The 144,179-nt window shown below is 35.7% G+C and overlaps 1 protein-coding gene across 1 annotated transcript; it reads left to right on the forward strand.

Moving 5' to 3' along the window:
* Positions 1-7,100: 7,100 nt before the first annotated feature.
* LOC131070552 (uncharacterized) lies at positions 7,101-94,892 on the forward strand. The gene is made up of 3 exons (XM_059213417.1): positions 7,101-7,320; positions 89,274-89,655; positions 94,769-94,892. Exons 1-3 carry the CDS (start codon positions 7,101-7,103, stop codon positions 94,854-94,856), a joined length of 690 nt encoding a protein of 229 aa, XP_059069400.1. The 3' UTR covers positions 94,857-94,892.
* The last annotated feature ends 49,287 nt before the right edge of the window (positions 94,893-144,179 follow it).

Here is a 144,179-nt window from a genome sequence, read left to right on the forward strand (position 1 = left end):
GCATACCGACTAAATATTTCAGTAGAGATAACCGACTAGAGTATATAGAATAACTTTGAACATAAAACTAATGGCAACTTGATAAGTATTAACAATCTCCTCTTTTGACATTAGTTGAGATGTTTGACAAAAACTACTTTCAAAGTTATAACTCAAAAATCTATATACTTGCAAAATTTGACTATACTGACAGTATATATAGTAGTCAATAAAATAATATATCCAGATATACTCCCCTTATCAATATACTGTACAAAACTCTAATTTTGTATGCTCGGTGATCTGCTCTTATTCTTTGCTTACTATTCTATTCACTGCTCAGTTCACTGCGAGCTTGGATACTCTTCTTACTCTGCTCGGTTTACTCCCCCTGTATACTACACTCCTTTTGTTTGATACTATACTTTGATGCTTTGAATACTATATCACTCCCCCTTTTTGGCAAACATCAAAATTTAGTTACCATTCGGTGGTGGCAACTGGTCAAAAATGGATTTGTACTTTGTACGTGCTTCGGTGAGAGCGACAGAGAGGGCATCCTTTACACTGTCCATTAAAGAATTCTGCGCTTGAATATCAACCAATAATGATATTAAGCCATCTAAAGTGCTTCCCTCTTGTGTAGTAGATAAGTATGTGGCTCGTTTGATCTGTTCTTGGATGGATGAAAGATGAGGAAGGAGTAATGTCTGAAGTGTCATTATATCCATCCTGATCTTGTGTTCTTCATTTCTTAGGTCCTATTGTTGAGCCATGAGCTGTTGTAACTTTGTATAGAAATTCTGAATTGAATTGGGCTCGGTGGTCAACTTATGTGAGAGATCGGTGATCTCTTTCTTAATTGTTTCTATTTTATTTTTGATGTCTTTAATGAATAAAGAAAATGTACAGAGTTTCTGAAATAAATAAAGAATGTGCTTGAGTTGAGGGGACAACTCAGCAATAAATTTGACAAGTTTGACTTTGCCAATAGCTATAACTTTCTGTACCTCTTCTATCATTTTTGTAGTGAGCTCTTTGTCTTTTAGCTTGCTCAAATATTCGGATGCATCTACTCCAGATGTCTCTATCTTGGTTAGGAGTTCATCCAGTTGAATGTAGATGGCTGCATCTTTGGTTATTGTAGCTTCAGGTAGCATATCTATTAAGAGTTCTTTCACCTTCTGAAGTACTTTATTTTTCTTTTGAATAGCCATTTGTTTTTCCTGTTCAGCCTTTGCTTTGCATAGTTCACTGAAATCAATGAGTGCTTGCCCCTTTAATTTAGATATATCAACATTGGGCAACACTATTGGTTTTGACAAATCTACTTTGAAACTATGCTTTTTCACCTTCTTTTCTTTTCCTTTCACCGATTGAACTAAGACAATGGCTTGTGAGGCTTGATGACCCTCGGTAGGTTGCTCGGTAGAGGCAACACTTTGGTTGGTTTCTTTAGCCTCTATAGTGTCCTTTGGTGTCTTAGTACTTGGTGTCTTAGTTGCAACATTTTCAGTGCTAGAAGGATCTTGAGACGTATGTTCTTGAGTAGTACCTTCTCCTATTGTAGACTTGTGACCTTTGGTGCCTTTATCTGTATCCTGAGAGGTTTCGGTTGAGATAGGTTGATTGACCAGTGGATAAGGTTGAACTTATTCCAAGACTGATTCACTAGATAGAAGTTTTGCATATGCATTGTCTTCTATCATTTCCTATTCAGGTGCCTCTGTATCCATGATATCTTCATCGATTTGAATGGTGTCAGTAGGGTCTTGCTTGGTAACATCAGGATCTTGCTCAGTGACATCAACTATTTCAACTTCAGCTTGCTCACCGACATCCTTGTTTCTAAAGATTTCCTGCCACTTTTCTTTTGTCTCATTTTCCACTTCAATATATAGCCCATTCATTAGTTTCAAGGTTTTTTGTTTGACAAGGAACTTTGTGTGATAGGTTGTCAGATGTTCTTTTATTTCAGCTACCGACATGTCAGGAAAGAGATGTACCAGACTTCTTTCCCTGATCTGTTTCTCTGAGTCCAAGGCATATTGCCACCTATTATCAATATGTGCATATAATTCTTTTGGAAGAGAATTAGAGACTTCCAATGGGACCAATCGGAATTTCAGAAGTGTGCAGATGACAGCTTCTTCTATTTGTCTCTTTTCATCATCATTTCTGGATTCATGCTTAACATATCTGAATCCTCCAAATCCACCATATTCCTTCAGATTAGTATAAAAATTTTCAACACTATGTACATTTACCTTCTTGCTCTTGACAATTTGAAATTTGCTTGCATCCTCAGATTCGGTGTCACTAGACTCTTTTGCCAAAATGAGTCTCCGAGTAGATTTCTTGTAAGTTTTTGTTACCTTGGGAACAGTAACACTCTTTGTTTTCTTACTCAGTGACACTGCAAATTCTCTTGTGATAGGTCGCTTTGCTGGAGGAGTCGGTGAGGCCTTTGATGTGTCATGTTTCTTTATTTTCAACACTTTTCCCTTAGGCAATTCGATGCTCAATGTTATAGCTACCTCTTGGGCTTCAGATTCCTCTTTGGTAATGGCTATAGTGCCTTTGATAGGTGTGGAGGAAGAATCTTCTCTGAATTTTTCTGATAATGCCTTTATCATCTTTGTTGCCTTTCTTGTAGCTTTGGGTACTACAATGCTCATTTTTACTTTTTCCTTCACTTCTTCATAGGTTCCATACCTTAGCTTGGTAGCATGCCTTTTTAATGTAAGAAATGCATCAATTTGCTATTGTGTGATGTCAAAATCAATCTCGTAACCCATAGGTGACAAAGATTGAGTTCTTGGTTCCACAACATTCACATAATAGTAATCAATGTCTACTTCAAAACATATGTCATCTTTGTATTTCTCCACTAGCTTGGGTGGAATCCGATACCTGTTATGCATTTTTTCTTAAAATTTACTGAAGTAATCATCCATAATATCATTAAAATTATCACCTAGCTTCTTGATGAAGTCATTGATCTAATGGGTGATTGGTCGATGTAGTTCCCAAACAACTTTACCAACTGATGGAAAGAATTTTTCAAAATACAAAAACATGCATACAAGTAGTGATCCAAACTTTAGTGTATTAGCCGAGTTGTTCTTCTTCGACTTCTTGATGGTGTTCAGATTCTCAAACAATTTTTTTAGCAACACCTCACATAGATCAATTTTCATTCCCTTTTTCACAATTTTGTATGCTAGGTCTACTGCTCCATAGGGTACACTATTTTCCCTTGCCGATTGGAAGAAATAGTAACCTATTACTCTATTGGAAAATTTTAGTTCTGCATCAGTGACATTGTTCAATTTCAGTCCTCTGCAATCTAATTCCACTCTGGTTAAACTAATCAATTCCTTCTGTGATATCATCTTTTGAGCTCGGGCATGATCATAAATAGGGTAATCAGTAATCAGATGAATGATTTTCTTGGTAATCTTAAACGGTTGCTCTTCTAGCCACAAGAAATCATCGTGAACTCTACTCAGAACAAACTTGACCCACTGGGGTTTGAACACACAGGGATAGGTTAGGGCTTCAGTTAATCCCTTGATCTTAATGTGCTCAAACTTGCTATCCAATTTACCATTGGTGCACAATTCATCATATGTGTCTTTGATTTCAACATGACTGAGTTCTTCCACACAACATTTGGTGAAGAATCTTACATCCTCGACTAATAACACTCTATTCGGGATGAGTGAAAATGCGGTTTTGTCATTTGGTTCAGATGCAACTTTGGGAGTTAACAAGTATTTTAGTGAGGGCTTTTCAACATTCTTAACAATGATGGGATCTTGGATCTTAGGTGCCATTTGTAGATTTCAGATAAAAACTAACAAAAGATCCTTAGGGTTTGAGGATTTTCAAATGACAGATGCTTCACACTTAGCAGATAATAACAACTTGATAAGATTGGTAAACCACCTTAACAATGCATTGAGATTAATGTAAATACCTTGAATTTTCTTTGTAGAAGGCTTGATCGCCTTAGATTCTCTTTTCTCTGCTCTCTCAAAAACTTGGTATGTGAAAATGACCACGTGAATTCTTTAAGTACACAATATACCTTATCGGGCTCCGTGTGGGTTAGGTCAAAAACATTAAATGCACTCGGTTCACTAAACTTTCTTTACATTTTTTGTGCTTTAACCGAGTAACCAAACTTCCTTCATTTACTGACTTGACAAGTTTCCTGTATTCACCGACTTGACAGGTTTCCTGCATAGTGCTCCAAAAGACTTTGATAAAATTTCAAACTTACTACTACATCTTAATTATGCATATTTTGAATTAAGTACATAATAAAATAGGAATTGTTAATATTTGACCTTGAGAGAATGCAGTCCCTTCATACCTTTACCGATTAATTTGAAATAGGAGCACCTCACTCGGTAGGTAAGGTGCTTTCTTCATTTGACACAATTTCCTTCTTTTTCCAAATCATCTTTAATTTTTCTTTTATTTCTTCAGTGTCTGTTCTAGGTTGATCTCTGCAATCTCCAGCCAAGTGTCCTACTTTGTGACAATGAAAACATGCCATACCAGGATTTCTCCATGATCTTCGGTTGTTCATCCCAAACCTTATAAAGCAGTTGGCACTTATATGTCCATATCTTCCACAACATTCACACCATATCCTTGTATTGTAATCCCATGGTACTGCAACATATTGTCAGTTAAGATCTCTATGGGTTCGGTAGCTTCCAGTGTTTGCTCGGTGTGCACACCACATATAGTTCTTTTGCTTAAACCAACACTTCTCGGTATTATGTCCATATCTATTGCAGTTTTTATAAAACCCTTTGAATTTTGCCTTCTGATAATTGTTAATAGACGTTTTCCTACATTGATTAGATGTGTGACCATATTTATTGCAATTGTAATAATAACCATTGGACTTAGTGACATTTGGTTGCTTAGCTTTTCTGATTTCGCACATGTTGGTAGTGTGACCTTGATTTCCACAGTAGTTGCAAATTGGCTTCTTTCTTTTGATGTTCTTCTTGATTCCAGCTTGCTTTGATGATTCTCCTCTCTCGGTAGTATGGATTCCCTTCTTGGTAGAGTCTTTTCCTTTGTAACTGAGTCCTGCATCTTTGTTGGGTCTTCTTGTATTCAGTTGTTCATCCAACATCTTTGATGCTTCATAACTCTTCTTCAGTGTTTCTTTGGATTTCATCTCTGTTTCAAGTTCATTGGTCAACCTTGATACTTCAAGTCTCAATGCTTGATTTTCATCATCTTTTAGATTTGCCTCATGATGTGCATAACCTAGTTGATCTGATAGGTTTTGTTGAATTCTAGTCATCCTTATGATTTCATCATTCTTATCAGATACTAAGGCTTCAAGTTGTTGTTTCTCTCTTTCTAGATCTCTTACTTTATCCTCGGCTATCCTCAATGCATCAAGATTTTCAGTCATCTGTGTGCTGAAATGTTCATGTTCTCTTTTCATTGCTTTTAGTTGATCAGCTAGTGCTTTGTTCTTTTCTTTCAATACTCCAATCACTTCCTCTATCTCTTCAGATATACTATTCTCAGATGATGTCTCAATTTGTTCCACTAACTCTTGAGAGTCCTGCAAATCATCAAATAATATTCTTCTCGCTTTTAGAGATTTTTGCGTTTGCCTTTGCATGTCTGCAATCACTTGATTAGCATGATCCAGTTCTTCTTGCAGATACACAATCCTCCAAGATTGTTTATAGCCTTCCATTGATAAGATCTTTCTCTTTAGGTAGTTAAACCCTTTTCCAAGATTGAGGCTCTGATACGAATTGTTAGGCCCAATATGGAAAGCTAATGTACTGAGAGGGGAGGGGTGAATCAGTACTTCAAATCATTTTCTTAACAATAACTTTACTGTTAAGCATAAACTAAATAGTGCAGTAACATAATATAATGCTAAAACAAATAAATAACAATCATACATGATTCACTCCATAATGCATATATTTTGGTTACGCAGAAACTCTTGGTTAGAGAGAAAAACTGTGGTGGGGATGGCACCCAGAACTTCACTACTACAATAATAAAGGTTGCTCAGTTAGAGCTACATGTTTAGCTATTTCTAATAGCTTACCCTGTTAGGAGTATCAAGATCTATTAGATCTACCTTGCTAAAGGATTTTACAACACTTAATCTAAATGTTGCACCTGGTTAGAGGCTTTACAATTTATAGACTTGATTAGAGTCTTTTACCCTGTTAAAGGTTTCTCTTACAACTTCAAAATATTATAATAAAATCATTACAAATATCTACAACTTTACATTTGGAATGTTATAGCAGATTCTATGTGCTCAGAATAAGATTACCTTGCTTATAGCATACCTCGGTAACCCATATAGTAACTCGGTAAACCCTTCTATTTACTCTATTCTTTGACTATTCTCTGAAATCCTTCTCAGTGACCTCTACATTTCTATAATAGTCAGAACACTTAGTACTTTCACATGTCTTGCTTCATATATTTCTATATCTTCCTTTCTGTCATGCTACATGTATATATATATATGTTCTTAATCCATATTGTATAAATAGATCTCTTATGTCAATGATCCATTCATTGCTTCGATCTTACAAACATGTTTTATCAAATGAATAACCATGCAAAATATTTCATTGGTTAGATGACCTCAAAATCATACACAATCTTTAAGTGCAATTTCCAATGTGATAATGGTTCTATGTTCCTTGATCTTGTAACATGTTTCCATATGTATGTCTAGGTTCAATAAATCTGGTAACACATTTCACTCGATGTATATCAACTTGGTGTGTCATCTTTGCTACTCGGTAGACATGGAATGATACTTGGTAGACAACTCGGTGCATACTGGGCTCTTGACTACTTTCTTCTATAACCGACTAGACTGTGCATACCGACTAAATATTTCGGTAGAGATAACCGACTAGAGTATATAGAATAACTTTGAACATAAAACTAATGGCAACTTGATAAGTAGTAATAAGAGAGGACGTTGATTGAGAGTCCGTGGAGGACCATTTGGACTGGCTGGTAGGATTGAGAGACCTCATCCTATGGGTGGGAGAGATGGTGGATGGATTTCGAGGGATACTGGAAGGGTAGGGATGAGATCACCTAGAGGATTGCCATTGAGTGGAGGTAGAGTGACTGGATTGGATGAGGGTTATGGGAGAGGTATTGATTTTGGACAGATTCAGCCAAATCCTAAAGTTATTGGAGCTCATGGTGGTGATGATGAGGATCCTGAGGATCATATTCCCCTGATTAGACGACGGGTTCGAAGAGTTACTCGAACTGAGGTTCCAGCAGTTGGACAGGTTGGTGGTGAGGGGATTGGGATTCATGCACCATAGCAGGATCTACTAGAGCAGGTTGCACCAGTGTAGGATATGCCAGATGTAGTTATACAAGAGCATGATGTGCTAAGGCATGATACTATTGATAGTTTGAGAGCACAAATTGATCAACTTTAAGCACATATATAGACTCTTATGACTGAGAGAGACACAACTGTTAGGAGACACTATAATACTCAGGGTCTTATTGATCATATTCACCAGGTTGGATCACGTAATCTCTTAGCAGACACTGTTAGAGCATTATTTCAGGCCGAGAAGGAGACTTATTATTGGTGACGATGATATGAGGAGGCAGTTGCAGAGAGCCAGAGAGCAGGTAGTTATCAGACCACCGTGTTGATGGATACTAGCAGTGGTGGGGTCATGGGACCTCCTCAGAGGAGTGGTGAGCATGGTAGATAGGCATCTAGAGGATCTTTCTTGCCCACAGCCATAGAGACGGATAGATTCAGGTGGTAGTGGTACAGGACAGCCGTGATTTGATTTGGAGCATTTGTATTGTTTATTTGATATCATTGTATACTTGGACTTTTATTGTTTTATGATGATCTATATGCAGACATGGATTCTATATGATGATGCTTTTTATTATGCATGTTACTTTATATGATGATCTATATGCTTGTATGCTTTGATTTTATGGATGCAAATGAGTAGATGAATAATGATATGATGATAATAACTTACATGATGTAATGATAAATGTTTTTGCTTTGATTTTGATAATTTCGGATGCAAATGAAAAATGATTACTTAACTTAAATGATGCAAATGCAAATGATCTATATGAAAATGCAAATGAATGATTGCTTAATGCTTACGATGATGTACATACAAATGATCTATATGAAATGTTTCTTTTGAAATTTTATGCATGCAACTAAATGATAAAATGGAATAATGATGAGATACTCTATTTGATGATGTATACGGATTTGTACATGAATGATTGATTTGTTTTGTATTTATATGTTATGCTTATAATGATTATGAATCTAAGTGAAAAAGATACAACTAAATGATCTTTATAAAATGATAATGATGATACTTTAAATGGTTAATGAAATGCACTTAATTGAATACAATTAATGCAATGATAAAATGCAACTAAAATGAAATGGATAATGATTAAAATGAATGCACCTACAATGATTAAATGCAAATTGTTTTTGTTTGTCCAAGTATACTTAATCTTTATTTATGACCGTTGATCTGTTAATGAAATGATATGCTTATAATGCAACGAATAAATGAATGCTTATAATGCAATGAATAGTGATCCAATGAAATGATCTAACTAAAATTTATACTGCCATTCTTCATATGCTATCTTGTAACAGTGTTTGATTTCATCATTGAGCTTTAAAATATTGTAAGAAAAATACAAGCAACTTGACATAATGATTCAAGATGACCTGAGTATTCCTTACATGGATTTTGATATAGCAAGTTAATACAAGCAACTTGATATAATGGATCAAGTTGACCTAAGTATCGCTTGTAGAACAGACAAGGATTATCTCCTTTCATGCATGACTTGGAACGTCCTCCTTGATCTTTTACTAATCATATCCTAAGACAAGTTTATACCATAGTAAGAGATAAACCGTAGACAGCAATCAAAGAAAATAATCATGCCCCATCATAGCTTCTCTAGTCATGGACATCCTTGAGTCACATAGAGTACATGATTAGCAATAAAATCAAGATATAAACACTGAATCTTGTATGTCATTCACATTTTCTAATGGTCATTAACTGATATAATCATTTTAATGAATGATCTTGGATAATCTCATTTAGTTGTTGATTGATTCTTTGGTTTCTAAGTTTCATGATTCAGTTGTTGATGAAATGCCTTGATTTTTGTTTCTTTGTTGCTCATTATCTGTTTCAAAATCCTAGGTGTTTTTGGATTTTCGAAGATTCAAAAGATCGCCTTAGCAAAAGGAATTTGGATTTTGCCCCTAGCAGAAATAAAAATTTATTATGGATGTATGAATTTGATCAAGATCCAAACCATAGAGGGATACAAATGCAGATTGATAGATGCTGATAAAATCTAAGACAATGACTACGACAAGTATGTCAAAGATTGATAACTGTTGGTAGGCTACATATTTCTTGCTAAATGGTTCTGAGAAATGGATAAGCTAGGATATATGGAAGCGATAGATGCGATAGGATGAAGCAGATAGGTGCGTAAAGTGATCTCATAGATGGAGGAACTCACTTTTTAGATAGTGCCTGTTTACCAGGTTTTCACCATCTAAATTTATTGCATTTTTGTTGTATTTTATATATGCTTTTTATTGATTTTTTTCAGGACTTTATGTGCTTTTTATTGATTTTTTTTTTTTAGGACTTTATATCTCAAGCATAGAATTTCTTGAGATGGATAGAATTGATAGGTTCATCAAACCAATCACCTTCTGGGGTAGATAATTTGTATGCTCTTGATCCATATGTTGCTACTATGACAAAAGGTCCTAGCCAATTTGGTTCAAATTTGCCCTTCTTTTCTTGATCTTGTTGATTTGTTGGATTTTGCCTTAGAACTATGTCTCCAATCTAGAAAATGCACAGCTTGACTTTGTGGTTATAGCTTCTTGCCATTCTTTGTTGATATACTTTGAAATGATCTGTTGCATTTTGGCGATGTTCCTGAATCAGTTCTAGTTCCTAGAGTCGAGAGACTCTTTGTTCTTCTTCTGGTATAAGACCGTGCAAGGATACTTGTAGAGAAGGTATCTCTACTTCTATAGGTAATATAGCTTCTGATCCATAGACCAAACAATATGGAGTTGCCTCTGTTGGAGTGCGGACACTTGTTCGATATGCCCAAAGAGCAGGATTTAGCTGAATGTGCCAGTCTTTTCCAGCTTCATTGACTATTTTATTCAAGATTTTTAAAATAGTTTTGTTTGATGCCTCAGCTTGACCATTACCTTGTGGATAATATGGAGTAGAGAACCTATGTTGGATATGAAATTTTTCACATAGCTCTTTTACATCTTGATTTTTGAATGGTCTTCCATTATCAATGATAATGGTCATAGGAACTCCGTAGAGACAGATTATATAATTTAGAATAATTGATGATATTTGTTTTCCTATCATTGTTGTTAAAGGTACTGCTTCAATCCACTTAGTAAAATATTAAGTAACAACCAAAATAAACTTATGTCCATTAGAAGATGAGGGATTGATCTTTCCTACCAAAGCCAGGCCCCACTATGAAAATGGCCATGATCCTGTCATAGGATATAACTCTTGTGCTGGTGCATGAATTAGATTTCCATGAATTTGACATTGTTTACACTTTCCAGTATAGGTGAATGAATCTCTTTCCATAGTTGGCCAAAAGTAACCCATACGAATAAGTTTCTTAGCCAATGTTAAACCACTTGAGTGTGTACCGCAAATACCCGCATGAATGTCATTAAGAACTCTCTCGGATTCATCTTTTTCAAGACATCTCAATAATGTACCATCTACACCACACCTATATAGGATATCAGCAATAATGGTATAGCGAGAGGACTAACGGATAAAGTTTCTTTGTTGATTATGAGATAATTCCAAAGGAAGGATATGATCTTTCAAATATTGGTAGGTTTGATCATATAGGGATTGACTGGTTCCTGATATATGGCAAATTTGATAGGTATGTTGGGATTGAATGGTAGGGGTTAAGATATCTTCCACAAGAAATCGATAACATTGTTGATTCTCTTTATTTTGCAAGAGAGATGCTATTGTAGCCATTGCATTTGCTACTTTATTCTCATTTCTGGGAATCTGGGTGAATGTGATTTCTTTAAAATATCCTTTAAATTCCTCCACTAGCTGTTTGTATGGCATAAGCTTGTCATCCTTTGTTTGATATTCATCATTTATTTGATAAATGACAAGTTGTGAATCACCATAGACATGTAGTTCCTTAACGTTCCATTCAATGGCCATTTTGAGCCCTGTAACCAATGCTTCATACTCTGCAATATTATTGGTGCATGGAAATCGCAGTCTATATGATTTCAGAATTGTATGTCCTTGAGGTGTGATAAAAAAGATTCCTGCACCTAATCCATATTGAGTTTAAGAACCATCAAAGTATAATTCCCAAAAGTTTGTACTTACTGTCAAGATATCTGCATCAGGAAATTCGATGTGCAAAGGCATATTATTTTGTAAAGGTGCATCAGCCAATTGATCAGCAATGACTTGTCCCTTGATGGCTTTTCAGTCAACATATTCTATGTCAAATTCACTTAGTATCATAACCCATTTGGCTAGTCTCCCCATTAATGTTGACTTGCTCAACAAATATTTGAGAGTATCTATCTTTGATATTAGTTTTACAGAATGAATCAACATATAATGTCGTAGCTTCTGAGTTGCAAATACAACTGCTAGACATATCTTGTCAATTGATGAATAATTTAACTCATATCCAACAAGTGTTCTACTGATATAATAAACTGCTCTTTCTTTTCCTTCATCATCATGTTGAGCTAGGAGAGCGCCTAATGATACACTTGTTGCTGAGACATAGAGATATCAGTACTAGAGGACTCATAAGATATTCTTTTATTTGTAAAAAAGCTTCTTCACATTTTAGATCCCATTTGAATAGAACATTTTTATGTAGAAGATGGGTAAATGGAAGACATCTATCGGCCAATTGGGACACAAATCTCCAGATTGATTGCAACCTTCCTTGTAAAGATCGTAATTGACTTATGTTCTTAGGTGACTCCATCTCCATGATAGCTTTAACTTTCCCAGGAACAACTTTAATGCCACCAGCTGATATAATGTACCCAAGGAGCTTTCTAGAGGTTACCCTAAATGCACATTTCTTTGGATTTAATCTCAATTGATATCTTTCTAGCCTATCAAAAATCTTGCTTAGAATGTTCAAATGTTCTTTTCTTGTGTGATATTTTGCAAGTATGTCATCGACATAATCTTCCATGAATGTATGCATCATGTCATGAAAAATTATCATCATAGCTCTTTGATATGTCACTCCTACATTCTTAAGCCCAAATGGCATAACATTCCAGTAGTATGTTCCCCATTCACAGGTGAAAGTTGTCTTCTCTTGATCTTCAGGTGTGATTCTTATTTGATTATATCCTGAGAAGCCATCCATTAATGAAAACATCTCATGCCCTACTAACAAGTCTACTATGATATCAATGTTTGGTAGTGGGAAATCATCTTTTGGACATGTTTTATTTACATCTCTGAAATCTGTGCAAATTCTTATGCTCTTATCTAGTTTTGATATTGGTACAATACTTGAAACCCATTCTGGATAAGCAACTAGTCTTATGAATCCCACTTCCAATAGTTTCTTGAGCTCAATTTTTACAAGGAGAGCAATATGTGGGTGCATCTTTCTTAGCCTTTTCTTAACAAGTTTTTCTTTTAAATCCACATTAAGATGATGCATGATAAGATCTAGGTTAAGCCCTGGTATATCTGCATAAGACCAAGCAAAATTTATTTGTCATTGCTTAAAGAATTCCATGTATTCTTTCCTCTCTTTTTCTGATAATGAGGGAAAAAAATGAAGTATTTTAGGATCCTTTGATGTATCAATGTTTACTGCTTCTGTTGGTTCTATCAGGATAGCAGATCTTTCTTGAAAATATGCAGGAAAAATGTCAAATTTTCCATCTTCTGATGCCTCAAGGAGGTTTTCATCATTAGATATGCCCTTTATTTTCTCTTTTGATTGAACTAATGTTGCCATGAAATGGTTTTCAACAATAGGTGTCTTTCCTTGTTTTATTTCACTTTTGCGACTGAAAAGTTTGGCATTCTCCTAACTATGAAAAACATTACTTGATTATGTAGTAGAAGATATCTTAGGTGGGATGGGTTCAATAGCGTTAAGGTACACAGCTAAGTCATGATCATTGGAAAAGACATTTAGTTCGGGGTTGTCTAAATTATCCCAATCAATTAGTTCAGGATGAAGAACGGGTAAATCATAATCACTATCATCATTAGGTGTTTCAACATTCATGACATGATCATAATTTAACATAGAATAGGTATTGTCATAGATTAGATGTTTTTGAGGATTATCTTTCTCAAGCATTTTTGAATTAGTCTCAACAAGATTAATATTAGCATTTTGCAGTTCACACTCAAGTGGTTCTTCAATTGACATTTGTCCCTTAAATGAATGGATTATATCAACACACACGTCTTTGGTACTACAATTTTCTTCTTGATTGACTTCATTTGCATTTTGGAGTTGATAGACTTGTGTACATGATAAAGAGGATTCTTTTAATAGATTTTGTCTCCTTTCAAACTCAGCTTCTTCTGGACTAATAGTTAATCCAATTTGACTATCTCTTATTTCTTCTATGGTTCTTGCATATCTGATCCTTGTTTGCGCTTCTTGTGGCATTGTGTCGCTGTTTTTGTCATTTTCTTTTCTTTTTGCATATGCCTCTTTTCTCTGAATTCTGAGTTTCTCTTGTCTTCTTTCTAATTTTATCTTTTGTTCTGCAATAAACAAGTCTTCTTTTATGATAGCTGCTTGATCTTCATTGTGTTCTTTGCTTGATGTAGTGGATAAGGTGTCTGGACTCTATTCATATTCATTGGAATCTATTTCTGAATCCTCATCTAAGATTACTCCACTATACCATACTGGAATGTCGTGGTGCAAAAAGTTCCTTGATTTCTGTCATTTCTATTTTTACTGCCTCTGGAATATCTCATTCAGATTTTGCCTTTGTTTATATTTTTAGAATTTGTTGACAAGATTTTTGTTCACCTTTGATAGTAGTCTCTTCTTCTTTCTTTTCATGATCTTCTTGCTTCTTTTGCTTATTGGCTACTATTTTGGCCACTTGATGTAGCTTTTCTTGCCAATTGTCTCCTTTAGAAACTAATTTCTTTCTCCATTTTTGTTGTTGAGTATTGTGTTGCTTTTGATTAGACTTCAGGTATCCCAAACTAGATTTATCTTCTGTGGATTGTGAGTGTGGACAAATAGGTTCTGAAATACCTTGATGTTGCTTACCAATTGGTCCTTTTCCTTCATATCCCATCTTTTGCATGATTTCATATCCTTTGCCATATTGTTTTATGGGAATATTGACTTCTACTGCTGTTGCTATAGTTTTATCTTGATCTTTGTATAACCAACCAAGAATGTCTTTGTCTTCATTTTCCTCTTCAAGGGTTCCAACACTAACAAAGGTTCCTTTAAACATATGTTTTTATTTGCTTGATGTCTGTGACTGAATATCTACTGGTTTTCCATATGACTTAGGGGAAAGTGGAAATTTATTCAAAGAATATTTTCCCATTCCTTCATCATTTAACTTGAGCTTTTCTTCAAAAGTTTCCCATAACTTTGCTTGAATTTATTTAGTATGATATACTAATTCTCTGTTATGTGGAACTCTTGTATCTTGTGTTGGCTTCAAATTATTGCAATATTGACTAGAATCTACAATTATAGTGATCTCTTGCCCTTTGTGAGGAAATTTCACACATTGATGATATGTAGAAGGAACTGCTTGTATCTTGTGAATCCAGGGTCTTCCCAGAAGAATGTTGTAGGAAAGATTTAAGTCTAAAACTTGACACAATGTATCCTTTACCATGGGTCCTATCTTTATTGGTAGCACAATAGTTCCTTTAGAAGAACATTCTGCTTCATCGTAACCCTTGATGGTTATTTTCTTTTTTGGGTCCACTGCATTCTCTGAATATCCCAAAGCTTTTATCAAACTTAATGCACAAATATTTAAGCCAACTCCTCCATCTATGAGTACACATTTGACACAAGTTTTATTAATGGGGACTTCAACATACAAAGGAGCATTGTGAGGATGTTGTAAAGATGCGTCATCATTTTCAGAAAATGACAAGCAATGAGGGGCTATAAGATGTCCTACCATGTTTTGGAACTGATCTATATCGAAATCTTTGGAAACCGTTGTTTCCACTAAAGCTTTCTCCAAAATTTCCTTATGCATAGGTCAAATCTTGAGAAGTTCTAGAATTGATATTTGAGCAGGTATTCGTTGTAATTGCTCTACTAAATTGTATTGTTGTGATGTGAATGTTGAGTCTTTTGCTGTACCTGGAAAGGTAACCTTTTCTTTGCTTCTTGTGATAATGTTGATTGGTTCTGAAGATTGATTTTTGTTAACAATTATCACATTTAGTACATCATCGTATGTATAAGTGTAATTTACTTTGGTTTTTCCTTTGTCATTTTCCAATTGGGATGATTCACCTTTATCATAGTTTGTAAGCGGAGTTTTAAAAGCCAAGTGTGATTCATTCCTCTTATGGCTATCCACCATGATGGTTCCATTATCAATTAGATCTTGGATAATGTGTTTCAATCTTTGGCAATCATTTGTTAGGTGTCCTTTATTCCGATGATAATAGCAAAAATGATTGTCATTCCACCAATTTGGCTTGACTGGTGGTTCATAAATTCTTGCTTCGGGTAAAACAATCAATTTATTAGCAAGTAAAGTTTTTAGAGCTGATTCTAAAGATTCTCCAATATTTGTGAATTTTCTCTGAGGATTAGAGAAAAAGGATTTGGCTTTATTGTTTTCTAGATTGTTGTTGCTTGGGATTTGACTTGATAGATTGAAAATTAGTTGTTGTTGTTTCGCAGTATTGTTATCATCATTTCCTTCATTGCTGACATTCCTATTCTTTGACTAGAACTTGGGTTTGTCATTGTCATTGTTGTTGTTGTTGTTATTGTTGTATGAATTATTGTAAAGTTTTAGTTCTCCTTTCTTTACCATTGCGTTCTCTATTTTTAGACCATTTTCGATCATTTTGGCAAAAGAGGGAGGGCATTGCATCCTTAGTCGATAACTCATTTCACTGATAAGATTATCAATGAATATGTCCATTTTTTCTTGATTAGGTACATCTCGGTGATACCTATTAAACATGCATTTCCATATTTGTAAAAAGATCATAAAGGATTCTCCATTCTTTTGTTTAACATTGCTAAGATCTAGCATTGTTATTTCATTCCTTATATTGTAGGAATATTGTGAAATAAACCTATTCACAAGTTCTTCAAAGGATTTGATTCTAGATGGCAATCTTGAAAACCACTCCATTGATTGTCCATTTAAACTCCTAGGAAAAAGATGGATAAGGTAAGTTTCCTCGTGGGCAAATTCCATGCTCATAGTACAAAACTCCCTAATGTGATCTTGAGGATCGGATTTTCCATTGTATTTGTCATATTTAGGGATCTTGCAATGTTGCGGAAATGGTATCATATTTATCTTTTTATCAAAGGGATATGGGCATATGTCTTCTAATGAATACTTCTTGGAACTTGTCCCATTTTGCATGTCTTGTATCTGCTATTGTAGGGTTTGTATTTGTTGAGCAAGGTTTGATAATGGATTATCCACATTGTTTCTTTTATCATTACATTCTTTTCTTTTGTCATCCCTTTCTTTCCTTGTTTCTTCATTGCTTTCTTTATTCGCATCTTCACTATTTGGCTATCTGTGTTTTGGGTGTTACTTGCTTCTGCGTCTTGTTTTAAGCTTTCTATGTTAAAGTCTTATGGTAGTTTAGCTCTAGATTTTACCAACATCAAGAGATATTTCTCTTTTTGTTTTGCCAACAACTTCTCCATTAGCCTATCAAATTTGAAATGTTGTTCAAGGTCTCTAATGGTGCTATTGACTGCTTCTTCATCAACAATGGTAAATCAAAAATTGGTATCTTTTTCCTCCATTTGTTGTTGTTTTCTAAGCTGTTTGTATTGGGCTCTAGTCCAAACTAGCATGTGTTTATTTCAAAGTTGTCAAAAGTTCCCAAGGACAAGGTCAATAGGTGATTATTGGTTTAGGAAGGTATGCTTTATTGATCTTACCACTATTGTTTGTTCATTGGGATAAAGTGTCTCTTTGTTGAAAAACACATCTTTGTAGAGTTTCACCATCAAATTCTGTACCACAGCCACGCAAGTAGTGACGAAAACGGTGTAGGAATATCCTATGTTTTAGTAAGATCTTGCGATTGATATACAAGAATCTTATTCTCTTTTGAGTAGCTTTGTAACTGCGTTTTCTTTTCTTAAGGCGATACTTAAAAGTCATATAATCATTTGACAGTTTACAAGTTTGATTCCAATGTTGGTGCAATTTTGGTTTTGATGTAACCTAAGTTCAAAATAGGAAAGATATATCCAAGATTAGGAACCTAGTATAGATTGATCAAGCTTCGTGATAGAGGATATGATTATCCTGACAAGAGACTTGACAAGGATGTTGATTTTTGCACTTAAGATGTTTGAATCAATAGCTTGTTGAATGTTGATGTTTATAGAATCTTTTGGGAATAACTTGTAGGATTAGCAACCTAGTTGTTTGAGCTACTTTGAAAATATGTGATGGTTTAGAGACAAACCTACTTCAAGAATTATTTTGATATTTTGATGCTTTGATACTTTGATTTTGAGTTGGTGTTTCAAGCATTGGAATGCTTTTTGTTTATCCTTTTGATCACACTTTTTCAAAAATTTGTTGATTTTTGATCTCTTGTAGATGATAATTTTCTTTAATTTTTGACCATTTGGAACATGTTACAGACATAGAAGACACATTTTTTAATATATGAAAAGCACAAGCAAGTACAAATCCCTATGGTAGGCTGAGAAAATAGTTGTTGAATCTCACATGGAGTTTCCCTCGAGGCTACGCTATTCAAAGCGGATATTTAGATGCTTGACCCCACTGGCTCCACCCTCAGCACTCACTTCTTCGGGGCAGCCAAGCACCAGTTTCAATGAAATCTCCTTATGGACAACTTTATATCTCTACTAGGAACTGTATGTGTGTGAGCCACTTCAGAGGTCCGACCTCCTGCGCCAACAACTAGAAGGTTTTTGGCAACTAGTACAGATATTTTTTAGTAAGGGCTTCCGGTAATGTGGCCATACATGTGACACTTTCAGCTCTATAAATACAGAAGGTTCCCAGCCTATAGAGGTTACGCTCTATAGGGTTTATGGGGAAACATAGTGTCGGTATGAACTTATCAGCACATGTTGTTTGAACTTTCATCACAAACACTATTTATTTATAGTGGATTGGAAGGACTTGGTATTAGCTTGTTTAAACTTTAGGTCATTCCCCTCTCACTGGCCCCCTCAAGGCAGCTCGGGAAGGCAGGCCCTCTAAAGGATTTAAATGCTTGAAAGTAAAAGAAAGCATAAAAGAGTGGGTTTGGATTTTTGATCACCCAATTAAGGGGAGAGCATATACCTACCACTTTTGAGACACGGAATACAAGTGTCTTTTTAACTTTCCACAGCAATGTGATCTATCCTCTACTTGGAGATGTTGCTCCAACAAGCATGGTGTTTATTTTAGCCCCATATAGCAAATGATTTTCTAAACTAGGAATTGGAAATCCTGGTCAACAAAATGAAAATTGTTGCAAAAAGTAACTTGCTTCATAAGAATAGACAAGTTGATTGTTCTTTTTAACTTGCAAAATATAAGATTGATTGTGCTTTTTACCTTTGTAAGAAAATAAAAGATTGTTGTTCTTTTTAGAGCCCAAAATTTGAGGTGTGAATCCTAACTTTGCAAGAAAGTAAATGTTTGATTTGTTGTTCTTTTTACCTTGCAAATGTGATTATTTTTAGAGCCCAAAAACAAGTGAGGTACTTTTTAGAACACCAAATTTGAAAAATGAAGTTCTTTTTACCCAAAAGGAAATATGAATTCTTTTTAACCAAATTTGAAAAAGATAGAAAAGAAATCACTAAATCCTAATTTAACTCCTCCAAATCTACAAGAAACTATTAGAAACTTGCAAAAAAAAAAAAAGTTAGTGAAAATCCAAAACCTTAGGTGGGCTTCTACAAGTCTAAAGCTATCTGTCAAAAGCGCTAACCTGCATTACAAAAGTGCTAACCTACGTTACAAAAGTGCTACCTTATTATGCAAAAGCACTGATTTTCAGACAAAAGCACTAACCTACATGACATATGCACTAACCTATGATGCAAAAGCATTGATTTTCAGACAAAAGCGCTAACCTACATGACATATGTGCTAACCAATGATGCAAAAGCGCTGATTTTCAGACAAAAGTGCTAACCTACATGAAATATGCACTAACCAATGATGCAAAAGCGATGTCAAAATTCACACATGCGTGAATCTGCATTACAAAATATGTTAATTTAATTTTTGTGAGATTTTTAAAGATATATGCGAGGTCCAACCCCACGATGGGCACCAAAATGTGTGAGCTTGAATTTCATCCTCAAAATGTTACCTATAATAAGTTAGTTTCACAAAATACAATGGAAATGCATACAGGAAATCCAAAATCCACCAATGAAACTACATGAAATACATATTAAAATAAAACATTATTTCACCTTCATGATTTATGTCTCATTGTGTCCTAACTCCACTGTTCCTAGTTGCAGATGGTGTGCTCTCAGACAATGCACTATTGGCTTCCAAGATGGCATATGAAGAATGGACTGATAACTTGTAGTTAACTGATAGTATGATATGCAAAGCTACATGATTACACTAAAATGATAATACTATATGATTATATTGCTAAAATGATATTTTCTATTTGCTTCAAAAACTCACGGATGCATAAGATTGGCTTGAAGACTATTTTTTAAGACTAACTTCCTCTCAACTGAAGCTCTTGATTTTATAGACTTTGAGAGGATTAGATGATGTGGCTTAGATCAACGATCATGATCAGATCTATAGATTTGAATGGCTATGAGCAAAGGTGAAGGTTGAGAGAAAGGGGAAGGAGAAGACAAGTGTCACTCATCTCACCTTGACTAGGTTGCTGACTGAGGGAATCTAGGGATGGTTGGAGGAAATTTAGGCATGGTAGGACAAGTGGACTCAAGTCTTTCCCAAGATGTAGGGGGTGTTGGAGAGAATATAGGAAATGGTTATGAAATGTGTGTACGTACACAATTTCATTAATTTTGGAGGTTGAAGATAAATCATGAATTAATATTTAAGGAATATTAATTTCTTTAGCCACATGTTTGATGAGTTGGCAAAGGGAAGATGAAGTGGAGATGGAGGGTGAGTTGGAAAAGGGATTAAATAATTTTGAGAACTATTTAATAGTTGAGACTATAGGATAGGAGAATAATATTAAATATTCGATATTTAATTGTTTGGAGAAGATAATTAAATATTAGATATTTAATTAATTCGGAAGAATAGGATAATGAATTAATTAATAAAATATTAATTAATAGAAAGATATGAAAATGAATTAAATTAATTAATCTTTTCAAATTAACTATTTAATAGAAGAATAAATATTAAATAAATATAAAATATTTATTTAATTGCTCATAGCCAATTTTTAGGTGTATACAATTTGTATTTGGGTTTTCTTAGCATGGTCTAAAATATCAAATGACTGAAAGGAATTCATCATCAAACATGGATTTGGGTTCTCATTTTGAGAACTTAAAATATTAGGTGCACTAGTCTTCGATGCATGTGTAGAATAATTGACAGGTGCAAAAAAATTGACAGCAGTCGAAAAATCACTTACACTTTTATCCTTCACAATGTCCATTGAGATACCATTGTCTTTTGTAGGATTTGGTATGGGAGTCCCATGCTTTGCAATAGAAATTGGCAAATGTTGAGAGTCCTTGATTTAAATAGGATCATCACTCTTCACAATGATAGGTGGCTGAGCTGCTTGTGCTTGCGAATGGGTGAATACTGCAAAGACATCCCCATCACGTGTGTTTGATGTATCATCTTTTTGATATTGTATAAACCTGATATTAGAGTCGCCAGCCAACTCTGCATCATATGCTTGATGCGAATTGGCATCTTCTTCACCAAAAGGGGAAGATCATTTTGTTCAGCTTCATAATATCCTGTAGCTGAATTTTGGGGTGGTGCTTCCAACGCAAGCCTCTCTGGAGCAGGAGGCAATTTATTATGATTACGCATGGTGTAATTGGAAGCATTGTTTGGATAAGTCCTTCTTAGAACATCATGATAAGAAGTATTTCCTTATGAGGAAATTTGCTTCTTAAGTGCCAACAACTCATTTGCTAACTTTTGTATCATGGGATCAACAAAATTCATTGAAGGAATTGGTAAATCAGCAATTTGATTATTTCTAACCTTGTTGGGATCTCTCCTTATCTTACTGGTGAGGATAAGATCATCTTCGATCGATATAGCCAACTATTGTACAACATCCAAATTGGCAGGATTATTCCTTTGCAAATGAAATCTCACCTCTGGCAATTGAGCATTGATGAAGAAGCATTTCAACTTTCCAACGGTTGGTCATGAAGCAACTGGAATGCGATTGTGCAATCTGTTGAACTTTACTAAAAATTCACACATAGCTTCTTGAGGTTCTTTCTTCATTTGATTTAACTGAGCTTGCAGTGTGTGATCGTCTTCTGCAGACTTGAACCTTGTTTCAAATAGTCTTCTGAGAGTTGCCCAATTTGTAATACAAGCATTCATGAGATAATGGAATCAATCAGCAACAGCTCCGTGCAAAGTCTCAATGAATAATCTCACCGAAACATCTTCATGCTCAACACCTAGGACTCCACATGCGATGTAGAAGGCAACAATGTATTTGTCCGGGTGTTGAGAACCATCCCCCAAAAATTTGGGTAAATTTTTTCGCGTACCTCTGGGAAGTTCATGCAAAGGTGCGGTCAAGTTCAAGGGACCATAAATAGTGCCCCAAGGTCTAGGAGCAACCATCCTTAATAGATTATAGGGTGGTATTACAAAATGACTTGCAAGTGGAACAAACAAAACTTGCAAACTTGATGCCTCACTTGGTACGGGAGATCATCGTGCAGAAGGAGGAAAACTTTGTGTCTATTGCAAAGGAGAAATAGTCTGTGGAGGTGTCACAAAAGGAAAATTGCATTGATGCAAACTCAAAAGTAGGTTCAACAACTCCCGCTAATAGTTGCCCATGAGTGTAACTTTGATCAGCCAGATTATGATTTTTGAGAAAATCAGCAAAAAATGATATTACAATGAAAAGAGCACTTCAACCCAAAGGGAAAATACGGGTTGCACGTTGCTCCCCAGCAAAGTCGCCAAAATTTTTTTGGATAAATATTTTGTCACCAGCATACTAATGAAAAAATATATGATTCACACACAGCTATGTTGAGAAATTAATCTCTCCTCTCATCAAGGGGAGGTTCCCTTTGAAATTTCTTCTCTAATTAATAAGAAATCAAAATCTGTGGGTTTGTGTTGGGCATATAACTCTCTTTTTTTCAAAGTCTATCTATTCTCCCTTCACCTTATTACAATTTCTCTACCTCTTTAGATACTTAAAGAAAAGAACAATGAATCTAACAAACTATGCTAAAACTTATAGTCAATTAACACAAAGTCTCTCTTGAATGTAATCTTAACTCAAACTGATTATTACAAAAAGTTAGAAATCTAACTTGCAGCTCAAAGTCTTCAAGTATGAATTCCTAATTCTTTAAAATAAAAGTAACTGCAGCAATAAAAAGTTTACCACTAATTACTTAATTTATCTAAAGATTTCCCAAATATGCTAGGAGCACACAGTCTACTTGCACGATTCAAGAGCTCTTTAACCCACATAACAATATCTTCAAGATCAAAGAAATAAAGAACATATATAATCAATGGACATAAGAACATTAAATCACATACACAATTTTCTTGACACAACACAAGTTTAAGATAAACAAAATCATTTTCTTTATTTGCTTGATAGAATTTTCACAACAAAAGCCCAAAGTCTTAGTTGAGGTAAAAATTCTGCAGAGTTTTGTTAAGCATGAAAAAGATAAATATTTACAAATGAGGTCCTCCTTAAATAGGAAAAGCCTGGAGAAAAATGTGGGCATAGTTGACTTATTCAACTACATAGTCTCACTTTACTACAACTATAGCATAAGGAAAATGCGCAGCTGCAAGAAAACTAGCAGCGTCTAATGATGCAACTGTATAAAAAGAAAAAGCCAAAAAGGGGACATTTTATTCATCTTTGTCCTCTCCTAATTTTTGGAAATCTTTGAACTTGGCCAAGATGACTTTCATCTCTACTTCATCCGGCATTGGGGTAGAACTTGTGATCACTCGAATGCAGGAAATTGCGTCTTCAATCTTTACCTGTTTCTTTAGCCCATCCTTCAGCATGGATGCAAGGACTTCAAAACTGACCTGGATCTCCAATAGCTTATCAAATGTATCAAGTGAGAAATTTTGTCCTATGCAGTGATCTACTAAGGTAAGGAATTATTGTGTGATATCTTTGCCAGTAACGAGATTCTGATCGTCATCATATAAGTAACAAGGAAGATCGACAACTTTGGCAAAAATGAGATCAACCTCATCATCACCTTCTTTCTTTTCTCGGTCTAGTTCTACAATCATCAACCTTATTGTCTCTTGCTTATGAGACAATAATGACAAGATCTAGATGTACTTTTCCCTTGTGGGAATCACCTTATTTTCAACAAGGACATCTATCCTAAAGTCCTCCATTTTGCTCCAAAAGGTAGTACTTCTCTCAACTTCCTCAATATCCTGTGATAATGAAGTTTTGAGTCCTTGCATCTGACTCTGGATTACTTCATAATCCGCCAATAGTCCCACTATTGAACTTAGAAGATGAGAGCCTTCTGACCTTAGCCATGAAATCCACTCATCCATCACTCGACCTTTAGCTCCTACCTGTTCAATCTTCTTTAGAACTTCGGTATCCATTGAGGATCCTATGGGCTCAATTTCTTGAGAAGATTGTGTGACCTTTAGAAGAACATTGGTCAGTTGTTCACACTTTTGCTTCAATTCATTTTTCTTGTCCCTCTCCTGGTCCAATCTCCTCAACAAAGAATCAAAGGTTGTCTGAGAATCCAATTTAACACTCTCATGTGTTTCCACCCCAAGCTCTACGATCTACATGGTGTAATCCTCAGATCATATGTTGCCTTTGTCCTTATCTGACGATGGCACCATAACCTCAATATACTTTCTCTTAGAAGTCAGGTCTACTAACACTCGAGATACCATCTTTGGCTTCTTTGTTCCCTTAGGCTTTGGAGGAACCAACCACTCAAAGTCAAACTCATCTGGAGAAATTACCTTTTTTTTCCTCTTAGGGGCCACTACTTCCATCCAAGGGGGTAATTCTGGATTAGTCGATGGAGTAGTAGCTCCTTGCTGATTTTTAGTTAAAGTTTTAGGAGCAGGCTGATTGAAGCTCGAAGCCATAATGATTGTTATTGATGGCACCAATGTTGAAGTGTCTAATGGAACACTTGTCGATGTTGTGATATTTTCTGCTGCTAACACCTCTTTAGTTACTAATTGGAGGGTTGAAGGTGTTGTGTATGCAACTTTAGTACTTACCAATGGTGGAATTTTTGTTATGGTTGTAGTAATAGGTAAATTCACTATAGATTTCTCTTCAAGTGCCCCTTCTAAGCCTTCACTAAAATCCAGCATCGTAGGTTCAATGGTGGATGAAGGAAAGTCATCCAAATTGGAGAAATTGGTTAGCTTGAAAAATTGTTGAGCAGCCTCTGACTACCCCATGTCCATACTTAGATCTCCATCTTTAAAATATTCATCCTCTTGATCATATTCAGATTCAATGGAGTGGACGATTACTTGTGAGGTGATTGCTGCATCAACTCCACTTGGATGTGATGTTTCTTCAACATGTGCTTCCTCTTGTTGAGGAATTTCACCTTCTTCAACCACCTTCTCTTTTTCAACTTCACTGGGAGGTGGTTGTTCTAGTTATTTTGTTACTGCTTCCTATATACTGCCGATGATGACTCACCCTTCTGTGAACTTTTAACCATGAATTTAATCTTGGGAACTTTCCCCTTAGATTGCATCACTAGAGCTCAAGATAGTGCTTGTGAGTCTGCCCTGCTCTTTGTTCTTATCTCAGCTATAGTTGTCTTGTCGGCTGGGTCATCACTATTGTTGTCATCTCCTGAACTGGTAGGAAATTGTTTCATCCTAAGATTATTCTTTATCAACCATACATTGGTGTTTGCTAGGATGAGAGCAATCCTTTGAGTGATAGATTTTCTTTCCCTCTTCGACCATTGCATAGGAGGAAGTGGGGAATCATCAATGTTCTTCTCATAATAGATAGGGTCTATTATTTCATCTGTTTCTTCCATGGTCATTGGGATCTTTGCTAAATCCAAGTTTTCAATTTGTTCCAAGGTAAGATGGCAGAAATACATTCTTCTTATATCCTCCTCATTCTGACAATCTGCCCAAACATCTTCAAACCTATAGACATGGGTATAATTCCTCTTGAGTTTGTTCTTTATACCACAAAAGTCAAAATTGTTTTGTGCCTTGAATCTTCGCATAGTATTCCATTGCATTTCTTCCTCCATGTTCTTGGCTTTAGGATTGGTTAGGATTGAGTACCTGTCGATTGACTTCGAGAACTTCGACCTAGTCTTATGTGCTTGTGATTATTTTTCATGCACATAAATTAGTTGTCTACACAACTCCATGAGAATGATCTTGTCAGAAGGAAATATTGGTAGAATAAAAGGCTCACCTAAGAAACATCTAATTCAGATGTAAGTGAAAGTAGGAAATTGAAGAAAAACACATCCAAAGTGAGATACCCTGTTATAAGCAGCCTCTGATAATCTCTGTTTCTGCAAGCCCTTATCAAATATGTACTTCCATACATCAAAGAAGGCATTGTACGTTAGGAAATAGAAAATCATCACAAACAAGATAAACATAATAGCTCAATCACAAAAGCATTCATTCCAATGATCTATCCTAAACACATTCAATAGAGACATAAAGATAAAACATGTAGAAAGATTATGCAAACCAAATGTTCCCTTCATGTGGCTCCATTGTTCTTCTTTCTTCTCCAAATAGTTTTGTTGTAGATCTCACCTTCAAGTGCATACACCTAATTGAAAGCAAGTAGACAAGATTTTTTATCAAGAGTACTCGAAATATGATTAACTAGAAATTCGATAATCTGATTACCAATTATTAGGGGATTTGATTGAAGAAATTCATCCAATTTATAGAGAAATTGGAGAAAAAGATCAAATTAGCATGATAATGATTTGAATGGAAATTCAAATCAAGAATAGCAAAATTATGACATGTGTATGACAAATTGCTATGCAAGGATTTATGACAATTTATGACAATTTATGACAAATTGCTATGCAAAGATTTATGACAAGAATTTGAAATAGAAATAGACATTTAGGAATTTAGGAGAATTTAGAAAATTAGGTTAGAAATGATGACTTGGAAATTAGGAAATTGATGAAAAATAGGTAAATTAATTAATAATTTCTCATTCATTAATTAATTTACAAAAATAGGAGGAATTAATTAGCCAATTAAATAAACATTTAATTGTGACAAGAAGACTTAGGATAAATAAATAAATTATTTAACCTAGAGGGAAAATGCCAAACAAGATTAAATGAATAAATCATAAAACCTTGGAAGATGAATTAGAAATGCAAGAACGACAATTAGGTCTTGACAAAGGATAGTTGATATCGATTCGATCATGATTTTGAATTGACAAAAATCAATGACAAATTGACCAAATTGACATAATTGAAAAGGACAAGGATCGATGACAAATCGATCGCAAAATGACAAGATTGACAAGGACAAAGATCGATCAAAATCATGACTGAAGATTGTTGTCGACAAGACCGAATTCGAAAGCAAGACAGATGAAGAAGAAGGACTTGATGCTCGCAAATGATAAAGACCAAGTGCGTGACATAGGAGAAATGTTAATGCGACACAAAAACCTAACATGAGGCAATGCGCAAATGTTAAAGTATGATTCCACAAGCGTTGACCATTTTTAGGTGTCTACAGGCATCATTAACTCTTCTTAAGTGGCTACCTTGATTCTTGATGGTAAGTTGATCATAATATTCCAAGACAGGCACCAATCTTCTATCACCCTTGGTAGACAAACCTAGATATTGTCTCATTGAAGCAGTTGCACAAAACAATTATGAGGTCATGTAGAATTTCAGAGTTACTTTGACCTCCTTCAATTGAGCATAGAGCGCATCATTGATCTATTCACCCCAATCAATTCTTGCAGCCTCTTTCCTGATTATATTCATATAGTAACACATCCAGGTTTGAAAGTAATGAGAGTCTTTTATCCCCTTCACTCTTGATAACATGGTAACCATGTCATTGTATTCCTCATTGAAGTCACTCCTATAGAAGGACTTGGGCCATCATGAGGGAGTAGAATGTCTTGAAGTAGAGAGGTACACAATGTTGACCACTTTCTTGCATTTAACTTCATTTTTCTCATAGTACTCTTGAGCACTCCATTGAGAATGCTAGCTACTTCTTCAACTAGAGAGCCTTTGAAAACACTATTAAAAAATACACTATCCAGAGTCATGATGACATTCTAACCTACGTCCTTCACCTGTCTTGAATTCAGATCAAAGTGATCCGCTATTGCAAGTACAAATTCTAGGTCATGTGCTGCAACTGGGAAGGATGCATATTTATGCAACTCAGATTTGATCAGATTGGTTAAGTGAGTAGGAGCTTTCTCAACTCGGTCAATAAATTCTTGCATACTGACATGTCCAATCTTAGTATCTCTAATTTCCTTGATATTTGATTCAACTAAACTCTTTGGGTACATATTCAAGTACTTATCATACTTGTACTTCATTTTTCTCGTTGATGTTTTACCTGGAGAAGATTCCAATTGACTCGTGGAAGGCTCGGGTTTATCTTGAGGGAGCTTTGACATTCACGATGACTACATCCAACACCAAGTATTAGTTATCATCATTATCAAAATCATTTTTTCTCAATCGGATAAAAAAACGGGACTCAAAACAGGCTTGGGAGTAAAACTGTCAAAAACAGCAGGTCGGGGAAAAAGTCCAAGATGCTCTTTTGAAAACAAAACTTGCACATCGGACTTTAAAGTCCGATGTGCAAGGATAAACATCTTGATTGGAACATCAGATTTTAAAGTCCAATGTGCAAGTTTGGGGTAAGTTTATTAGCACATCGAACTTTAAAGTCCGATGTGCAATCCGGTGAAGAACAACAACACATCAGACTTTAAAGTCCGATGTGCGAGGGTAAAACCATTTGGAAAAACTAGCACATCGGACTTTAAAGTCCGATGTGCTCACAAGCGAAAAAACCATTGATTGACATGTCGGGTTTTAAAACCCAACATGTCAATCAAATCCTCAATTCTTCGCACACCAAAATTTATAGTCCGATATGCAAAGATTATCATCCAGTCTGATATGCGAAGAAGTCTCCATATTGGCTGCAGATCGCGTTTCAAACCCCGTCATGTAGGTTGGAGAAGGATAAGACAAGGAGGGCAATCAGAGTTTAAATTCTGATGGCCCTCTCGATACACCAAGCAAAAATCACAGAAAATAAAACAAAGGAAGAACAATCGGGAAAATAAAATGCAAAACAGGAAAAGAAACCTGAAATAAAATCCCTACCTTTTTCACTACTAGTGATTTGGAAATATCTGATGATGGAGCGATTGAATCCACAAGATGGTGAGTGAAATGAAGGAGGAGACGTGTGGAGGGAGAAATGCACAAGTGAAAATGAAGAAATAAAATGCAAAAGTGATTTATATAAACCCCTCAAATAACTATTAATGCCGCATTAATGACCAATTTGCAGTGCATGCAGGCTAAAAACCCTTGCAAGTCGGACTTTAAAGTCCGACATGCATTGGTCGGCCAAATAGTCTACAGTTCAGACTTTAAAAGACTACCTGCGGGTTGGGTTTTAAAGTCCGAACTGCAGGCTAAAAACTTGTTAGGTCCCAGAGGCAACTAAGAGGGCGGGGGGGGGTGAATCAGTTGTCGAATAAATTCAAACCAAAACAACTTAACCAACTTATTTCTTAATACCGGTAAACCAATATTTTATACCAATAGACAGTTTTATCAATTAATTGCAATACTAGTAAATATTAATGCATGAAACAAAAATACAAAGTCATCCACAACACTTGACACCAATATTTGTACGTGGAAACCCTGTAAGGGGAAAAACCACGGTGGGAAACCTTACCCACAATCAGATGATACTACTACAGATAGTAAGTGTATACAAATGGGGTCTACACATGCAGAAAGGCCAAGCGCCTAGAGCTCACTGCTCAAACACAAAATAGGAGTCACACTGACTACAATTGGATGGTTAAATCCAATAAGATTGTACTGCTTAAAATAGCATCTTCATATGCTAGATTCAGTACCAGTGTAGTTTTCATATGCTTTCACAAAAATCTTGCTTCACCTTCAAATGATGTTTGCATGTATAGCTCTTCTTATTCTCGCATATACCTTCTCACAATTCTTCTTCGCATTCCACCCACAATCTTACAAATAAGGTCTTACATTTATATCATAACCTAGGACCAATTTTAGTAGGTCAACTCTAAAAGATATTACAATAAAATCAATTTACAATTAAATTAATGCTCGATGCAATAACTGATTCAACATGTTGGCTTAATGCATTTACAACAATAATAAATCATCTTCATAGCATGCCATGCTGATCTAGAAAAGATAAACCTATTGGTGTATAATCTAGACCTATTTGCTGGTAACAACAAATATGCAAATATGAATATACCAATAATCAAATCTCCAAGACAAGGTGTCCAAATGATGTCTTTGACATAACCAATTATTTTCCATGCCATTTCAAGTGTCGGTGATCATTATATCCTGTCAGTCTACCTGATACCTGTGACTGTGCATGAGTCATTTGCTTACCGGTGAATGTTGTTGATTCTCCAAAGTGCCAGAGTTGATAAGTGTTAGTAGGTGTTGACATCAATGACAAAACCATACCAAAATACCAACAAAACCAAACATGTGCACATCGGACTCTAAAGTCCAATGTGCACAATAATTTACAAAGAAAGACCCTACAGCTCAGACTTTAAAGTATGAACTGCAGGTAAAACTGCAAACTTAGAAAAACTTAGAAAACACTAAGAAAGAAAAGCAAGATGCTAAACGAGCTAACTGACGGAGTTGATCAATCTCTCTCGAAGGCTGTAAGGTATGAAATGGACCAGTTTCGTAGGGTTGCCTCATGATTTTGGCTGTGCTGAAATCAAGGACAACACATTGTTGTTTACACATTCAACTGAGTTCATATTAAAGATAATACCGGTAAGAATCCTTATGAGATATGGTTTGGTTATGTTCCTACTGTGAGATATTTCAGAATTTTGGGTAGCAAATGTTATAGCAAGAGAGATGAGGATATAGGAAATTTTAATGTAAGAAGTGATGAAAGAATTTTCTTGGGATATTCAACAAAGAGAAAATCCTATCGATGCTACAATAAGAGACTGAGAAAGATAGTGGAAAGTGAAAATGTGAAGGTTGATGAGAACTATGAAAAAGAGATCAGAGCATGCAGATATGATGATGATCAGCATGTTGTTTTAACTCCTATTCAAACTAAGATTTGGAGCCAAATGATTCGGTAGAGACTGTTAATCTGGATATTGCTATTGTTGGTGGAGAGGTATAGGAACCTGAAAGTCAGAATAATCAAAAGAAATTGCGGTATGTAAGATTGAATCATTTTGAAAATCATATTATTGGTGATAAAAATAAAGGTGTGATGACTAGAAGAAGGCTAGCTATTGAAGAGGTATGTTTGATTTCTAAAATTGAACCTAAAGATGTTGTTGAAGCTTGCAAAGATGAAAATTGGATAAGCGCTATGAAGTGAGAATTAAATCAAATTGAAAAGAATAACACATGGGAACTTGTGCCTAGACCTAAAGACAATAATGTGAATGGTACTAAATGGGTATTTAGGAACAAATTAAATGAAGCTGGTGAAGTTGTCAAAAATAAAGAAAGATTGTTCTGCAAAGGATATTCACATAAAGAAGGGATTGATTAACATGGTATGCAAATTGAAGAAAGATCTTTATGAATTGGAAAAATCCCCTAGAGCCTGGTATGCTAGATTGGATAAGTATTTGCTGAAATTAGGATTTAATAGATGTAGTGTTGATAGAAATTTGTATTTCAAGATTGAGAATGATAACATCTTGATTGTTGAAGTTTTTGTTGATGATATTATCTTTGGAGGAGATGATAACTTGAGTAAGCAATTTGTCGATGATATGAAAAATAAATTGGGATGTCTATGATAGGAGAGATGAAATTTTTCTTAGGTTTGTAGATTTCACAGATTGGAAAAGGTATTTTTATATCTCAAACTAAATATGTGAAGGAATTGTTGAAGAAGTTTGGGTTAGATTATTGGCAATTGACACTCAATTGGTTGGTTTCACTATGTTGTCATTGATGGCAACATGGTATTGTGTTATGGCTTCATCTTTTGCTTCAGTTGTGTACAGACAAACACTTCAAAGATACTACACCAGCACCAGCATCGACAAGACAAGAGGATTTCTTTGGTTACCGACAATGTAGGCCGATATGGTTTAGTTAAGGTTATCAATATTGGAGGTCAACATATCTTGGATCTGACATCAACAATTGGTCTTAATATTTATGCATTTATGTTATCTAGCAGACATGTGATTTGATATTGCATATATTAGTGTAAGCTAGCATAAGGCATGAAAATTTGTATAGGGTATATAAGTCAGTTTGATAGATCATTTTGATAGAGACATGAGATAGGATATTATGTACATGCGAATGTAATATGATGTGAAATATATTAGAGAGATCATTTATGTGAGGAAATTCATGTAAGGGTTATTTTGGTAAAGGGTTTAGGGTTTTAGACCAGAACATACAGAGCTTAAACTGGAACTGAATTTTAGCATAGAAGATGATATCTTAGTTGTTCACACTTCTTCGGATTTTACTCTAGAATTTTATGTAGTCAGTGAGGCTCCTTTTGTGATTGAATAGTGTGCTCTAGGCAATAAGCCTTCCTACAAGTGCAAGCCCCTCATATTTTGTGATATCTCTTCATATGGCTAGTGGATTGATATTGTGGGTCACAATGATAGACTCATACAGCACTGAGAGGGGGGGTGAATCAGTGACACCAAAAACAATACTACTTTAAACACTAACCAGTAGATATACTTAACAAGTTTGTTAAACACTATGTGTGCTATCCAAAATGGTATTAAAGAATTCACAATAAGTAAAACATCCACCATAACACAAGTGTTTATATGTGAAAAACCCAAATGGGAAAAACCACGGTGAGATGGGACTCACAAGTTAACTAACTGCAATAATAGGTAACTGACCAGTTAAGGTCTACAAAAGTGCTCTGCTAGGAGTGAATCCTATTAAAGATCCCAAATCTATGTTAAAAGATATACCTTGTTAAAGGTAGCACCCTATTAGGAGTAACCTCAGTAGAGGATTTCTAAATCCAAACTAATGGATCACTTGGTTAGAGGATTTGTACAATGAAGCTTGTTAGAGCTTACCCAGTTAGGGGATTTGATTATTGTAGGGATTAGAAAACAATAGGTGGTGTGATCTAGAAGTACCACAACTTGCTTGAATAGATCCTTTTCTATGCTTTCAAAACTTCATTACCAACATACTCTGTAATGCCTTCAACTCCTTAACACTTCTATCTTCGCATCAAATCATCATTTCTCATATCTCATCATATGTCATTATATAGACCTTTAGATTTCATGTCGACCTTAGAAATTATATCACAATTTCTTAGGTGCAGTGTATCTAGACAAACAAACATAACTCAACACAAATTATCGCCAAAAATTGTTGGTTAGGGTAACTCATCACACAATCAATGAATATCGGTTGGAATATCAATACCAGTTAGAGTTAACCATATCAACATGTAAACTGATTGTCCTTCATTGCTCCTTTGATAATCTCCATTGGATCTTTAGGTTGGTGTCGGGTCATTCCTGTATATACATATATATACCGGTTGTCTCCATGTACTGGTTTGATACTCTCTAAATAAAACTTCTAATATCGATAGTAATATAATACACATAACTTTCAAGTAACACCGATAGATAATGTGATCATATGTGTGTGTACATGTTCCATCAATGACAACATATGAAGTCATTCATTAGAATCATCATCAAGCCAACAATCTCCCAATCAAAATTGTACACATATATTTCTACTTCTACTCACCCTTAACAATACATACAAAATTTTCACAACACGCATACATATTTGTACTCCCCCTTTGACAACAATGCCAAATTGAAAAGCAAAATACACACACACACACACACATATATAGAAAAATTTGTATCAAAATGTTTTACATATACAAAAACTTATAAATCTGAATCAGGATGTATGCATTGCAATTCTCAAAAACATGTCACTAAAGTTACTTTTCAATTGAGAAAAATCATGTTCCCATGTCTCCAACAAGTTCTCAGTGATCTCAATTGTGGTCATAATCTAAGTACAGAACTCTTCCATTGCATCAAGTGTACACATCTCTGGAGTAGACAAAATTGCTTTTGCATTCTTGTCAGCTCTTTGTAACATGTCCACTTGGGTTCTGAGTAGATTATTCATCTCCTTTAGGGATCGGAGTCTTTTTGCCTATTCTCGATCATAGGTGTCTAACTAGTTTTGCAAATCATCCACAGATTTTCTAAAAGAAAAAATTGAATCTTGTAATGGTACATAGGTATTACATATATTTGCTAGTTCTTGCTCAATTTCAGTTCTCCTTTGATTGATATCAGAATAAAAGAATGAAACATTAGATGTAGATGTAAGAATTCTCCCTCCTATTTCAATAGCCTTTCTTAATAAATCTTTATTAAGAGATAGAGAAATTATTCCTCTAGCAATATCTTTCATGATCTATTCTCCATGCTTTTTCCTGTAGCTTTTCTCAGCATAGGTCTATGTTGCTTCTTCTAGGGACTTAAGTTGATCAGCTGTATCAGCAACCAACAGGCCAAGCTTGAAAATGGGAGTTGACAAGTGCCCTATAGCAGTTTCTAGTAGAAGACTTGTCAGAATATCTACGACATTTTGAATGGTTTCAGCTTCCATTCTCTATTCTTTAAGTCTCTTCTTCTGCGTCCTGGATTGCTTGACAATTACAATTTTCATTAATTCTGATGCACTCATGCTATCAACATCTATAGGCCCTATGATGCCTAATGAGTTATCATCATATTCATTATTCTGTTGAGTGACTAATGGTTTTACCAGTTCAACAAATTTCTCTATCTTAATTGTCTCTTCCTTTTTTTCTTTCATCTTTGTCGGTTCAGAGATCTATGCAGCAACTTGTTCAACAAGTTTTCCCTAGGTTGACTGTAAAACCAGTTAGGGTTTTACTGGTTGTTCTTTTGCTGGTGAAGGTGGAATATCCACTCTTGATTCTGTTATCGGTATCTTAGTAATCTTAGGTGCAATAATGTTTCCAATTATATCTATAGTATCCTGAATATCATCAACAAGAATAGCCTTTTGAGAAGTGGTGTCATCTTGTTTCTTGATATAATAGACAACATCAACCTGCACAATTTCTTCTTCATCCATTTTTGGTTGTACTTCGGGCTCAACTTGCTCATCTTTAGAATATTGTAAATTCTTTTACATTCGTTGAATATTACGAGCTATCTAATGAGTCTCAACTTCAACAAATTGACTTTTCTCATTCATTAGCTTTAATCTTCTTGCCTTAGACATAAACTATCCTTTGTATTTGTCAAGTAAAGCAATTAATTCATTCTTTGCTAATTCAGGAAAATATTGAATAAACACATTATCAGTAATCTCCTAATCTTTGTCAATAGCAATTTGCCACTTATTTGAAAGAATAGAATACAAAGAATCAGAAATATCATCTTTAAGATCTTGAGGTAATGGGTTATATTGACATAAATAGTTGATTACCTGTTGAACAATTTGTTCCTTCTGATCTTCATCAAATGAATCAAAACATTTCTTGACATTATCAAAACTATTTCTTCCCAATGATTTGACTATCTTCTCAAAATCAGTCATAGGGTTGTAAGATAATATATTAATAGGCACAGTTGCCTTTGGCACTTCTTTCATTGGTTTGGCTGATTTACCAGTTGCTTTCATTTTCTTTGGTTCCTCCTCAGTATCAGTATCTTTAGATTCTTCTTGGAGAATCAGTTTACAACCTCTTTTCTTTGTTGTAGTCTGCTTCAGAGCAGTAAATTTGGGCACATGTTCCTTTTTTATTTGGACACTACATGTCACTCTTGTACTTTTAGATATCAGAGGTGCTTGCTCAGCCTTCTTCCTCTTACCTTTACCACTACTTGTTGGAGCACTACTAGATTCAGTTTTTGCAGTTTTCTCTTCAATAGTATCCAATCTTATCTTCTTTTTGTCCACTAGAGATGCCAACAGGTTATTGGCATAACCAATCAATAAGTCATAATTGACTTCATAGCTCATGTCTTCCATTTCCTCTTCTCTTGGTTCAATAGCTTCCATTAGACAAAAAATAGTGGTGACTATGAAAATGATGCTCTTAGCAAAGTGTTTCACCATATCCTTAGGTAGCCTTACCCTCATACTCATTTTCTTTTGAAATTCATTGAAATATTTATTCATTAAAGTAGAGATGGTATTCTTCATAGCCTTAATGTTGTTCTTGATTTGGGCAGTTACCAATAGATCTTTAGACCATTCAAGATCACCAATTCCTGGCAGGAAATTCTAGAAATAAAAGAATAAACCAATCAACTGACCAAATTTAAGCTTTTGACTATTGTCCTTCTTGATAGACTTAAGATTTAACATCATTTGGCTCCTTATAGCCTCACATAGGTCATAATTTGCATTTTCAGCAATCATTCTATATGCAGTATGTACTGCTGCAAATGGCACACTATTCATTCTACTAGAATAGAATATCTGGCAGCCTATAACCATGGTAGCCAGTTTAACTATTGGGTCCTTAATGTTATTGACAGAAAAATCACGCCCATCAAAGGTTGACAAGGTTAAAGTGTTTACTGTCTCTTTTTAAATTTGCCTCAGCTTAGAGACTTCACCGGTTGAGCAAAAACTAGTGACAACTTGAATAGCCTCTTTGGTTATAGTGTGCATCCTATCCAAATACATATTTTCCCCATGAACACGACTCAAAATGATTCAGATATGTTCCTCTTCAAAATCCTTGAGAAAATAAGCTACATTATGAAAACCTTTCTCACAAACCCTAATATACTCTGGTTGAATCTTTCTATTCTCATTGCAAAGGGATATCAACTAAGAATAAATTGACAATAATCCTAAATCTTCAATTTTACAATCAATGTAGCTAGACAAATCACTTTTTACAATGACTTTGTCAAGAACTTGAGATAAAGCATTATAAGACACAATTGGTTTTGACTCTACAACCTCCATCGGTTCTGATGTGATCATTAGTCTCTCTACTTGCTTAGATGATGAAGCCATTCCTGATAAACTATATTTGAAATGGGATTTAAAAATAAATACCTTAATTCACACGTGTTGCCTTGGTTATCGGTTGATTTCTCAAGTGCACACCAGTTCAGTCTTCACTAACGTTTGAATAATCTTACATCATGCAAATCATGACATGATTTCGACTAAAATCAGCTAGCAATCGTTTCTTTGCTTTGCAAGTGCTCAATTATTCTCTCAGCTAGCAATCTTACTACATTAAATGCTCAAGCACTAGGGTTACAAACCCTAATACACTGCTTAATGATACATATAATATTAACAAATGTAGAACTAGTTGATAAACTTTTGAAAATCCAATTGACAAAAGATATCAATATGTCATGCATAGCAACTCAAAATTCAAACTCTCTTACCACTCAACTTTTCAAGGGGTTCAAAAGTAGATTTACCGCTATGCTCCCCTTATCCCTGTTAAAAAGGCTCATTTCACCTGTACAGGATTCTCCACACTAGGTGAAGGATTAGGTTCTTTTGCAGGTATATCATCACTCTTCTTTCTCCATATTCAGTTCATCTCTTCTTTGGTTTCCTCAATATTTACCTTCTGCTTGCCTTTCTAATCATCAGAATGATTAACCAGTTTGTTCTTTCTTGACCTACAAAACTTTGCCATGTGTCTTGGTTTATGACAATGATAGGAGGCCATTCCAAATTATCTCCAAGGTCCTGCATTGCCTCTTCAAGTGCTCCTTCTACAATTCATAGCCACATGACCAAAATTGTTACAAATGGTGCAAATGATATTAGTTACCTTTTCCATTTCAAATGGACTAAACCGGTTGACATAGGCTCTCCGCCAGTTCATGTTACCCCGGTTATCATAGGTTCTCATCCAGTTGCCATTAGGTCTTGGATTCATGTGAGGTACTCGATTATTTTCTCCATATCTGCATTCAACTAATCTATGTCCATACATTTTGCATGTGAAATAATGACCTTCAAATCTCTTAGACACATACCTAGTATTTACATTCTAGATTGTACTACCATTAGGTTTGTTTCTACACACATTTGCAGTATGTCTAGGTTTGTGACAAATAAAGCAGACAGGTTTAAAAACCTTCTTACCAGTAGGCTTATTAGCCTTAGGAGCATATTTGTCCTTATGAATGTTTCTCTTTGTACCGAGAGACTCTCCTTTCTCAGATGTGATAAAACCAAGTCCAAAAGTATCACCTTTCAACATTTGTGATTGAATCTACTCTGTTAGGACCCGGAGGCAACTGAGAGGGGGGGTGAATCAATTGTCTATTAATTTCAGCCCAAATATACTTTAACCAAACTTGATACTTAATACCGGTAAACCAAACTTAATGCTGGTAGACAGATTAACAGTTCATAACAGTACCAGTGAAACCTAAGGCATGAAACAGAAAGAGAAACAAAATCCACAACACATAACACAAAGATTTGTATGTGGAAACCCTGTAAGGGGAAAAACCACAGTGGGAAACCTTACCCACACTCAAATGATACTACTACAGATAGTATGTATATACAAATGGGGTCTGCACATGCAAATAGGCCAGTTGCCTAGAGCTCACTGCTCAATCACAAAATGAGAGTCACACTGACTACGATTGGATGATTAAATCCAATGATAATGTACTACTCAAAGTAGCATCTCCAATGCTGGATTCAGTACTGGTTAAGCTCCGATTGTCTCCTTCAAACCTTCCTTGAATCTTCAAATGATGTCCATGTGAGTAGCTCTGCTTATATTCTCATATACCGAATATCAAAACCTTATAATACCTCATCTCATCTCCTATCCTATATTAGTCTCACAATTGAGATCTTACATATATACCAAAACCTAAGACCAAATGTGTAGGTTGGCTTACTAAGAATAATATAATAAAATCTATTACAAGTAAGTCAAGATGCGATGCATCCTGTCAGCTCAACAACAATATTAATTTATTAAACCATCTCCATAATGTGTCATGCTAATTTGGAATAGATAACGATTGTTAGTCCATAACCTAGACCAATTTGCCGGTAACAACAAATATGTCAACCCGATTAGACCAATAGCCAAATCTCCAAAACCAAGTGTCCAAACCATATCTTCAACATAACCAAGTGATCTCCAGATGATAACAACTCATCCTTATTGTCGATGAACAATATAACCTATTGGTGAACTAGATACCAGTGACTGTGCATAAGTCACTAGTCTTGCTGGTGAACAAAACCAAAGATCTCCAGAAGGATAAGTGTTGATAAGTGTTGACATCAATGACAAAACCAATGCAACATATACATAATACCAACAATCTCCCCCTTTGGCATTGATGGAAACACAAGATGGAAAAACCATCTAAGTGCCAAAGGAAAAATGCCAAAAACCAAAAACCAACAATCTCTAGAATACATCAATACCAAAAATCAAAATACAAATCATCTTTGCATTTGTATAATCACTCCCCCAATGAATAATCTCTCCCCAAAGGATAATGTGTTTTTCCATAGATATCTCACCCCCTTTGACATCAAATGCCACATAGAACCAATTACAAATACCAACATATCTAACTACTCCCCCTGAGAAGTAGCTCTCCTCCATCAAAGCTGGAAAAAGGTTTCTCTATAAATTCTGTCGGTTTTATGCCAAGCATCAACTATCTAAGTCTCTGCTGGTGAGGGTATGACCCCAAGCTACTCTCTAAGATATTCAAAATTTTCCTTAGGCAAAGGCTTAGTAAAGATGTTTACAATCTGCTCTTTAGTATTCACATAAACCAATCTTACTTCTTTTGCTTCTACTTTCTCTTTCAAAAAATTATATTTGAGAGAAACATGTTTAGTTTTAGAGTGAAATACCAGATTCTTAGATATATCAATTGCTGTTGAATTATCACAATAGATGATTATAGGTTCTTTGCATTTTAACTTTATGTCCTTCAGCATTTGTTTAATCCATAATACCTAAGTACAATTGGTTGTTGTTGCAACATATTCTGATTTTGTTGTTGATAATGATGTACAACTCTATTTCTTGCTTAACCATAAAATCAATCTACTACCAAGAAAGAATGCCCCACCGATGGTTCTCTTTCTGTCATCTACATCTCTTGCCCAATTAGCATCGGTGTATGCACATAAATCAAAATTTTCATCTTTAGGATACCATAAACCAAGATTTGTTGTGCCTTGTAAATACCGAAAAATCCATTTTATTGCTAATTCATGATTTTCTCTAGGATTACTCTAAAATCTTGAAACAATACACACTGCATTCATTATATTAGGTCTTATTTGTGTCAAATAGAGTAAACCTCCAATCATATATATGTATCTTGTTGGATTAACAGGATTTGAATCATCTTTCAATGATAGTTTATCAGTTGTAGTCATAGGAGTACTTACCGGTTTAGAGTTTTCCGTACCAAATTTCTTCAGTAATTCCTTCAAATACTTTGATTGACATAAGAATATACCTTTATCAGTCTGAGAAATTTGCAATCCTAAGAAGAATTTTATCTCCCCAATCATAGACATTTCAAATTCTTCTTGCATCTTGTTAGAAAAGTCTTTACACAATCCATCTTCTCCTCCAAAAATGATGTCATCAACAAAAACTTCAATAACCAAAATGTCTTCATTAGTCACTTTGAAATATAAGTTGTTGTTAGCATTACCTTTAGTGTAACCAAGTCTCATAAGATATTTGTCCAATCTAGCATACCAAGCTCTAGGAGCTTGCTTCAATCCATATAAAGCTTTCCTTAACCTGCAAACCATATCCTTATCATTTGTCAATGAAAATCCATCAGGTTGTTCAATGTAAACTTCCTCTTCAAGATCACCATTCAGAAATGCATATTTAACATTCATTTGATATACTTTATAGTTTTTGTGTGTTGCAAATACAAGAAATAATCTGAATGCCTCAATTCTAGCTACCGGTGCAAAGGTTTCATTGTAATAAATTCCCTCTTTCTATGAATATCTCTTACATACTAGTCTTGCTTTATTTTTTATTACCTTACCATCTTCATTAATTTTATTTTTGAATACCCATTTAGTTCCAATTACATTTTTATTTTTAGGTCGGGGAACCAATGTCCATGTATTGTTCTTTTCAATTTGTTCCAATTCATCTTCCATAGCTTTAATCCAATGTTTATCTTCACATGCCTCAATGACAGATGCTAGTTCAATTTGAGAAATTGAATATACCTCTTCATTTGCTAGTCTTCCTCTTGTCATAACTCCTTGATACTTATTCCCAATTATCTGACTTTTAGAGTGATTCAATCTTACATACCTGGGTGTGTTCACTTGCTATTGTTCTTCAGTCACTATGGAATCCTCTAATGATGCCGGTGTGACTGGATCAACATTATGTACTAGTGCACTTGGTATAGGTTCATTTGTGATTATCTCAACTACCGGTTCAGACTGTTGGCATTTTGGATATGTTGATATGGTTTTGTCATTGATGTCAACACCTGACACCACTTGTCAACACTTATCAACACTTGGAGATCTTTGGTTATGTTCACCGGCAAGACAGAGACTTATGCATAGTCTCGGTATTTAGTTCAACGACAGATTATATTGTTCACCGACACTTGGAATGACTTGGAGACTACTTGGTTATGTCAAAGACATTATTTGATCACTTGGTTTTGGTGATTTGGTTATTTTTTTATTCGGGTTTGCATATGTGTTGTTACCGGCAAATAGGTCTAGGATATGCACCAGCAGGTATATCTATTCCAAATCAGCACGACACGTTATGGAGATGATTTATTATTATTGTAAATGTATTGACCCGACATCATGCATCGAATATTGATTTATTTGTAATTGATTTTATTGTAAGATTTTTTAGTGAGCCAACCTATTCAAATTGGTCTTAGGTTATGGTATAAATGTAAGATCTCATTTGTGAGATTAATATGTGAATCCGAAAAAGATTGCAATAAGGTATATACAAAAATAAGCAGAGCTATACACGCAGACATCATTTGAAGATTGAAGGAAGGATTTTGTGAAGTCAATCAGAACAAAACTGGTACTGAATCTAGCATATGAAGATGCTATTTTGTGTAGTACATTATCATTTGATTTAACCATCCAATTTTAGTCAGTGTGACTCTCATTTTGTGATTGAGCAGTGAGCTCTAGGCAGCTAGCCTTTCTACATGTGTAGAATCCATATTGTACACACATACTATCTGTAGTAGTATTATTTGATTGTGGGTAAGGCTTCCCATCGTGGTTTTTCCCCTTACAGGGTTTCCACGTACAAATATTTGTGTTATGTGTTGTGGATGTTATTGTCTTTCTGTTTCATGCATTAATCTTTACCGATATTGCAATTAACTATTAAGACTGTCTATCGGCATAAAGTTTGGTTTACCGGTATTAAGCATTAAGTTTTGGTTAAGTTAATTTTGGTTGAATTTATTGGACAACTGATTCACCCCCCCTCTGAGTTGTCTCTGGGACCTAGCAATTGGTATTAGAGCTTAGTCTTTTTTTTGTAGAAGTTTAACAGCTTGAGGAGATCCAATGTCTTCTAACTATTTCAGGAAGGACAGTCTAAAACTTGATGGAACCAACTATGGAATATGGAAGATCGAGATGGAGACACATTTGAATTGCTTTGTAAAGGACATATGGGATGTTACAAAGAATGTCCATACTGCTCCTACTCAAGGTCAACCTAATCCACCTAACTTGGCTAAAGATGAAGAAAATGATTGCAAAGCAAGAGAATCACTTTTGAGTGCATTGTCAGATCAACAAGTCATGGGATTATCAAATAGATCTACTGCTAAAGCTATCTGGGATAAACTAGAAATATTGAATGAAGGAGATTCCACAGTCAAAATTGCAAAACTTGAATGCTTCCGGGTCAGGTATGAAAGTCTGAAAATGGAAGAAGAAGAAAGAATTTCTGCTTTTATGGAAAGAGTAAATGAAATTGTTTTGGGTATACAATGTTGTGGAGGAACCTTAAGTGAAGATGAAATTGTTTCTAATGTTTTAAGAGCTTTGCCACCGGCATATAAAATGAAAGTTATGACTCTAAATAAATTGAGAACAATGCCTAATGCATCAGTATCTAGAGACACTTTGGTTGGAAAACTTTCAGCTTTTGAGCTTGAGGAATTTGGTTTTGTTACTACTATCAAAACAGACCTAGCTTTCAAGGCATCATCATCAACTGCAACATCATCATCATTATCTGATAAATCTGATTGGAAAGCATTCTATGCAAGAGAACTTGAAGAAAGTAGGAGAGAAAATGAAGAACTTGAAGAACTTGAAACACTATTTGCAAAGAAAATGCCTAAAAGTCCAATTGGAAGTAAGTATGAAGGTAAAGCACCCTTTAAATGTTTTAACTGTAATAAGATTGGTCATATGGATTCTAGATGTTCCGATAGACATGCAAGATTAAGAGAAGAAGCTAAAAGAACACATAAGCCTAACTCTGACTTTCAGAAATACAAGTTTAGGAAGAATAAAGACAAATCTTGTTATTATGCTGATGAAGGAGTCACTGATGATTCTGATGAGAATCTGACAAATAATGGATGGGATTTTGTTGCTATAATAGGAGATCAACCAGTACCTACCATTCAACTAGTAGAGCAGGCCCTGGCAGCTAAAGTTGAAGATAAGGATGAATGGATTATTGATTCAGGATGTTCACATCATATGACTGGTGATAAGAGTAAATTCTTAACCTTTCAGGATTACAATGGAGGTCTAGTAAGATTCGGAGATGGTAAAGCTTGTTTGATCAAAGAAAAAGGCACTATATCTTTTGATGGTAAGCACAATACTAATAATGTTTACTATGTTGAAGGTTTGAAGCATAATCTTTTGAGTGTTGGTCAATTAGTTGAGAAAGGATTTCAGTTACAATTCAAGAATGGTAAATGCAAAATCTTAACCAGAACTGGTTTGGAAATTGCAATCGGTAACCAGACTAGAGGTAATATCTTTCATTTGAACAACAATGAGAAAGCATGCTTGATTGCACATATTGATGAAAGTTGGTTATGGCATAAGAGACTTTGTCATGTAAATTTTGATTGCATTGTGAAAATCAGTACTACTAAGGTAGTTAGAGATTTACCTAAGATTGTTAAACCTCACAATCCGGTATGTAAGGAATGTCAATTTGGAAAGAAAGTTAGAGAAAATTTCAAGAGTATTCTGGAGAAGTCTAACAATGTTCTTGATTTAATTCACACTGCTTTATGTGGTCTAGAAAGAACTAGAAGTATACAAGGAGATAGGTATTTTATGCTAATCATTGATGACTATTCTAGAATGTGTTGGGTTACTTTTCTCAAGGAGAAATATGAAGCATTTGGGAAATTCAAACTATTCAAGGTGATGGTAGAATTTGAAACCGACAAGAAATCAAATGTTTGAGATCAGATCAAGGAGGTGAATTCACATCTAAGGAATTTAATACATTCTATGAAGTGAATGGGATCAGAAGATAGTTATCAGTACCCCGGACACCCCAGCAGAATGGAGTTGTGGAAAGGAAAAACAAAACTATCTTGGATGCAGCCAGAAGTATGATATCTGAAGCAAATCTACCTCATATATATTGGAGAGAAGCGGTAAATATAGTTGTTTATACATTCAACAGAGTTCACATTAGAGGTGAAAGCGGTGAGACCCCACATGAACTATGGTTTGGTAATACTCCTACTCTTAAATATTTTAGAATATTTGGAAGTAAATGCTATATTAGAAGACATTAGTATATTGGTAAATTTGATCCTAGAAGTGATGAAGGAATATTTCTTGGTTATTCATCTAAGAGCAAGGCATATAGATGTTTTAACAAGAGATTGCAGAAAATTGTTGAGAGTACAAATGTGAAGATTGATGAATAGTTTTAAGGAAATTCAAGGTACACAGACTCTAAACCGGCAATAGAGATAATCACAAATGAACCTACTATGAATACACTAGTACAGAATGGTGATCCAGTGACACCGGCATCATCTGGAGATTCAATAGTCACTGGAGAACAACAACAAGTAAAAACACCCCGGTATGTAAGACTAAATCATTCTGAAGATCAGATTATTGGAAACAAATTTCAAGGAGTTATGACTAGAGGAAGATTGGAAAATTAAGATGTATGTCTTATTTCTCAAATTGAACCTACATCAATTAATGAGGCATGTGAAGATAAATATTGGATTAAAGCTATGGAAGATGAATTGGAACAAATTGAAAGGAATAACACTTGGTCATTAGTTCCCCGGCCTAAAGACGAATGTAATTGGAAGTAAATGAGTTTTCAGAAACAAACTTAATGAAGATGGTATGGTAACCAGAAACAAAACAAGATTAGTGTGTAAGGGATATTCACAGAAAGAAGGAATTGATTACAATGAAATCTTTGCACCGGTAGCTAGAATTGAGGCAGTGAGACTTTTATTGGCTTTTGCAGCACACAAGAACTATAAAGTATATCAAATGGATGTTAAATGTGCATTTGTGAATGGAGATCTTGAAGAAGAAGTTTATATTGAACAACCTGATGGATTTTCCTTGATAGATAATAAAGTCATGGTTTGCAAGTTAAGGAAAGTATTATATGGATTGAAACAAGCTCCTAGAGCTTGGTATGCTAGATTGGACAAATATCTTTTGAAGCTTAATTACACTAAAGGTAATGCTAACAACAATCTATACTACAAAGTGACTAATGATGACATCTTGGTTATTGAATTTTTTGTTCATGATATAATCTTTGGAGGAGAAGATGGATTGTGTAAAGACTTTTCTAACAAAATGCAGCTAGAATTTGAAATGTCTATGATTGAAGAGATAAAATTCCTTTTAGGATTGCAGATTTCACAAACTGATAAAGATATATTCCTATGTCAGTCTAAGAACTTGAAATAATTACAAAAGAAATTTGGCATGGAAAATTGTAAACTGGTAAGCACACCTATGACTACAACTGATAAACTATCTTTGAAGGATGAATCTACACCTGTTAATCTGACAAGATACAAGTCTATGATAGGAGGTTTACTGTATTTGACACAAACAAAACCTGATATTATGAATGCAGTATGTACTGTTTCAAGATTTCAGAGTAATCCTAAAGAAAAACATGAATCAACAGTGAAAAGGATTTTCCAGTACCTACAAAGCACTACAAATCTTGGTTTATGGTATCCTAGAGATGAAAATTTTGATTTATGTGCATACATAGATGCTAATTGGGTAGGAGATATGGATGACAGAAAAAGAACCACCGGCGGAGCATTTTTTCTTGCCAGCAGACTAATTTCATGGTTGAGCAAGAAATAGAGTTGTACAAGTCTATCAACAACAGAATCAGAATATGTTGCAGCAGCAACTAACTGTACACAAGTATTATGGATCAAGCAAATGTTGAAGGACATAAAAGTAAAATGCAAGGAACCTATAACTATTTACTGTGATAATATGGCAGCAATTGATATATCAAAGAACCCAGTATTTCACTCTAAGACTAAACATGTTTCTATCAAATTCAATTTTCTAAAGGAGAATGTTGAAGCAAAAGAAGTGAAATTGGTTTATGTGAATACTAAAGAGTAGATTGCAGATATTTTTACAAAGCCTTTGCCTAAGGAAACATTTGAGTATCCCAGAGAGAAACTTGGAGTCCTACCCCCACTAGCAGAGACTTAGACAGTTGATGTTTGTCATCAACCGACAAAATTAACAAAGAAATTTTATTTCGGCTTTGATGAGGAGAGCTACTTCTCAGGGGGAGTAGTTGGTATAATAAGTTGGTATTTTGTATTTGGTTTTGTATTGCTTTGGCATTTGACGTCAAAGGGGGAGAGATTGATATGGAAAAATACATTATCATTTTCTTTTGGGGAGAGATTATTCCTAGGGGGAGAGATTATGTATTTTTTATTTCTGGTTAATGATCTCTTTTGGAGATTGTTGGTTTTTGGTTTTTGGCATTTCTGTTTTGGCACTTTGATGGTTTTTCCATCTTGTGTTGTCATCAATGCCAAAGGGGGATATTGTTGGCATTTTGGATATGTTGATATGGTTTTGTCATTGATGTCAACACCTGTCATCACTTGTCAACACTTATCAGCACTTGGAGATCTTTGGTTATGTTCACCGGCAAGACAAACTTATGCACAGTCCCAGTATTTGGTTCACCAATAGATTATATTGTTCACCGACACTTGGAATGACTTGGAGACTACTTGGTTATGTCGAGGACATTATTCGATCACTTGGTTTTGGCGATTTGGTTATTTGTTTATTCAGGTTTGCATATTTGATGTTACCGACAAATAGGTCCAGGATATGCAATGACAAGTATATCTATTCCAGATCAGCACGACACCTTATGGAGATAATTTATTATTATTTTAAATGCATTGAGCTAACATCATGCATCGGATATTGATTTATTTGTAATTGATTTAATTGTAATATCTTTTAGTGAGCCGACCTAATCAAATTGGTCTTAGGTTATGGTATAAATGTAAGATCTCATTTGTGAGATTAATATGTGAATACAAAAAAGATTGCAATAAGGTATATGCGAAAATAAGTAGAGCTATACATGCAAACATCATTTCAAGGTTGAAGGAAGGATTTTGTGAAGGAAATAAGAACTAAACTAGTACTGAATCTAGCATATGAAGATGTTATTTTGTGTAGTACATTATCATTGGATTTAACCATCCAATTTTAGTCCATGTGACTCTCTTTTTGTGATTGAGTAGTGAGCTCTAGGAAGCTATCCTTTCTGCATGTGCATAATCCATATTGTACACACATACTATATGCAGTAGTATCATTTGATTGTGGGTGAGGCTTCCCACAGTGGTTTTCCCCCTTACAAGGTTTCCACATACAAATATTTGTGTTATGTGTTGTGGATATTATTGTCTTTCAGTTTCATGCATTAATCTTTACCAGTACTGCAATTAACTATTAAGATTGTCTACCAGCATAAAGTTTTGTTTACCGGTATTAAGAATTATGTTTTGGTTAAGTTAATTTGGTTAAATTTATTTGACAATTGATTCACCCCCCCTCTCAATTGTCTCTGGGACCTAACACAGAATCCATAGACCTTGAATTTATTCTAAAATGTTCATCAATCTTCACATTTGCACTCTCAATGATTTTCTGCAATCTCTTATTAAAACATCTATATGCTTTGCTTTTAGATGAATACCCAATAAGTATTCCTTGATCACTTCTAGGATCAAATTTACCAATATAATCATCTCTCCTAATGTAACATTTGCTTCCAAATATTCTAAAGTACTTAAGAGTAGGAATATTACCAAACCATAGTTCATAGGGTGTCTTACCGGTTTCACCTTTGATGTGAACTTTGTTGAAAGTGTAAACCATTTTATTCGCCGCTTCTCTCCAATACACATGAGGTAGATTTTCTTCTGATATCATGCTTCTATCTGCATCTAGAATAGTTATATTCTTCCTTTCCACAACTCCATTTTGTTGAGGTGTCCGGGGTGCTAATAGTTGTCTTCTTATTCCATTCACTTCACAAAATGTATTGAACTCCTTAGATGTAAATTCACCTCCTTGATCTGATCTTAAACATTTGATTTTATTGCTGGTTTCATTCTCTACAAGTGCCTTGAACAATTTGAATTTCCCAAATGCTTATGATTTCTCCCAGAAAAAACTAACCCAACACATTCTAGAATAATCATCAATGATTAGCATAAAGTATCTATCTCCCTATAGACTTCTTGTTCTTGCCAGACCACATAAGTCAGTATGAATTAAATCAAGAACATCATTGGTTTTCTCAGAAATACTCTTAAAATTTGTTCTAACTTTCTTTCCCATTTGACATTCCTTACATACCAGATTATGAGGTTTTACAATCTTAGGTAAATCCCTTACTGCCTTAGATGAACTAATATTCACAATGCAATCAAAATTTATATGACGGAGTCTTTTGTGGAATAACCAACTATCATCAATGTGTGCAATCAAGCATGTCTTTTCAATGTTATTCAAATGAAAGATATTACCTCTAGTCTGATTACCGGTTGTAATTTCCAAACCAATTCTATTCATGATTTTGCATTTACCATTCTTGAATTGTAACTGAAATCCTTTTTCAACTAATTGACCAACACTCAAAAGATTGTGCTTCAACCCTTCAAAATAATAAACATTGTCCGTATTGTGCTTACCATCAAAAGATATAGTGCCTTTTCCTCTTATCAAACAAGCTTTGTCATCTCCAAATCTTACTAGACCTCCATTGTATTCCTAAAAAAGAAGAATTTACTTTTATCACCAGTCATATGATGTGAACATCCGAAATCTATAATCCATTCATCCTTTTCTTCAAGTTTAGCTACTAGGGTTTGCTCTACCAGTGGAATAGTAGGTGTTGGTTGATCTTCTTTTATTGCAACAAAATCCCATCCATTGTCTCCTGGTTCTTCATCAAAATCGGTAACTCCTTCATTACCATAGTAACAAGATTTGTCTCTATTTTTCTTGGATCTGTATCTCTGATATTCAGGGTTAGGCTTGTATGTACTTTTAGCTTCTTCTCTTAATCTTGCATGTCTATCTGGACATCTCGATGCCATATGACCAATTTTATTACATTTAAAACATGCTTTACCTTCATACTTACTTCCAATAGGAACTTTAGGCATTTTCCTTGCAAATAGTGCTTCAATATCTTCAAGTTCTCTTGCATAAAGTGCTTTCCAATTAGCTTTATCAGCTAATGATGAAGAGGTTGTAGATGATGATGCTTTGAAAACTAAATCTGTCTTAATTGTAGCAACAAGACCAAATTCCTCAAGCTCAAATGCTGAAAGTTTTCTAACCAAGGTATCTTTGGACACTGATATATTAGGCATAGTTCTTAACTCATTAATAGCAGTTACTTTCATTTTGTATGCCAGTGGCAATTCTCTTAAGACTTTAGAAACAATTTCATCTTCACTTAAGGAACCTCCACAACATTGTATTCACAAAACAGTTTCATTAACTCTTTCCATAAAAGCAAAAATTCTTTCATCTTCTTCCATTTTAAAATTTTCATACCTGACCCGAAAGCATTATAGTTTTGCAATTTTAACAGTGGTATCTCATCCATTCAATGTTTCTAATTTATCCCAAATAGCTTTAGCAATAGATCGGTCTGATAATCCCATGATTTTCTGATCTAACAAGGGGCTCAAAAGTGCTTCTCTTGCTTTGCAATCATTCTCTTGATCCTTAGCCAATGTAGGTGGATTAGGTTGATTTGGTGTAGGACCAACATAACCATTCTGTGTAACATCCCATATGTCTCTTCCAATTCAATTCAGATGAGTCTTCATTTTGATGTTCCATATACCATAGTTAGTTCCATCAAGTTTTGGATTGTCCTTCCTCAAATAGTTAGTTTCCATAGAATCTCTTCAAGTTGTTAAACTTCTGCAAAAAGAGGACTAGGCTCTGATACCAATTGTTGGGACCTGAACTCAAATGAGAGGGGGGGGGGTGAATCATTTGTCTATTAATTTCAACCCAAATATAATTTAACCAAACTTAATGTTGGTAGACAGATTAACAGTTCATAATAGTATCGATGAAACTTAATGCATGAAACAGAAAGAGAAACAATATCCACAACACATAACACAAAGATTTGTACATGGAAACCCTGTAAGGGGAAAAACCATAGTGGGAAACCTTACCCATAATCAAATGATACTACTACAGATAGTATGTGTATACAAATGGGGTCTGCACATACAGCTAGGCTAGCTACCTAGAGCGCACTACTCAATCACAAAATCAGAGTCACACTGACTACAATTGGATGATTAAATCCAACGATAATGTACTTCTCAAAGTAGCATCTCCAATGTTGGATTCAGTACCGGTTAAGCTCTGATTGTCTCCTTCAAACCTTCCTTGAATCTTCAATTGATGTCTACATGAGTAGCTCTTCTTATATTTGCATATACCAAATATCACAACCTTATAATACCTTATCTCATCTCCTACCCTATATCAATGTCACAATTGAGATCTTACTTATATACCAAAACCTAAGACCAAATGTGTAAATCGGCTTACTAAGAATAATATAATAAAATCTATTCGAAGTAAGTCAAGATGAGATGCATCCTGTGTTGGGATATGGACACTCCAATGAGACATTGTGTGTGATTGAAGGTTTTGTCATTGATGGCAACCTTGCAATCCTATGGCACCGGCAAGACATTATACCAACAAAGCATTACACAGGCAACCTTGCAATCCTATGGCACCAGCAAGACATTATACCGGTAAAGAATTATTCAAGCAAGAAATTATACCAGTATTAGCAAGATCACTCTACACTAGCACCAGCACCAGCATAAAAGAAAAGATGTATACCGACACAGAGGCCGACAGGATTTTTGATATGTAATATTTTGTTTATTATTGTAAGCCGACTTGGAAAATTGTAAAATGACTCTTGTATATAAAAGAGATCATCGTAGACATTTGTAGGATATGGATAGGAAGCATAAAGAAAATTATAAGGTAGACCTAATGTGCGAATTATAGGTCAAGGGTATATGTAAAGAACAGAGCAAGAACCGGTAATGAATCTGGCATTGGAGATGCTATTGTAAAGTAGTACAGATCATTGGATTTGCATAATCCTCATTGTAAGTCAATGTGACTTCTTATTGAGCAGTGTGTTCTAGGTAGTTGGCCTTCCTACATGTGCAGGCCCCTATTGTAAGTAATATTCTCTTATTGGCTAGTAAGTGAATATTGTGGGTCACAAATCCCACCGAGGTTTTTCCCACTCCGGGTTTCCTCCTTAAACATCTTCTGTTGTGGTGTTCTTTTCATGTGGATGTTTTTTATTCTGTTAATTACATTAATTCTTGCATATTGGTACACTGTTACTTTATGTTTTGCATGTTCTATATCAAGAAAATCACATTACCGGTCAGATACTGATTCACCCCCCCATCTCAATATCTATGGGAACCCTAACAATTGGTATCAGAGCCTGGTCCTCTATTTTCAGAAGCCTAACAGCTTGAGGAAGATCTTGACACCGGTAAAGATGGAAAATCTGATGAAGCAACTTGAAGGAGCTCTTACTGACTATGATGCAGAAAAGTTGAAAAATATCAAATTAGAAAATGATTTAAAAGCAGCTTAGGATATTATTCAGGCACTTCAAGAAAATCTTACTATTACAAGAAATAAGAGAAGAGAACTTTGTGAAAAATTGCAAAATGAGAATGATAAAAAGGAATCACTAAATGATATGATAAGCAAATTGAAACAAGAGATCATGACAACAAAAAATGAAATGCAGGATATGACTATGAGATTTTGTAAAGAGATTGAGGATAGAAAGAAGAATGAAGAAGAATTGACCAGAAGACTAAGTGATGCAGCAAATGAGAACACAAGACTTAGCTATGAAAATGACATGTTGAAAACAAATCTGATGCATACTCAGAATGACTTGAATGAACTAATGAGACAAAAAGAAATCTTGGAAAGGGAATTGGAAACTGCAAATCAACACAAAGAAAAATTCAAGAAAAGCTTAGAAGAACTTGGTACCTTATTGAAGAATCAAAAACCCAAAGGTGACACTTCTGGAATTGGATTTGAAGTTGGAGAAAGCTCCGGTACTGCAAATACCTTGGATCACAGCAAACCGGTAAGACCTTCTAATACTTACAAATTTAATGGAAAATGCTTTAACTGCAATAAATATGGTCATAGGGAAAATGAATGTAGATCTAGGAATTATCAGAATATCAATCCTCCCACCAGTCAATGCTCCAAATGCAACAAAATTGGTCATAACTCTTAAAATTGCAGAATGAATGTAAGATGTTATGTTTGTGGAAGATTTGGTCATTTATCAAATCAATGTAGAACACAAACCGGCATAGGTTATGGGAAAGCTAATACATTACCGACAAGCAATTAATGTGGTAGGTAGCAGAAAAGACTTTATAAAATAAGGTTTTGGCTCCATTTCACTTCACTGAACATTCAAACTTTCAGAGAGCGTGAAGATTTCTGAGCTAAGGCATTTTCGAGCAAAGAGGCAAAGCACTTCAGCAATCAATCCATCTAAAGGCAGAAAAAGGTATTTATCATGATGACATCCTCCTTTGCACCTAAATTCATAGGAAACCCTATAGTAGTCAAAGTTATAAAATGACCTAGGCCCGTGTTTGAGCTATTTCCCAAGGTAGCTAAGAAAGATAACAATACAGGTGCTTTTTCCCAAATTCCAAAAGGTGTTGTTTATGCAGAAGACCCTAGAATGTATATTCATTGCAACATAGAGGAATTAGGTGATGAAGAAATTAAAAACATGTATAAGACTGTTATATGTGACAATTCCAGAAATGTAAAACCTGAATATAAAGTTGTTGAAACCCTAGGATTCACTGAAATCCTCTGCATTCCTAAATTTCCCAAGGAAGTGATTAGGATAGTTTTAAGTAGGGTACATGGTTCATTCTTTTGGCTTGATTCAGTGCACAAAATTACAAAGGAAGTTTTGAAAGCAGTAACAAGATTACCTTCCACCGGTAACAGACCTGACAAGACTAAGAAGGTCTCCAATGACCTAGTAATGAAGTTAACTGGTGCAACCTTAGACAGAAGGTCTCTAAGGGTTAATGATGTGACCGATACAAATGTTAGATTTGTTAGCATGATTTTAGGGTACAAAGCAACTCATGCAAATAGACTTAACTCAGTCTCCAGTTTATGCATTAAGAGTGCTCATGATATGGTAAAAGAAAATGTGAAAATTGATGTATGTGAATGGTTAAAAGATGAGTTGATTGATAACTTAGCCAAAATCAAGAACGATAAGAAAGGAACTTTTAGATTTGGAAATATGTTAGTATGTCTGATGCTACACATAACCAAACAGGTTCCTGGTATAGGCAACAAAGATTTTGGATTTGACATATTGGTAGGAAAACAATTATCAGACTTATTCAACAACATGGGTGAAAACAAGGAAAAGAATATCAATGAGTATTTTCAAGCATTAAAGGTCAAAATGAACTAAAGAATTAGACTATCACAGGAAATTGTCAACAAATACAAGGATGATATATGTTTTGTAATAAAAAAGGATGAGATCTAGATGGAAGCAGTCATCCCAAGGACAATTTGGGTAACAAAGATGGGTTATGAGACCGATGATCATATCATTGAAACTTATGCTAAAGCACTTCTGGAAGCACCCAGGGAACCAAAGGAAGAAGTATTTGGTAGTGTTGAGACCATAGAAAGTCAAATTCAATCTAAGAAGAGAGTGAAAAAGGTTGAGGCATTTGTGAGAAAAGGATCCAGACAAGCAAAACCCATAAAGGAAGATGTATTAAAGAAAACCGGCATAACTAAAGATGAGTTGGCAGCCCAACAACCTGAAGCTCATCTATCACTGGTAGGTACTTCCTCAAAAGGATATATGCCAGAAACTTTCAAAAGAGTTGTTAGGAAAAGAGACCCCTCACCGGAAACCACTCCTTCACCTAGAAGGACAAGGCAGAAGCAACAAGCTGTGAGATCTCCGGTCAAGAAAGTCACACCTAAAAAGAAGCTGACACCCAAAAAGAAGAAAAAGACAAACACAGACTTGGCCCCTCTTGACATCTTACTGAATGAGATCATAGAGGAAGGTAAACTAAAGAACATAGGGAAAATTTATGACACCCTATCAGATGATGAGAAAGGGCAAGTTGAGGAGAGTGTAATATTACACATGGACATGTATAAAAAGTTTTTGATGCAAGTCTTAAATGAAATTCTTGATGAACTATACAAAAGACTTGAGGCCAGAAGGCAAGGAATAATTGAATTAGATAAGAAAATTAAAATAGAAAAACTACTTACAGTATACCCAGTTAACTCATTTAAACAAATTGATGATCTGATAGCTCAGGCCAACCAGACAGTTTTTTCCACTGCACACCGACAAATTTCACTGATGGCAGGTAGAGTTACATAGGTTTCAGAGGAAACAGAAAATGGTCGGGATATATTCTTGGGTGAAAAAGAAAAACAAGAAGAATATAGGAATCCCAAGCCCATTCTGGTATATCAGAAGGACAAAGGGAAAGGTAAAGTTGGTGGAAGACCAAGTATCAAGATTAGAGACAACTTACCCCCACCTCCTCTAAATACTCCACTGGTAAAAACAACAACCACCGAAGATCAATTGACAGCTGAGAGTATGGATACAGAGGATAATAATCCTAATCCTGAAGTCTTATATACTATAAATGTTGATACTCAGAAGATCAACATAGTGGTAGATAAGGATACAACAGATAAATCAGGTATAGCCAAAGAGACTCTGGTAACAGGAAACACAGAGCAACTGGCAGCAGATACAGAGAAAAAGATGGAATCTGAAACACAAACAGAGAAACCAACAGAGATAAACACTCTAGAATAGATGCCACCGGTAAGAAATGAAGTAGGAAAACTAGTGCTTAAAGAAATGCAGACACAAACAGACCTACTAGAGGTCAATACAAGCTTGGTCACTTCCACTGGTACTCAGTTTGTTGGGTCACCATCATATGTGACTGAGGTATTACTTGAATCTATCAAGAAAATAACTGATTATAGCTCACAAGCTTATAAAGCAATAGATGATTCAATTCCATTTTTGAAATCAATAGCTCCTAATTGTAATATAGACAATAAAGATTCTTTAGGCCAGTTGGATACACTTTGTAAATATATTTCTAGAAATTTTGAGAAAACAAAGGTAGAATCTGTAAAGGAAATTGTAGAAAAAGAGAAACAAAAATTCTTTGAGGAAGGAATAAAGAAGTGTAACGGGGAACTTGACACACTTCTACCAAAACTGTGTAATTTATTGAAAGAATACAAAACTCTGTACAAAGACACCTGTAAGATAAACTTTTTGACCATAGATGTAGACAAAAAGATGAGCAAGGTACAGGAAGAGATCAATAAACTTGCAGATAATTTTGTTAACTCACCTGATACATTATCAGTTTTTGAGGAAAAGATAACAAATTTTGAGGAAGAAGTACTCAAATTGGAAAGAGAAAAAGAGAAAATAATAAACAAGGCAAAACTCTTGAGATCTAAACTAAGTCCAAGATTGGACTATTTAGCATCTCTGTGGAAGGAAATCTCAGAGGCACTAACACAGGGAAGCAAAACACCGGTAGAGCACTTGCAGTATCTCACTGGTATAGTAAACAGAACTGAGACAACAATAAAAGACAGTAAGAAGTTTATGGATGGCATAAACTTAATTTTGGGAGATCTTCTTCAGATAATAACTACCCAACTACAAGGTTGAGGTTATGGATTGGTACAACTACAAACTCTACTAACCCTTGTCATTGATGCCAAAGGGGGAGTAGTAGGATGAGAAAATTCCAAAAAATAGGGATCATATGCTCAGGGGGAATTCTCACATTTTTGGTAACATTTTTGGTCTACACATTTTTGGATATCTTTTTGAAATTTCTCATGAGTGTTGCCATCAATGCCAAAGGGGGAGATTGTTGGCATATGGACACTCCAATGAGACATTGTGTGTGATTGAAGGTTTTGTCATTGATGGCAACCTTGCAATCCTATGGCATCGGCAAGACATTATACCGGCAAAGCATTACACAGGCAACCTTGCAATCCTATGGCATCGGCAAGACATTCTATTGGTAAAGCATTATTCAAGCAAGACATTATATCGGCATCAGCAAGATCACTCTACACCGATATGGGCACCGACACAGAAGAAAAGATGTATATCGGCATAGAGGCTGACAGGATTTTTGATATGTAATATTTTGTTTATTATTGTAAGCTGACTTGGAAAATTGTAAAATGACTCTTGTATATAAAAGAGATCATCGTAGACATTTGTAGGATATGGATAGGAAGTATAAAGAAAATTATAAGGCAGACCTAATGTGCAAATTATAGGTCAAGGGTATATGTAAAGAACAGAGCAAGAACCGGTACTGAATCTGGCATTGAAGATGCTATTGTAAAGCAGTACAGATCATTGGATTTGCATAATCCTCATTGTAAGTCAGTGTGACTTCTTATTGAGCAGTGTGTTCTAGGCAGTTGGCCTTCCTGCATGTGCAGGCCCCTATTGTAAGTAATATTCTCTTCTTATTGGCCAGTAAGTGAATATTGTGGGTCACAAATCCCACCGAGGTTTTTCCCACATCGGGTTTCCTTGTTAAACATCTTGTGTTATGGTGTTCTTTTCATGTGGATGTTTTTTATTCTATTAATCACATTAATTCTTGCATACCGGTACACTGTTACTTTATGTTCTGCATGTTTTGTATCAAGAAAATCACATTACCGATCAAATACTGATTCACCCCCCCCTCTTAGTATCTGTGGGAACCCTAACATCATGTCAGCTCAACAACAATATTAATTGATTAAACCATCTCCATAATGTGTCATGCTAATCTGGAATAGATAACACTTATCGGTTCATAACCTGGACCAATTTGTCGGTAACAACAAATATGTCAACCTGATTAGACCAATAACCAAATCTCCAAAACCAAGTGTCCAATCCATGTCTTCAACATAACCAAGTGATCTCCAGATGATAACAAGTCATCCTTAGTGTCGGTGAACAATATAACCTATTGGTAAACTAAATATCGGTGACTATGCATAAGTCATTGAGTCTTGCCAATGAACATAACCAAAGATCTCTAGAAGGATAGGTGTTGATAAGTGTTGACATCAATGACAAAACCAATGCAACATATCCATAATACCAACATACTCATCTAGAAAGGTAGAACTTTTGTTGAACTATTCAAGTTTCCCTTTGGATTTTTTGAGTTCTCTGGTAAGATCTTCATTGTGTTTTGCAAGGGTTCTCTTAGAGATGATGTCATTTGAAGATGTAGCTGCAAGGCCTCTTTTTCTTCTTTCTCAGCATGCCAATGATCATGCAAGGTTGCATTCTCTCATTTGATCTTAGTAATTTCATGATCTCTTTCTTTGATAAGATCTTTGTCTGTCCTCCTGGCTTCTAGTTCTTGACTCATGTAGATAGTTAAGCTTTCTAGCCCTCTCCTTAGATTTATCTTTTCACCATTCAGTCTTTTAGCTTCTTTAGCTAACGCATCAATGTTGGCTTCATCAAAGAACTATTGTCAGATATTTCCAATAGTTGTTTAGTTAGCTCTCTCCTTTTGACTTGAGAAGCTTTGAATCTAACCCTTAGGGTTTCAAGCTCATCCTTAGTAGCTTCAAGCACTCTAGCCATCTCAAAGTAGCTCATATCCCCCATGGTGTCTTTAGGGTTCCCTTCCAAGTGATTAAGCCTTCAAGAAGTTAGGCTCTGATACAATTGATAGACTTATAAAGCAGTAAGAGGAGGAGGTGAATCAGTGACACCAAAAACAATACTACTTTAAACACTGACCGATGGATATACTTAACAAGTTTGTTAAACACTATGCATGCTACCCAAAATGATATTAAAGCATTCACAATAAGTAAAACATCCACCATAACACAAGTGTTTATACGTGGAAAACCCAAATGGAAAAAAACCACGGTGAGATGGGGGACTCACAAGTTAAGTAACTATAGCAATAGGTAACTGGTTGGTTAAGGTCTACAAAAGTTCTCTGCTAGGAGCGAATCCTGTTAAAGATCCCAAAGCTCTATTAAAAGCTATACCTTTTTAAAGCTAGTACCCTATTAGGAGTAACCTCAGTAGAGGATTTCTAAATCAAAACTAATGGATCGCCTAGTTAGAGGATTTGTACAATGAAGCTTGTTATAGCTTACCCAGTTAGGGGATTTTACTATTGTAGTGATTAGAAAACAACAGGTGGTGTGATCTAGAAGTAGCACAACTTGCTTGAATAGATCTTTTTATGTGCTTCCAAAAATTCATTACCAACATACTCTACAATGCCTTCAACACCTTAACACTTCTATCTTTGCATCAAATCATCATCATATGTCATTATATAGACATTTATATTTTATGTTGGCCTTAGAAATTATATCACAATTTCCTAGGTGCAGTGTATCTAGACAATCAAACATAACTCATCACAAATTACTGCCAAAAATTGTCGGTTAGGGTAACTCATCACATAATCAATGAATACCGGTTGGAACATCAATACCGATTGGAGTTAACCATATCAACATGTAAACTAATTCTCCTTCATTGCTCCTTTGATAATCTCCGCTGGATCTTCGGGTTGATGTCAGGTCATTCCTGTATATACATATATATACCAGTTGTCTCCATGTACCATTTTGATACTCTCTAAACAAAACTTCTAATATTGGTAGAAATATGATACAAGTAACTTTGAAGTAACACCGGTAGATAATGTGATCATATGTGTGTGTACATGTTCCATTAATGACAACATATGAAGTCATTCATTACAATTATCATCAAGCCAACACACAAATCCCATTGTGGCTTTTCCTCTTTGAGGTTTTCCATGTATAAATACGTGTTATGGCTCACATTTATGTGATTGTCTTATTGATTTCTTTAATTCTTTCAATTATGTATGCACTGGTATACCGGTTGGTGTATGCATGTTTTAATAAGGCTAAAATTAATCGTTCTGATATAACACTAATTCACACCCCCCCCCCTCTCAGTGTTATTGGATTCTAACAATTGGTATCAGAGCATTGTGCTTTGGAGGAAGTTTAACAGTTTGAGGAAGATCTTGAATCCAAAATCCATGGATATGGCTTTGGAGAAGCAACTTGAGATGGCACTTGAAGATTATGATGCTGAAAGATTGAAAAACTTAAAGCTACAAGATGAATTGAATTCTCCTGAGGAATTCATCCTTGTCCTACAAGAGAGGTTATCATCTATTCAAGCTAGGAGGAAGGAACTTTGTCAAAGTCAGGATGATGAAGAGAAAGATGCACTTAAGGAACAATGTCATAAATTGAGTCAGGAGAACATGGTTATGAAAAATGAGATGCAATCTATAACTATGAGAATGTATAAGTAGATTGAGGACAGAAAGAAAAAGGAAGAAAATCTTGTTGTATCCCTAAAGAACAAATTTGAAGAATGTGGAAGGTTGGTTCTTGAGAATGATATGTTGAGAAATGATACAGTACAATCCCAGAGTAATGAACAAGAGCTTGAGAGACAAATGATAATTCTGAGAGAAGATTTAACTACTACAAGTGAGTATAAAGAAAAATTCAAGATTAGCTCAGCACAACTAGATGAGTTATTGAAGAGACAAAGGTAGATTGGAGATTCCAGTGGACTTGGATTTGAGAAAGGATAGACTTCTAGTACTGCTAATGAAGATCAAGACCATAAGGCACCGATAAGGAAATTTAATTCTTATAAATTCAATGGTAGATCTTTTTTTTTCAATAGATTTGGTCACATTGCTAGGCAATGTAGAAACAAAGAAAATCAAAACCCTGATTCTGCTACTGGTAAATGTTTCAAATGAAATAAGCATGGTCATAAAACAAGAGATTGCAAAATCAATGTTAAATTCTATGCATCTGGAAAATTTGGACATATGGCTAATCAGTGAAGGTCAAGCGATTTCACTGGTTTTAGCAAAGCAATTCAAAGGAACAATGTTACATATTATGCATGTAATGAGGTTGGACATATTTCTAAATTATATAGAAGCAGAAATACACCTATTGGTAATGGAGGATCAAGTAAGAAAGGAAAAGAGAAGGTTAGTGAAATCCGACAAGGTCATACTCAAAGATGGGTTAGAAAGACTGAAGAACAATCATTAGATGGGAATGTCTCGATTACTTATCCAATAGAAGAGGTTGCTCCTACACTGGCAGGTAGCTCATCCGGTAACTAAGGCAAATGTCTTAGGGGTAGGAAAAATTCATGAAGATGTTGCTGCATATGCCCCAGGAAGAGGTTCTGAAAGATGTTCCAGATATTGGAGATGATTATTCGGCATGGATATGTTCTGTGCGAGATCCAGTATCTATCATCGATAGTCATTTATGTCAATGGAAGATTAGAGTTTTTATCGAAGGTTAAAAGGTTGAATTGAATTCATTATTGATTACCTTGCATTCAAAGTGACTAAGAGTGATCAAAGGAAATTCAGAGGAATCAGATTTCTTCTTGAGCAATTTCACTGACATCTGGAAGAATTTGTTGTAGGTTTTCACTGAGAGTGATCAAAAGGTATTTATCTTTAAACATGGAAGAGATGTCATCATCTATTCCTATTTTTTTGCAAACCCAACTGCAGTAGAGATCAAGGACCTCCCTAGGCCAATTTTCAAGCAGTATCCACATGTGGGTACCCTGGAAGATTCGGTTGGAGCATTTTCTCATGTCCCAGAGGGGGTTGTCTATGCAGAAGATGTTAGGGAATATATTCATTGTCACATTGAGAACTTGGGAACTTCTAAAATTAAGGGCATGTATATGAGTGAGCTAATGGGAGAATCTGGAAAGATCAAACTGGCATTCAAGCATATTGAAGACCTAGGGTTTACCAACATTCTAGATATTCCAGAATTTGAGGATGAGATAATTTGATATGTTTTGAGCAGAGTACATGGGGGATTTATATGGTTAAACAAACCTTACAAAATCACCAAGGAAGCCATCCAAGCAATTACTAGTTTACCATAAGTTGGGCAACATCCAGACAAGAAGGTTTTGATTGATTTTGTGAGAAAGATCACTGGCGTGACATCTGACAAGAGATCTATGAGAGTGAGCACTATCACTAACAGGGACATCAAATTCAGTAGTATGATCATCGGGTATTAGGTAACTCAATCAAGCAAACTGAATTATGTTTCCAGTTCATGCATTTTGGTTGCATACAAAATGATGAGAGAGAATGTAAGATTGGATCTATGTGGTTGGATGCTAGATGAGTTGTTAATAAACCTAGAAAAAATTAAGGGTGAAAAGAAGGGTACATTCCAGTATGGAAACTTGATAGTTTTCTTGATGTTATATTTCATGAATGATACACCTGGTTTTGGCAAGAGGCAATGGGCATTTTACATCCCGATAGTGAGACAATTGAAAAAGGTCAATTGCTGCTTTAGGAAGTCAGAGAGATGATAAGGTATGGGGATATTTCAAAGCATTTCATAAATCTATGAGGTCTAGGGTAAGGGTACCTGAGCATATTGTAGAAAGATATTCAACTGACATATGCTTCATGGTAAACAAGGATGAAACACTTATGGAAGAAGTTAAGCCCCTAAAGATTTGGATTGAAGAAATGGTCTATGAGGTGGATGCACAAATTCATGATGTCTATGCAAAAATACTGATTGATGCACCAATTGATGAGGCAAAGAAACCCTATGGTACTGCACAACAGAAAACATCAGAGGTTGAAACAGAGTTTAACCAGAAGAAAAGAGAGAAGTGGGAAGGGAAAGCAAGAAAATTTGTGGAGAAAGTCTTAAAGAACATTAAAGCTCCAATTCATGTTGTGTCGGAGAAAGGCAAGAAGAGGAAGAACCCAGAAGTGCACATCGAGCTTGTTACTGTTGAATCAGAATTTGAGGATGACACACTATTGGCATTTAAGAGGGTTGTTAGAAATAAAATAGAGAAAACTAAGGTATAAGCTAAGAAGCAACTGGTTAGGAAGGCTACAATCAAAATACTGGCACAAAAGCAAGCACAAAAGGCAACACCTTCAACTGCATTCGGTACTACAAAGAGGAAGAAGAAGAGTGACATCGACAACAATTGAATTTGGTAATATCATACCACCTAAAACTTGTGCAAAATTATTATATGAAATCACTAAAGATGGCATGTTGAAAAATGTTCAATTTTATTATGAACACTTAGAGGATGATTAACAAAGAGAGATAGAGGAAGAAGCCTTATTATATCTGGATATTTATAAGAAAGCCTTAATAGAAATAGAAAATCAAATATCGGATGAATTGTATAATATGTTAGATGCTAGAAGACTATCAGTCATGCAAGAAGATAACCATATTAGAATTCAAGAGCTATTATCTATTTGTGTTAGTATTGGTCCAGATGAAATGGAAAAGACACTTGAGGTGGCAGATAGAAATTTTTCCAATAGCAAATATAGAATAACTAGTTTGATGCTAGGAAGAGTAAATGGAATAATAAAGGAGACTCAAAAAGCATGGGTTAAATTCTTTGGAGAGAACAAAGGATTCTTTACTTCACCAAAAATCAAAATAGACACTATAAATACCCTAGTTGAAGGAAAAGGAAAGGGGATTTGGGTACTTCACCCTTAGTTTTAAAAAATATTAAGATAGTGGAAATTGAGCTCCCAGTAAATACAGATGTACAGACAAATATTAAGATATCGGTTAATACAAAGAGTGAACAAGATAATATTGTACGGGATACTAATATTGAGGATAATTGTCCTCCGAATACAAATGCACAGGTTGAGGTTACAATTCCTACAGAGGAACCGATAGTTACACAAACTACACCAAGTGGTGAAGCCACCAGTGCAAGTGAGGAGGTTATAAAAGATAAATCTTCAGAAGAGAAGAAAGGGGAATCCGGTAATTGCTCCATCATTGTTGTCGATTGACACCTCACAAGTCGAAAAGAAAAACATAACAAAGATGAGTCCCACAGAACTCATGATGATGGCAGCACAAAAACTAATGAAGGAGGGAACCATAGTTAAAGGGATTATTGATCAATCAACCACTGTTTTACACAGACTAGTCCCGAAGTGCAAGATTGAAAATGAAGTGAGCCCATCCATAAAGCTTAAGATAAACCTTGAGAATATTTCAAAGGATTTTCAATCCTTACAACAAATCTCAAACCGGCAAGCACTAGAGAGAGTTACTTAGGCTAAGAGAGTTGCATTTGATCAGGTAACTGAATCTAAGAAGAAAAAGATTGATGAGAAGCTGAAACTAATAGAAAATTATTTGAAGCAATGTACAAATATTTATAGGGTATGTTGTAACACTAAAATACATATAGCTAATGTGGATAAGAAGATAAAAGAAATTCAGGAGAAAATTGCAAATATAGCTAATTCTTTTGATGGATTGATTTCATTGACTACATCAATTGATGGTCAAAATTTGATTTTCGAGAACCAAATTTCTATTCTTGAGAAGGAAAGAGACAAAATAATAAGAAGAGCTAGAATTTTGAGAGGCTTGGTGAGTCCCCAATTGGATTCACTTAGTGTACATAAGAAAGAATGCATGGAGATGGTGGGAAAGCCCACACCAGCAGAGGTAAATGAGAAAGAGTCATTTGCACATATATTGAGTGGACTTGTATCTATTTCTAACACATTCAAAAAAGGTTGGGATATCTATCTTGAGAACTAGAAAAAGGCTTGTCCTTAAATTTTGAAATTTGTCAAGCTCGGGTAAGACATTTTGGGATATTCATTGTACAGTTATTTTTCTTTGACATTTTTTTTAGAATTTTTGATGGCATTGATGCCAAAGGGGAGTATTATAGATGTGAAAAAGGAAAAAGGGATTTGTATACATTAGGGGGAATCATGGAGTCATGAAGTTATGGAAATATGGAGTATTTTGCATTAATGGATATTCAGCTCAAGGGGAGCAGGGCGGGATGAAACCAACAGATGAAACCTTGACCATTTTTCACATGAGTGTTGCCATCAATGCCAAAGGGGGAGATTGTTGGCAATTAACACTCAATTTGTTGGTTTCACTATGTTGCAATTGATGGCAACATGGTATTGTGTTTTGGCTTCATATTTTGATTTAGTTGTGTACCGATAGGCACTTCACAAATACTACACCAGCACTGGTAGGATAGAAGGATTTCTTTGTTTACCAGCAATGAAGGCTGACATGGTTTAGTAAAGGTTATTGGTATTGGAGGCCAATAGATCTTGGATCAAGCATTAGAAATTGTTCTTAATATTTATGCATTTATGTTATATGGCCGACATGTAATTTTATATTGTATATATCTTTGTAAGCCGACATAAGGCATGAAAATTTGTATAGGGTATATAAGTTAGTTTGATAGATCATTTTGATAGAGACATGAGATAGGAGATTATGTAAATGAAAATGTAATATGATGCGAAATATAATAGAGAGATTATGTATGTGAGGAAATTCATGTAAGGGTTATTCTGGTAAAGGGTTTATGATTTTAGACCGAAACAGACAGAGCTTAAATCAGAACTGTATCATGGCATAAAAGATACTATCTTGGCAGTTCACACTTCTCCGGATTGTAGTCTAGAATTTTATGTAGTCAGTGAGGATCCTTTTGTGATTGAGAAGTGTGCTTTAGGCTGTAAGCCTTCCTACAAGTGTAGGCCCCTCATATTTTGTAATATCTCTTCATATGGCCAGTGGATTGATATTGTGGGTCACAAATCCCACCGTGGTTTTTCCTCTTTGAGGTTCTCCACATATAAATTTGTGTGTTATGGTTCTCATTTATGTGATTGGCTTGTTGGTTGTTGTACTTCTTTCAATTCTATATGTACTGGTATACCGGTTGGTGTATGCATGTTTTAATAAGGCTAAAATTAATCATTCTAGTATAACATTGATTCACCCCCCCTCTCAGCGCTATTGGATTCCAACATAGATGACTCCAAACTAGTTGGAACTCCTATGGTGAGTGGCTGCAAATTATCTAAAAATGATGAATCTTCGAAAGCTAATTAGTCTTTATACAGATCTATGGTTGGTGGATTGCTATATCTTACTTAAACGAGACCTAAAATTATGAATGTTGTGTGCATGGCTTCTAGATATCAAGTTTATCCAAAAGAGTCATGTCACTGCTATAAAGAGGATATTCAGATACTTGAAAGGAATTGTGGACTATGGTTTGTGGTATTCGAGGAATGATAATTTCATTTTATGTGCTTACACTGATGTTGATTGGGCTGGTGATGTTGATGATCGAAAAAGTACCTCCTACGGTGCATTCTTTTTGGGTAAGAAATTGGTTTCATAGGGAAGTAAGAAATAGGATTCAGTGTCCTTATCTACTATTATTGTTGTTAGTAACTACACTCAAGTAGTTTGGATGAAGCAAATGTTGAAGAATACCAGAGTTATCTATGATGAGCCTACTGTCATATATTGTGATAATTCTAGTGCTATTTATTTATGTCAAAGAATCTAGTGCAACATTGAAATACTAAACATGTATCAATCAAATATCATTTCTTGAGAGAAAAAGTCAATGAAGAATAAGTTAGGTTGGAGTATATGTCCACAAAGGAACAAAATGTTGATATTTTTACTAATCCTTTGCCTACAGATACATTTTTCTATTTGAGAGACAAATTAGGGGTATTTACCCCTTATGATGGGAACTAGATGCTTTGAGCTGCATCAATCCGATGGACTTCACAATCTTATATTTTAGTCCAGGTCGATGAGTTGGTATTCCTCCTCTAGTGAAGTAGTCTGTTGGATTGGTTAGTTATTTAAGGGGGAGAGTAAGTTTGGTTTTTTATTTTCAGAATCTTTCAGATTGCTGTCAAAGGAGGAGAGAAGCATGTGAAAAAATATTTTATCTGCTTGATCTTAGGGGGAGTTTGATGGAGATGTTTTCTTTCTTCGCATTAATTATTTTTCACATCCATATGCTGTCATCAATGCCAAAGGGGGAGATTGTTGGACATTGATGCTACTAGGATATGTTGTTGTCATTGATGTCAACATATTCTTGCTCCGGTGATATCAGATTGGTTTATTAGAATCACGGTTCGATATATGGAGTATTTCTAGTGTTATTATATCTTTCTCTATTGGTTCTGGTGATCCAAGATGTTTAACTGATCATATCAAATTATCCGATTTGCAGTTTATTTTTTTATCAGTGCTTTGCAGAGTTTAGTATTTCATACTGTATATTCCGGTGTGATAAGATCTTGAGCTGATATTTTGGGAGATTTTTTGGAATGTTCTTATGTATCTTCACTTCAGATGGTTCATGATTTGGTTCTCTACAAGTTATCTTTCTTCATGATAGTTGTTGTTCTTTGAGTGTTCTTGAGTTTTAGATGTTGAGTGGTGAAGATTTCATAAGTGGTGTTGGTACAGTTATTACTGATGACTTTAATGTGCTTGTTGGTGTTTTCCTAATTGTTTCATATTTGTTTTGATGATCCACATTGATCTTTGTGCGATTTCTTGGTGATTTTGCTGAACTGGTGATGTTCTTTGTGTTATGCAGTATTCTTGGTGGTGTAGATGTTGGAATACAATTAATCCAAGAATACTGAGAGGGGGGGTGAATTAGTGTTATGTCGGTAATATAAGGTTTTACCTTATTACAAAATACACATATAAACTAGTAAATGAAGAAACATATAGCATGAAGTAAATAAACTAGCCACATGAATGAACACCATAACACACAAAATTTATATGTGGAAAACCTCAAAGAGGAAAAACCATGGTGGGGATTTTGACCCACAATATGAATTCACTAGCCATATGAAAGATATTACATAGTATGGGGGGCTGCACATGCAGGAAGGAACATTGCCTAGAGCACACTGCTCAACACAAAAGAGTCTCACTAACTACAAACTTCTGTTGAGATAAAACAATAATGGTGAACTCACAAAATGCATCTGCTATGCCAAAAAGAGTTCCAGTTGTATATTTGTTCTGTACCAGTTCTTAAACCCTTTTACCGGTATCTCCTTTTCTCCAAGAATGCTTTACAAACCATCCACTAATTATTGTATGATATTACTTTCACATATACATGTCCTTCACATCACATTGTTCTTCTTCCTTGTCCTACACACTCTGTTATTTCATAATAACCTAATAAACTGACTTATATACCCTTTACAAACAATATGCCTTTTGTCGGCTTACAATACATTACAAAATATATTCAATGTCTACCCTATACAATAATTACAAAATGATTGAATAAAACTTTTCAGATCCCAGACTGACGTCAGCTTCACAGAAGTGTTGGATGTCGGTGTCGGTTATGACCTTGTTTACTCCAATGTCGGTGTCTGCTGGTGTATGCCTCCAATGTCGATGTCTGTCGGTATATGCCTTCTACAAAATCTTGTTGCCATCAATGACAACATATGAATCCAATGAGTGTCAATTGCCAACAATCTCCCCTTTTGGCATTGATGGCAACACTCATGTGAAAAAAATGGATTCCCTGTCGGTTGAACTGAAATATGCTCCCCCTAAGCCGATTGACTATGTTTTCAATATACTCTATGTCTGATATCCTCCCCCTAGGATTATATACATATTTTTCACATACATATCCTCCCCCTTTGGCATCAATACCAAAGACTGGTGAAAGAGTTGAAACAATTGTTAAGAATTTGTGCAAAAGAATGAATAATTACAGATTACTTTATCGAAGCTTGACCAATTTCAATATTTTCAGATAAGATTTCTCAAGTAACTGTAGATAGGTATCCCAGATAGTTTTGAATGTTTCAAATATGGATACAAGTCCACTCAGTAAATGTGCAAGTGTTTCTTTCTCAGTGACTTCTGTCAATGTGGGTTTCGCAAGAATTTCCATGCATTCCCTCTTATGTACACCAAGTGAATCCAATCTTGGACTCACCAAACCTCTAAGACTTCTTTCTCTCTGAATAATCTTGTCTCTTTCCTTTTCTTAAGAGGAAATTTGATTCTCCAAAGTTAAAATTTGTCCATCAATAGATGTTGTAAGTGAAGTTAGTCCATCAAAAGAATTAGCTTGTCTTGTAACTCTATCCTCTTATCTACATTTGCTGTAAGAATTTCTATATTACAACAAAACCTATAGATATTAGTACATTGTTTCAAAGAATTTTCAATAAGTATAAGTTTCTCCCCAATCTTCCTCTTTTCAGTCTCAATAATCTGGTCAAAAGCGGCTCTCTTAGCCAAAGTAAATCTTTCAAGTGCTTGCCAATTGGAAATCTATTGTAATGATTGAAAGTTTTTAGATATGTGCTCTATCAATACCTTAAGCTTTCTGGAAGGGCTTGCTTCATTTTCAATCATATAATCAGGAATCAATTTGTGCAAAACTATTATTGACTGATCTATTATTCCTTTGTCTGCAAATCGCTCCTTCATTAGCTTTTGAGTAGCCATCATCATTAGCTCTATCTGACTCATTTTTGTGATTGATTTCTTCTCAACTTGAGAAGTGTCAGTTGCCAAAAATTTTATTGGGGAATAAATTGTCGGTATGGTACTAGGTGTCTAATTAGTCTCCTTTCCCTTATCCTCTCCCAGTATAACTCTTTTTACTTCCCCTTTTCCACCGATGGCTTCACAACTTGGTGCAGTATCTGTTACTGTTGGTGGAGTATTATCCATAATGTTATCAGTATCCTGTACATTATCTACATTGCCTTGCTCAAACTATACAAATGTTGTCTCTATCGATATAGTCTCTACACTCTCATCAATTTTAGGTTTACCTATCGGTGGAGTCTGTACACTCTTATTTACTGTCGATTCATTCAAAACTTGATCTGAACTTCCCAAAATTCCTTTCCCTTTAGATCTGTCCAGAATGGTGGAAGTTGTTTCCTTAGCAAATTTTCTTGAGAAGTAAGGAAATCAGGATTCTTTTGGAAGAAATTAGCCCAACCATCTCTGGTCTCATTTATTATCTCATTTACTCTACCCATCATTAAGCTTATTTGTCGGGGTTTCCTGCTAAAAATTGTTCTACTGGCAACATCTATACATCTTTTCATTTCCTCAGTATTTATAGAGCCACACATATTCAAAAGTTCAACCTCCTTAATTTCCCTATCCCTCTTGATTGCATCTAATCTTCTTGCATCTAATTTATTGTACAAAGATAAAGGAATTTCCTTCAAAATCTTTACCAAATTCTTCTTATATATGTCTATATGTAACAAAATTGCTTCTTTTATTTCATTTTGCTCATTTTCATCTAAATGTTCATACAAATTTGACACATTCTTCAAAATATCATCTTTTGTTACCTCATCAATTAATTCTGCACAAGTCATATTACCAGATTCAGTTTCTTCATCACTCTTTTTCTTCTTCTTGCTCGAGGTTGCAGGGGTGGATGGAACTTGCTTCCTCTTCTAAGTAGGTTTCCTTGATGGAGGTGTGGGTGCAGTAGGATTTGTCACTTTTCTTATTAGTTTCCTCCTTGGCTCCACCTTCTTCTCCTCTACCAAAGGCTTGTCAGCTTTCTTCCTCTATACCCTTCTGAATGCAGGAGGTTGATTATCCTCTATATCAGAATCAAAAGTGATAGGATAAATTAAAGTTTTAGGCCTCTTTTCCTCAGGAGCACTAGTCGATGTTGGTTGATCTACCAGTTTAGATCTAGAACCTAGTTTTGTATCTATCCCGTGGATAACATTTTGAACGAAGGAACACATTTTGTCTATTTTATTTTCTCTTCTTTTCTTACTAAAGCTAATTTTAACTTCAAGTGCCTTCTCCTCCGCAGTGCCAAAATGTTCAGTCTTGTCATCTAATGGAGTATCAAGCAATATTTTAGCATAAAGTTCCAAGATGTTGTCATCAACTTCATATCCCAATTTAGTGACCCATGTTGTTCTTGGTTCCACTGCTTCCATGAGGGTCTCATCTGTTTTTACCATGAAACAGATATTAGTGGAGTATTTCTCCACAATGTGCTTGGAGATTCTCTTCCTTAGTCTCATGTTCTCTTGGAAAGATTTAAAGAAGCCCCATAGCTTCTCATCCATGTTGCTGCCAAGACCAGTGATTGTATCTTTAATCTGCATGCCTACTGGTATGTCATGAGCCCAACGTTTCTTTCCCAAATCTGGTAACTCATTCATGAAATATAACATCAAGAAGACAATAATATTGCCAAACTGAAATGTTCCTTTCTTGACACCTTTGATCTTGCCAAGATTTAACATTAATTCACTTCTTAACCATTCACACAAATCATACTTTCCATTATTATTTATTATTTGGTATGCAACATGGATACAAGAACTGGTGACAGAGTTGATTCTACTTGATTATGTTACCTTGTAGCCGATGATCATGCTGGCAAATTTCACATTTGTATCTTTGATGGTGCTGATCCTCATCGACCTTCCATCATGGGTTGCATCGGTGAGCTTTTCAACCTTAGTGTTGGAAATCTTCTTCCCTCGTTCTTGTCCAACTTTGGGTAAGCCAGTGACTGCCTGAATTGCTTCTTTGGTGATCATGTAAGGCCAGTCCAACCAAATGAATTCATTGTGGACCTTTCTCAAAAAATATCTAATCATTTCATCCTTGAATTTTGGTATATACAAGATTCCGGTTAACCCTAGGTCTTCAATGATTTGATATTCTGGCTTGATTGTTTTGGAGATGCCTAGTATCATAGATTGATATATTCCCTTGATCTCCTCAGTGCCTAAATCCTCCAAGGTGTAGTGAATATACACCCTGACATCTTCTACATAGACTACACCATCGAGAACCCTCAAGAATGCTCTAGTAGAGTCTTCCTTCTTTTCTATTTGAGGAACTTCCTTAAAAACAAGTCTGAGTCTATCCTTAACCTCGACAATAGTGGGATTCACAATGAAAGTAGGAGAAGATGAAGATCCAAATGCCATTTCAAAGAAATACCTGGATAACGATCGTTAGTTTGAAAGATCTTGATAACTGCTGGAAATCTTTTCAGAATGCCTTTGCTCGATCTTGATCGCCTATGATTCGCCTTTCCTTTGCTCTGGTGTGCTCGAGTGTTGGGTGACTGAAAATGAGTCCAATTTCCCTTTTTATCAGCGAGTAAACCCTAATCCTTCATTGTCATAAATGCTTCATGGTTTACCCTACCAGATGTCGGTTTCATAGTTTTATGTCGAGTAAACCTTCATCAATGACCAATACAATTCTCCAGATTTCTTTCCAGACCTCTTTCGAGGAATATGCAAGATTTGCAATGAATTTTCCAACCTCTAAGGCGTATACCTCAATTACCGGTTGAATTTCCTACCGGTGCACGAATGCTCTGTTCTATCAATGGAGTTACTAGTGTAATTTCTGGTGTAGTTGCATCTCCACTTAGTTCTTCAGGATTTCTTACCCATCTCTTTGTGTGATCATGTTATATTTCATCTACCTTCTTCTTTCCTTTCTCATTTTCTCTGTCATTTCTAACTAGTTTAGTGTTGCTTCTGCAATACTTAGCAATATGACCTATTTTGTTGCATGCATAACATGTAACATTGTTCTTTTGAATTGCTTTTCCATATTGAGTGTCATTCCTTGATCTATATTGATTAGCCAAATGTCCAAACTTTCCACATGCATGACACTTAACATTCATTCTGCAATCTTCTGACTTATGACCATATTTCTTGCAATTTGTGCACTGACCGGGAACTGAATTGTAGTTTTGATTTTCTCTATTTCTACATTGTTTAGCCATATGCCCAAATTTGTTACAAACAAAGCATCTATCATTGAATTTGTAAGAATTAGATTGCCTTACCAATTTCCTCTATTGTGATGAGTTCTGCATACCAGTTGTCTGATCTTCATTTGCAGTATCGGAGCTTTCACCTTGTACAAATCCAAGTCCTCTAGAATCATCATTCTACCTTTGTCTTTTCAATAAATCATCCAACTGTGCAGCACTAATCTTGATTTTTTCTTTATACTCACTTGCAATAGTCAGATCATTTCTCAGAGTTATTATTTGTCTCTCAAGCTCTTGTTCATTATTCTGGGATTGTACCAAATTAGTTTTCAACATATCATTCTCATGAGCCAGTCTGCCACATTCTTCAAATTTGTTCTTCAGAGATACAACAAGATTTTCTTCCTTCTTCTTTTTGTCCTCAATTTCTTTTGATATCCTCATAGTTAGGTCTTGCATTTCATTCTTCATGAGCATTTTTGCTTGACTCAGCTTCTGTCATTGTTCTTTAAGTACATTTTTCTCTTCATCATCCTAGTTTTGCAAAAGTTCCTTCCTCCTAGCTTGAGTTGATGATAACCTTTCTTGTAGAACAAGAATGAATTCATTAGCAGAATTCAATTCATCTTGCAACTTCAAGTTCTTCAATCTTTCAGCATCATAATCCTCAAGTGCCATCTCAAGTTGCTTCTCCATAGCCATATTTAAAGATTTTGGTTTCAGGATTTTCCTCAAGCTGTTAAACTTCCTCAGAGGTACCATATTATGATACAAATAGCTGGAATACAATAAATCCAAGAACACTGAGAGGGGGGGTGAATCAGTGTTCTACCGGTAATATAAGATTTTACCTTATTACAACATACACATATAAACCAGTAAATGAAGAAACATATAACATGAAGTAAATAAACCAGCCACATGAATGAACACCATAACACATAGAATTTATACGTAGAAAACCTCAAAGAGGGAAAACCATGGTGGGATTTGTGACCCACAATATCAATTCACTGGCCATATGAAAGATATTACATAGTATGGGGGCATGCACATGTGATGGAAATGGGTATGCGATAGACTAGCCTAGTCTATACTCTTTGATCCTTTCCTTGGATCACCAGGTGTTCTAACCACACCCTAGGGTCTCTAGGACTTCCCTTTCTTGTGGAATCCCCTAACCTTACCCAATCCACCCACCAACAACTTGTAATACTTCTCCTAAGGTCTCACCTACTCATGAGATCAAAAGAACCCTTATTGAGGCTAATAAGGGTTTGGCTTGTCCTACACCTTCTTAGGTCCTAGCAGGGATAGGACTAGTCTTAGACATGGTTTTCCATCCATTCATGTGCCCCCAAGAGGTTTAGACCTTCCTATTTGTTACTGATCTCACCATTTTGCTTCTTTCCTGCAAAATAGGGCTACAAGGAATGAGCCCAATTAGGCCTCCATTCCGGACTTATAGGGCTCTCTCTTGCAAACGATGACCCAACTTGTGAAACTCCCCAAAAGGACTGCTATTAAATTGGCAAAAGCTCAAATATTTTCTATGTTTTGGGCCTCCAAGTATCTACACACTACCCTAGGTGAATTTTGGGGTTTTTGAGGGTTTTTAAGAGGGTTTTAGGCCTGCCAGGGTTACAGTGATGGTTTGGTGTTTTTACCACCTTGTCTAGATTGGTGGAAGCTCCTCCTTCTCACCAATGGTTCTCCACACACCCCTCTACAACTCCCCCAAAGGGTGCATCCTCCTCTGACATTCCTTGCTCTCGCGGACCTCCGCAACCTTAACCCTTCCTAGCCAGGCACTGTCCAGTCTCGCCTAGGAATGGGTCTTTGGATGGCTTCCCTGCATCTTCAAGGGCCCTGCTTTCTCTGAGGTAATGTACAAGGTCTTCACTCCTATTCCCCATGGTTTCATGGTGATTCCACAATGGGGATAGGAGTTGTCAACCCATTGACACAAAATAGTCCAAAACTGGACAGTGAACGAGTGTTTTACAAAATATTTACAAAGGACTCAAAAACCTACACAACACACTAAAACTAATTTCTCAAAATGGAAGAGTAAGCACAACAAAAATCTCTCAACACAGTTTAGTCTGCAAAACAATCCATTATCACTCTCTGATGCTCCATTTGTCTCGACTGGCAACAAAATTACAATCATAGTCAAGGTCTGTTTTCTTGGGCCGTACAAAAACTAACATCTAACCCATCATTTTAGGGTTTGTAACAATATATAGTATCCTTCCCTCAGTCTGTGTGCCAAAATTAGGGTTCTCCATGCTAAACTAAGGTTTTGACCTATTACGTGGAAAAGTTGCTTGACAACTTTGAAAAGTTGTCATGCAACTTTTTGCAACTTTTGAGCAACTTTTGCAATGTTGCTTTTCTTGACTCCTAGGCCTACATTGGGCTATCCTATGGACACCACCATGCTAAAAGGACCCAAAACTCATCAATGGCACACATACTCTCTCCTCCACAAGAAACCTCAACCAAGACTTGAGAACCTAGGACCTAAACTAGGACCTAAATAAGACCAATGAGCTCATGGATCTTATTACATTTACAATGGCTTCTTAAAGAAGCAAAACACCAACAAAAACCAAAATGAGGAAGACCTTAGAAGGGTGTTCCTGCACCATACTCCCCCTCTACACAAAATTAAGGAACTAGGGGAGAAATGAGAGTCGAGTCAATACCAAGTTTCTTGAATCTACCCTCTTCAACCAAAGTGGCTTCAGACTCAGGTTGACCTACCCACTTCACCAAGTGTTCCATATAGACCTGGTGTCTGGTAGAATTTTTCACCCTTGACTCCAAGATCTCATTTGCTATGGGCTGCTTCATTTGAGGTAAGGCATTCACATCCAAGTCCTACAGTACCTTGGCTTGATTCTCAGTTTGCCCTGCTATTTCTCCCTTGTATAATATCATATCAGCAACATTAAAGACTGGTGATATAGCCAAATCTGAAGGAAGATCAACCTTGTAGGCGTTCTCACCATATTTTGACAGAATTCTACAAGGTCCTACCCTCTTCATTTGTAGTTTAGTAGGCTTGCCACTTTGTATTCTAGCTTTGCTCAGATGGACCATCACATAGTCACCCACTTTGAATTGAACCTCTCTCCTTTTCTCATCCACTTTAGCTTTCAATTTTTGAGTAGACTCTAGGATGGCTCTCTTGACCTATTCTTAGACCTCCTTGATGGTTTGAGTGAAGTCCTCTTCTTGCCCACTCTTTATCTCCATGGAACCAAGTTCTCTTAGTTCACACACTCCCCTTGGATGTCTGCCATAGACAACCTCAAAAGAACTCCTTCCAGTGGTCCTATTTACACTGTCATTGTAGGCATACTCCGCTTGTGGAATGACTAGATCCCATTTCTACCCATACTCCTTGGTTAGACACCTCAACAAGTTGCCTAGCACCCTATTAGTGACTTCAGTTTGATCATCAGTTTGTGGATGGTAAGCTAAGCTAAATGATAAATTGGTCCCTAGTCTTTTCCATAAGGTTTGCCAAAAATGGCCCATGAACTTGCTATCCCTATCTAAAACAATACTTAGTGGGAGTCCATGAATCCTTACAATCTCCTTAAAGAAGAGATGTGCAACATAGATAGCATCATGAGTAGTTTTACATGGAATGAAATGGCTCATCTTATAAAACCTATCTACTACCACATAGATGCTATCCATACCTGTCTTTGTCTTGGGGAGTCCTACCACAAAGTCCATGCTCACACACTCCCAAGGCCAATTTGGGACTGGTAATGGCTGATAGAGGCCTGCATTACTTGACCCTCCTTTGGCTCTTTAACACACACCACACTACTCCACATACCTCCTCACATCCCTTGGCAACCTAGGCCAATAGTAGTACCTCTGTACTAGATCCAAGGTTTTATTGATCCCAAAGTGTCCACTTAGACTACCATTGTGTTTCTCTTGTATGATATTTTCTCTCATGGATCCTCTAGGCACACATAACTGATTACCTTTGAACAAGAGACCACTTTGAAGAGTGTATTCTGCATACTCACCATGAAAATGATTCTCAAACTCCTTGCAGACCTTATAGGTTGATGAGAAGTCTTCATCGACTTCATAGAGGTCCTTGAAACCTTCTATTCCTATGCTCTACAATTGTAACTCTTGGACAGTCAACAACTTCCTGCTTAAAGCATCTGCCACCTTGTTGAGTTGCCCCTTTTTATGCTTGATGGTAAAGGTAAAGGATTGGAGGTATTCCATCCATTTCAAATGTCTATTGCTAAGCTTCTCTTGAGTGTTAATGTAACTCAAAGCCTAGTTATCTGTGAACACCACAAATTCCTTTGGGAGTAGGTAATGCCTCCATTTTTTGAGAGACTGAACTAGTGCATACAACTCTAGGTCATAGGCTGAGTACTTCTTCTTTTCTTCAATAAGCTTCTCACTGAAAAATGCCACAGGCCTTCCCTCTTGACTCAATACACCCCCTACTACAATGCCACTTGCATCACATTCCAATGTAAATAGCTTGTCAAAAGTAGGTAAGAGTAGGATGGGTTTTGTGGCTACTTCTTTCTTCAATAATTGGAATGCTTTATCAACCTATTCAGTCCACTTGAATTTGGTTCTTAGGCCTCATTTTATGGTGTCAAGTACTGGTTCACATATGCCACTGAAGTTCCTCACAAACTTTCTATAGAATTGGGCTAAACCATGGAAACTCCTAACTTCAGTCCCTGTTTTAGGGGCAGACCAATTCAAGATTGCCTCCACTTTGCTTGGATCCATCTTCAAGGTTCCCTTAGACACCACAAACCCCAATTAGACCAACTCTTGCTTCAAAAAGTCACACTTCTCTAAGTTGATTGCCAACTTCTCTTCATGCAACCTCTCTAGGACTAACCTCAAATGTTCTAGGTGCTCCTCTTTGGTTCTGCTATAGATGAGTATGTCATCTAAGTACACCACCATAAACCTACCTATGAAGTCCTTTAACACCTCATTCATCAACCTCATGAAGGTGCTTGGGACATTGGTGAGTCCAAATGGCATCACAAGCCATTCATACAACCCTTCTGTGGTCTTAAAAGCAATCTTCCACTCATCACCCTCCTTGATCCTAATCTGATGATAACCATTTTTAAGGTCCAACTTAGTAAAATACATGGCACCACCTAAACAGTCCATCAAATCCTCTATTCTAGGAATGGGAAATCTGTACCTTATGGTGATCCTATTGATTGCCCTTGAATCAGTACAAAGTCTCCACTTGCCTCCCTTCTTTGATGCAAGCACTACCGGGACTACACATGGGCTGATGCTCTTCTTGATCAATCCTTCATCCAACAACTCTTGCACTTGCCTTGCCCCCTCCTTGTTTTGATCAGGTGTGAGCTTATATGCAGCTTTATTGGGTAGGGATGCACTAGGAACAAAGTCTATTTGATGGCTTATTGACCTTCTTGGTGGAAGTGTTGTAGGTGCTCCATCACTCACTATGTCCTTATACTCTTGCAACATTTGCTTCACCTCCTTGGGTACCTCTGTCTGCAACTTGTCTTCCTCCTCCTTTGGCTTCACAAAGATGGCACACCTCACTGTCTCCTCCTCATGTAGAAAGTGTAAGAACTCTTTACCAGTATTCAGTAAGACACTGGGTGTTCTTGAGGTTCCCTCATCATTCTCTGTCAGAGACTGAATCTTAAAGGTTCTACTGTCCTTCTTGAAGGAAATGGAGTTCTCCTCTCCATCATAGATCACCTTCCTATCAAATTGCCAGGGTCTACCTAGCAGTAGATGACAGGCATCCATGGGTAACACATCACAAAGGATCTTATCCTTGTATCCTCCAATAGAGAACTCTACCCAAGTCTGTTCATTGACAAGCACACTCTGCTCTTGATTCAACCATGTCACCTTGTAAGGGCTAGTGTGGGGTATCCTTGTGAGTTTCAACTTCTTGGCTACCTCATCTGATATGATGTTTTTAGTTGACCCCTAATCAACTATCACCTTGCAAACTTTACCAAGGATCTTGCATCTCACCCTAAACAATGCTCTCCTATGCTTAGGTTCATCCCTAACCGGCTGTCATATCAAGACTCTATTGAACATTAGATTTTCTCAAATCTCTAATTCAATATGGTCCACCTCAGGTGTCTTGTTGCTTGATGTGTCTTCATGGGCATAAGCAACCCTTTTTCCACTATTTGATGATGTAGGCTTGTCAGGGCATCTATAGGTCGGGTGTCCCAGTTGACCACAATTGTAGCATTTCATGGTTGCAAAGTAGGAACTGCTTCTGCCGGTACCTCTTCCCCTATTTGGGCCCCCTTGTGCACCTCTACCTTGAGAATGACCTCCTCTAAGAGTGGTCTCACTGTTATGCTCAATCAACTTGGACTCTCCTTGATTCCTTTGTTCACTTGTCTTGCTTTAGTAACCACCTCGGTGATTCATTTGATCTCTACCTCTGCCTCTACCCCTATTGTTGGAGTCTCCCTTCCTTTTGTTCCTCTCTTCTACCTTAGCAGCAAGCTGATGACACTTTTGGATAGTGGTAGGAGTCCATAGGCTTATCTCCTCTTGGATGTTCCACTTTAGGCCACTTAGATACCTAGCCACCTTGATAGATTCTTCTTCTTGGACTTTGGATCTACGACAAAGCTTTTGAATCTCCTTTGTGTAGGAGGCCACATCAAGATCCTTCTACTTTAATCTCTATCTCTTCTTATGAAGTTGGACTTCATAGTCCTCTGGCAAGTAGTTCTCTTTGATCTTACTCACCATGGCCTTCCAATTTGCAATAGGTAGCTTCCCCATGCTAATCCTCTCCTCTTGTAAGTATTTCCACCATGTCAAGGCTGCTCCCCTTAGTCTTGATTTGGCAACCTTAGCCTTTTGGGCTTCTGTCACACCTTCACACTCAAAATGGTTCTCCATACCCTCAATCCATTCCATGACAGTGTCAATATCCATCCTCCCACTAAAAAGTGGCAATCCTTCAAAAGATTTTGGATTCAAAGCCTTAATGGCCTTTACAAAAGGTTCTTCATTGATTAAGGGGTCTGGTTTAGGTATAATGTCATCTATATCAATATTTTTCTTGCCTTTATCCTTGGTGTCCTCACCCCAGAGTCCATGTGCCCTCTGATCAACCACTTTTTGCAGCTTGTCCCTTATCTCACTCATAGCTTCTTCAAGGAGACCATTTTTCTCCTTCTGCTCTTCTACCTCCCTAGCTATCTCTGCATTAGTGACCATTATGTTCTCCCCTACTGATTCACCAGAATATAGAGACATGCATGCTCCACCAAATCTTTAACTGGCTCTGATACCAATCTAATGGGAATGGGTATGGGATAGACTAGCCTAGTCTATGCTCTTTGATCCTTTCCTTGAATCAATAGGTGTTAGAACCACACCCTAGGGTCTGTAGGATTCCCTTTCTTGTGGAATCCCCTAACCTTGCCCAATCCACCCACCAACAACTTGTAATACTTCTCCTAAGGTCTCACCTACTCATGAGATTCAAAAGAACCCTTATTGAGGCTAATAAGGGTTTGTCTTGTCCTACACCTTCTTAGGTCCTAGTAGGGATAGGACAGGTCTTAGACATGGTTTTCCATCCATTCATGTTCCCCCAAGAGGTTTAGACCTTCCTATTTGTTACCAATCTCGCCATTTTGCTTCTTTCCTGCAAAATAGGGCTACAAAGAATGAGCCCAATTAGGCCTCCATTTCAGACTTTTAGTGCTCTCTCTTGCAAACGATGACCCAACTTGTGAAACTCCCCAAAAGGACTATTGTTCAATTGGAAAAAGCTCAAAGATTTTCAAATTTTTGGGCCTCCAAGTGTCCGTACACTGCCCTAGGTGAATTTTGGGGTTTTTGAGGGTTTTTAAGAGGGTTTTAGGCCTGCTAGGGTCATAGTGATGGTTTGGTGTTTTTACCACCTTGTCTGGATTGGTGGAAGCTCCTCCTTCTCACCAATGGTTCTCCACACACCCCTCTACAACTCCCTCAAATGGTGCATCCTCTAACCTTCCTTGCTCTCACGGAGCTCTGCAACCTTAACCCTTCCTAGCTGGGCATTGTCTAGTCTCGCCTAGGAATGGGTCTTTGGATGGCTTCCCTACATCTTCAAGGGCCCTTCTTGCTCTGAGGTAATGTATAGGGTCTACACTCCTATTCCCCATGGTTTCATGGTGATTCCACAATGGGGATAGGAGTTGTCAACCCATTGACACAAAATAGTCCAAAACTGGACAGTGAAAGAGTGTTTTACAAAATATTTACAAAGGACTCAAAAACCTACACAACACACTAAAACTAATTGCTCAAAATGGAAGAGTAAACACAACACAAAGCTCTCAACATAGTTTAGTCTACAAAACAATCCATTATCACTCTCTGATGCTCCATTTGTGTCGACTGGCAACAAAATTATAGTCACAGTCAAGGTCTCTTTTCTTGGGCTGTACAAAAACTAACATCCAACCCATCATTTTAGGGTTTGTAACAATATATAGTATCCTTCCCTCGGTCTGTGTGCCAAAATTAGGGTTCTCCACGCTAAACTAAGGTTTTTGACCTATTAGGTGGAAAAGTTGCTTGACAACTTTGAAAAGTTGTCATGCAACTTTTTGCAATTTTTGAGCAACTTTTGCAATGTTGCTTTTCTTGACTCCTAGGCCTACATTGGTCTATCCTATGGACACCACCATTCTAAAAGGACCCCAAACTCATCAATGGCACACATACCCTCTCCTCCACAAGAAACCTCAACCAAGACTTGAGAACCTAGGACCTAAACTAGGACCTAAATAAGACCAATGAGCTCATGGCTCTTATTACATTTACAATGGCTTCTTAAAGAAGCAAAACACCAACAAAAAACAAAAGGAGGAAGACCTTAGAAGGGTGCTCCTACACCAACATGCAGTAAGGCACACTGTCTAGAGCACACTTCTCAACACAAAAGAGTATCACTGACTACAAACTTCCGCTGAGATAAAACAATAATGGTGAACTCACAAAATGCACCTGCTATGCCAAAAAAAGTTTTGGTTATAGCTCTATTCTATACCAGTTCTTAAACCCTTTTACCAGTATCTCATTTTCTCCAAGAATGCTTTACAAACCATATATTGATCATTGCATGATATTACTTTCGCATATACATGTCCTTCGCATCACCCTATTATCCTTCCTTGTCCTACACACTCTCTTATTTCATAATGACCTAATAAACTAACTTATATACCCTTTACAAACAATATGCCTTATGTCGGCTTACAATACATTACAAAAGATATTTAATGTCGGCCCTATACAATAATTACAAAATGATTGAATAAAACTTTTCAGATCCCAGACTGATGTCGATTTCACAGAAGTGTTGGATGTCGGTGTCAGTTATGGCCTTGTTTACTCCAATGTCGATGTTTGCTGGTGTATGCCTCCAATGTCAGTGTCTGCCGCTATATGCCTTCTATAGAATCTTGTTGCCATCAATGACAACATATGAATCCAATGAGTGTCAATTGCCAATAGTAGCGTGTTGCGGTTGATGTTGGCATGATTTCGGGTGATGTTGCGTATTTGGAGATTTGGTTTAGGTCCATGTTATGTCATGTATATCATTATATTGGTGTGGTAGTCGATCTTTGTATCGTGTGATGTAATTTTGTAATTATGAGCTGAGGGTTTAGCCGACCTTGTAGTCAAGGTTGATGAATTGTATAAATAGGTTATATAGTCTAGGAATTTAGGTATTGAGGTTGTGTCTGCATTATCAGAGAGTGGTGTATGTGTGAACAAAGTATTCATCTTTCAGTGTGGTGTATTGAGCAGAGATTAGTGTTGCAGAGCAAACAATTGTACTCAATCGAAACTGTCATTAGGCATTAGTAGATGTTATTATTGCAGTTCATTCCTTCTGGATTGCAGTCTGAATCTTTTTTTAAGTTAGTGAGACTTCCCTGAGAGTTGTAGCCTTCTGGGTTATTGTATTTTGAGCTGTGAGCTCTAGGCAGTGTGCCTGAATGCTAGTGCATTCCTCACTGTCATTATTTTCACATACTGGTACAGGGTATCATTTTATTGTGGGTAGGTTCCCACCATGGTTTTTCTCTTAACCAAGTTTTCGATGTAAAAATCTTGGTGTTGTTTGTTGTATTATCATTGTTCTTAAATCAATGTGCTTATCTTTGTTGTTGTTGCATAACACACAACACCAAGATTTTTACGTCGAAAACCCGATTAAGGGAAAAACCACGATGGTAACCTACCCACAATAAGATGATACCCTGTAGCATTATGTGAAAATAATGATAGTGAGGAATGCACTGGCATTCAGGCACACTGCCTAGAGCTCACAACTCAAAAATACAATAACCCAGAAGGCTACAACCCTCAGGGAAGTCTCACTAACTTACAACAAGATTCAGACTACAATCTGGAAGGAATGAACTGCAATAATAGCATCTACTAATGCCTGATGACAATTTCGATTAAGTACAATTGTTTGCTCTACAACACTAATCTCTGCTCAATACATCACACTGAAAGATGCATACTTTGTTTGAGTTTGAGAATCCGATAGAAAACTGATTCATCCCCACTTCCCCCTCCTCCCCTCTCGGTTTTCCTTCATTGTTGTTGCCAACACTAAGAACAGAGAATTGTGAGAACCACAAATAGAAGCCTAAATGAGTTAAGAGGGCCCCATACCAACCACCTAGATTATCAATGCTTAAAATGTGTTGGTTAAGCTCGACCATCATGACCCCATAAAGATTAAGACCTTATGTGTGACAATACTCAAAAAGAGCAAGACACACATAATGCCACATTATACAGGATACCCCACAACAAACATGGGTGTGTGGGGTCTGCGAGACTAAAAGTGAATAGGACTTCTAACCCTATGCCACCCCAAGAACATTATGTTTAAATTTTTTTAGAACTCCAAATTTTTAAAACAAAATCACAACAATAAACTTCTTTACAAAGTCTGTCACTACCGTAACCTAATGATCCATTATCATATCTGTTTTGACATTAGTAGACCATGGATAATTATCTTTAAGAAAATATTAAAGATATAACATTTAGTTCAATGATGTGAGCTATAAAGAACTGTATTCTATTTCCTATTACACACTCGCTCACTGTAGCGAATAATGAAGTCAATATAACTTGCAGGAGTGAAACAAGAAAAACGGAAAAGAAGTGAAGTTCTCACCAAAAAAGTAAATGGAAAGGGAACTATCAAGCTGGTAGAGTGTAATTGTTCTACAGGTTCTTCAGGAAGTGAATATTAGGTGTGATTTTTAGCTGTCTAGTTGGTTGTCTCATATGCTTTGTCTATGCTCCCTCATTTCGTACACAATCTTTGCATGAATCTAATAACGGTCACATCTCTTGTCTATACTTCTACATTTTGTATACAATAATCATGTTTTTGCATCATAGAGCTGTCAAACAATTGAATGCTTTGTCTATACACTATGCAGTGGGGAAGATTGTCAAGTTTGTCTTATGGTTGCTAGTCGCTTTTGTGGAAAAGTTTCTAACGTCATTTCAATAGTTCTACTTAGTGACTAACATGCAATAATTACAGTCTGTGGATCTTCACCTTTTGCATGGTATTCTGTCAAACAGTTCGTTCACTTGTCTACGCTTCCATGTTTTGTTTGAAGGATCTACAAAACTATTTGCAGCCTCTAGAGTTTGGTTGTGTACTTTACTGTTGACATTTTCATTTTCTTGACAGTTTATAAAGCCTTTTCAACAAATGCATTTTTGTTCCTATCGTGCAACCATGGCATTCCTTGAGCTGCTTATGCTTCCACATTGTGGCAAGTCCACTAGAGGAGTTGTTGCAACTTCAACATCTGGCAAATTATTCTATCCTTATCCTGTTTTATATCTCTTAGTTTGGCGCACTCAAGGAAGATAATGTTAACATCTTCAAAATCAAGTTCTTCACCTGCCATTGCGTTTGTGCAAGAGACACTTAGAACCTTTTCCAACAAATATTGTTTGCGCTTATCTTTCTATCATTCAAATCCATGGACTCCATTTCTTTGAGGCATTTTTTCCAATGGTTTCCATTTGAAAAAATTAAGAAATTTCTTTAAAAATTATAAAGTTTTGATGAATCTTTCAACGTTTTTTTTTGGAAAGAAATATTAATTATTATTGGTAAATCTTTTTTCTTTTTCAAAAATAAATTAATTTGTTTGAGAATACACATACACATTCATATGATCCGCTTATCTAGAAAACCCAAAAGTAAAAAAGGTACTATAATGGTTAAACTAAAATGACTGAAGATCCTAGATGATCATTACTAGATAGATTTTCAATAGAAAATCTATAAAACCCTTAGATATAAGGAACATGAATCTAAGACATCCAAATGTGCAATCATCCATAAGGAGATGAGTTTCAAGAACCCTACGACAACTCCACAATCACCATCATGCACACGCATACAAGGGAGATAGGCTATTCTAGAAGCTTCCAAATCAACCTATGATCAACTAGCATTTTGGGTAACAAAACAATACTTTTGAATACTAGGGACTACAACAAGCACCCAACATAAGAACATCACTCAATAGTTGAAACAACCCAAATTTCTCCATATCACGAGAGAGCCTCGACATAGACACCCAATATGAAAACATTGCTACACACACCCACAAAGGAAAAATAGAATCTCATGCATTCGGTTCATTCTATTGTAAACTAGGATCTCCAAGTCAATGTCATTTCAAAATGATCAATTCCATCTTCTCTATCTTCACCATCCTTCAAACAACCACTTGTCTCTTGAAACTAGAACAATTGCAAGACTTTCACTCACCAAAAACTTAATCATCAATTGATTCTTTTAGATTCCCTCAAGCTTGTCATGGCTAGGAATCATTAGAAGAAGCAACCAAAACCCAAAACACTAAGAAACCTTACATGCATTAACATGTAAGAAACATGCATTCACATGCAAGTACATGTAACAAACATGCAAGTACATACAACTCACAAACACGGACATGAAAACACATGCAAACCATAAAAGATAGCTTTGATACCAAATGAAGGGAAGTGAGAAGATCCTAAAAGCCATTTGAGATCAATATGTGCATATAGTATCCAATGTTTCTTTACAAAAGATTTCAACAAGTTAATACAAACATATACTACTATACCATAAAACAAAATTAGGCACAGTTAATTTCCTGCCATTCATCCTTAGAGGAAAGTAGTTGCAATATTAAGATATTTTCAGATCAATTAGTTTTAGTAGCATTATGATATATGTGGATTCAAAAACATAGAATCACACACATGAAAGAAATAAATAGAAAATAGAAGACACAGATTTATATGGTGAAAACCCAAATTAGGAAAAGAAACCACACTCCAAAATAGGGAGCTAAGGTATTATTCAACAACAGATATAGTTGCAATACATTTACAAGCTTTAGACCTTTACATGGATATTTACATCCAATTTCATTCCTAGAGAAAATCTAGTAGTGTAACTCTTATAAAACTCTCACCTCACAAATGACTCCTTTAGCAAGCACTTTTATTTATAGAACTTACAATGCATTAAATCAAAAGTTTCTAAAACCCATGCCTAAGGATGAAGATGCCAAATGGAAGATGCTAAATCCATCAAACATGCAAATGGTAACTTTCCAATTGACAACTCGCACCAAAAGGGAAACTACTAATAATTACCAAACTCTTCTAAGAAACAAAATGTACCAAATAAGTAATTGCATCTCTAAAGAAGCCCTACAAGTTAATTTTTGCATAACTCCCACATAAATAGCAGCTTCCAAAGTGACTCTTCCAAGTGGGCTCTAACTTGCTAAAAAATAGCAACTTATCACAATCAACACTTAATGCCTAAACATTTGTTACCAAAGTGCACCTTTCAAAAGTTTCACAAAACTCCTCTCTCCAAATGAGCACCTAAGTCACAAGTGGCACCTTCATGAGATCCCGTTGTGCATCTAGGAATAAATTCCCTACAAGTCCCACAAAGTGATATGATAACTATTAAAGTTGGCAACTTAGGATATCATGACAAATACATCAAATTTTATCTCAATAAATAAATGATGAGACTCAAAGATTGAGACACCTTAATCCCAACAAGGACAAGTGAAAACAATGACGAAAATAGAAAAAGGGTGATGTTATAAGGGTAATATGGTAAAATGGTAGAATAATATTGCAGGAACATAGAACAAGGCTAAGTTGAGTAGTAGAAAACATAATTTTAGAGACAAATGATTTAAATTTACAAGTAAACTAAGAGTTAAAACTAAAATCAAATATTTTTGTATTTGTAAAACAAAAAGATTGGATTAGGATGGTAAAAGGAAACTAAATATAATGATTATAGAGTAAAATTTGATATGTAGAAAAATTATTGTAGATTTATACACATAAAAATTGGCTATGAGCAATTAAATAAATATTTTATATTTATTTAATGTTTATTCTTCAATTAAATAGTTAATTTGAAAAGATTAATTTATTTAATTCATTTCATGTCTTTCTATTAATTAATTTAGTTGAAATATTTTATTAGTTAATTCATCTATCATATTCCTCTAATTAATTAAATATTCAATATTTAATTATTCTTCTAATCAGTTAATTAAATATCTAGTATTTAATTATTTCCTCCAATTATTTAAATATCTAATGTTTAATGATTATTCTCCTATCCTATAGTCTCAAATATTAAATGATTTCCTAAATTATTTAATTTCGTTTCCAACTCACCTTCCATCTCCACTTCATCTTTCATTTGCCAACTTGTCCATCATGTGGCTAAATTAATTTAACAAATTAAAATAAATAAAATATTTATTAGCCACTTATCTTCAACCTCCAAATTTAATGAAATATTGTATACGTACACATATTTCCTAACCTTCTTCTATATTCCCTCCAACATCCATGCATTTTAGGAAGGACTTGAGTCCACTTGTCCTCTCATGCCTAAATCTTCTCCAACCATCCCTAGATTCCCTTAGTCAACAACCTAGTCAAGGTGAGATGAGTGTTACTTGTCTTCTCCTTCCCCCTTTCTCTCAACCTTCACTTTTTCTCACGGCCATCCAAATTTGTAGATCTGATCATGACCATTGATATGGGCCACATCATCTTATCCTCTCAAAGTATATAAGATCAGGAGTTTGAGTTGAGAGAGAGTGAGTCTTCAAGTGATTTTTCAAGCTAATTATTTGTAAAACTTATGCATCTGTGAGTTTTAATCTTGAAGAAAATAGCATAATCATTTAGCATAGTCATTTAGCATTGCATATCATAGTATCAGTTAACTATCAGTTATCAATTCATTCTTCATATGCCATCTTGGAAGCTATCAGTGCTTGTCTGAGAGCACACCATCTGCAACCAGGAGCAGTGGAGTTAGGACACAATGAGACTTAAATCATGAAGGTAAAAATAGTATTTTTATTTTAATATTCATTTCATGTAGTTTCATTGGTTGAGTTTGGATTTCCTGTAGCATTTCCATTTGTATTTTGTGAAACTAACATGTTGCAGGTAGTATTTTGATGATGAAATTCAAGTCGACACAATAGAGATCAACCAATGAGTTAGGAATTGCAAATTAAAAAGGAAGATAAATTTAAGGCAACCTTATGTGATTCATAATGGATAAATGATCTAGATGGTGGATGGACAAAGAAAGAAAATGACTCTAGAAGAAAAAAATTAAAAATTAAATGAATTTTACTAATGTGAAAATAAAATCATAAGGTTTTTCTCATAAGTAAATCTGAGAGGAAAACGATAACAAAACTAAAGAAGAGGATCTTTCTAGCTTAAATGGATGCATAGTGTAGGGATGAGAAATAAAAGGACAAAAAAATAATAATAAACTAAAATTATAGGATATGGATTAATACTTATAGAGTAATGTGTATAAATCATGTTGTTATATTGTTGGGAAAAGGTGCATTCTTATTAAATTCAAGCAAAATTTACTCTAAGCTAGTACAAAATAACGAAAATGCTATACCAAAACAAAAAATAAAAAATAAAGTTATTGTCATGAAACTCTAAAAAGAAATTTTAGATAGTAGAAAATCCTAATTAACTATATAAATATAGTAAAACATAACATAAGATAACTCTTTTGAAATGTATTGCTCAACTAAGAATTCCAAGTGAAAATTTAGTAACTACTATCTAAAATTATGAAAATGAGACCCATTTTATAAGAATTTAGAAAAAAAATTTGCAAACTTAACTAGATTTTCCTTAGCTACATTAGATAATGCAAATTTTAATAAAAAAAATATTGAAGAGAATGAGTGATCTAACTAGCAATTACCCTCCATTGAAGAACAATCGTTGAGTTAAAAAAAGTTCAAATTTTATGTTCAATCAATGGCATCTAAATGTGGTGCTCGAAACTGAATACTATCTTTGAGAAGCATTTTATGAAATCCAAAAAGATGGAACTTTGGAATATGTTAAGATACTATGATATTTAATTATAATGCAATTATATATTTTATATTGGGCCTCCAAACATCTTGGCACAAGTATGTGGATGCCACTCAGATGAATGGGAGATGATATTTTATCATTATTCACCTATTGACTTGAATTAGTAGTTGTAACTTCATTCATGAAGAATATGAAGCATGATAATTGATAATGGTTGTTAGTTCCTACCTGCACGAAACTATAGGGGAGGCTATTTTCGCTAACCCATTATTAATCTGAGCCAAAACAATCAATCATATTTAATTTTGTTGCAAAGATTTTCATGTTTCCTTGGTTCCTGTCGGAAAAGATGCAAATTATTTAGGCGAATTTTTATCCTCAAGTTTTTTGGCATTGGCATATTGGATACATTGGCGGTTTGCAGGGGTTTGCAGGGCTTTGTGCGGTTCTCAACAAGAGAGAACGCACGTCTCCAGAGGCTGCAGGGCCCGTCAAAGCAAAGTCCTGACGGTTGCTTCAAACAGATGGCGACCCAGAAAAGACTTACAGAGATCACAGATCTATGGAAAATCGAGTACGAGTGCGAGAAACAAAGCATGCAAACATATGGCTAGTAAGTTTTCATTTTGGACATGCAAAACTACTATGCGCAGGCAGGTTCTGACTGAGAAAAGGAATACATTGTTCTGGGCAATTTCGAAGAGGATTAAAGAGGACAACAGACATTTTAGGTATGATTTCCTAAGTAAATTTAAGATTCCTTTACAGTTTTCTTTAAAACATTTAGATTTTTTCACGGTTTCTGAAATTTCTGTGATTCGAAATCTCTATAAACGTAAAAGCTATAGATCCTGGTTGAAAAGGAATGACTTGGTCCAGGTCCACCTGACTCTGATCATTTGATGCCTGCCAACAAACAACATTCTCTTTCTATCTTCAAATGGTTCTCTCTATTTTGCTTTTAAAATAATATATAAAAGTCGAATCTACTAACCTGGTTCAGTATACGGCCAGTTGGAGTTGCATCGAAAAAGGACATCGATGCCCGAAATATGCAGCTGTGCATTTTAGTGAAAAGTTGTTTGGCATTTTCAAACCCAGTTAGACAAAGCAGGATAGTCCTCGCAAGAATACATAATGAACTGCATAATGCCAAAGCTATATAAACTAGACTGAGGAAGGACTTGGTAACAGGGGGCCTTTGGTCTTCAGTCAAAGGAGTTCCCATGCTATCCAGTAATTGCTACCTATTTGGAGCAGCTCAAATACTGTGTGCGCCAATAAAATGGTAGGAATCAAAGCTCCTTTGTATGCAGCAGAAATGTAAGACCAGTACACCCACATACTCACCCTGCCTTTCTCTCTTTATTCTTCTTGCACAAGCTGTGAACTTCTATCTTTTTTATCTTTTTCATTCTCTCTCTGATTTTGCGAGTCAATCTATTCATGTACCTTTTGTGCTTTCTGGAGCTTTTCATGATTAACATCTTTCACACTAGTCTTGTTATCAGTAGATGATCCTTCAAAGAGTACCTGTGATGAGAGGATCTCAGAGTTCTCCATGTCATCGATGGATTTCAATGCCTTCTTATGTGCACCCACCAATTCCTCAAAATGTGTGTTTGATTGTAATATATCTTCGTATTTTCTAGTCTGCGTAATTTCACCATCCCGCATTGCCTATAAGAAAGTTTAATAAGTACTAGTTGTCAAACATAGTTTAAATTCTTTTATTTTATTCTCTTTGAATATGAAATCTGATAACGTTTAAAATTGGACTAAAGTTCAAACTCACCAGAATGAGGTCAGCTGCAAATAAAAACTTGATTTGGTGTGTGGCATAGACTATAGTTTTTGAACCCAGAATACCAAGTAGACATTCCTGTAACAGAAGAAAATGATTTTGAGATATTTTGGAATTATAAACATAAAACATTAAAGTACACAACTCTATTGCTTCATTTCTAAAAAATGAATTAATAAAATAGAATATTAACATCTATGATTACACGTAACGAATGCAACAGGCAATTCTATGTAATCAAATCTAACCAGTTCTCCAGTAATTTCTATTAAACTGCCCATAGTTAATTTATTGTGGCCATCTCATAGAAATTGCAGGGTCTCGTAAATGTTATTAAGATCTATCTTGGATTCATTTATTTATGTCTGACTTTGATAAGAGCAAACTTTACCACATTATTACAGAGCAAAAAGATTCAAAATTCAATCGAGAGAATGTGAAGAATATAAAGAATCTATAGTAGGAGGCAGGTTTAAAGCCAGACCAACTTTTTTGTAATGGTTTCTTTTATCTTTCAATATTTGTCATTTTTTGGGGCCCCTGTTTGGCATATTATTTTCCGCCCCTGTTATTAGAGATATGAACAATTTGAAATATTTTTCCTCTTTGTTGCAGCCATAGGTTAGAAAATCTTGTGATAATGAAACTCATTTTCTCACTGTTGTTCGATTTTAAATCTTACTCATCAATTCATCACTATACTTAATGTTTATTGTTTTCTTATGGTTTGGTTTGCAAATCATTTTCTTTTTTTTGTAAGAGGTCTGTCAATCTACATTTTTTCCCTCTTTGATGTAGGTACAAACTGGAAAATCTAGATATAATACAAACTTATTTTATGTTTTCATGTTTGTAGAAAGCGGAGAGCTTGAAGGAATAGAAAATGTGGTTCTTGTGTTGAGTATTGCATGCAGTCTTAAATTCATTTTTTTTATAGGACTTCTGTAAATCTACTTTTTGACCTTAAGCTTTCAATTTTAAAGATCATTTTTTAATTGGAGCTGGAAGTAGAATAAGATGTGGTTTATGTATCAAAATTTTGTGGCTTGCTGATGAATTTTTACATGCAATTGGAATTCTGTGTTATTTTGATCAATTGGTGTGCAATAAACTACTTCCACATTTTTGAAAGTGATACTCCCAATCCGAATGGAATAACCAGGTAATGAGTAATTTGTCCATGAAGCATTCAATATCCAGTAACATACTTCACATCTAAAGCATGTCCAAAAGTCACCACCCTTTCAACCTCTTATCTTCTAGGATTGCTTCGCTGCACTTTGTTTTCCCTTATTGCCCTTATCATTAGCCCTAACATTATTATTTTATGTAAGACTACTTTACCCTAGGTGCAAGTTGGAGGGCATCCACAGCGAAATGTAAAGAAACTTTCTCAATTTATGTTTTATTTGACTCTCATGATTGAATCCCTTTTCACATAGTCCCACTCAAATATAGCATGTCCCTTGAACACTGTACTTGAGGCAAGCATATCAATGAAATCTGTTCTGCGCAGCAGCACACACGAGCATTTAATTCTCTGAATAGGATACTTAACCCTGTAGTTATAGGATACTTAACCCTGTAGTTATAAGCTACATACATTTCATTGGCCCTGTAGTTACCATGAATTACCTGGAACCACCAAAGCAAGAAGCGCTGAGGAAAAATGGTGTGAAAAGAAGTAATCATTAATTTAGAGAGGCATCGATAGTAGACTATGAGAATTCAAAAAGGGAATCTGACATTTGTACTCATATACTTAAATTGTTTGATGCAAAAAGGACAATTACCTTGATTTGTAGGGATAAAAAAATGATTACCCAACGTTACAGAGTACTTTAAGACTCTCCATGCATACTTAATATCACAAAGGGAATTTAAACCAGATCTCACTTTAGAGGAGGAAGTCTGTGAGACCTCCTACTTTAGCTCTGCAATCATCTCCTGATGCAAGATTTACTCCAATGTTTGCAAGATAATCCACCAATTTGTTTCCCTCTCTATAGGTAACTTTCTACGATACCTGTAAACACTGGCTAGAAATAATGTTGAAAAGAGGTGGCTTTCTACGATACCTGTAAACAAAGAAAATACAAATGTTATTTAAAAGATTATGAACTCTTTGAGAGCTCCTACTTTAGCTCTACAATCCTCTCCAATTATTCAAGTTGGAGGATAATCTGCCAATTTGTTTCCCTCTCTATAGGTAATTAGTGGTAATTTGCGTCTGATAAAATATATTTTAACTACCATTTTGAAATTTATCCTAGACCTAAAAAATTTGTGGTAATTAGTGAAATCCTTCAATAACTAGATGTGATATATTCAATTGCATATCAATTGATATATTTCAAGATGTTGAAACTAATATTTTTATCAGGCTTTCTCTGTCGTATAATATTTAAATTTATATAATTTATTATTAGTAGATGTTGATTTATATAGATCAATATAAAAAATGATATATTGATTAATATCAATTGAAACAAATCTAAGGTTTTTAAGTTTTTAACTTATTGATTTATTCTAAATTTTATTCGTATTATAGTGAATTTTATATGTTAAATTTTAAGATTTATAAAATGTACTATTTTGAATTTTATGTATTTAAGGTTTTCAGAATTTTCTGAAAAATCGTTCAAGAGAGGTTCTTCAATGCTTTGAGCTAAAAAGCTCTCACCAGTTCTGCCACAAAAACTGACATAACCCAAAAAGGCTGAAAGAAAGAGAGCCAAAATTTCAACCACAATACTGAGGGTAATGTGATTTTGTTCCTTCATCTCATGAATATTGAGGAACAAGAAGAACGCATAAAGAATCAACAACAATATCCACCACATCCGAAGTAAAAGTGGAAACTTCTCTTCCCTTTCTTTCAGAAAGGAATAATATGCATAGGCTGAAATGATAGCTCAAGTCATGGCCTGAAAAACATACTCTCCTTCGGCTCCAAAATCTTTAGGCCTTGCCCTTAGCCACCAATATAAATGGCTCCATATTCCAAGTATGCAATACAACACTAACAGAGATACACAAGTAAGTAGAGCCATTTTATGCATAATCACATATTCCATGACTTATATAATTCAACATGGATCTCATGAATTGAGATAGGCAGACCTTCAAAGTAAAATTAGCATTTGAATCTTTACAGACATGGGAGGTTACTGAATTTGATTGGTCTCAAAAGTAAAAGCTCTTTCACTAAATGCTTAGTGTACCTGTTATTAATATATAATCATTTGTCTGCAATAGTTCTACTTCATAATGTTTGCATGATACGTTCCTTTAGAGCATCTATAGACTGCACTCATTTCTGCTTGTATGATTTAGTGGCAGATCTTCTGAGGTTGTAGAGCTGCATATAGTTCTGATCTTTGTTTGGGCGTCTGATTGAGTGACTAATTTCAACGATTTCTACCTTATCAATAATCTGCTTACTGACACATTATCATATTTGTTTCAAGAACTTTCAACCTTCTCAATCTGGTTGTTGGTTAATCAATGAGCTGGACATATCTGTACCTTGATCAAATCCCAAAAGACATGGATTATCCATGTTTAAGGCAGTCAATCTGAGTAAAAACTATCATGGTTCATACCTAAGTCTTGTTGACCTTTATAGTCCATAGATGCAGAAGCCTTAATAATCAAAGTTATTTTCTTGCCTGGTTGTTCATAACAAAATAGACGCCCATCAGTTGTGGCATCTAAGCAGAAAATAAGGTGTCAATAGAATTGAAACAATACCCCTGTCAGGATGCATAGTTGAACATTAATTAGACCATATATTTGATCATATATTGTCGGGGTTGGTTATTTGTGTGCTTTTTATCATGATAACTTTGTTCACAAATTTCTTAGTTATGGATTCTATCACTTCTTATTACTTTTGTATTTCATTTTATTTCCAAGTTCTTTATTGTTTCTAGTTCAATGCAATTTGTGGGCTTTTTACCATCATAGCTTTTCCCACAAAGTATTTAGTTATGACTTCTATCGGTCCTTATTACTTCTCTATTTCACTTTATTTACAGGTTTTGTATTGTTTCCAATATTTCCAATCTAAAGTTCATCAACATAGAGCATGGCTACAACATACAGAGCATAGCAGAGCAAGCCTAGAGAATCCAAAGCATGGCATTGCACAAATTGGAACTGGTAAGATATTGCTAACTTGCATTGTTTACTGCTGAGTAGTTGTTCCATTATGCACAAAAAAAAGGGAAAATGAAATTAACTAAACCAGTAGAACATATCATAGATGTGGAAAATTAGAAACCAATTAGTAAACAAGTACCTATTCAAACAATTGATGAAGTGTTGCAAAATAATAACTTGTTCAAAATAAAACCATTTGTATATAGTATGGGTGATTGCCTTTTTTATTCTTTCTATCTATTATTATATATGCAATAGAATTATTGACCACTTCATAAATAGACTAGAACTAAATGATGTTGAAGCTCTTTTTTTATACAAGCATGAGCTAGATGCACAAGCATTGTATGAAATGAATGGATTGAATGATATTGACACATACCTGCGACATATGCGATTGTTAGCAACACGAAATTCACACTGTAATGAATATGGCCTTTGAGGGGACATATTTTGTATTAAATGGCTGGCCAATTGGCTAAAGATTCGAATATGTGTTTGGTCTTCGACAGGAATGTGTAGGTACTTGCAATTTAATGATAATTTGCAAAGTAATGCATATTGTATTTTGTTCTATGACGAAAATCCTATTCAAGGACATTTTGAACTACTCATCAACAACAACAAAAATATCTACCTGATAACCAGATTTATGAATCCAATAAGTCTAAAACAATTTCCGAGCTAGATAGTAGTTCTCTACAAGACAAGTTAGCAAATGCTACAACCCATTTCTGCAAAAATGCACTATTGATATCAGATTGTGGTGATAGCTTGTTCAACACTATTGCTTCTTTGACAAACAATGATTTTGACAGTGAATCTCTTAGACGGTACATGGCTCAATCATTTTGCAATGCAATACTTTATGGAGACAAAATAGCAATTGCTTGCATAGAAACATGTATCAAATCTGACATGATCATCAATTGTGGTGTTGCAAGCTAGGAAACATTCATTCCAAAAGTAGGAGAGTCATATGAACGAAGTGGAATCAAAGGGGCTGATTTCTGCTTTGAATGGTTATCTTACATTTTGAAAGTAAAAATCAAAACTTGGTCAACAGCCACTAACATTTATATTAAGGAATACTGCAAATGTCCAAGACCAATCAAAGTATACAATATCAAGTGTCACAGAGTTAATGATATGCATATGCACTATATACCACGTGATGTATAAGTCATAATGCCAAGTAACAGTAACACTGAACAATCAAACGAAATGGCATTTCTTAAAGGAAAACAAAAAATCAGTATACACAAATTGAAACAAGCTATTCGAAGCAATGAACATGTACAACTTTGACATAGCAACCAGACCACAACCCACCTCCACAATGCACAAATGGCTTTGACACAATCCCATCCAATCCCCAATATATTGAAAGCAATACACATCTACAGATGAAAAGTTGTGCACAATTGCCAAATATGTCTAACAAAATCCCAAATGATTCACTCCATAAAGTAAAAAAATGAATACGTCAAACTATTTTTATTCAAAGACTAGAAACAACAACAAAGAAACATCAAACACCAATAGAAACTTACCTAGTAAAAATACAAGACACACCAAAATATGTATGTGCAATTTGTGCACGGCTCTAGTTTAAAAAAAACATGATAAAGCTTAGAAGAAAAACAATATGTAAGCAACAACTACTATTGTCAAAGAAAGAAAGCCTGTTTGGAGAAAAGGTATGCAAGGCTTGCAGATGGTGCTTAGAATAAAACATAAAGCCATTATATGCAATGCCAGAACATATCAAGACAAATAAGTCTTTGCAACATACCGCTACACTTACAGAACTTGAAGAAAGACTAGTATCACTCCAGATAGCATTTGCACAAATATGGCAGCTAGGACACAAAAGATCTCAAATTGGACTAAATGGAACTATTATCAATGTGCCAATTGAAATAAATATCATACAAACACTCCTACCAAGATCATCAAATGAAACATGGACAGTTGTTGTTGCATTGAAAAGACGTTTACAATACACAAATGCATATCAAAAAGGCAGAGTGCAACCAAATATAGTTATGAATTCCCTTAAAGAGTTATGCAAAACAACAGTCTACAAGATGTAAGAAGTAAAATCGAACAATAATTGGTAAAAACATCTGCATTATTGCGAAGAATAAAAACCTACTATTGAGTCTTCTTCAAGTGATGAGGACAATGTAATTTCATCAAATGCCAATGATAATGATAATCCCAACATTAGAGAAATTGAAACAAACACATTAATACATGGTTATACTAAGCCAAGAACTATACATTCTCTTCAAGATAAAGTCATAGAAATTGCACCAGCAGAGGGAAACCAACCCCTAGGAATCTTCCAAGATATATATGCAGAAGAGATGAACTTTCCAACACTTTTTTTTGGAGAACCACGTGATAAAGAAATTAGCAAAAGGTTTTCATACCAAAAAATTGCTCAATGGGAGTTACAAAATTCAAATCGATGTTTTGCATATCATACCACTAACGTGTTCTTCAAAATTGTCAAAATACTTATTAGCCAAGTCTTTTCTACTATATGGATAAGAATTTGAAAGGGCAAACTAAAAGGAAGAACAGTATTAGAGAAAGATGTCAAGGACAAACCAAATCTTGAAAGAATTTTACATTCAGATATTGGCTATATAGATTTCAAAAAGATTAGAAATTCGCCTGATTACTTGCAATATCTCAAAAAAAATGTGTTTGCAATGATTCGACAGTTAGGGCCACCTACCTTTTTTGTCACTTTCACTAGCACAGAGCAAAATTGGCTCCCACTAACACAAACTTTGGAACACCTGTACATGTCACACTATTCAAAGTCAACTCAAAACCAACCTGAATCTTCTTTAGAAGTCGACATATTCTCTTTGATTAGAAAAGATCCAATAACTTGTACGCGCTATTACAAACATAGAATTAAAGCAATGAAATAGTTACTATGTTCAGAAACAACAATCTTTAGAAAGGTATTGGACTACGTTTCAGTTATAGAATTCCAAAGTCGAGGAAATGAACATGATCATTTCATGCTATGGGTTAGAGATGCACCTATCTATGGAAAATATGACAATACTATCATTGAGCAGTTTGTTGACAAATACAAAGGCATTAGATGATCAAATAGCCAAATTGCACATGCATCATCACACTAAGCAATGTACAAAGACAAAAAGGAAAAAGTGTCGATTTGGTTTTCCACAACCCCCAATGAAAGCAACTACAATACTTGAACCATGCATTGACAAAAAACAAGACACTATGCACATTACTGAGAAACTCATAACTATTCTAGAAACTTCAATTTATGATACTTTTGTATTGTATGAGGATTTCTTGGCGAAAATAAACATGACTGAAAATGAATACATAATAGCCATATGATCTACATTGCTAAGACCAACATTGTTCTTAAAAAGAAATCCATCTCACATATGGAATAATTCATTTGCACTGCAAATTCCACACTTTTGGCAAGCAAATACAAATGCACAATTTGTTCTCAATGCATATGCTGCAGCAACTTACTGTAGCTCTTACATGACCAAAGCTAATAACTCAATGACAATAGCATTTGATAAGATACGTGCAGACCATAGGCAACATAACATTGATGCCATTAACATGATAACCAAGCTTGGCAACGCATTGCTTAACTTACAGCAGATGTCCGCACAACAAGTTGCACATATCGTTATTTCCCTTCTTCTGAACTATAGTTCATGCAAATGCAAATTCATAGATACTTCTCCTACTGATAGCCACACATTTGTTCTCAAAACTTCAAAGGTTTTAAGCAATGAACCAGACAAATCACAAAATATTGCTTGCTAAACCTTGATTGACCATTATATAGAATGCCCTCAAACATTAGCTGATTTTTGTCTGGCAGAATTTGTTGCAGAATATAAAATAGAAAAAGAAAAGATTACACAATGAACTAGAACATAAATTATCAGATTTATCAGAAACAATAAACATATTGATAGTGAAAACTATTACAGAGAAAAGCTTTTATTGTATGTTCCTTTCTGGATTGATGAAAATTCATTGAAAAAAGGCTTCACAACATGGCAACATGCTTTTGCCAACTATGAGAAAACAATACATGTCAATGAAGAAAAATATGCATACTACATAAATGAAATGTGGGGTGATATGGACAATGCTATCTTTAATACCAACAATGAGGAGGAAAGCGACAAACATGAAAACAACATGCAAAGGCTCAAAAACAATGACAATGAACAATATAATTTGCAACCAGATTTAGATACAATAAGACATAATGTCTCCACCAAAAAAATAACAAGGACATTCGAAATAGCTGCTCGTCCACAGTCACTTGACAATACAGAATAATACAATGTTCATAGAATGTTGAACAATAAACAACAAGCGATAGTCAAAGACATACTAATGAGAAAACAACAGGAAAACCTTAAGCCATTGCATTTGTTCTTAACAGGAGGTGTTGGCACAAGGAAAACCTTCACAGCAAACGCCATAGATCAAGGCCTTCTTCGTATATATAATAACTCTATTAATAGTGACCCAGAAAAAAGAAAAGGCTTGTTGCTTGCATTCATAGGGAAAGCTGCTTACAATCTAGGTGGTACAACTCTACATTCTACACTTCTACTACCATATAAAAGATCAACTTTTGCTCCCTTAAGCTCAGAAAGAGTAGATACATTGACAAAACAATATCAACAACTGCGAATTTTTCTTATAGATGAAATTTCCCTTGTCGGCACAAGGCTACTATGATGCATAGATAAAAGATTGCATGACATAATGCAAATACCTACTAAACATTTCGGTGGCTTAGATATTATTTTCTGTGGTGACTTATACCAAGCAGAGCCTATACATGATTCTCCAGTGTTCCAAACTTTAGCAATGGATACTGAGCTAATGCCATATGACTTTTGGCAAGAAAATATCAAATGTTACAATTTATAAACAACAATGAGGTAGAAAGATGAGATCTTTATCACCATTCTGAACAAAATACGTATTGGATCTCAAATAGAAAATAACACAGCATATTTGAATAAGCAATGCTTTCGCTCCCCACCTTCAGACCCATCATTTCCTTTCCTCTTTTATAAGAAACAAGACGTAAATAAGCACAACCAAAAAAAATTATCTGACCTTCCTGGAGAACTTATTATAATAAATGTAATTGATGAACATCACAGTTTTGCTGACATTGACCGCACACAAAAACATAGTGGGACTTTGTCAAATCAAATAATGTTGAAAAAAAACATATTAGTTGAGATCTATGGTGGAAACTATGATATACAAGATGGCCTTTTCAATGGAATAGATGGGAAATTCAAAGCATATACATGAACTATTGATATGGATATCATTTGGGTTCAATTCAATGACCATAACATTGGCAAATCTCAAGTTACAAAACTACCATAATTCAATCAAGCATACATTGATAATGGATGGATACCAATCTTGCGAGTTGCAAGACCAATTGAAAAACTAAATGCCACACAAAAGACCATAGTTAGAAAACAATTTCCCATACAGTTAGCATGTGCTTGAACAATACATAGAGCCCAAGGACTAACCATGCACGGTGTTGCATTTGACCCTTCCAGTGTGCATCAACACGAGCTAACATACACAGCTCTATCTCGAACAATAAGTATTGAAACACTATTCCTCTTAAGCCCTTTAACATCAAAAAACTTCAAAGTAAAACCAACAATTATACAAGAAATGGTCCGACTTCAAACAACCGCTCAATGGACTCTCCAACATGATTCCCAACATCAAGATCAGATGACATCTATTACCATTTCAACATTAAATACATGACAGTTCCACCCACATAAACAAGACATTTCATATGACAAAGACTTAATATGCTCAGACATTATTTGTTTCCAAGAAACGCACCTCAAAACACTATTGAGAGATAACCCATTACCAAACTACAATTGCTTTGTAATATACAATGTCCATGGTGTAATGACTTGTGTTACAAAAAAGATACAAGTATTGAATGTAGTACCTTTAACAGATGAAAATGTTGAAGCATTCTTGCTCTCTTTCATGATTAACAAGCGAATAATTTTCATTTGTAATATTTATGCCAAACCAGGAACATCACTTACAAATATCATGACAGTAATCGCCAAAGTTATAACAATTGCTTCTGGCAACAACCTTGTCTATATTGCAGGCGATTTCAACATTGACATATTAAAAAACTCAAAAACTGCAAACATGCTTAAACAACACATGCAAATACTAAATTTGCACTTGTTACCTGAACAAATACATCCTTTGTCAACAACAATCATTGACCACATTTGGACAAACAATAACGCACACATGGGTAGAATTCAAAGATTAGAAGCATATTGGACTGATCATGACATTATTTTTACCCAGATTGACAACATCGTATATATTATTCATGTGCATTCACAATGCTCGCAAACTACTTGTCAATAATCTTTTACTAAAACATTTCTCAACAGCCAACGAAAGGTAATTTTATTACTAGTCTATTCAATTCTTAGTTGATAGATTATTGAGTAGATTTATTCTTGTCTTTAACTTTGATTTTTATAACTATTATTCCCAGCAAACAGTTAAGTAGATTTATTCCTAAGTTCAATATCACATTTTCCTTACTTAGAATAACACCATTGTATAGACCGTTAAAGCTATAAGATTTTTTTCACTTGAAAATATCTAAATAGTCATATGCATCAATAGCTGCAACAACTACAAGCACCAACAAAATTAATACATTTTGTTGTTAGCCAAAGCTGTTGCATAGGCTTAGATAGATAATCCAACACCCAAAGATCAATTGCCATCAAACAAACAAAAATCACAAGAAAATATGTAATGCTTTTACACACTCTTGTCCCCTTTTCTTTTCTTTACATTTTCACCAACACTGTCTTGTGTCTTTACTTTTTATTATTATATTAGAAACTAAACTATCTTATTCATTTCTTAGCAGCATTCAAATAGTTCCTGATGCCCAAGAAGCCCCTCCTGACAGCAGAAGTTGTTCTATTGACAAACCTCAGCCAAAGAAGTAACTGTTGTTACAGATTCCTATAGTATTTCTTCACTTCTACTTATACTATAAAAACTGAAACATTATATTTCATTGCAGATTAAAATTGCAACCATTGCATATATCAAGCATCATTGAAATATGTACAATGCAATCTATTGTAGCATTTGAAGATGATCTTCTTGTAACTTACGGCCTAGGTTGTAACAAGAACCCTGTAGGCCAAATAAAAGCACCGATTGTGCATGTGGACATGGTTGACAGTCATGGTCAAATGACTATAATAGTAAATATCAAAAACAAGTTGATTGATATGTTTCTTTCACAACTATTGCCTAGTGCTAGTGTTCGTCTAACAAACTTCATAATAAAAAAGAAAAGCCAATATGAAAGAGGTGATGCTAATTCTTGTCTCTAGTTAACTGCAAAAACAACAATTGAATGCATTGGAAAATTCTACAAACAATGCAAGCTAACACCAGATAGAACTATAGCACAGCTCATCGATTCACCTAGCACTTACTCAATTGGTTCATTGGTTGTTCTTGTTGCTGGTTACACTAAGGCACCAACAGAATATCAATTACTAGTTAAAGATGGTGAATCTACCTCTAACACGGCCACTGTAAGATATTTTACACTCTCTCCAAAAACTAAATTATTCGTTTTCCATTTTGTATAATTATCTTGCTATGTTATATAACACATTTCTTTTCCTTGCAGTTCACAGTGCCAAAAAACCACTTGAATGTTTATGCCACTCTACAACAACTTCTTCCTACAACAATGTTGCCCCTCTTATTATTCAAGAAAATTGTATGCAATGGCTCCTGCGGAACACACCTTTTAAAGTCAACCCTGTCAATTTTTGTTGATGAACTCAACGATGACTGCAACAAAGCTTCTCTACAAAATCTGGCTTCATCCAACATTCAGGTACTTATTTTAAACAATTTATATTACACCACAACTTTCCCTACTCCCTAAATTACACATATTCATCCACCCCATACTAACATTGTTCTTTTACCCCACACTAACATTATTCTTTTGTTCACAGGTCACTGGAACCCTCAAGACCAAAAAATGCCCACCTTCCTCCCTACCAACCCTTCTGTTCCATCTGCCACCACATTGTTTATTTACTTCCCACTGCCACTGACAACTCAACCCAATGTCTCACTTGCATCATTTCAACCCCATTCACCTACGAACCTTACTTGCAATGCACAATAGAAACTGCAACTAGTACCATTAATTGTAACTTACACACAACACTATTGCAAGAAAAATTTCCTCAACTTGCCAAAATCCCATTTGAAAATTACAAAACAGACATGTCAACAGTTGTTTTCCTTATGCGCAAATTCCAAATGGATGCAACATTCACAATTACAATGAACAATTCTATTATTCACATTGCTAAGGATGACAATGAAGTAACACTCTCAAACCCACCTTTTTTAATATCATTATTTGTAAAATAACATGGGTTACAAATAATATTTCGCATCTAAATAAATTGTTGTGCAAAAACTGCAGGGCCTATGAGACAAGATTGCCATATGAAAGAACATTTTTCCCAGCCAAATGCTTTTTTGTCAAGGTACTGCCAAAACCTTTAAGATTTAATATCAGCTATAATTTGTCATACTCTAACCATAGATAAGTTTTATTTATGATACTTTGTATGCATGTTGAATCGTTTTCCCATCTTGGATTTATAGCACCTAATGTTTGTTTCTCCACTGTAAGGGGCACAAGTTTGCAAATCCATTTTGTAACATAGTCAATTCATAGATCAGATTTAGGTACAAGTTTTGTGATTAAGCTAACTACCAATTTTAATGCATTTTGTAGGTCAGAGAAGCTCAGGACAACCAGAAAATTCTACGAAGAAATTGAATCAGAATACCACTATACTAGTTTTGTACACTGATGAAAACAATCACAAAACATGCAGAGAAGCTCAAGACAACCAGAAAAGTCTACAAAGAAATTGAATCAGAATACCACTATACTAGTTTTGTACACAGTCAATTGACAAACAATGTTTAGGACAAAAACTTTCAATTTAAATACCAAGTAATCAATTAAAAAATGCTCTAGAAACATATGTCAATATATATACATATTTTCTCCTTTTGCTCCTCTATAGTGTTTTGTCTATAGATGATATTACTTTGTTGTGAAATCAAAGCTATGAGAAGTTATTTTATGCTTTGTTTTTTTTTGGCTAGCCACACGTATTGATGTACATTCTCCAAGTATTAGATTCCAGATTTCTCAAATTGTGCAGAAGTTCAATAAATTACAAACCAACCAGGGTCAAAATCACAAATCTATAACAGAAAACACAAGCAGCAAGCAATAACTCTAGGCAAGAACTTTGTTGCTTGCAGCCCTTGTTACAAATTAAATAGAGTTTATTTAAAACATTTTCTTATTTTTGGACATTACAGAGAGTTACAAATCAAATATATTGATAATAATGATCATACTTGTGGTGCATGTGGTAATTTTTTTATTGTTGACTTCATGGTAATTTTATTCAATATTTTGTGAGGTTTCCCATCTCAATGGGGTGTGGGATTTAATAATGGGGTTGATTTGGGTACCTTATTTTGGTGTAGGTTATTTTCCTCTTGTTTAGTGAACCTCATATATTGTTTCTTTTTCCAATGTCTTCTATTAATTAGAGTCTTAAAATAGTACCAACATATATGTTATTTTTATAGATAGACATTTAATAAAATATTGATAGATGGTAGGGAGAAAGCTTGTTTCATGTGTACTCTTGTGTTAAAGATTAATACATGTTTCTTTCCTTGATGGTCATTTCTTCCTATAAGCATTTATCCAAGTAGATTTAGTGTCATGTGTTTATTTATCATATTTTATTAATTTGGTAGCATTCATCATATCCATATTTGCACATAGACATGTAGTATGAACCAATATCTTTTATATAAAAACAATATGTGAAAACTTGTATTATTTTGAATATGATAGGGTAACATGAACACAAGTCAATGTTGCATGTGCAATGTCACAATAGGCACACCACATAATGTGAAGTTAATGGACAAGCATAGTGTGTGTTATAGAACCCATTTCATACATCATACAATATTGAAAGTAACCTTAGTAGTTTTTGTGATCCCTATGTAGGATGCATCAAGAGAGGACCTCCTTGAAGTATGTTCCCCTATATTTTCTAGTGGAAGTGAAGTAGTCAAGCCTCCAAAGTAATAACTAGCTTCTAACTACACTACATAACATTTAAAAATTATAATATTAATATAATTAAACAAACATTTAAATTTCTAAATTGTATCTTAATAAATAATGACAAATAATTAATTATAATCTCAATAGTTAAAAAGAGTATAATAGAAAGAGAGATGTTATCCCTTTTAGGCTTTAATTCTGGAAAACACTCTTGTTCTTATCTAGGGTTACCCTTAAAGGATTGAGGACTACCAAAGTTTGGGATCCATTAGGGAAAAAGATGGATAGGAAAATGGAATCATGGAAGACCAATTGGCTATCATGGGTAGGCAAAATCACTATGTTGAAGGCTGTTCTCTTAGCTCTTCCAGTTTATTTGGTGGACCTTGTTTATCTCTTTCAATAGGAGCAAATACAAAGATAGTGAAGAGGATGAGATCCCTTTACTAGCAGGGAATGGCTAAGAAAAAAAAGTGTTAATAGCATGGGATGAGATTTGCAGACTAATAGAATCAAGAGGAGTAGGTTTGATAAATTAGGTGTGGCAAAATAAACCTTTGGGAGCCAAGTTAGTCTGAAAATTGTAGAAGGATTCTCATTTAAAATGGGTCAGAATATTAAAGAGTAAGTACTTAAAAGATACATGAGTCTGGAAGGTTTTTTCAAGATTCAAAACCCCCCAAAAGGAACAAGGATTTGGAACTTTATATTTCACATGGATGCAGAGAATCGATCACATAACAATTATCTTGGGATGTGGTAGATGGTCAAAGGGCACTTTTCTAATTAGACTATTGGGGATGTTACCCATCTATAGATAAAATGATGGATGCCAATAATATCAGGGAAGTGTGTGAAAGAAATTGGGGAATTCATGTCAGAGATTACATTAAATTTCTACACAGTGATTCCTTTTTGGGATGGAGATGGAGAAAGTTTGAGAATCTCCTTGTTAGAAGAGAAGATATTTTGAAAAATAGATCAATCTCATTATGGAATGGATCAGATATTCTAATTTGGAAAGGGGTGAAATTAGTAAACTACAACTTCAAGGATGGATATAGAGTAATATAGTTGAAAGACAACATTTTCAAAAGACTGAAATTCTAACTCAATTGTGTTGGGATAAAATGTGTTTGCCAAAGGTAGGTATCTTCACTTGGGTAACCCTTCAAGGCAAAGTTTCAACTGTATAATGGTTTAGGAGGCTATGGTTTGTTGGACCTTCTATTTGTTTCCTTTGTGAACAGAGTGAAGAGACAATTGACCATATCTTTCTTAGATGTCTCTTTGCCTTTAGATGTTGGCAATGGTTATGTACAAAATTGGGTTGGATAATTCTCTTCCCAATGAAATTATGAGTATGTTTCAAGGTTGTCCTAGATTATTCTCATTGAGTTTATATAGAATAATGTGGATCTCATATCCTTCAAAAGTAATATGGGAATTGTGGAAGGAAAGAAACCATAGGATATTTTAGGACAAAAAATCTCTTGGGAGGCCCTATCTACTAAGATGGAAATAGTCATAGTTGAGGTGGTTAATAGTATAATATCAACATATATTCCAAAAGAGACTCACTTTTCCAGTTGAGGTGACAAGATAAGGGGCAGATGATCTAGGTTGAAGATTCTACCAGGCTATGCTGGTAAGGTGGGAGAGGTTTATAAGATAAAGAAAAGTCAATGTGTATGGTCTCTCCCTAAAGTAGGATGGTATAAGATGAACTTTGATAGAGATTCTAGAGGCAACCCAAGAGTTTTAGGATTTAGTTGTGTAGTTCATTCATGGGAAGGAATTTTAGTTGCTAAGAAATCTAAACCTTTATAAATGGATGCAAATAATATAGCAAAACTCAAAGAGACAGTAGAAGGTCTTCTAATTTGCAGAGAGTTAGGAATTCAGAAGGTAAAAATTGAAGAAGACTTGACAATAATTATAAATTCTCTTACAACTAGAGCAGGTTGTCATTGATGTCAACATAATGGTCATCATTGATGTTCTTGGTATTGGTGATCTAGAATATGGTTCCATGAATATTTGGTGCCCTGAAAGATGTGTTGGTAGATTAGATGTGTTGATAGTGATCTAGATATCTCTAGTTATTGGATATGGTGTTGATCCTTGGTATTCATGCATATCGAGTTTCCATTCTTATTTTTGATGTTTTGGCTAATGGTGTTTGGGTCTGTATTAAGTTTGGAACTCGAGAATGTGTAGTGTCTTTTTGTGTAGTGTGTGAGTCATATTTTGGGCCTGGAATTTGTAATGATTGTAACATGTTGATCTGACTGTTGATGTGTGTTGTGGTATGGTCTACTTCTCATTCCTTCGCACCACCAAAATGATTAGTGTTGACCTATTTTAGATCTCTCTCTTGGCTGACCTGAAATAATATGCTTCTTGAAAGATAATATTTATATGAGAATGATTTGATTGTGTTTCATATGAAAATGTGTGACATGGTTTTGAAGATATGGAAGATTGAAAAGGAAATATCTGACTATTGGTGATATGTGAGAGTGTGTTGGTATTGAGGCACTGGAAGTAGTTTGGTTTTACAGATTGTGCTTCAATGGTGGATTCTTTCTTTCTTTCTCTCTTTTTTTTGCAATGAGCCCACCTATAGTGAGAATTCTAGCAATGAAATACCCTTTGTAAAAATCACCTTAACTAATGTTTTATTTTGCAAAATAACATTCTATGTGGTTTTTCCCTTCTTGGTTTTTCCACGTCATATCTAGTGTCCATTGTGTGATTTGTTATATGTTTATGCTTTTCATGTTATATCTATCTTAGTTAATTTTGTTGGTTTGGATCCGGATGTGAAAAAAATAAAAGTAATAGTTTTAACATTATAAACTGATTCACCCCCCCTCTCAATTGCCTAGATATTCAATAAGTAGGGCATTTTATCTTTTAAAATTATTTGAAATGACAACAATCAATCACATTTATAGAGAAGAAAATGGCCTAGCGGATCAAATGGCAAATACAAGAGTTGATGGAATATACAACAAATAGATCAGAGTGTCATTTCATAGTCATAGTGTAGATGGCTCCAATTATTTATGTATTCTATGGTAGTTATTAGCATATTACAAGATTTGGAATTCAAGTGACTCTTATTAAATTATTCTAAATAAGAGGTAAGGGAAGCTTAATAAAGCTTGGAAATCATTTTAAAAATCTGGGTTGATTAACACATGAAAGCAATGTCTATTCTACCCCTATCAAATCCTTCACATTAATGGAAGACTGGAGGTTGGTAGCTCTTGGAAAGAGGTGTCAAAAATGACATTCTAGGGGGGCTTCCCAAATGGTAAGATTTTTGAATATTTTCTATTTGAATTTTCTTAGGATATAAAAGGCCAACTAGATATGTTAGAAATTTCTATGGGTGGCCACTTCACATTAAAAATTGGGGTAGAGATTAGGCTAGCAAAAGTTGGTGGTAGAAGGTTGCTTGCTAAAAATGTTATATTCAAGATCGTTGGGATAGATAGGAGCTCCTAGGTGATTAGAATATCAAAAAAGATCAATCTTGGAAAACTTTATCCCATTAGCAAATATAAAGTTAGATGGTAATGTCAGTAAATGAGCATTAACTTAAGTTAGTGGAGGCCAAAGATAATAGTTTTTTTCCTTATCTATCAAATTAGTGAATTTTAGTCAGACCTCTTAGGCTACAAAGTTGGCATGAGTGCGAGAAATACAAATGCAACTTGTAGTCACTTCATTTATTATAGGTTCCCATCCAAGATTGTAATCAGTTTCACTCAGATAACTTGAATCTTGAAAAGTATTTAGCTAGAGCTCAAGGAAGGAATTGTAGGCTTGTGGAAGAGTAAGAGAAATTGAAGTGAAGATGGAATCCCCAATTTGTTTGATAGCCTCTAAAAGGTAAATGGCCTTCATTGGTGAGATAAATGAGAAAAGAATATAAGAAGTCCTAAATTTCTCTCATTATTTGGTCATTTGGGTGGTAAAGAGGATCTTGGGAGGAGAATTCATTTTTACAGATCATAAATACAGAGTAAATATAAAAATCCAAGTTGTGTTTCTTGCCACTCTTCTTCATGTTGGCTTGTTAAAGGATACAATAGAGAAGCTTTGTAGAAAGGTCTTTAAGGATGGTCTGTTGAATGACCTAGAAATGTTTTTGAGAATAATAGATGCAAACATATCGATCCCTCTTCCAAAGGATTACATGGTTACTATTCAAGATGGTAAACCTCCTCCTCATTTTCCCATTTTGACAATAGAAGATATGAAGCCTTTCAAAGAAAGGAAGTTTTCTATCTAGCAAAATGTAGATTTTCTAATGAAATTATTCCAACTTAAAAAAAATGAAGTAGAACATTGGAATAGAGATTACTTGGAAGCCGATGGTATAGTTTCGTTTGCAACAGATGAGAGGGTTGATGGGTGGGTGGTCAAGCTTCGAGAGATAATGGAAGAGAAAGGATCAAAACTAACTGATACAAAGGAATGCATTTCTAACCAACCACTCCTAACCTTATCTAGCCAGGGATTGCATCCCCAAGTCGTCATGGGACTTTGTCAGACTCGGGGGGTCATGCTTGAGATTATGTTTCTTAATCTTTCATTTTCTTATAAAGTATTTAGTTGAAGATCTACTTTGTTTTCTTTTGGGAAAAGATCCTCCAATTTTGCTTTTTATTTAATTTCTTGTAAAACTTTTAACAAACTCCCAAGCATAAAATTTGGGCTAATCTGTATCTAGATGAAATAGTATGGGACTCTAAGGCTTTTTGAATTTCTATTATTAATGGCCAAAATGGTTTCCTTATGTTATGTTATTTTCAAAACATATATTTTATAATATATAATATTCTCTGCTTCATCCTTTCACCGATCAAAAATATTAATAATTAACTATACTAACCTTCAATCTAAATAATCATTTAAATGGTGGTTCACTTTTCTAAAGCATTAACTTGGTTAAATTAATATTTAATTATAATACAAAAATTATCCAATCGTTGATCAATTAATTAAATTTGTCTAACAATCAAGTTTTAAAATTATTTTACATTATAATTAAATTTTGACTAAATTTTTTGACTAAAATTAATTAATTATTGTGTTGTATAATAATTGATTGAAATACACTTCAAAAAAAAGACCTCTAAAAATAGTTTTCTTCAACATTAATAATTTTAATTTCTTATAAATTCACATTACCTAAAGATAAACACAAATTAATTGCACTCAAAGTGATTAATTATTCTCCTAAGCTCACTTAATGGTCTAAAATAGTCAGGGCAACAAAAGAACTCTAAACTCAAATTTTAAAGGACACAGTCCCCTTTGCATTCATTTAATGAATTGTAAGCGAAAATGAAGCAAGAAGTGAGAGAAAGCTCTTCCTAGTTTGTTACACACATATCAAACTTTATTTAATTAATTTTCTACAATAAATACATTTTTTATTTCTTCAACTTTATATCAAATGTTTTACATAGTATATGTGTGCATATGTATATGTGTAAATATATGTGTATGTATATGTATATGTATGTGTACATATACATACATATATATGTACATATACACATACATATGCATATACATATATAAACTGGATTAAGATTATAAATTAAATATTTTATATTTATAAGTTCAAAATAGACGAAATACATAGATATTTATATAAAGTTGTGTGTATTAAATGTCATTATATTTTATTAATTCAAGTTAAGAGAATTTTGGATTTACAACACAAGAAACCAAAAAATTGAAAAATTAGTTTAAAAAAAATAAAATACAACAATGTATTTTGGGGGAGTCAATGCCCCATACATGATTAAGGCCTATTTGTGAGACAATACCCAAAGAAATCAAGACACCCATAATGCTACATTATATAAGATAGGAACAATGATGAGTCCTATACCCTATAAGCCAAAAAACCTTGAAGAGTGAGGTCTCCCCTCACTTAACCATAACTAGAGATGGGTAAGATTTTAGGCTTATACCACCCCAACATTATTTGGTCCCCTAGCTTAGTAATTCATTGTGTTGACTTTAGGAGATCAAGAATAATTATCATTAAGTAAATTAAAGATATCATTTAGTTTAGCTATGTGAGCTATAAAATATCGCAAGTGAGGTCTTCCCTTTCACTTAACCATAACTAGAGATAGGTAAGATTTTAGGCTTATACCACCCAACAACATTATTTGGTCCCCTAGCTTAGTAATTCATTGTGTTGACTTTAGGAGATCAAGATTAATTATCATTAAGTAAATTAAAGATATAATATTTAGTTTAGTTATGTGAGCTATAAAATATCACGATGGAGGTCTCCCCTTTCACTTAACCATAACTAGAGATGGGTAAGATTTTAGGCTTATACCACCAACAACATTATTTGGTCCCCTAGCTTATTAATTCATTGTGTTGACTTTAGGAGATGAAGAATAATTATCATTAAGTAAATTAAACATATAACATTTAGTTTATTTATGTGAGCTATAAAATATCGTGACATGAGCTATAACATTTTAAATTGTTTGTGTGCCATGACTATGCTTCCATAATTTGTTTACAGATGAAATTTTTTAAAGCATTTTCAAATTAATCCATTCTTGAATAGCTAGTATAAGGTATCTAAATCTAGATACTCATTCAAATCTAACTATGGATTACTTGATATTATGATAGCAATTCAAATCTTCTTGGGCTTATCTCTTAATGAATTATCAATAAAATTGTAATATATCATTTTGTGATTCTCTCGTCATGGGATTATCGCTTGGGCATTATCTATTTTTTAATATTGCTATATAAATTTTGAGTTTTCTTTTATAGGTATAAATTGGTATATAAATTTTAAAAAAAAATTTAACAAACACACATATATGTATGATTATAAATATTCAAGGTTTTATTTTCTAGCTACAAAATAATAATTTAAACTTTTTTGGTTTAGTTATAAGAAATGGTACTCCACGCACCAATCTTGCCTCTTTTTATTGTTCAAACATGATCATATATTACATGACATATAGCTACACTTGTTTATTATTTCTTATGAGATTAATATATACTTAGATAACAAAATCAAGTAATGATTTGAACTTAACATTATTTCCTCTTCGGATCTTTAATACTTTGAAATCCCAGATTAGTCAAGAGAGTTCATAAGAGTAATGCTTATATAAATTGTAAGATGGTTAAGTGTGGGATTACCTAATTTATAGTTTGATAATTCATATAGAACCTTAAACTTTCATGAGTATGATACACCTATTATTCATGATGGGGTACACATAATTTAAGTTATTCAATATGGTAAATTGTACATATGACACTGTTACTTTGTGTTCTTTGCATTAAGAAAAATACTTACATATTTCTTGTGAAGTTTGTGTTATCACTGATTAAAAATGGGGTTTTCTTTTCCCATGATTGGCTATGGTTTGTTGAAATTTTGAATAGGGTGCAGTTTCAAATGCTTTAGATTTGTTTTAGGCCTCAAGGGTTCAGGGTTTTTGATTTTAGATCCTCTAATGTTTGTTTAAAACCCTCTGGTTTCTATTCTTTTGTTACTTTATTCACTTAAGTAATGGGTCATGGGATCGTAGGAAGTGTTCCCCCTTGTTGTTTGCCTAGGCGGTTGTGTTAATTAATCAAAAAATTTATGCCTTATATGTTTTTCTCCTAAAGTTGTCGGGCCCAGTAACTAGTGCGCATCTCGCGGATGGATCTACGGCTTTCACTATTTCACTAGGCGAAGTTGCGCGTAGTTTAAAACCAGGGAAGTTGCGAAAATGATATGGCATGCCACATAGACAATCTAGCTGGATGATGATAGCAAGTAAAATGGCGGCACGCGGCATAAGTTACAATAGTCAACGAGTCAGGATCAAAGGCTAAAAGGCGGGGCCCAGAGGTGAGTCAAGTCGCAGTTAGGAGATGACCTGGTGGATACAGCTGTCAAAAGTTTGTTGGGGCCCAGTGGCTTTCTTTCGACATATAAAAAAGTGACAAGTCAGCTCCGAAGGTGACTGGACGCCAGGTGTTCATGGTGAATCAGAGGGCCCACCACTCCCGTAAGCCTTTTCAGATGATTAAATGCCGATCAATTAAAAGATGATCTGACGACCCGCACTATTTCGCAAGGGTAAGATGCTCGTGCTTTAGACCCCGCGAAATAGCGAGAGTGAATGAGAGTCATCCACATGTCGTGACAGATAACCTAGCGGATATAGCTGTCAAAAGTTTGTTGGGGCCCAGTGGTTTTCTTTCGGCATATAAAAAAGTGACAAGTCAGCTCTGAAGGTGATTGGACGCCAGGTGTTCATGGTGAATCAGAGGGCCCACCACTCCCGTAAGCCTTTTTAGATGATTAAATGTCGATCAATTAAAAGATGATCTGACGGCCCACGCTATTTTGCAAGGGTAAGATGCTCGTGCTTTAGACCCTGCGAAATAGCGAGAGTGAACGAGAGCCATCCACGTGTCATGATGGATGGCAACGTGTCCGGTGACACGTGGTCTTAGAAGAAAGTTGTGGGCCCGCCAAGGTGGAACCGGCGGTATAAAAGAAAGACACGCGGCCAATATTAAGTTGAATGCGAAGGAAATTTCAAGGCCAATGGTTGGGCGCCACGTGGTATCATGTAGCCAATGGAGAAGCGGGACCCAGCGCGGAGCCAAAGCTGTTAGTTAATCTAATGCTCGATCAAGTTTCTTTTGATCGGACGGTCGGCGCTATTTCGCAGGACCAAGCTGCCCGATGGTTATGCTTTGCGAAGTTGCAAAAGAGCAAAATGAAAGACTTGTAGGAACATTGTGACCCATTGGAGCGAAAAATACGAATTCTCATATGAATTCAATTTTGAAGGGATGACCAAAGCATGCAGAATCAATGTTGTAGTTAAGACTTTGAGTACAATATTTGATTTCCTATCAACCAGGTGAAGATATCTTTTAAAGAATTTTGCAGAGGAGCGGATGCAGAGCTATTTTCTTCAGGTACAGAGCAAGTCAGTTCAATTGCAGAGCAAATTCCTTCAAGTGAAGAACAGGTTTTCTCGTACTCCTGTGTAGCAATTCCTGTATGGTGTGTTTTAGATAGGATAATCGATTCATCACAGGATTGTCTAAGAGTGGTATTCATTTCTTATGTTTTCAAAATGGCTCCTAAAAGAGAATTTTCTGGCAAAGTTAATTATTCAGAAAGGAGTGTCTGTGATGATTTTTTAGAACAGTTGACGTTGTCAACTAATCAGGCATCAAAGGCAAAATAATTAGTGCCTAGAGCTCCTCATTTAAAGATAGGAGAAGGACTGTATGACAAAGGTAACTGGTTGAGAGACCCATAGGTTGGATTGTCTAGGTTGGGGTTATTTAAGATTGGATTTGGAATGAGAAATTCTCCAGCCCCACAAAACAGTATTTGGGAATTAGATGTTGGGAAATTGGTAGTCCCAGGGGTATTTATGGACATAGATCTGTTGACCCAAATTGCGCTCAACTATGATCCAATCACAAGAAGCATTCGGGATATAAATGGGAAAACCCTTGTTGAGATTAATGCTGAAGAATTCAGGAAAGCTTTTGGGCTTAATGAGTTTACCAATTTTCCAGAACCTATAAATTTCACATCATTAGCCCAAATTTACGGTGCACAGAGGAGTCATCTCAGGAGCGGGCCTCTCAAGGAGTTTTTTGTGAAGATAGGAGGGTTAATAGTTGTAGGACCCAACACACAAGAGCCCTTTTCATTAAGTATGTTCACCCTGAGGGCTAAAGGCATGTATTGGGCACTTTGCCAAGTTTTGGGAGAAGATGCTGAAGCAAATATGCCAAATCATTACTTGTTAATGATTGCTCAGATTTTGAATCCTTCTCTTGCAATTACATTTGATTATGCCTCTTTCATTGCTGATGCTATCCATGGAGGGTTAACAGGAATCAAGAATGGAAAGGTGGATAGGCCTTTCGGATGGTACTCACTCCTGATGCATCTTTTTCTTTTCAAAGGTGGTGATTACTTTGCTAGTGGACTGGACCTTGTTAAGGAGAAAGAAGGAGAAAATATGTCAGTACAATTATGGAGTACTGTGTTATCATGGGATAGAGAGGATGCTAGTTTCTTGAAGTTTGAAAAATACTTTGCATCCAAGATCAGGATTCTCCTTTGCTCTGAGAACCCAAGAATCCCCAAAGTTCTTCTAGAATTCATAAGACCAAAAGAATTCGCAGAGAACATAAAAATTATTCATAACTGGGGTGACATTTACTTGTATCCAGTCTCAACAGTTTTCAGAGTGTTTAGTTTCAGAGGCACCCCATTTTTGCTACCTTACCAGGTCCCTCTCAAAGTAGGGATTGCAGAGATCCTTAGACAAATTGGTGGTTTACAAGAGGCAGAGTTGACAGGCAGGGGTAAAGGGACTATTTTCCCTGCAGCTACCATAGCCCACCAATTTGTAATAACAAAGGGAGGCTGGAATTGCTTTGAGGATTTCCTCAAGCCTTATCATTTGTCCACTACAGTGTCCAGGTGTGGTGATCCAGAAGACTTCTTCAATGGCATGTTTAGAAAGAAGGCAGCATGCAGAGGTAGGCCTCATCAATTTCCACCTCATCAGAAATGAGTTTGATCTAGATGAGCAAGAGCTAAGGAAAGAGAAGTGGGTGGCTTATAAGAAAGCCTTGGATTTCGTGCATTAGTTTGATGCCAGCTATGACCCATTGTCTAGCTTTTTCCCTCTGGAGGAGAAAATAAAGTTTTTAATTGTTTGCTTTGAAGATGTGATACAGACCCTGAAGGAGAAGAGGGAAGTTCTAATCAAAAGCAACCCTGAGAAGGCAAGAATGATCCTAAGTAGGTCAGCTTCCAGTAAAGCAATCCCTCCTGGTGATTATACACTGCATAAGAAATCCAGTTATAGTGTGTTGATGCCTATAATAGGGGAGCCCTCTACCTCCAAAGTAAAGAGGAAGATACAAGATGTCATTGACATCCAAGAAAGCCCAAAGAAGCAAAGGGTGGGGAAAGAAGTACAATCAAATACACCTTTGTATTCCCCATCCCAATCCCCTATCCATATAGGAAATGAGCAAGCAGCAGCTAAGCAACTCCTACAGTTAGGTAGTCTAGGGGAAATTGCCTACACTTATGATGAAGTGGAAGAAGGAATGCCAGAAGAACCCCTTGTTGCTGAAATGGATATTACCACCACTGAACTCAAAGGCCAGGAGTGGGATCCTGAGATAAAGCAGGCAAGTAATGCCTTCTTGGCTGATAACAATTTTGTCACATCAGAAGCATTTATGCAGTTCATATGGAAACAGCACATAGATAAATATAATGCTAGATGTGAAAAGAGAAAAGTTGAGCAGCCTAATAAAGATCCAGCCCTGGTAGAAGAGGAAATAAAGCAAGAGATGATGGAAGAATTCAAAACCATCACCCCTGAGCAGGGAAGAGATATGGTAGCACAAGTAGGAGTGCTTATTTTACCTGAATGGGATATAGCAAACACCCTGGTACTAGATGCAGTGAGAAAAGAGACTAAACCCATGGAGGGGATTACTTTCAATAAGGATAATGTTGCACTTGTCATGTGGTCTCTTAAGAGAAATGAGAGTAAGAAAAGAAAAGACACCCCGGGGTCAAGTTACCTTGGTGGGATGACGGTGAAGAGAGTGTAGAGTACAGGGGTAGTGGACGCTGCTAGCACTATGTTAGAGACTGCAAAATTTAGTGTTGCAGTAGCAAAGAAGGAAGCCAAAGAAAAAGAGGCCCTCCAAGTCAAGTTGGAAATAGTTTTGAAGGTGTATACCAATGCCAAGGAGGAGGTAAGAGGTAAGGATAGCATCATTGCCAAGCTGCAGAGCCAGTTGACTGGACAATACCATCAAGGTGAGTCTTCAACACTGATGATCTCCTCTTCTCCTGCAAGACCTCCACCTACTAGCCCTATCATTGAGTTTCCACCATCTCCAGCACCCTCCAGCTCTCAAATGGTTGAAATTACTCCTCAAGAATTAGAAAACTTAAAACAGGCTCAGGCCTTATATGCAAAGAAGTATGAGGAGAGAGTAAGGGCTACAATTTCCAGTTTTGCAGATACAATAAATGTCTCATTGCTCTACAACAATGTAGGTAAAATTATGGATATATGGAATGAGCTCAGGAGAGACAAGGCCATTTTGACACCTATTTTTGACAAATGGAGGCCTAGGGAGCAAGATTTAGAGTTTATGTGTGTATCTTGTGATGAAGCAAGGGCCAATCCCATCATTAAATCCACTTCTAATGTCGTTAAAGTCTTAGTACAATTAGCAACAGAGGTGGATAATGTTGATAGGAAGGTTAATTTGTGCAAAAAGGAGTACACTGATCAAGTTTTTGAGTTGCTCCCAGGAGTTTTTGCTAGCCCAGATCAATTAAAGGACAAACAAATGTGGCTTAAGGAGATAGAAGCTAAATTGTCAACAAGAGTTAAAGGAATTATTGATTTAGATGATGCTTCTTTCTTTGTTTTGACAATACAAGAGATAGAGAAAATTAAGTCACATTATGGTTTTCTCAATTCAGAAGTCAACAAAATGAGAAATTCTTGGAAAAGGTTGACTAAAACTAAGGATAAAGTGATTAATTTCTAATGGCCGATAGAAGAGGTGTTGGATGAGTGGACAACTAAATATGCCACCCATGATCCAGAACAGTTGGAGAGTGCCCCTAAAAAGGTAGAAGAGGTTGCAACCGAACAGCCTGTTGAAGAAACTACAAAGGCCGAAAAGAGCTTATAACTGCTTTTGCGAAAAGCTTGTAACCTCTTTATTTTGAAAGAAATGATTGTAACAAACTCTCCTAGAGAAGTCCGAAGCTTTGTGCATCCATGTTGTTATAAATGGATACCAAGACTAGAGGAAAAGGGATCGCAAAAGAATTGTAAGAAAACGCTGCACAAATTTATCTGAGCTTTTCTAAGTCTAATGGAGAATATTCAAAAACTTCTTGTAATATTTCTTGAACTAAATATCAATATACAGACCATCGGTTTTGAGTGAAGCTTTGTGTTGTCTTCAAGTGTGTTTACAATTTGTTTACTGTTTTCATTCTGAATAATCCAGGGTTGTTTTATTTGAATGGGATTGCAAAACAATTTTAGTAGAAGTGTTCGTTAGCTTTTCTCTTTAGGAGGGAAATTAAAGATGTGGGGATCACTCATACCAGTAAACTCTTTGGAAGAGACTTTGAATTTTGATGATCATAGCTTAATTTGGAATGCATAAATTCTTGTAGGTGTCAGGTATATACAAGGATTAATAGAAACCAAGCCAACGGGACGCATAAAGATGTTTTGTTTGAGGAGTATTATCTGAGTTTAGATGACTTTGTGACCTTGGATAAGGCACTGGTATTGATTGAAGTTGTTTATTGCATGTTTTGCTGATCGAAATGCTGAATTTAAGTATAATTTCCATTCTTTGTTTTCAGTTGATTTCAAGGTGAATAGATCCATTGGTTTTCTGGACTGGTTTGCTGTGGGTTTATGTTTGAAAGTGTGAATTCAATTCACAAAGGTATACCCACCTAGGCTCTGAGTAAGTCTGAAGTGTAGAAGGTTCAATCAAACCTTGTCATATGTTGTCTTGAGAATTTCCTTATCTTTGATGTCTCTTCTGCACCGAGTTTAATCATATTATTTTAAGGATGTTAAAGGGAGTCAGATTTTGAAGACAACAGTTTGGTCCTCATTTGATAATGAAAATACTTTGATGAAATGTTAAGCCATAAAATTAATTAAGGTAGATCACTAACAAGTATGGAGTTTTACAAATCATCATCAACAACAACTAATAGTAATATATGTGATATAGTGACAGTATAGTCATTTCAATTGGCCACTAATTGATGCAGTTGTGGATGGAGGGTTCAAAGATTGGACTATCTAATCATATAGTTGAAAGATAACATAGAAAAAATATCATAAAATAGAAACAAAATTCCTATTGACCAACACAATAGAATTTTTACAATATGCTCATTAGCCTACCACATGTAGATTAAAATTTGAATCATGGACTGCCCCAACCTTATTACAAGTTTATATGCAAATTAGTACAATGAGACCAGAAACCTTAAGACTCATACTAAAAAACTTTTAGGGCTTTAAACACAAAAACTATCTACCTAACTATCTCTTAATTAATGCAAAAGATGTTTACATGTCAACTATAAGCTTTTAGAATGACTTGTGTCAATTACAAGGTGTCCCAAAACTTGATGTCCTGTGAAACATGTATATTTTCCTTATCATATGATGAACCTCCACAAGTTTATAAAATTTGATGTGGTTCTGATAGAATCTTCCATTGGTCCCATATTGCCTTGAGCTCTATTTTGTTATGTGTCCTAATATATTAAACGACTCTTGAAACTTTTCCTAGGGTGTAAGAATTGACTATAGCAACCCATAAAGTTAAGTCTAATTGAATACCATAAAAATAAGAGAGAAAAATAGAGATATGAACAAATCGTATTCTCATCAAATTACATATAGTTGAATGAATAAACAGTGTACATAAGCTTGCTTATATTGGCAAGGCAAAAGGAAATGAGTACACACAATAATGGCATGTTCCTCAATGAAATGAAAGGGTAGGTAGTGTTGGCATATGGACACTCCAATGAGACATTGTATGTGATTGAAGGTTTTGTCATTGATGGCAACCTTGCAATCCTATGGCACCGGTAAAACATCATACTGGCAAAGCATTACACAGGAAAGACAGTGCACCGGCATCAACAGATCACTCTACACCAGCACCAGCACAGAAGAAAACATGTATACCGGCATAAAGGCCGATAGGATTTTTGTTTTGTAATTGATGCTCTGCAAAAAGGATTAGAAAATCTGTTTGATGGCAACACACACAAGAGCACAAGAAACAAACATTAGTGTTAGCAACAAAAGATTATCCTAAACAGGCATATCAAGAGAGATATTAAGCATGAAATAGAAAGCATATAAACATAGAATAAAATAGCTAATCAAGATGCTCATAGTTGCTCCTCCCTTGTTCCTCTCCTCTCCAAGTCCCAAATGAGTGTAGCTCTCAGCAGCTTTTTGCACTATGGATGCTTATGGAGGATTGAGATTTAATATTAAGCTTCAAATATAAAATGAAAAGATAAATACTATGCTATTGATGCTAAAATGATTGATTTTACCAAAAAGACAAGATTTTAGTTATGCTATGCTAAATGCTCTCTAAAAATGTCTATAGCCTAAATGCATACAAGTTTTCAAGATCTGGATTATGAAGGAATGGGCTCTATTTATAGGAAAAATGGAGCAATGGATGGCCAGGATTGAAAGGTTTAATCAAGGGTCAAGCTTGAAAGTTGGGGATCCATTTGCACAATTTGCACCAATGAAATGGTGACAAGTGTCAACATAAGATTGGGTTGAGAGAAGAGGTTGGAGACATTAAATGCCTGAGGAGACCTCATGGTTATCTAGAAGGTAAGGGTCAAGCCTAAATTAGGATTACCCATTGGATTAGGAGTTAATGCAAGGATAAACCTTTGTGCAAATGATTAAGAGATAATCATGGTCAAAGCATTAAAGGCTTGATGAGACCCTTGGGTTGGGTAGAGGTTGAGTCAAAACAAATGTTTTAACCATGTGGGAGGGTTTGAGGTAACCATTAATGGTTATTGGAGACTTTGGGGATTAAGTGGTTGAAGGTTGAAAGCCTTCAATGGTTATCAAAGACTTTGAGCCATTTAGTGGTTGAAGGTTGAAAGCTTTCAAAGGTTATCCAAGACTTTGAGACATTTAGTGGTTGAAGGTTGAAAGCCTTTAATGGTTATCAAAGACTTTTAGGCTTTGAGAAGTGACTCCATTTTGCTTAGGAATGTGACAATAATTAGGGGATGGATTAAGTTAATTAGGAAGGGGTTAGAAGAATCTAGAAGGGGATTAGATTTTGCAAGTGGATTTGGTGGGTGAGGGAAAATAGGATTTTATTAAAATAAAAATTCATTTATTTCAATAAATGTGTGCAAGTTGTATTTGGATAAATATTCAAATAAATATTAATTTATTTAAATGAGAAAAAGGAAGATAAAGCATTAAAATGCTTGAAGACTTTGAGGGGAACCATTAAAGGCTTGAAGACTTTAAGGAAAACCATTAAAGTCTTAAGAAGACTATAGAAGGAAGCCATCAAGTTTGAAGACTTTAAAGCCATCAAGTTTGAATACTTTAAGGGAAACCATTAAAGGTTTCAAGTGGGTGAGGATAAATAGGATTTTAAATAAATAATTTATTTAAAATAGTTGTGCAACTTGCTTTTGTAGGAAAATACAAGTGGGTGGAGGATAAAGGTGATTTAAATAAATTATTTATTTAAAATAATTGTGCAACTTGCTTTTGTAGGAAAATACAAGTGGATGGAGGATAAAGGTGATTTAAATAAATGATTTATTTATTTAAATGTGAGAGGTGGGATTTTGGGGGATTTAAATAAATATTAATTTATTTAAATGTGAGAGGTGGGACTTTGGGGGATTTAAATAAATATTAATTTATTTAAATGTGAGAGAAGATTTAATTAAACAAATATGATTTATTTATTTAATTAATGGTATGAATTTGGTTAAGTGAATTAAATCAAATAAATTGAATAATTTATTTAATTAATAGGAGAAGAGGGTTAAGATGAATTAATTAAATATTAATTTAATTAATTATTAATTGATGGTTAAATAATCAAATAAATACTAAGTATTCATTTAATTAAGTGGACAGATTTATGTGACTACATTTGCCCCTCTTTGAGACGGTGCAGTTTATCGCGTCGTTTCAAAGAAAGAAAAATAGGTGTGAAGAAATGCCCCATAAAATGTAAATTTAATGGGTGGTATGCCCCCTGGAGGGATGGACCGAATTTTTTTGAAAAATCGGGCGATCTCTCGAAAAAGAATGAAAAGCGGAGGGGAGGTAGAATAGAAGAAATTAGAACTAATGATGAAAGAATGGGAGAAAATGGAGTGAATATGAAGAAACAACAAGCCAACGAGTACCCTGAGGTCATGCAAGAGATACATAGCAGATGTAGTGTGGGGTTTGGATTGATGCTATACAATTGATCAAAATTGTTTGGACAATCTGGTGCAATCGGTTTAATTGCCCCAGTCAAGTCAAAGTGTGACAGTGGATGTCAGTTGGTCGCTTGGACATGATAAAGTCTGAGTAAGTGAATCAAAGTGACCTGATGTGACTTAGACAATTGATGTAATTGCCTGATGAAGTCAAGGTATATGAAGCAAAATACTCATTGAGACGTAGACAATTGAGGTAATTGTCCGGTGGATTGTGCTTGATTGGTTGATCAATTGATAGTGTGTGCGTGTGATGGATGGTTGTGGGGAATCATGGCAGCCCCGTTGAGACTAGGTCATTATGATAAATGCCTGATGTAGTCTAGGATTACCATAATCGATTACCTGTTGAGACCTGAAGATACTTGATCAGAGTATCTGTTGATAGTCTAGGTGTGTGGGAGTCGATGTATCTGTGTAGACAGAGTAACTTGCTTGATTGTGTGGATGAATGAGGATGGGAAACACAATCCCTCCTATTAGAGATGGATGGTGATGAACGTGGCTTGATTGGGTTGATGGGAAACGATGAAGGATATGTGATGTTGATTATTGAGATGGGGAGGGTTGGGGGGTTCGATGTTAGAAGAAATGGAGGACCTATGACTCATTCCAATGGAAGAAGAGGAAAATAGAGTATGCATTATTATGACTATGTATGCATGATATGCAGCTATTATGAATGTATGGATGGTTGGAATGCAACGGAATGCAGTATATACAGATGAGATGGAATGACGATCCATAGTGCTCTATTTTCATCATTGAGCTTTTAAAATGTTGGAAGAGAATACAAGCATCTTGACATAATGATTCAAGATGACCAGAGTATTTCTTACATGGATTTGATATAGCAAGTTAATACAAGCAACTTGATATAATGGATCAAGTTGACCTGAGTATTGCTTGCGGAACAGACAAGGATTATCTCCGTTCATGCATGACTTGGATCGTTCTCCTTGATCTTAGGCTGATCATATCCTGAGACAAGTGCATACCATACTAAGAAATAAAAACCTTTATCCAGTTTGGTTGAGGTAGGAGGAACCAAAGAAAGAGCATTGTACCTACAAACAAATAGTATATACATAAAGAATAAAGAATATGGATCCTTGGTAATGGTTCATGGTCATATGGTCGAGGTATACGCTGTAGTCAGCAAGCTGTAGTGATCTATGACTGCATTTTGCATAAGATCACGTAGCTTAGTGAACTTCCCACGTAGACACCATTAGTACATGCCCCAGAACTTCATCGGAAATAATGCGCAAACGATACAAAACAATGCTGAAAGATCCTGATACAGATAAACAAATGAATTACTCACGAATCAACCAAGCATTTGATAGCTTAACATAATTTTCTTGTCAAAGAAAACGTCACTTTTGTCTTTGTTTTGGTAAGGAAGGATGCATCCTTGTTTTTAAAGACAGTTTTTGATTTGTTGGATGTGGATTTTGTGGTCGATTGATAAATGGTCATTGTGTGAGTACTGTGTTAATGTTGGTTTTGCATCTGCTTGAATGAATATGTACAAGGTGTTGCCATGTTTTTGTGTGATTTTCGATGGGTTTTTCTATGCTTTTGGATTTTGTGTAATAGTTTTTGAATGTTTTTGGATTTTGTGAGTCATTTTTTAATGTTTTTGGATTTTGCGAGACATTTTTGAATGTTTTTGTATTTTGCTAGACATTTTTGAATGTTTTTGTATTTTGCGAGACATTTTTGAATGTTTTTGCCAATGAATCACCAGTAATGTGGAATCCACTTCCATCATCTAGATTGTAAGGGCATTGCCCCCAAGTTGGACATGATTTATGAAAAAGCGGGATGCCAGACGCATGAAGTACTTTCTTGGATTACAGATCAAATAACAAGCCATGGTTAGATGGATGGATGTGTGTATGTATGAATGTGATCGCAACGAGCCTGAAAGATACTGGAGCCATTGCCTTTACGAGTGGCGCCTGTTTGCCAGGTTTTCACCATCGTACTTACCCAAGGTGCCACTAGAGTGGTTGTTCACCGTTTGGATGCATGATTTTTCTTTACTTTTTTGAATGTTTTTGTATTTTCTTTAGGACATTTTTCTGAATGTTTTTGGTATTTTCTTTAGGACATTTTTCTGAATGTTTTTGGTATTTTCTGATATGCAGGGGAGCCTGATGCCTTGTACACCTTAGGTATAAAACCGTTTGAGGTGCATGCTATTGATTGGATCTGCGAGCGGTTCTCCGTCTGATGTAGCCAACTGATATGCCCCGGACCCGAATACAGTAGTGACAACATATGGGCCGAGCCAATTTGATTCAAACTTGCCTTGATGTTCTCTGTTTGGTTGGTTGCGAGGATTCTCTCAAAGAACAAGATCACCTACCTCAAATGTACGAGATCTAACTCGGTGATTGTAGCTTCTACTCATGCGCTGCTGATAGGCTTTGAGGTGATTGTATGCAGCTTGTCGCTTCTCATCAAGTAACTCTAAGTCCTGAAGACGTGAGACTCTGTATGCTTCATCATCAATGAGATTATGCAAGGAAACTCATAATGATGGTATCTCAACCTCAATAGGTAAGATAGCTTCTGCACCATAGACCAATGAATAAGGAGTTGCACCTGTAGGGGTTCGAATGCTAGTTCGATATGCCCATAATGCTGGATTCAATTGAACATGCCAATCACGACCGGCATCATTGACTATCTTCTTTAGGATTCTCAATATGTTTTTATTGGATGCTTCAGCCTGACCATTGCCTTGTGGGTAATAGGGGGTGGAAAAGCGATGTTGGATATGAAATTTCTCACAAAGCTCACGGACATCCTGATTTTTGAAAGGAAGACCGTTATCTGTGATGATGGACATGGGTACACCATACCAGAAGATGATGTAGTTGAGGATGAATGAGGCGATCTGCTTGCCGGTGACTTGGGTAAGTGGAACAGCTTCGATCCACTTTGTGAAATATTCGGTAGCGGTAATAATGAATTTATGGCCATTGGATGAAGATGGATGAATCTTACCCACAAGGTCAAGGCCCCATTGACAAAAAGGCCATGGTGTTGTGATTGGTTGTAGTTCCTGTGCTGGTGCATGTATCAGGTCACCGTGAACTTGACATTTCTTGCATTTCCTGACAAAGTAGTAGGAATCCTTTTCCATAGATGGCCAATAGTATCCAGCTCGCATGATCTTCTTGGCTAGTGATGGACCACTTGAGTGAGTCCCGCAAATTCCTTCATGTACCTCTTCCAAAACCTTTGTTATCTCATCCTGTTCCAGACATCGAAGGAGAGTACCATCAAGACTATGTCGGTATAGGGTTTCGGCAATAATGGTATATCGAGCAGTTTGGCGAATGAAGGTTTTTCGTTGGTTATTTGATTGGTTGGGAGGAAGGGTATGATCGTGGAGATAGGTGTAGAACTCACCGTACCATGGGGATTCGGAACCAACAAGGCGACATATCATTTCAGATTCGGGGATATCATAAGCGGGGATCCAAAGCTGTTCTACCAAGAACTCGTAGCGTGTTGAATTCTGTGGAAGATCTAGTAGAGATGCGATGGTAGCCATGGAGTCAACAGCTCGATTCTGATCTCTTGGTATCTACTCAAAAGTGATAGTAGTAAATGATGTCTTTAGAGTGTCCACCATTTGCTTATATGGCATGAGTTTATCATCTTTGGTCTGATATTCATCTGTTGCTTGTCGAATGACTAGTTGGGAATCGCCATATACTTGTAGTTCTTGTAATTTCCATTGTACGGCTAACCTGAGTCCTGTGATCAAGGCCTCATACTCTGCTATGTTGTTTGTGCATGGAAATGTGAGCCTGTAAGACTTCGGGATGCTGTCACCTTGAGGTGTGATAAACAAAATGCCTGCCCCTGAGCCGTGCCTAGTGTATGAACCATCAAAATATAGTTTCCATGGTTGTAATTCTGTGAGCATGAATATCTCTTCATCTGGAAAATTGGAAATGAGGGGATGATCGCCTATGAGTGGTGCATCGGCCAACTGATCTGCAATGACCTGCCCTTTGATAGCTTTACGGTCCACATACTTGATGTCAAATTCACTTAGAATCATTACCCATTTGGCCAAGCGACCTGTCAATGCTGCTTTGCTGAGTAAATACTTGAGTGGATCAATCTTTGTGATGAGTTGTACCTTGTGTGTCAACAGATAGTGTCACAATTTAGTGGCTGCTAAGATTACTGCTAGGCAAGCTCACTCAATAGGTGTGTAATTGAGTTCATAGCCAACCAGTGTGCGAGAGATGTAGTAAACAGCACACTCTTTGCCTTCTGCATTATGTTGTGCCAATAATACTTCTAATGCTGTACTTGTCGCTGAGATATAAAGTAACAACGGTCTACTTGGATCTGGTGGCATCAACAATGGTGGATTCATGAGATAGTCTTTAAGCATCTGAAATGCTTGTTAGCATCTGGCATCCCACTGAAAGCGGATGTTCTTGTGTAGCAAGTGTGTGAATGGGTGACACTTATCAGCCAATTGTGCAATGAATCTTCGGATGGATTGAAGCCGCCCATGTAATGTCCGTAGCTGACTGATATTCTTTGGAGGTGGCATGTCCATTATTGCCTTAACCTTTGTTGGATCGACCTCAATGCCTTTACTTGAGACAATGTATCCTAGAAGCTTCCTGGAGGTCACTCCAAAGACACATTTCTTTGGGTTGAGTCGAACATGATATTGTTCCAGTCTATCAAAGATTTGATCTAAGATGTGGAGATGTCCTTCTCTAGTAAGTGATTTTGCTAGTAAGTCATCCACATAATCTTCCATCATAGTATGCATCATGTCATGGAAGATGGTGGTCATTGCTCTTTGATAGGTCGCTCCTGCATTCTTTAGACCAAAAGGCATTACATTCCAGCAGTATGTGCCCCATGGACATGTGAAGGCTATCTTATGTTGATCTTCGGGTGCGATCTTTATCTGATTGTAGCCGGAAAAGCCATCCATGAGTGAAAGCATCGCATGTCCTGCTGTTAGATCCACTATGATGTCGATATTTGGTAGGGGAAAGTCATCCTTAGGACATGCCTTATTCAGATCTCTGAAGTCAGTACAAATGCGGATGCCCCCTTTTGGTTTGCCGACAGGCACAATGTTGGAGATCCATTCTGCATAATCAATTGGCCTAATGAAACCAACATCTATGAGTTTCTTGAGTTCTATTTTGACTAGCATTGCAATCTGGGGATGCATCTTACGAAGCTTCTGCTTGACAGGTTTGGCTCCTTCTGCTACGGTGAGGTGATGCATGACTAAATCAGGATCAAGCCCAGGCATGTCTGCATATGACCATGCAAAGTTGATCTGATGCTTCTGGAAGAACTCTATAAATTTAGGTTGTTCCTCTGGAGTGAGAAGAGATGCCAGATGTATGATATGAGGATTTTCAGGAGTCCCCACATTGTATTCTTTGGTTTCCTCGATGAGAATCATTGATCATTCCTGTTGTGCATTAGCAGGGAGAATGTCAAACCCTTCATCCTCAGGTGCCTCAAAGAGGTTTTCACCATTGGATATGCTCTTTCTTTTTACTTTTGTGGGATCAAACAGTGCCACAGTGTGGTTTTCACTGGAAGATCCATGTTTCATTGTTATATTTTTGCAGCTGAAAGGTTTGGCATCCGCCTCGAAGTATGCTGCGCTATTAAGTTCAATGGCGAATCCAGGTTTGTGATCCCCGCTTGGTAGATTATCCCGTAATTCCAAAAAGTCAATGATAGCCTCATCATTTTGGAAGAGGTCAAGACATGGAGGATTTGATTGGTTCCATTCGATGAGTTCAAGGTGGATAATGGGCATTACTTCATCGATTAGGTTAAGTGCGGGAGATGTATCAGTGAGGGTTAAGACGTTATGGTGAAGGTCGTTAATGGTACTCTCCTTGTCAGAATCAGGTGTAGGATGAGACATAGGGTCTGTGGAAGATGTTTCTAGCTCAGGTACCCAAGTGGTCTTTATCTGTGCTTCTCCGTAAACAGGGATGTCTTTGCGTGGCGGAGGTGGTGATGTGTCTTCCTCATCTGAAGTGTTAAGTTGTACATAATCAAATTCCCATTCATGTGAGTCGGTCTCTGAATCACTTTCCAGCATCCGATTACTATACCATACTGGGATGTCGCTGGAGTTGAATACTGCAGGCATGATTGGTTTATGTACTTTTGTCGTGATTGGTGCTACAGGAATTTTGATGGGGATTAAAGGATTTGTTACTGGAAGTATTGGTAATGGTGACTCAGTGGCTTCTGCTGGAACTACTGGTGCCATAGATGTTGCTGTGGGTTCGGATACAGTTGTTGCTGCGAATGGTTTTATTGATGTGATGGCTGTCGCGGATGGGATTACTGATTCGATTGGTGGGATGTTTGGCATTGGTGATGGTTGCGGTGGAGTTGTGAGCCTCGATGAGGCAGTGGGGATAGTGCTTGATGGTGCTTTGATTATGAAAGGTGTCCTCTTTGCAGTAGGTGGGCAAAATGGTTTGCTGGGTTTTCCTTTGAATCTGAGTTGAGGAAGGATCTCTTTTTCAAAGCCTAGGCCTGTATTACCTTTGGGCTTGAATTCTGGTAGCAGAGGTTCATGTCGTCCTTGTTTGCAGTATCCCAAAGCACTTTGACCATCATATCCCATTCTTTGCATAATGAGGAGGCCTTTGCCATACTGTTCTGTAGGAAGTGTAACTCGCGGTTTATCAGTGGTGATGGGATCTTTATAGATCCAGTCCGCTAGGTCCTCATCTTGTGTCTCTTCCTCTTGACTCTTCCCAAGGATGAAAGGCGTCAAAGCACATGTCAGTGTGATCCGTGGTTGCTGGAGTAACTGCTGTGGTTTACCATGTGTTCTAGGAGAAGTGGGCATTTGTCCCACACAAAAGAGTTGACTCAAGTTGTATTCCCCAGGACCTTCCTCTGCTACTTTCATTTTAAGCTTTTCTTGCGTAGGTATAGTGGTGTTTGAACTAGCAAGAGAGATTGGGCTTATATATGACGTAGAGGAAATGGCTTCTCTATTATTAGGAACAGTAATCTCTGGTTGATGGTTGATATTATGGCAATACGCAAAAGGATTTGCATCACCCAGGATTGTGATCTCTGCACCATTATGTGGGAACTTGATACATTGATGGTAGGTAGATGGAACGGCTTGCATGGCATGTATCCAAGGTCTCCCTAATAATAGATTGTATGGCAGAGGAAGGTCCAGAACCTGACAAATGATGTGCTTTACCACGGGGCCTACTCGGATTGGTAGTACCACAGCTCCTTTGGATGAACGCTCCGCATCATCATAGGCCTTAATGGTGATCTTCTTGCGAGGATCCACTGATTCTATTGCATATCCCAATGTTGTGACCAATTGTAGTGTACAAATGTTTAGGCCTACTCCATTATCGATCAAGACTTGCTTGATCCTGTGTTGGTTGATAAAGCCTTCAATGTGTAGCGAAGCATTATGAGGTTGTTGGAAAGAAGAGTTGTCACTTTCAGAAAAAGTGAGACAAGGTGATGACTTTAGATTTCCAACCATGGCTTGAAACTGGTCCATATTCAGGTTTGCAGGGACTGACACCTCTTGGAGTGCTTGATCCAAGATTGTTTTATGAGATGGCGATAGGCGCAATAGCTCTAAAATGGATATAAGTGCAGGCGTTTTGTCTAATTGTTCCACAAGATTGTACTGCTTTGGGACGGAGGTGGTGCCTTGTGGAGCTTCCTTGATGGTGACCTTGCCACGACGTGTAACAACATTGCAATTTGAGGTGGGATTTTTGAAGGTTATGGTTGCAATTTGTTCACTGGCATCATACAGGTGATTTACAGTATAGTTATACACAACCTGCGTATAATCAGTGGTATCAGTGCCTTGCTGGGAAGTGGAAGGACCCCTTTGATCTTGTATGGAAGTGGATTCTTGAACATCAGATGATCATTATTGGTTGTTTTTGGGTCATGTCCTTCAATTTCAATTTCTCCTCGGTCAATAAGATCCTGAATAAGATCTTTTAATCGGTGACAATTACTTGTCTTGTGTCCTCTTCCTTGATGGAATTCACAGTGTTCAGTATCTCTCCACCATGCCGGTTTGACCTGAGGCTCATAGTTTGATAGCTTAGGTAGAGTGACCAAATTTTGAGAGAGGAGTTGTCGCAACATTGTTTCAATGGGTTCCCCTAAGGGAGTGTATGTTCATTTTTTTTTTTGCTGACGAGGTCTTGGTTCATCATGAGACGTGATGCGACCTTGATTGGAAGGAACATTTGTGTTATTCTGAGGTGGAGGATTTTGTCCTGCAAACCGAACCACAGGTTGTGCATTTTGGATAGTTCGAGCATCCACAACCCCATCGTTGACGATATTCTTATTCTTGTTCCAGAAGTTTGGTTTATCACTATTGAAGCACGGGCGAGGACCATCTTTTGGTTCAGTAAAGATTTTGATGAGTCCTTTCTTGATGAGTGCCCTTTCACATTTTAAACCCTTGGTGATCATATCGTTAAAAGAATCTGTGTCTTTGACATCCAAGTGAAATTCCATTTCTTCGTTTAAGTTGGAAATGAAAATTTCCACTAGTTCTCATTCAGGTAACTGAAGAGAACGTCTGCTAGACATTTGGCGCCATCATAGCAGGAATACTGAGAATAATTCACCTGGTTTTTGTTTGGTGTTGCACAGATCAGCCATGGTGATGTCGCGTTCAATATTATAAGAGTAATGAGATAGGAACTTCTGGATGAGTTCCTCAAATGTTCTAATGCCACCTGGTAGTCGGGAAAACCATGACGTGGTTGTTCCTCCCAAACTTTGGGGAAAAAGGCGCATTAGGTATGTGTCTTCATATGCCACTTCAAGACAAGCGGAATGAAATTCTCGGACATGATCACGGGGATCCCCCTTTCCTCTATATTTTTCAAATTTGGGTGTTTCGAATCCTCGTGGAAAGGGTGGCATATAAAGATTCCTATCAAACGGATAGGGACAGATGTCGTTAAGTGAGAATTGATTGGTCTTAACACCACTATGAAGTTGTTGGGCGAGATTCTCGACTTGTTGCCGCAACATCTCCATTTCATTTGGAGGAGGAGGTGGTGGGTTACCTCGAGGAATGTTATATCTGATGTGATCTCTACCTCTTTCCTCCTCATGGTGACTTTGTCTTTCTGATGCTTGTCTTAATTGGGCAAGATCAAAGTCAGAGGGGAGTTTGGCTCCTTCTTGAGCGAGTTTTAAGAAGTGAGCATCCGCATTACTCCTGAGTATTTCGTCAAACAGTCTGTTAAAGAGAGGGTTATGCTGGGCCCTCTCTATTGTTGCAGGAGTGGGAGTATTTGGGTTTTCGTCATTCATATTTCCTCCAAGTGCCTCTTGAAATTCATTGAGATTTTCGTCTTCTTCTTCCTCAATTTCTATTTCTCGTTGCCTTGACCGTGATCAGGTTTGAGCCATTTTGTTTGCAAGTTTTGTGTGAAGTTGATTGAAGATGATGATGAGTTGTCGATGAAATGAAAGATTGATGGTTGGTGATTTGTGTTGTATGGGGATCTCTAGCACTTTAAGGTAGATGTAACCAAAATTCCTTCTTTGAATTTCTTGTTTGTTTTGAGGAGTTTGGATGTGATAAGGTGTAGAGAAATCTGAGATGTGTTACAGATTTTGACTACCTAGTAATGAGAGGATTCACTCATGAACTAGTTTTAACCTGCGTAGATGTGTCTCTTAGGATGAGCTTATCCTAGATGTAGAAACAATCTAAAAAGTGATGTGATGTGTTTGATTTCAAGCAATATCTAAAAGAGAACTTGGGACAAGAACCTCTTAATGTTTTGAGAGTTGGGACGGATTGATGATGAAGTGATGATGTATGAGTGAGATGATGGATGAAAATGTTTTCAACTTCAATAAAAACTTTGTGTTACAAATGGGACAAACTCTATCTCTTCCCTTTCAGGCGTTGGTGGCACTTCTCGAGCTATGTTGTAGGTGATACAGATGTTTGGGAAGAAGTTGGGATTAATCTTTCCTCCTTGATTTTTGTGATAACTCAGAGCTCTATATTGCATAAAAGCTCTACGATTCAATGATTCTGAATCAAACTCGTTTGTTTTACCTTGAAGGTATAGACGCATGCGATGTAGAAAGACTCTATGTGAGACAAAGATTTTTCTATTGAGATAGAAGAAGTTCCTCCTTTTGATCAAAGCCTTTGAGCTTAATGGTCTCCTTTTCAAGTTGATATTCTGATGACACTTCTTCTTTCGCAAGATGTGAAGAATGGTCATAAAATTTGTCTCTTTGTTGTTTGCACTTTGTTTTTGGTATTTTTGTTTGTTTTTGAGAAATGTTGGATGAATACTATGTTTTTGGGATTGATTTTCTGATTTTTCTTTGACAAGAAAACAAAGCAAGCACACAAACACAAGAATGTTGCCTCAAAGGCACAAATGAGTATGGGTCTAGACCAACCCAATCCTTGGACTTGTTTTTGACCCTTCCTTTAGATGTATTTTAAGGTGTATTTCCAAAGCCTGAAGTCGGCTCAATTTGCACTTGGTCTTTAAAACGAACACACTTCAAACACTTTTTATCCCTAAGGTCAAATGGCCAGTTGTGATAAATTTAGCCCACATCTTGATATTTCTTCGACTTTGGTACTACATACCTTATGAATCCCGCCGTGGCAGGTAAGGATGTGATATACTAAGTCTTGCATGAGCATAACAAATAGATGATCCCTATGATGGGGGAGTCACCACTTTTATCAAGCCACAAGTGACTTTTCAAAAAGCTATGTTTCTACTCAAGGAAATATGTATGGTGAGTATCTTGGGAGAAAAACCATCTATGCTCTTGCACTAAATTATATCGCAAATATCCTCAATCAATAGAACGGGTGGGCTACTACTTAAAGGTGTTTAGTCATGTTCAATGTTTTTGGACATAAGTTCATTCTGCAGTGACTCACTTAAGAGCCTTGTAACTGGTGGTGGGGCCCATTTGTCCTTTCGGCCAGTTACACTGTAGGAACATCTATACCCAAGGCTACAGCTTTCGCTCTCACCTGATTTCTATAGCGGCTCGAAGGATTTACCGCTCGAGGTCATTCCCAAGAGTATCGATCCCTTGGTAGGCCTCTCTTAAAAAGATAAAATTTTAAGTATTACTAACACTTTTCTCTTGCACCTAGGACCACGAAAGCCAAGGGAGAGGATAGTGTGTGTTAGAAGTAGGACCACTTGACCAACTCTTTGCACAAGTGTGCCAAGCACGAAAAACACTTGTTCTTTTTAATCTATCATTGCAATGTGATCTAACTATTTGGAGATGTTGGTCCAACAATCATGGTGTTCTTTTTAATTTTCAAAGGCAATTGTTTGAGTAAACTAGAATTTGAAAATCCTGGTCAACTTAATGAAAAATATGTTTGCATGAAGTAAAATTGCTTTAAAAATGAGACAAGTTGATTGTGAATTTTATTTGCACCAAAAATGGAAGTGTGGATTGTGAGTTTTATCTTGATGCAAGAAATAAATTTTGCCTTGTTTATTTTAAGCACCAAAACGAAGTTTGTTTCCTAACTTGCAAAAAAAATAAAGATGTTTTTGTATAAGTTTGTGGTTCTTTTTACCTTGGAACAATGAAATTCTTTTTAAGAGCCCCAAACAAATATGTGATTCTTTTTTTAAAAGCCCAAAGTTGAAATGTGAAGTTAATTTTAAACCAAAATAAAAAGTGAATTCATTTTTAAAACCAACTTCAAAAAACAAGTTAGTAAAAAAATATAAATCTACTTTTTAATCTAATTTAAATCTGCACAAAAGAGAAAAATAGTTAGTAAAATCCGCCTATTTGGTGGGCTTCTACAAGCCTAATTTTTTTTTTTTGGTTACAAGGTGATTTGTACAACGTTTTGTTACAATAGCGCTAGTCTACGTTTGAACAGAGGCACTATTTAACACAAACGCACTAAAAGAAAGGGAAAGACAGAGAAGGAAAAAGCACTGAAACAGGGTGAATAGTGCCAAAATAATGTCAAATGCACCAAAACAGTGTCAAAAGCGCAACCTGTGTGACATTTTCAACATTCAAACATGTTATTGGTTAAAAAAAAAAAAAAAAACAGTTGATCTTTTTGGTGTTTGGATTCACGTCGGGTTCACCAAATGATGCTATACAAAAAGGATTAGAAAATCTGTTTGATGGCAACACACACAAGAGCACAAGAAACAAACGTTAGTGTTAGCAAAAAAAGATTATCCTAAACAGGCATATCAAGAGAGATATTAAGCATGAAATAGAAAGCATATAAACATAGAATAAAATAGCTAATCAAGATGCTCATAGTTGCTCCTCCCTTGTTCCTCTCCTCTCCAAGTCCCAAATGAGTGTAGCTCTCAGTAGCTTTTTGCACTATGGATGCTTATGGAGGATTGAGATTTAATATTAAGCTTCAAATATGAAATGAAAAGCTAAATACTATGCTATTGATGCTAAAATCATTGATTTTACCAAAAAGACAAGATTTTAGTTATGCTATGCTAAATGCTCTCTAAAAATGTCTATAGCCTAAATGCATACAAGTTTTCAGGATCTGGATTATGAAGGAATGGGCTCTATTTATAGGAAAAATGGAGCAATGGATGGCCAGGATTGAAAGGTTTAATCAAGGGTCAAGCTTGAAAGTTGGGGATCCATGTGCACAATTTGCACCAATGAAATGGTGACAAGTGTCAACATAAGATTGGGTTGAGAGAAGAGGTTGGAGACATTAAATGCCTGAGGAGACCTCATGGTTATCTAGAAGGTAAGGGTCAAGCCTAAATTAGGATTACCCACTGGATTAGGAGTTAATGCAAGGATAAACCTTTGTGCAAATGATTAAGAGATAATCATGGTCAAAGCATTAAAGGCTTGATGAGACCCTTGGGTTGGGTAGAGGTTGAGTCAAAACAAATGTTTTAACCATGTGGGAGGGTTTGAGGTAACCATTAATGGTTATTGGAGACTTTGGGGATTAAGTGGTTGAAGGTTGAAAGCCTTCAATGGTTATCAAAGACTTTGAGCCATTTAGTGGTTGAAGGTTGAAAGCTTTCAAAGGTTATCCAAGACTTTGAGACATTTAGTGGTTGAAGGTTGAAAGTCTTTAATGGTTATCAAAGACTTTTAGGCTTTGAGAAGTGACTCCATTTTGCTTAGGAATGTGACAATAATTAGGGGATGGATTAAGTTAATTAGGAAGGGGTTAGAAGAATCTAGAAGGGGATTAGATTTTGCAAGTGGATTTGGTGGGTGAGGGAAAATAGGATTTTATTAAAATAAAAATTCATTTATTTCAATAAATGTGTGCAAGTTGTATTTGGATAAATATTCAAATAAATATTAATTTATTTAAATGAGAAAAAGGAAGATAAAGCATTAAAATGCTTGAAGACTTTGAGGGGAACCATTAAAGGCTTGAAGACTTTAAGGAAAACCATTAAAGTCTTAAGAAGACTATAGAAGGAAGCCATCAAGTTTGAATACTTTAAGGGAAACCATTAAAGGTTTCAAGTGGGTGAGGATAAATAGGATTTTAAATAAATAATTTATTTAAAATAGTTGTGCAACTTGCTTTTGTAGGAAAATACAAGTGGGTGGAGGATAAAGGTGATTTAAATAAATTATTTATTTAAAATAATTGTGCAACTTGCTTTTGTAGGAAAATACAAGTGAGTGGAGGATAAAGGTGATTTAAATAAATGATTTATTTATTTAAATGTGAGAGGTGGGATTTTGGGGGATTTAAATAAATATTAATTTATTTAAATGTGAGAGAAGATTTAATTAAACAAATATGATTTATTTATTTAATTAATGGTATGAATTTGGTTAAGTGAATTAAATCAAATAAATTGAATAATTTATTTAATTAATAGGAGAAGAGGGTTAAGATGAATTAATTAAATATTAATTTAATTAATTATTAATTGATGGTTAAATAATCAAATAAATACTAAGTATTCATTTAATTAAGTGAACAGATTTATGTGACTACAGTAATATTTTGTTTATTATTGTAAGCCGACTTGGCAAATATTAAAATGACTCTTGTATATAAAGGAGATCATTGTAGACATTTAATAAGTTAATGTAGCGAGCATAAAGAAAATTATTAGGCAGACCTAATGTGTGAATTATAGGTCAAGGGTATATGTAAAGAACAGAGCAAGAACCAGTACTGAATCTAGCATTGGAGATGCTATTGTAAAGCAGTACAAGTCATTGGATTAGTATAATCCTTATTGTAAGTCAATGTGACTTCTCTTTGAGCAGTGAGCTCTAGGCAGTTGGCCTTCCTGCATGTGCAAGCCCCTATTGTAAGTAATATTCTCTTATTGGCCAATGAGTGAATATTGTGGGTCACAAATCCCACCGAGGTTTTTCCCACACCGGGTTTCCTCGTTAAACATCTTGTGTTATGGTGTGCTTTTCATGTGGATATTTCTGATTCTGTTTATTGCATTAATTCTTGCATACCGGTACACTGTTATTTTATGTTCTATATGTTTTAACTTAAGAAATTCTTACTACCAGTTAGATACTGATTCACCCCCCCCCTCTCAGTATCTATGGGAATCCTAACAAGTAGGAGTTGGTTAGAAATCAACCACCCAACACAAATAACTATGCATCCTAGGAAATGATAAGTCCACATAAAGTAGAAATGCTCCAGCTAATCCTATGCATTTCCCTAAGTAAGATTAAGTAAATTATAATCATATCCTATGAGATAAATAGATTAAATTAATTACACCAACACCCCCCCTTAAGTACAACTTAGGGGAATGTAGACTCAAGATAACAATGCAAGATTTTCAAACTTTTCTAGAACCCTAAACCCAGAGGATCTGATTGATTGGACTGGAGAGTTGGAGGATAACTTTGAGTTTGAGCATGTCATGGACCCGCAGAGAGTTTGGTTGGCACAAACTAAGTTGAAAGGGCATGTTGCCTTATGGTGGAATGAATTGTAGAAAGATAGATTAGAGAATGGTGAAATGAAGATCATCCTATGGAGACAGATGGTTGCAAGATTGAAGGCCAATTTCATATCGGGAGACTATGAGTTGGAATTATTCAAGAAGTTGCATAACCTAAAACAGAGAAACATGAACGTGAAAGAGTACACTTAGGAATTCTACAATGTGATGATTAGATTTGGACATGGAGAAAAGGTGGTGAAGTACATAAATGGACTTGCATTTAACATTCAAGATGAGATGAGTATGTTGAGGGATTCCACAGTTGAAGAAGATTACTAGTACATAGAGGAAAGGAATTGGCAGTACCAGTAGAGAATTTCCTAGAAAATATTTCAAGTGTAGAGAAACCGAACATAGATTTTATGAATTTAAGCGGTGAATGGCAAGAAGTTGTTTGGCTAATGAGGAACCAGAAGGTGAAGTTACTAGACCTAACTATAAACCAGAGAAAGGAGAATCCCTTATGTTCAGAAGAGTCATGATGAAGCAGAGGAGTGAGGATACTAAATCTACTCAGAGAAAGAGTCTTTTTCGGACTATGTACAAATCAAGTGGTAAGTGTTGCAAGGTTATTATGGATAGTGGAAGAACTAATACTTTGGTATCTGAAGAGATGATAGTAAAGCTTGGGTTGAAGAGGCTTGAGCATTCTTGTCCTTACAAGGTAAGTTGGTTACAACATAATCAAAAGATAGAGATAAAGGAACATTGTCTGGTGAATTTCAATATTGGGTCTTTTAGGGATGAGGTTTTGTGTGATGTTGTATCTATGAGTGCCTGTCATGTCTTGCTGGAAAGACTGTGATAGTTTGATAGAGGATTTATTTATGACTGTAGAAGAAACCTCGTCACCATTGAGAAACATGGGAAGAAGTTCACATTGACTTCTTTGAAGGAGAAAGAGAAGGGGGTGAAGAATCTGAATCTTGCGAAGAGTTTCAATACTAAGAAACCAGTTACTGAGGTAATACCAGAAGGTGGCATGAGTTTGCAAAAAGATTTGATAAAAAAAATCTGATGGACAGATAGAACCAGATGACAGAGAGCTTATGGTGACAACCAGATGAAGTCTTGTGGCTTAAACAAATTAGAGTTGTAGAAGAAAGAGAATAGTAAACAAAGACAATGTGCAGATCCGAAGCAAAGGAAGAGAAACAAATAGACTCAGGGGTTAGAGAAGCCAGTTGAGACTTCAGAGGAGATAAAGAAGAGGTTGACAAATAAGGAAGATGTTTGAATTAGAAATGAGCATGGGGGACCTCTTTATCCTGAATCCTTTTAGATGTTCATGAGTTGCCTCTCATGGAACATCTTTTTCTACCTAGGGTGTTTGATGCAGGACCATCCCCGATCTCTAAGGAATCTTGCATCAACCAAAAATATTTCCTTTCAGTTTGGTTCTTGTTTAGTTTAGTGTGCAGTTTTTTGTGTTCTTACCGATAGGTACTGGTAGTTCCTTGCTTTTCATTGCAGATCCTATTTTTGGTTTCTAAGATGGTTCATGTGCTTAATTCCATATTTTTAGTTCATTTGGATACTTTTTTGGCTAGTTATCACTTTCAGTTTACTGTTTTTAGGTTTTGGGATAATTCTTTTGCTTACCGGTTAACTTTCCTTCAATTATCAGAGCATTTCTTGGCATGTGGATCTATTTTTGGTCTTGTTCGATGTTCTTTGGCATGTGGCCGACCTTCTTGTTGAACTGCACTTCTTGGTTTTTATTTTCTGGAAAGATTTATTTCATTCTTAGGACCGACCTAGTTACATGTCTCATTTTCTTGCATTGGTAAATGTAATCTTTTGAGGATGACCTAGATATGTTTTGAAGGGTATATATATGGTACTATGTAATCATTTGTAGGATGGAAGAAGTAGAAATTACAATAAGGGTGGAGATTGGTAATTAGTGCTTTGGTTGATTCTGAGAGTCTTGATTGGATTGTATCTAGCTGATAGCCTACATGTAACTAGTTAACTACCGCATGTTCTAGGATGATTATATGATGATAATCGGTTGGTTTGTGGAAGTTCTAAGGCAATAATATGGTATGTTTATGTAATCTTGCTATGTTTTCTTTTTTCTTTCACTGTGTTACTCTTGTTGCATAATCTGATTGATTCTCTTTAAGGGTTTTACCGGCTATGGCATTAATTCTCTTTGAGGGTTTTACCGGTTATGGCTACATTAAGCGAATTACAAGATATCCCAAGTACATTGGGAAGACAAGAAGGAATTAAAAATTCCTTGGGGGATGCACAAGAGAATTAAAAATTCTCAAATAATGAAGTGCATGGGGAAAGGGAATAAGAAAAGGAATTTAAAATTCCTTGGGAAGATGAGAGACATGGGAGAATGTGAGATTTTGAATTTCTTGAAATGACCCAATTAGGTTCATTTAAGGTTGGAAGGTGAGGAGGGGACAAGTGGACTTAGCCATTTATGGCTATTGGTTGACTTGGTGGATAATCATAGGGATTAGCCACTAGCAAATGATTAAGGGAGATGATTAGGTGGGATGATGAGAGATTAGAAGACAAGTGGGATTTCTAGGAGGATTTGACAAGAGGAGAGAGAATAAGTGGAGGAATTAAAAATTGAAGAATAATGTTAAGCATGATTATAAGGGATTCTCGAAGAATTAATTAGGCTAATGAAGAATTAGATGAAGTGATTTGTAGGAATCACATGACCAAGCTATAATTAATTAACTAAAAGGATATTTGGAAGAAATAATTAGTTTTAAGAACTTTAGAAGAACAAGGAATAATTAATTGGTTGAATAAATTAATTATCTCGACTATAGTGACAGGATTAATTAAATTAAATTAAATTGATTCTGAGAAAAATAATATCAACATAATTAAATCAATTAATTACGTAGAAAGGATAAAATTAATTAAATATTTAATTTAATTAATTTTGGATGTCTACAATAGTCTGGACCTAAATCAACACTGCATGCAAGAAACACCTCCAAGAATTATGCCTCAAACATCCGCAACATGCTATAATCACAATGAATGTCGCATAACATGAAGAACACCACCAGATCAAGAAAATGATCAATCACACGCACAACACTCAATGTGAACCATCAACACAAATAGAAAATGATTTAGAAACATCCATAAGCAACATGAATCTATTGGAATCCAAGAAAACTGAGAGCGGGGGGGTGAATCATTGTTCTACCATAATGATTGATTTTAACCTTATTAAAACATGCATACACCAACCGGTATATCGGTACATATAGAATTGAAAGAAGTAAAGCAACCAATAATCCAATCACATAAATGAATACCATAACACACAGAATTATAGGTGGAAAACCTCAAGGAGAAAAAACCATGATGGGATTTATCACCCACAATATAAATTCACTAGCCATATGAAGAGATATTACAAAATATAGGGCCCTGCACTTGTAGGAAGACTTACAGCCTAGAGCACACTGCTCAATCACAAAAGGAGCCTCGCTAACTACATATAAATCTAGACTTCAATCCAGGAAAATGAATGAACTGCTACGATAGCATCTTTTATGCCTGAGTACAATTTTGGTTAAGCTCTGTTTGTTCCGGTCTGAAACACTAAACCCTTACCGGAATACCCCTTTACATAAATATCCTCACATACATGATCTCTCTGATATATTTCGCATATCCTTCATTATTACCTTCCTAATACATATTCTCCTAAAATATCAAAATGATCTAACCTACTGACTTATATACCCTTCACAATTCATCATGCCATGTGTCGGCTTACAAAGATAATTACAATATCAATATACATGTCGGCTAGATAACATAAATACATGAATATCAAAAACAATTGCTGATGCTGGATCCAAAAGATGTCGATCTCCAATAGAGATAAACTTATTCTAAAACATGGCGGCTTGCATTGCCAGTAACCTTAGAATCCCTTCCATCCTGTTGGTGCCAGTGCTAGTGTCGGTGAAGTGCCTGTTAGTACACAACTAAACCAAAACATGAAGCCGGAATAGATTGCCATGTTTCCATCAATGACAACATATTGAAGCCAATAAATTGAGTGTCAATTGCCAACGATCTCCCCCTTTGGCATTGATGGCAACACTCATGTGAAAAATGATCATGGTTTCATCTATCGGTTTCATCCCGAGACCGCTCTCCCTGACTTGAATATCCATCAATACAAAATAATCCATACTTCCATAGTTTTCTATTTATACTCCCCCTAATGTATGCAACTTCCTTTTCTTTTTCACATCTATATCACTCCCCCTTTGACATCAATGCCATCAAAATTTCCAAAAAGAGTACCAAAAATCCAAAACCGGGATGAAGAATGAAAGATACTATACAATAAATATCCCCAAAATACCTTATCAGAGCTTAATATATTTGAAAATATCAAAATATGCCTTCTCCAAAAGCTCAAGATAAGTACGCCAACCAGATTTGAATGTACCAGAATAGATACAAGTTTATTTAGCATATGGGCAAATGACTCTTTCTCATTTAACTCTATCGGTGTGGGATTACCAACCATATCTATACACTCCTTATGTACACTAAGCGAATCCAACCGAGGACTCACCAAACCTCTAAGACTTTTGGCTTTTCTTATGATTTTGTCTTTTTCTTTCTCAAGAGCAGAAATTTGGGCTTCCAAAACCAAAATCTAACCATCAATGGATGTAGTCAATGAATTTAATCCATCAAAAGAATTTTCTATAGTTGCAATTTTTTCCTGAGATTCCTTAATCTTAGATTATCCAAATTAACTTTAAGAAAATCTATGTTACAACATACTCTATAAATATTTGTACACTTCTTTAAAGAATTATCTATCAATTTCATTTTTTCATTAATTTTCTTCCTTTCAGACTCAATCATTTGATCAAATGTAGCTCTTTTTTCCTATGTGAACCTCTTCAGTGCTTGTCGGTTTGAAATCTACTGCAAGGATTTGAAATCCTTTGAAATGTGCTCACTCATTGTCTTAATCTTGTCGGATGGGCTTGCTTCTCTATCAAACTTGCACTCTGAGACTAGTCTGTGCAAAATAGTGATAGACTGATCAATAATCCCTTTATCCATAGATCCCTCCTTCATCATTTTCTATGCAACCATCATCATGAGTAGTAGAACTCATCTCAGCTATGCTTTTCTTTTGAACCTACGAGGTGTCAATTGACAACAATGACGGACTCACTACCAATTCCCTATTGGATTCCTCTTTCTTCTCCTCTAATGATTTTTCCTTTGTATCTTCCTCACTTGCACTAATGGCTTTGTCACTTGGTGTAGTCTTAGTAATTGTTGGTTCCTCCCTACGAACCTTATCTTGTACATTTGTATCTAAAGGACTGTTGTCCTCAATATTAGTATCTTGTACATTATCAACCTTTACACTCTTTATTTTCTGGTATCCTAGAATTTTTATGTACAGTTGTATCTAACAGGGGCTTAATTTCCACTATCTTAATGTTTTTCAAAATTGAGGATGAAGTACCCATAATACCCTTCCCTTTTCCTTCAACTGGGATGTCTACAGTATCTGTTTTTTATTCCGATGAAGTATAAAAACCATGGTTCTCTTCAAAGAACTTAACCCATGCCTTGTGGGTCTCCTTGATTATCTCATTTACCCTTCCTAACATAAGAATGATTATTCTATGTTTTTTGTTAAATATTTTTCTATCCACAACCTCAAGTGTCCATCTCCTCTGGAGCAATAGAAACACAAATAGATAACAGCTCTTAAATCTTTATATGTTTTTCCTCTTTCATTGTTGATAGCCTCCTAGCATCTAACATACCATACAATTATGCTGATATTTGGTTTTCAATTTCTATCAAGGCTTTCTTATAAATATCCAAATATAACCAAATTGATTCCTCTACTTCTCTTTGTTCATCATCATCTAAATGTTCATAGTAAAACTGTACATTCTTTAACATGTCATCTTTAGTTATTTCATCAACTAACTCTGCACAAGTCTTTGGTGGAATGATAGTTACATTACCAGATTCTATTGCCAAATCAATATCATTCTTCTTCTTCCTTCTTCCAGTATCGGATGGAGCTGAAGGTGTCTCTTTTGGTGCTTTCTTCTGTACAGCTAACTTGAATGTAACTTTCTTAACTAGTTGCTTATTCGCTTCTACCTTAGTTTCCTCAGTTTTCTTCCTTAATACCCTTTTAAATACCAAGGGTGTGTCATCTTCAGATGCAAATTCTATTGTAACAGGCTCAATGAACATTTTTGGTTCTTTTCTCTTCTTGTCTCTCTCTCTTCTTCCGGTTGAACTCAATTTCAACATCTTGTGTCTTCTTCTTAGTAGTACCAAAGGTTTTGACAGTTTAATCTACTGGTGCATCAATTAGCATCTTTGCATAGGCATCAAGAATTTGTGCATCAACTTCATAGCCCATCTCCTCAATCCAGATCTTCCGAGGTTCGACCGCTTCCATGAGTGTTTCATCTTTCTTAGCCATGAAGCATATGTCAGTTGAGTATTTCTCAATAATGTCCTTAGGGACCCTCTCTCTTTATAGATTTTTGAAATTCCCTAAAATATCCCCAAACTTTCTCATCTCTCTAATTATCCAATAAAGAAATTGACTGTTTCAGTTTCCTCCATATCGTGATGTCAAATGCCCATTGTCTCTTCCCAAAACTTGGAGTCTCATTTATGAAAAATAGCATTAAACAGACAATTAAGTTTCCATACCGGAAATTTCCTTTCTTTTCACC

This window comes from Cryptomeria japonica, chromosome 2 (assembly GCF_030272615.1).
Source record: "Cryptomeria japonica chromosome 2, Sugi_1.0, whole genome shotgun sequence".
In the NCBI taxonomy this organism is placed as follows: Eukaryota; Viridiplantae; Streptophyta; class Pinopsida; order Cupressales; family Cupressaceae; genus Cryptomeria; species Cryptomeria japonica.

Bases quoted from the DNA above. Each gene is read 5' to 3' on its own strand.
- LOC131070552 (XM_059213417.1), top strand. From the start codon at position 7,101: ATGAGATCACCTAGAGGATTGCCATTGAGTGGAGGTAGAGTGACTGGA. The intron at 7,321-89,273 runs GTGAGGGGATTG...CTGTCGGAAAAG, and splicing joins AGCAGTTGGACAGGTTGGTG to ATGCAAATTATTTAGGCGAA. The intron at 89,656-94,768 runs GTATGATTTCCT...CTTTATTTACAG, and splicing joins GAGGACAACAGACATTTTAG to GTTTTGTATTGTTTCCAATA.